Source organism: Mesoplodon densirostris, chromosome 8 (assembly GCF_025265405.1).
Source record: "Mesoplodon densirostris isolate mMesDen1 chromosome 8, mMesDen1 primary haplotype, whole genome shotgun sequence".
In the NCBI taxonomy this organism is placed as follows: domain Eukaryota; kingdom Metazoa; phylum Chordata; class Mammalia; order Artiodactyla; family Ziphiidae; genus Mesoplodon; species Mesoplodon densirostris.
The window spans coordinates 104124631-104231151 of NC_082668.1; the positions used below are offsets into that span (position 1 = coordinate 104124631).

At 38.7% G+C, this 106521-nt stretch overlaps 1 protein-coding gene across 1 annotated transcript; it reads left to right on the top strand.

Annotated features, from left to right (window-relative positions):
- The first annotated feature begins 9367 nt into the window (after positions 1-9367).
- Positions 9368-99704, top strand: MAP3K2 (mitogen-activated protein kinase kinase kinase 2). The gene is made up of 17 exons (XM_060106081.1): positions 9368-9453; positions 57967-58035; positions 62285-62403; positions 63080-63120; positions 64624-64723; positions 69832-69945; positions 70115-70202; positions 73525-73655; positions 74588-74667; positions 75950-76017; positions 76194-76286; positions 76989-77195; positions 78621-78769; positions 79150-79281; positions 83611-83740; positions 88649-88826; positions 92360-99704. The coding sequence occupies exons 2-17, from the start codon at positions 58029-58031 to the stop codon at positions 92583-92585; spliced, it is 1863 nt and encodes a 620-aa protein (XP_059962064.1). The 5' UTR covers positions 9368-9453; positions 57967-58028; the 3' UTR covers positions 92586-99704.
- The last annotated feature ends 6817 nt before the right edge of the window (positions 99705-106521 follow it).

Sequence of the window (106521 nt, forward strand, 5' to 3'; positions counted from 1 at the left end):
TTCCTCATCAAGCTTTCACCCACCAGTTTGAATATCCAACGTGAATTTCCTAACTCCACCATTCCTCTTACATTTGTTGGTTGACATTCTTCTGCAGCTCCTTCATGTGTCAGTATGCCCCATGGGTTATTTTATGATATGGGATATAATTCATTACTATCACGGTATTTTTCTTTTTTCTTTTTTTTCTTTTATTTTTTTATTTGCAGTACGCGGGCCTCTCACTGTTGTGGCCTCTCCTGTTGCGGAGCACAGGCTCTGGACGTGCAGGCTCAGCGGCCATGGCTCACGGGCCCAGCCGCTCCGCGGCATGTGGGATCTTCCCAGACCGGGGCATGAACCCGTGCCCCCTGCATCAGCAGGCGGACTCTCAACCACTGCGCCCCCAGGGAAGCCCTATCACTGTTTTAATGTTCACCGTGTCCCACATTTGGCCAGAAGCAGTCCCTTTAAGCTGACTCCTCAGTCCTTTTAACACACCCTCATGGTTTTCTGAGCGCTTCCTTACTCTCTGGTGTACGATGGTCCAGGCTCTCACACTTCTGCACCCGCTCTGGTCCCCTTAGTGGAGAATGGCAAACAGAAACCAAGACTAGGGCATTAGACATACTCAACGTCACTGGGATGTCTGACTTCTAGGCCCCCTCAAGCTACGGGATCTTAAGGCAGCAGGGTTAGGTGAAAGGTATGGACCAGAGACTGGACTTGCAAGTGAGGGCGCAGTGAAGTCAGGCATTGGCCTGTGAGAGAATCTGTAGTAAGAGCCAGGTTCACTGGGTGCGGGAATCCAAGCCAGACCAATCACAGTGCAGCTTGTCTGCTCAGCAATCTCTCTACAGCTTCATAATTTTATAAACCTCCAGGGATAACATCTTGCAGCTCTTCTTGCTTTGGCGTGAATTACTTCCAGGGCAGAGGACCTGAGAGGCTGGTTCTCAAGGACGGTGGTGGAGGGTCAGGGAGAGCGGGGGCAGGCCCAGCGGGGGAAGGGTTGTCTCAGGGGCTCCAGGTGGTAGGTTGTGTCTCCCATGGCGACAGAAAGCTGCCCAGATTTCTCCTGGCACAGACCCTGTGCTGTGCTTAAGGCTGACCGTCAACTGGCTCATGAGAGCCTGATTATCCGTGTGACTCCAGGAATGACAGCGGTGGTGACTCATCTTGTGGGGACACAATCTCAGAGTTGGTCTCCCTGAAAATGACCGTGCCTGCAGGTCGTGCTGGAAGCCCTCCACTCTGAAGGGCTCGCTGGCTCTTGGTCTAGTGGGGAGGGGGCAGTGCTGGGCTTTCTGTGGGCAGCAGGTGCAGACAAGTGCTGTATGTTTCCAGTGGCTTCCACATGCCTTACCCCGCAGTGTCCACCACAGTCCTGGGGCAGGATGCCTTCTTCTGTCTTCAGATGAGGATGCTGAGCAAGGTGGGCTGAGGAGAGCGGGCACTGGTGTCTGCTAACTCCAGGGTTCTGTGTGGCTCAGGCTGGCCAGAGCTACCGGGCCTGGCCATGGCAGGGCGGCCACCGTTTGAGGACACAGGGAGCCCTGCTCTCCGAGACTGGTCTGAGCGGTCTGGAGGGCCTGAAGGGTCAGTGGCATTGCTGTTTCTTGGGACACTGAACCCTGCTCCGCTCAGCCTCAGCTAGGCTGGCCTCTGATGAAGAACCAGTGGAAGAAAGGACCCCAACCCTTGTGATCTGACTTGTAGAAACCATCTGCCGAAGCAGCTACGTCACACTGGCTGGAGGGGTGTGATGAGCCTTAAGGATGAAGATGACTGACCCTTAACTCACCTCTGCTGGTGCCAGCCCCCTTGATGGTGCACCGCGGGGGCTTTGAGTCCTGCAGAGCAGCTCTGAGAGGGGGCTGGGAAGGCTTGGAGTGAAGGACCAATGGTTTCAGGAAGGACGAGACTGAACCTGGGGAGGAGAGCCCTGGTGCTGGCAGGAACCCCCAGGCGTTAGGGAATCAGGGAGGGACCTGGCATCAGGGAGCCACGTGAGACATCAGGCACGAGGGAGGGCCGGACAGGGGGACTCCAGCTCAGGGCTGCTTCATGAGGTGTCCCAGGGGCGTGGTGACACTAACCCCAACCTTCCTCTGCTACTTTTTCCTCATAGGCAAATGAGAATAATCATCCTGCTGAGCTACTCAGGATGTTTGTGAAAACTAAGTGATAATACTTGGTGAATTAAAGAGAGTGGGGAAGAGGCAGAAAGAGAAGGAGAAAGCGGAACAGGAAGAGAATAAATAGGAGGAGCAGCCAGTCCTCGTTTTGCTGACAGAAGTCAGAAGCAAGGGGCCCGTGGTGTGTGCGGCGGAGGTGGGGGGGGCCCAAGGAGGCCCCAAGCAAACAGCCACCTGCTAAAAAACCTGGTTATTATTGTTCACAGTTTGATGTCTTAAAAGCATATCTTTTACTATAAAGTCTTAGAATGCACTAATGCGGATAAACCATACGATTTAAATACCTTTTCCAAAATAGGAAGTTCTCGCCCAACGGCAATCCATAATATTCCGTTGGCACTGTAAGCAAAATTAGCTCATGCTGGGACAAGGGCTAAGGGGGTGCGAAAGGGACAGTCATTCCCTGTAGTATGAGGTTCACTTCTCAGACTTAGGTTAGCGTTGGGATCTCCTGTGGTCGCTCTCTCTTTGCCTCAGACACTAAGGGCAAAAAGAAATCTCTCTCTAATGTGTTCCACAGCAGCCAAGAAGCTGTCATTGGCTCCACATATATCCATTTTATGAACAGTTTTCATTAAAAAGATTAGAATAAAGGCCAAGTTTTCAGTATATATACCAGCGATTCAAATTTCTGTTTGCAAGTATAAGGAAAATAAAGTCAAACTACTTAACGCTGTGTTAAGTGAAAAAAGCAGGATATAAAATTACATGCACAACTACCTGAAAACTATCTAAAAATGTATCTAAAAATAAAAAACACCCCCTCAGCATCTGTGCGAAGAGAAAAGATTGGATGGAAATACAGCTACAGAAGGAATTAGAGGGTCTTTTCTCTTGTGTTTTCCACATTTTCTATTACTATGTGTAGCAGACAATATGTAACAAATATAATTTTAAAGAAATGTATGTATGAGCAGCAGATAAACAAAAGAACTGGAGATGATCAAGATCACAGAAAATTCAAGATAATCCTCTGTTAGAAATCCTTCATATGGCCTTTTACCAAACTCAGAAAACTTCTCGGGCAGTTCCAAGCAGCAGAAATCCCAGAAATGACTTTTCTTTGGTTGTGGAAGCACTGTGCACTTCGATCAGGAGGTTTACCTTACTAATGTTTTGCTTTTTGAAACAGCAAAGTGAGTTCCCACTGCGACTGCCCTGAAGAATAATAGACATGCCACAGATCATTTACACAGTACAAGGTACGCTTAGGGGTCCTGCTCTGGCTCCCCGAGTCCTGACTCTCTACGCGCTTCTCAGGCAGACACTGTCAGACGCTACGCAACAGCCATCCAACCCTCGGCTCCCCTGTAACCTAACCTGGCTTTCTGTCCAGATGTGTCCTGGCAGTGTGCCCAGCCCCAGTGTGGGCCTCACGTGGGCTGAACCCATCATAGCAAAGCCGAGTCCTTTGCAGGCACAGGCACGTGGCCCAGCACCTGCCAATGAGATGCTATTAGGAGTAGGTTCTGCTACTGGTGACAGGTATTTACTCCTCTTTCATGAGAAAGCACAGACTGGGAAGGGGGCTCTGCTTCCAGCTCCACCATTCCTGTGTGTGGCCCCTTGTCCTCACTCTCCAAGATGGCCAGGAGGTCTTCCAGAATGGAGGAGAGGATGAAGACGGAGGGGCAAAAGCAGTGGTCTGCTGAGGAAGGGTCTCTCAAGGCAAGTACTTGGACTAGATACTTCCACTGATTTCCCTTTAGCCAGCACTTACGTAGTCACACAGCCACATTTAGCTGCAAGGGAGACTGGGAAATGAACTCTTTATTATGGGGGGGGCCTATGTACTCAGCTAAAATCTGATGACTTGGGAAAGAAAAGGATGAATACGGGGCCACCATTAGCTGACCTTGCTGCAAAAACCAAAGAGGCAGTCTTCTGGGGGGAGGGGGGCTGATGTGAGATCATCCTTCATTAAAAGAGAGTCCCAAGGGCTTCCCTAGTGGCGTGGTGGTTGAGAGTCTGCCTGCCGATGCAGGGGACGTGGGTTCGTGCCCCAGTCCGGGAAGATCCCACATGCCGCGGAGCGGCTGGGCCCGTGAGCCATGGCCGCTGAGCCTGCGCGTCCGGAGCCTGTGCTCCGCCACGGGAGAGGCCACAGCAGTGAGAGGCCCGCGTACCGCGCAAAAAAAAAAAAAGAGTCCCAAGCATACCCAGCCTCAGATCTTTGTTTCTAATGTCATCCCCCAATAAAAGGAAACAGGGCTCCTTGGAGAAATGGCTGAATCTAGGACTAGGGCAGGAAATAGTCAAGATGAATCGGGCACATCTGTGAAGGCAAGAAAGTAAGGGAGTGCTCAAAAAAGTAAAACAAAAACAAAAACAAAACCAAACCCGCACAGTGACGGGGGTATGTCAGAGGGTCACAGGAGTCAATGGAAAGATCTCCTAATGCCCAAACCTGGAGCCACTTGAACAAAATCATGTGGCACTGGGTTATAAACCAGAGTAAGGCATAAATACCCGTGAGTTCATAGTAATGTAAATAAATGACTGTATAAGTAAGTAACTGAGGTAGAAGGGACACATCTCCCACACAGAAGAATTCTATGGAACTCGTGTCCATACTCTGCAGTCCAGGGGGTGGAGCATATCTCCCCACTCCTCAGGTGTGAGCACGGTGCTTCCTCTGCAGAGAGTACAGTATAGAAAGGGGGGCAAAAAGACTGTAGGAACCTGACGAACCAGACCTCTAACAGGCAATCAAGGTCAAGCTCAACAGTCATAAGTCACGTGGATAGGATGTATCCTTGACAGGCTGTGGTGAGAATGGCACGTTACCTCTGTGCTCTGCATCCCCCAAACCCATAACCCTGGTCTAATCACCAGAAAAACAGCAGACATAGCACAGCGAAGGGATATTCTACAAAAGACCTGACTAGTACTCTGCAGAACTGTCAGGGTCATCCAAAACAAGGGAAGTCATGGCCAAGAGCAGCCTAAGGAGCCATGATGACTAAGAGTAACGTGGTGTCCCGGATGGGATTCTGAAACAGAAAAGGGACATTAAGTAAAAAAACTAAGGAAGTCTGAATAAAGTATGGACTTTAGTTAATGATAATGTATTAATATTGGTTCCCTAATTGTGACAAATGTACCATTTTAATGTAAATATGAATAACAGAGGAAACTGGGTGTGGGGTATATGGGAACCCTCTGTACTATCATCTCAATTTTTCTGTAAATCTAAAACTATTCTAAAATTAAACGTTTATTAAAAAGAGAGAGAGAGACTTCCCTGGCGGTCCAGTGGTTAGGACTTGGCGCTTTCACTGCCATGGCCCCAGGTTCAATCCCTGGTCAGGGAACTAAGATCCCGCAAGCTGCACAGCGTGGCCAAAACAAAGCAAAAACAAAAAAATGAAGAGAGAGAGAGAGAAGAGAGAAAGACGTTTTCCCCTCTTTCTTGAGTGGGAGGTCATAATGTTGGAAGCTGAGGCAGCCATCTTCTGACTGCAGAGATTACAGTTCACAGCCCTAACCAACTTTGGAGCCATCTATTGGATTTCTGTTATACGAGAACATAAACTTCACTGTTTAAGCTGTTTTTGGTCCGGGTGTTTTGTTCCTTGCAGCTGAATGCATCTCAACCGACATTCTTCAAATCACTTTCACAGCCACTGCTGTGATTTACACATTCACCTCCTTACTTAAGACATTTAGCCCGCTCCAACACCCTTGCTCTTGCTCTCTTCCTTCTCTGCCTTATCCCCTGCCTGCATCTCTTCCAACACCCCAAGGCCAGCAACTCTTGCCGTTCCCTGGACAGGGCATGTTCTTTTACACTTCCAAGCTTGTGCATACTCGATTCCCTCTGCTTGGGAATGCCCACTCCTCCATCCTTATTTCTCCCAGCAAATAACTACCCTGAACCAAGTTTTAGCTCACCGTGTGTGGTGCGCAGGATTCTCCTGTGTCCCTGAAAATTCCTGCCCATTGGTGGACATGGCCTGCATAACCCTGGCTACTGTGAATACAATGAGCTGTACTCCTATGGTTATGTTGTAGGACAGTGGGTCTGGGTGGGCCTGATCTAATCATATGAACTCTTTAAAGGCAGACAGTTTCCTCTGGCTGGTAGCAAAAGAGGAAGTCAGATATTCAACATGTATAGGGGGATATGGTGTGCAAGAAATCCTTTGCTGCTGGCTTTGAGGATGGAGGGGGTCACACGGCAAGGAATGCGAGTGGGCTCTAGGAGCCCACAGCAAGCTCTGGCTGACTGCCTGCAAGGAAATGGGGACCTCGACCCTACAACCACCAGGAACCAAATTCTGCGAACAACAACGAGGTTGGAAGCAGATCTTTCCCAGGGACTTCAGATGAGCACTCAGCCCAGCTGACATCTTGCTTTCAGCCTGTGATGCTGACCAGAGGTAACCCAGCCAGGATGCTGTGCAAACTTCTGACCTACAGAACTGTGAGCTAATAAACAGGTGTTGTTTGAAGCCACTAAGTCTCTGGTCATTCGTCATGCAGCAACAGAAAACAAACACATCATGCCTCCTCTCGCAAGTTTTTCTTCACTCCTTGGGTACCCTTGTGCTATCTTCCTCTCCACTGCTGTGGCACCTCATAAACATCCTGCTATGGGGCACGTCACTTGGTATTATAATGATTCATTTACCAGTCTGCTCTCCTCAAAAGATTCTGAGTTCCTGGAAGAGGATGGGGACTACCACTTTATCATTGTAATCCCAGGCACAGAGCAGGGAAGCAAAAGCAAAAAATATTTGTGCAATGAAGGTTTCATCCAGGAAAAGAAAGCCTGAGATCACGAATTTGTAATCATATATACTAAAGTAACCCAGGATGCCAGAAATTTAACGTCTAAGCAAGAGTCTCACCAATGTAAAAAGAGACTGGAGAAAAAGAAAAAAGAGACTATTATTAATGTACACGGGGGGGGGGGTGCTTCTAAGGAACCAGTGGTGGATGAAGCCCCCGGGTAGGGAGGGAAGGAGTGAGCAGAGGTGTGAAGAAAAATCCGTCTCCATCTCTAGATTATTTAGTAAACAAGTATTTATTGAGCGCCTGCTATGTGGTCAGGCCAGGGATTGTTGAAAACAATACAGACGTTTAAGATTTAAATCCTGCCCAAGCATACCGAGATCCTTTTTTTCTGTGGTCTACCAGGCTTAGATGTTAGAACCAAAAGCAATCTTTTTTTTTTTTTGCGGTACGCGGGCCTCTCACTGTTGTGGCCTCTCCCGTTGCGGAGCACAGGCTCCGGATGCCCAGGCTCAGCAACCATGGCTCACGGGCCCAGCCGCTCCGCGGCATGTGGGATCTTCCCGGACCGGGGCACGAACCCGTGTCCCCTGCATCGGCAGGCAGGCTCTCAACCACTGCGCCACCAGGGAAGCCTCCAAAAGCAATCTTAAAGACTGATTTTATGCGTATGTAAGCTTAAAGTTCCTCCACTTCTTAAATTAGTGGGAGCAATCTGCTTTTCTATTTAGCTGTGTATTTTTGAAGTCCTTCAGCATTAGCCCTTCTTTGTGTTGGCTGCCTAATCCTCCGCAGAGCAGATGAACCACTGTCAGCTCAGTCTTATAGTCATTTAGGTTTCCAGGCTTTCACTGTTACAAAAACCTGCCAATGAACATCTCTGTTCCTGCTCCTTTGACAACACCGCTAATGGGTCTGTAATAAAAATTCCACGAAGGGGATCCAGATATTTTATTACATAACATCCTCCTCCTCAGTCCCTGCCCCATGGATGCCAGCTCCCCTGCCCTCTAGGGCCCTGAGTTGGGGCAGTTGCTTACCTCTGGGTGGGTGCCGCCCCCAACTCTCGGTCTGGAAAAGTCAGGAAGCGGGTGGACCCACAACTTGCCGAGAAACCAAGCAGATGCTGAGAGAGAGGAGAAATGGCACAGGAAGTTGTAAGGAGGTGTTTGAGGAAAGAAGAGATGGGGCGGGACAGATACTTTCCGGATCAGAGTAGTGTGTACGTTAGTCACATCACAGAGGCCTCCAACGCTAGCACGATGAATTTGTATTTTATCCCGCGGGACGAGAGGGAGTGAAAATGGATTCAGTGAAAGAGATTGGGTTTTAGACCCTGCCACGAGTTCTGGGGGTGGGGTGTCAACTCATCTCTCTGGGCCGAGATTTCCACATCTGTTAAACTGAAAAGGTAATACTTGCTGGGCCGACCTCGAATACATACATGTAATAACTAAACAGAAAACAACTATAAAACGTAGAAGGCTGATCTCCAGGGGGGTGGTTTACGGTCAGGTGACAAGCCGACAAGACTTTTTTAAGTCCTTTAGGAAAAAATTCTGAAGCCAGATCCAAAAACGAAGAGGCGGATGGCTTTTCGCCTGCAAACGACTTGCCATGGACTCGAAGTGGGTCGCAGCCTCTTCTTGCTCTGCTGCTCCCGCTCTGCCCGAAGCCACGCGGGAGACCCTTTTCGAGGTTTGCTTTGGAATCTCGGCGCCGAGGACGCCCGCAGATGCGAGGGGACCGAGATGCGTGCGCGCGTGTGTGTGCGCGCGGCTCACCGGCCGGGAACCGGTAGCTATGGACCGTTTAGCTACCTAAGTACAAGGCGGCGCGGCAGCTCGGGCCGGGAATCTCCGCACGGCGGAGCGGGCGTGGGCAGCGGGACGTGCGTGGACGCATCCGGCCACTGCGCAGGCGCGGACACGCTCCCCTCGGCCTGCGCGCGGCGCTCCGGGCGGGCGCGCGCCCACGACGGGTTCCGCTCCCGACAGGCGGAGGGCTGCGCGCGCACGAGCGAGCCGGCCGTGACGTGTGCCGCGCTACGCCCGACGTCACGGGTCCGTGTGTAGTGGCGGCCGGGCTGCCCTCAGCAGCGGCTCCTGACGAGGGCGGTGCGGCCGCTGGGTGCGGCGTTCGGGGGTCCTGCGGCCCGCGGCGGCGGCGGCAGCGACCACGACCGGGAGGCCCGGCGCTCCCAGCCGCGGAGTCGCTGCTCCCGCCCCTTCTCCGGCCTCGGCGGCGCCCGGCCGCGGCTTCCTCCTTTCCTACCCAGCTTCCCGCGGGCCTCCGGGCCGCGGCGGCGAGAAGCACCGAGGGGCTCCGAGAGGCTCCGGCCGGCCGCCACGGTCCACGCGCCCGGTCGCGCTCCATGTGAAGGAGGGACGGGCCTGGCCCCCCGACCCGCGCCCGACTCCTCGTGCGCCCCTCCGGCTCCCGGGGTCCCGCAGCCTCCCCCGACCGGGGGGCGCGGTGACAGGCCGCGCGGGGGCGGAGGGGTGGGCCTGCGGCTCCCTATGTCCCGGCGGAGCGGCCGGTACGTGTGCTCGGGCGCGCGCATGTGGGTGGGGGTGGGGGTGGGGGCGGGGGCGGGGGCGGGGGTGCGGGCCGGACGTGGGGAGGGGGCCTCGCCTGTGCGCTGCTCCTGGGGCGGAGGTTTCGCTAGGTGGTTGCCTCGCTCCGGGTGGGCGGGCTTCTGGCCCCCTGCATCCTGTACTGAAGTCCAGGTCTGAGCGAACTAGACTGCTGGGCGGTGGAGCTGTCAGACGCGTACTCTGCAGGGCTTTGGGAAGGAAGATTGTCCCTGGTCCTTGGCAGAAGCAGAAATGTTATATGCAGTGAGCGAGAAAGTGCTTGTCTTTGCACTGTTACCTCGTGGTTCACTAGTGGTTAGGGTCGAGGCCCCTTTCTGTTTACGGACCGTTTAGCTAGCACTTAGCACTTAATGCGCTCCCGGTATTTGTCGTGCGTTGTCTCACTTCACCTTCGAAGCCCAGTGAGGTGGGTACGTGTCTCCCCACTTTACAGTTGAAAAAATCGAGGCTCAGATTCAAGAACTTGCCCAAGGTCGTGCAGCTTTGTAATCTGGGAAAGTCTTGATTCGAATATGATGTCTTTTTTGTAGAACCGGTTTCTGGGTCTTGCGAAAATAAATTTGTGAGGAAAATGAGAATAGCTGGAAAGTTCCTTCTTCGGAGTAAATTCTAAATACATAGGTAGAGTTCATTTGCCCGTAATGTAGGCTGTTCGATGTGTTTTGCTGCAGCCTAGACAGATGATTTTCTTGGCTCTTTTTTTTTTTTAAATTACTTTTAAAAGGTGACTCCATGCACCTTTACCTTTTTTTTTTTGCAGTGGGACTGAATGAGCAGAAAATATTTCCTCTCATCAAAAAGAAGAAATAGATTTGGTAGAACTCCATGTTTCTTGAAAAGTTACAATTTTGTGTAATTCTTGATGCGTACAGGGAACTCGCAGTTGGGTTATTTCCTTGAGATTTCCTTATTGCAAAATTTGTTGCTGGATTATGTGGCAATGGCAACACGCTTAGTAATTTGTGCGTTAATTTGTGCAATATTTCTGAGTAGAGTGTCAAAATTTAATGTGCAGAATATTGTAAAAAGTTATCTTTTAATGGTGTGATTTTTTTCTTTCCTTTGTATGTAGCAACTAATGAGTGTTTATAAACTAATTGAAACTCTAATTTTAACATTGGCCTGTACTGTTTCTTTGGTTATGGTTAGGGAAAAACTAAAGTTCCTTTACATTTCTCTTTACAGAAGAAAGTGTTGATAAGTCCCTTTGAGTAATTCAAGCTTCATGCATAGTTGTAAATGTTTAAGAAATCTATTGATGCCCCAAATTGTAGTACTTTATAATTTCCTTTAGTGTATTCTCAGGTTTAAGAAAATTTGTAGTTGAATGTCTTTGTTAATGTCTGTAAGAGAAAAGGTCGAATTATATAGTTAAGAAGTGGATGGTTCACAGATTGATTTGTTGTTTGGTTAAAGTATAAATGTATGGTGAGTCTTGTTGAATATAGTATCATTGTAGAATGCTTATCCAGTCATGCTCTCCATGTGTCTCTTTTCTGTTTTTGCGGTACGCGGGCCTCTCACGCGCAGGCTCAGCGGCCATGGCTCACGGGCCCAGGCGCTCCGCGGCATGTGGGATCATCCCGGACCGGTGCACGAACCCGTGTCCCCTACATCGGCAGGCGGACTCTCAACCACTGTGCCACCAGGGAAGCCCCGTGTGTCTCTCTTGAAAGAATTAACTATTAAAGATTTATCTTAAATAATTGGATTACATTATAGATTCAATCTTTTAAGCAGTGTTTTAGTTGGAACTTTCATTCCTAGTTTACCTTATTGCTACCAAAGGGGTAAACTATATTTAATAGATGCTATGTTAAAATGAAATCATGTTTGGTTCTAGGCAGTGCCCACAGCTTTGGTTTCAGGTTGATTTTTTTTTTTTCCCTGTAGAATCGGAGCTCTCTAGTCTCCCTCCCACCACCACCCCCAAACCCAGCCCCAACTTTTTATTATAAAACAATTTCAAGTACACAGGAAGTTGGTAATATTGAACATCCATATGATAACTCTCTAGTTTCATTTGTTGACGTCTTGCCGTATTTGTTTTGTGTATAAATACGCGTATATTATTTTTGGCCATACCATTTGAAAACTAAGCTGTAAACATTATGACACTTTACCCCTAAATATGTCGGCTTGCATCTCCAAAGATAAGGACATTTTCTTACATAGCCAAAATACCATTATTGTTAACTTTCTTAGTTAATACTTTTTATTGATAGTTAATAGTTTCTTATTGATCATTTTTAAATGTAATCTAGTATCCATCCATGTTTAAATCTCCCCATTTGTGCTGCACGGTCTTTTATGGCTTTTTATACTCAACCCCACCAAACCAGGATCCCATCAAGGTTTATTCACTGCATTTGGTTAGGTCTCTTTGATCTCTTTGAATCTAGAACAGCCTCATCTCCCCCTTTTATTTATTTTTATTTTTTATTTATCTATCTGTCTTTTGGCTGTGCCACATGGTATGTGGGATCTTATTTCTCTGGCCAGGGATCGAACCCGTGCCCCCTGCAGTGGAAGTGCGGAGTCTTAACCACTGGAATGCCAGGGAAGTCCCATTACCTCTCCCTTTTAAAATGGTGGGGTTTTTTGTTTGTTTTGTTTTGTTTCAGAGATCAAGCCAGTTACCTTATAAAATGAGTCACATTCTGGATTTGTCTGATTTTTTTCCCTCGTGTCATTTAGCATGTTCCTCTATTCCCCCTACACTAACTGTAAGCTAGGTTTAAAGGATTGATTAGTTTCAAATTAAATATTTTGGGCAAGAATAACTACTGAGTGTTGCTGTGTGCTTTATATTGCTTCCCATCAGGGGATGTATATTGTCAAGTCCTGTTATTTGTGATGCTGAGTTTGATCACTTGGTTATGGGGGGTTAAGGTGAGGTAGATTTTCCCCATTGCAGTTGGCAAGTAGTCTGGCATGATAAATTAGCACTCTAGTGCTGGCCTGTTCTCCAGTCATCTTTCACCTAATAGTTTTATCTATTGCTGCATCTATTGCTGATCCTTGTCAAGGTAACTTTTGAATTTCAATGTTAACGATCCTTTGTTGGTCTTTAGATAGTAACAACATCACAGGAATTGTAAAAATCTATGCAGCTATATTAATCAGGTTCTGATTTCTAGGATTTTAAAGATTTTTAATCATGAATTCAAGGTATCTCCTCTTATGAATAAAAAGAAACCTGGCCCGAGAAAAATGAGAAAAATTCAATGCCTGTCTTTTCCTGTACTCTTTCATCTGTCTCAAGGAGTGTGAGTGTGTGTGTGAATGTGTGTGTGTTTCGTTTTTTTTTTTTGTTTTTGGCTGTGCCACATAGCTTGTGTGGCTGTGAGATCTTAGTTCCTCGATGAGGGATTGAACCCAGGCCCTTGGCAGTAAAAGCATGGAATCCTAACCACTGGACCACCAGGGAATTCCCTCAAGGAGTGTGTTTCTTTTCAGTTTTTCTTAGCCAATATTTGTTGCACAGGAATAGCCAGAAATACAATAAAGGGAGAATGGCCTTACTAAAAAACGTTTTGACAAAACTGTCCATTTTCTGGTGTAATACAAAGGAGCACTGGATTGAGAATCAGAAGATCTAAACTCTAGGCCTAATTCTACCATTCTGTGAAGTGCAAGGATTATAAGTTTTTAAATTTCACCCTGTATTCTTACGTCATAATGATTGTTAGTAAACATTGTGAATTTCTGATAATGAGACATGTTGGTTACATTTAGAGGCAAACCTCACTTTAATTTAGCCACATAGAAATAAATCAACTATGTGTAATATAAAATTGAATTTATTTCCCAACGAATTAACTGACATTTAGTAGGTGATTGTTTTAATGAAGGGTTCATAATAGAACCTACTTAAGTAACACATTTTCTCATTAAAAATATGATTTAATTCATGAAGCAAGTTTACATGAAGGTTTTCCACACATCTCTTTTATAAACAGGATGAGCTGTATATATGGAAATTAAAAAACTTTTCCCTTATTCTCTAAGCGTTGTGAGAGGTATACCTCTTTATACACACACATTTATAAGAAACATGTCTGTATAATTTCATCTTTTATCTAGGATATCCCTGGGATTTATTAGGAACATTGGCTGACTGTTTCTCATTCTGGTTAATCACATATTTGCTTTGTAACATCTCTTGTGTTGTTGCCTTTATTGTTACTTTTGTTGCTTACTTTTTTTTGTTATGCATACTTTGTCAGGAGGATAGGGGTAGAATCTTCTTTGGAGTTCCTCTGGTAACTAGCTCACCACCTTTCTTGTAAGTGTTCAGGAGTGTTACTCTTGAGATTCATGTCCCATAAATTTAAAAAGCACTGTGGTGTTTATAAACTTCAGAAGTTTTTTCTAGAGTTTTCCCCCCAGTTGTGCAGTTAGTCATTTAGTGTGGACTTTAATTATTAATGATGACCAATTAAAAGAATAGTTTAAGATATGATTTTATCAGTATTCTTGTGATAATTCCCAGATGGGGTCCCCTCAGGCACAATGCTCCCTGGGCACTCTGCACCTGCCTCGACCACCCACTGACCGCATTGCACTGTGCACATCTCTGTGCCTTCCACTGGGAAGCTGGCTCTTCAAGGACAGAGGCAGTGTTTTGTTGATTTTGGTGCCCCAACACCGAGCACAATGCCTGTTGCCAAATGTTTATTAAGTGAATAGGGAGTTGACAGAAGAGACCTCCTTTTGCACTGTTATAGGAGTCTTAAAAGGTCGTGCCTGCCTGAGTTGAACAAGGTGGGGAAGTTCAATAAAATACTTCCATATGCCCAGGAGAAAATTAAGTATTTGTGAACAGCTCTACCACAGAGGCAAGGCTGTGGAAAAGTTGTTGTTTTTTTTAAAAAAATATTTATTTGGTTGCACCAGGTCTTAGTTGTGGCAGGCGGGATCCTTAGTTGCGGCACACGGGCTTCTTAGTTGTGGTATGTAAACTCTTAGTTGCGGCATGCATGTGGGATCTAGTTCCTCGACCAGGGATTGAACCCAGGCCCCCTGCATTGGGAGCACAGGGTCTTGCACCACCGGGGAAGTCCCTCGAAAAGTTTTTGAAAATTATTAATAGGAGCTAGTGGGAGTATATGAGATAATATTTATTATTTTTGTAAGTCTTTGAGAACAGATCTGCAGTCTAAGGTGAAGCCAGTTTTCAATTGTTTCTGTGCTATTGTTAAATAATAGTTAAATACTTCCAACTCATATTGTATTTTAGATTTGTGACTTGAAGATGCTTCATTATCATTATCATTATTTGATAAGTTTGTGATTACTCTTAAGTTTGACTGACTTGGCTATATTTTAATCGTATTTGTGGAGTTTTAAATTAACCCAAAATATTTTGTTCTTTTGTTTTAATATGAAAGAAATGAGACCAATGTCCTCTACCTAAATTTAAGGAGAATTAATATCATGATTTATATGATGACTTCAATGTATTTTTAAATCAGTTTAGGCATTTTTAAGTAGCCTGTTAACTGCTTTGTAAAATTAGTAATATTTTATTGTATAGTATGAAATAATGTCAAACTATATTTACAAACTTTCTGATTTGCTTAGACATTAAAAGGAAATGAAAGAAGTAGAAGGTACTCAGCCTTAGTGTTGATGAAGATCTACTTTGAGAGATGGTGCAACACTAACCATCCGACTTGTGAGCAGTACCTGGCTGCATTCTATTGACTTCACCCCCAAACCACCATGTACCTGCATATATAAATCTTGCCCCATGATATGAGAAAGGATAGATGAGTTATGTGTTCTTAGATCATGTAACGTATATTAATCAGCGTCTCAAAGTTATGTCCCATAGTCATGGACTGTTGCATACTGCCTTAGGGTTAGAAGGTTTACTCAGGGATGTATCTTGCCTAGTGTTCCTGAAGTGAGTACCACAAACTACAAACTGTATTTCATGCAGTTTGTTGAACACTGATGGTAGGTAGGAAGCCTGAGGTGAGTCTTAAATCTGCCATTAATTAGAAATAGACTGTGATAAAGTGACTTCAACATTTCTTTTTTTAAAAAAACTTTTATTTTTAATTTTTGTTTATTTTTGGCTGCATTGGGTCTTTGTTGCTGTGTGCGGGCTTTCTCTAGTCTTGGCGACCAGGGGCTACTCTTTTTTTTTTTTTTTTTTTTGCGGTACGCGAGAGCCTCTCACTGTTGTGGCCTCTCCCGTTGCAGAGCACAGGCTCCGGACGCACAGGCCCAGCGGCCATGGCCCACGGGCCCAGTCCCTCCGAGGCATGTGGGACCCTCCCGGACCAGGGCGCGAACCCGTGCCCCCTGCATCGTCAGGCGGACTCCCAACCACTGCGCCACCAGGGAAGCCCAGGGGCTACTCTTCATTGCGGTGCGCAGGCTTCTCATTGCGGTGGCTTCTCGTTGCGGAGCATAGGCTCTAGGCACGTGGGCTTTAGTAATTGTGGTGCACAGGCTCAGTAGTTGTGGCTCACGGGCTCTAGAGCGCAGGCTTAGTAGTTGTGGCACATGGGCTTAGTTGCTCCGTGGCATGTGGTATCTTCCGGCCAGGGCTCGAACCCCTGTCCCCTGCATTGGCAGGTGGATTCTTAACCACTGCACCATCAGGGAAGCCCACTTCAACATTTCTGAATTTGAAAAAGTTGCCCTAGTTGATTTCTTAAGGACCTGTCTAGTCTCTGATTCTGTGAGATCCACAACATAATAGAAAATAGTAAAGAGTCAAAAGAGATTTAAGTTTTCTTGGTTAGGAGGTTGTTAAGATGACAACAGTCCAGGGAATGTTAGTTATAGGGCAGCATTTGGAAGATAAATAGCTCTCTTTAAATGTGATTAATTTGTCAGAATGAGATTTTTTACTTAAAGGTAGTTTATAGCCAAGTACCTGTGTTGAACTATGATAACCTATGGTAGGCTCTCAGTAAATGCTTGTTGAAAGAGTGAATGAATAACTTCAGGACTGATGCGATAGAAATCAGAATCACTCATAGATCAGTTTAGTGATAAAATCCAGGATAGTAAGCATTGAACCCTAGAAAATAACAGAGAAGAACTACGTTATTCTCATGAATGGGGAGCCAAGACTAGTGAAATACATTTTTGGAAATACTTTAGCCAAAAGGGAGGGAAGATCTTTCTGGAAAAGGAGAAAAATAGTATTGGAAAACTTGTACATGCAGTCTTTTATGCCCACTAGAAATTTTAAAATAATTTATGGATGTACTTGGATAAGCCCAAAACGATTACATAAAAGAATGAAGCTTTCTACTTCCCAATGGAAAAAACATTTGGGACAAATTATACATCAGCAAATTTTTTTTTCCTCAGAATCTTTCTGTATCCTTATTCTTTCTTTCTCCATCTTCACATCTCTAACCAAAGCACAGAAGTACCTTAAGAGTGCTTAGCTTATTTTGTCCTTAGTTAATAAATTGGTATTGGCTTTTGTTAATCTGATATCCACTCTAGTGTTTTCTCTCATGTAAATCTTGCTCTTTTGCAAATGGGAGGATCAAGTAAGGGAGATATGGCTTCTTTAGAATGCGGGACACTTCAGCCTGTTTTCAAAGATGGGCAGCTCAGGACCTATATAAAAGAAGGCTTGGGCTTCCCTGGTGGCGCAGTGGTTGAGAGTCCGCCTGCCGATGCAGGGGACACGGGTTCGTGCCCCGTTCTGGGAAGATCCCACATGCCCGGAACGGCTGGGCCCGTGAGCCATGGCTGCTGAGCCTGCGCGTCCGGAGCCTGTGCTCTGCAGCGGGAGAGGCCCCAACAGTGAGAGGCCCGCGTACCAAAAAAAAAAAAAAAAAAGAAGGCTTGATTGGAGATTATGACAGGACTGAGTGGCCTAGATTTGGTTATGCAGGAAGATCTCAAAAGGGAAAGTTGCAGAGATCTTGGTCAGTAGATGGGGGGAGTCTTGAGTAGTTGCATGAGTTAGGATTCAGTCACAGAAGAAGAACTGCTATGGTATTATGGAATTAAGGGATTTATGAAAGGAGGAAGACCTTACGGAGTTGTGGGAGAAACTTGGAAACCAGAGTCTGTATGGGGGAATCGGCAGATCAGAGAAGTCACTAATAAGCCTTCCTGAAGCAATGGTGCAGTGGGCAAGTCAGAGTTTGCAGGTGAATCTGAGAAGCTAGGTATGCCCAGATGCTGGAGTGGGACTGCACAGTAGAGCTGGTGGAAAGTATGGAAAGCTGTTGCCTCTGCCTAGCTCCCTCTTCTGTGGTCTTCTGTCAGGCTTTTGGTGGTGGGGCTGAGGTTGCTGTTTGGTCAGCAGGGTTGGCAATCAGGAAGAAGAGCCGCATGCAGTACAGGGGAGAGCAGAGACACGGTGAAATCTTCTGGCAACTCTGCATCTAACCATAATCTTCCGAGAGTAATTTCCATCTTTGGCCAGCTCTAACCTGGAACCATGTGGGAAGAGGATTCTGGGAAATGTAGTTTGACATGGTACAAACTATCACTGCAGGTGAGAGTGAGGGGTGGGAAACCACAGTAGGGGATGCGGTATTTGCGGGAGTCCACAGTGATATTTTATAGATCTAGGTTCATCCTCCTGTGAGAGAGCACGTTCTTTAAAATCTCCAGGCCTTTTTCTTCCTCTGTGAAATGGGGAGATAATACCTACTTTACAGGATTATCGTGAGGATTAAATGAAATGTTTGTAAAGCATTTAGCAGAGCGTCAGCACACTGTAAAATATTGTACATAGTAGCTTTCGTTATTAGTGGTAGTTGCAGTAGTAATGAGAAGGGATTGAGAAATAGGAAGGGTGTATTTCGAAAGGGAGGGGAGAAGTACAGCAGATGAGATAAGAATGAAGTAGAATGCATGGTTCCTGTATTGGAGAATGTTATAGTCAAGCTGCAGAGAACACATGTAAACATAAAGCATGGTTGGGAAGCTGTTAAGTAAGGTAATATCCTTGAAGAAAAGTGACTGCTGTGATGGGTGGAGAGACAGCAAGTGCCGTCATTCCAGGGCAGTTCAGGTTAAGCAGTAAATGTATGTGAAATTCCTAGTACACTGGCAGTCCACAGAGGTTAATTATTTTCCACTTCTTATGTATAGAAGGAAAGATGTCCAGATGCGGGGGGTAGGGGAGGCTTAAGCTGGGTCCTTGTTTAGACAAATAGAAAAAGGGAGGAAGCATTTCAGACAGCAGAAATAGGAGGAGACATGGACAAGGCATGTAGCACTTCATTAACACAATTTGGGACCTGTTGACTCCACTCTTTGCTTTTGGTAATCTGTTTGTAGTTTCTAAAGATTGTCCGTGTTTGCTCCTGCTTGGGCCAATTGCCCACCTCTGGACCATCAGTTATGGTGTGGGACCACACTGAGCTAATTTGGTGACACTTAGTAATCAAATGGGTGGTTGGAGGTGGTGGTGGTAGAAGGAACAAGCTTCCAGAAGAAGGCCACTATGGATGAGTCCCTCCTTTCGTTATAGTCATTTGGTACAATAATTCTACCTTGCTATTTTTCAGTTCCTCGAATTAAGCATTTTATTCTATTAATACAATTAATATATGTGTAAGTTAACCACGTTTACCAGTTTTTTCCAGCTTTTGTTCTCCTGGAATCACTTTCCTTTTTCATGAAGTATATCCTTTAGAAGTTCCTCAACTAAGAAGGGTCTGTTGGTGATAAATTACGATTTCTGTTTGTTGGAAATTTTTAGCTCTTGTTCTTGAATGACATTTTAGTTGTGAGTGAAAGTCTAGATTGGCAGTTATTTTTCCCTCAGCATTTTGAAGATATTATTCCAGCCTGTTTTCTCTTGTATAATCAGACCTAAAAGGCTGTACGGATGTTTTATTAATGATAATTTTTTCATTGTGTTGTTGGAGTATATAAGTGATTTTTTTTTTTTTTTTTTTTTTTTGCGGTATGCAGGCCTCTCACTGTTGTGGCCTCTCCCGTTGCGGAGCACAGGCTCCGGACGCGCAGGCTCAGCGGCCATGGCTCACGGGCCCAGCCGCTCCGCGGCATGTGGGATCTTCCCAGACTGAGGCACGAACCCATGTCCCCTGCATCGGCAGGCGGACTCTCAACCACTGCGCCACCAGGGAAGCCCTATAAGTGATTTTTTAATGGAAGTATTCACATTGTTTTTCTTTCTATTTTAATTTTTAAATTCACTGAATGTTTATTGAAAAATCTTAGGAATCAGTAAAATAAGCTTTTAGTAAGTTTGTTATCTAGTTTTAGCTGTTCATGTGCACAGTTATTACTAAAATGTTTGACTGCCTTCTCTGTGTTAGCACTGAAGATAAATAAATTGATCATTGTTCCTGTAGTCATAGACTCCATTCTGGTTGGGGAGAGACAGACATATTAGGGTGACCTCATAATTAGTCATCCAAACTGGGCTACTTTTGAGAGTGAAAGGATGCTATTTTAATAATGATCTTGGAGCAACAAAAATAAACTGGGGAAGACCTGCAAGATGGCAGAGGAGTAAGACATGGAGATCACGTTCCTCCCCACAAATACATCAGAAACACATCTACATGTGGAACAGTTCCTGTGGAACACCTACTGAACACTGGCAGAAGACCTCAGACTTCCCAAAAGGCAAGAAACTCCCTACATACCTGGGTAGGGCAAAAGAAAAAAGAAAAAACAGAGACCAAAGAATAGGGATGGGACCCGCACCTCTGGGAGGGAGCTGTGAAGGAGGAGAAGTTTTGACACACTAGGAAGCCCCTTCACTGGTGGAGATGGGTGGTGACGGGGGGAAGCTTCGGAGCCACGAAGAGAGCACAGCAATAGAGGTGCAGAGGGCAAAGTGGAGAGATTCCTGCATAGAGGATCGGTGCCAGCCAGCACTCACCAGCCCGAGAGGCTTGTCTGCTCACCCACTGGGGCGGGTGGGAGCTGGGAGCTGAGGCTTTGCCTTCTGAGTTCAGATCTCAGGGAGAGGACTGGGGTTGGCTGCGTGAACACAGCCTGAAGGGGGCTAGTGCACCACAGCTAGCTGGGAGGGGGTCCTGGAAAAAGTCTGGACCTGCCTAAGAGGCAAGAAGAGGCCATTGCTTTGTTGTGCGTGAGGAGAGGGGATTCAGAGCACCGCCTAAACGAGCTCCAGAGACGGTCGCGAGCCTCGGCTATCAGCGTGGACCCCAGAGGCGGGCATAAAATGCTAAGGCTGCTGCTGCAGCCGCTAAGAAGCCTGTGTGCAAGCGCAGGTCGCTATCCACACATCCCCTCCCAGGAGCCTGTGCAGCCCGCCACTGCCAGGGTCCCATGATCCAGGGACAACTTCCCCGGGAAAACACACAGTGTGCCTCAGACTGTTGCACCATCACGTCGGCCTCTGCCACACTTTAACCCTGTCCTGTCTGAGCAAAGAACAGATGCCCTCAGGCGACCTACATGCACAGGCGGGGCCAAATCCAAAGCTGAACCCCAGGAGCTGTGTGAACAAAGAAAAGAAAGGGAAATCTCTTCCAGGAGCCTCAGGAGCAGTGGATTAAATCTCCACAATAAACTTGATGAATTCTGCATCTCTGGAATACCTGAATAGGCAACAGATCATCCGAAAATTGAGTTGGTGGACTTTGTGTGATTTTATCTGTGTAGCTTTGCTTTTACCATTTGTCCTAGGGTTCTGTCTGTCCGTGTTGGTTTTGTTTTTCTTTTTAATACAGTTTTTTAGTGATTGTTAGCATTGGTGGATTTGTTTTATGGTTTGGTTTCTCTCTTCTTTCTTGTCTTTTTCTTTTAATTACTTTTACTTTGTTTATTTTTATAATTTTTTTGTTTTAATAACTTTCTTTTCTTTCTTCCTTCCTCATTTCTTTTTCTTTCATTCGTTCTTTTTCTTCCTTTTCTTTCTCTTTTTTCTTCTCTCCCTTCCTTCCTTCCTTTTTTCTTTCTCTCTCTTCCTTCTTTCTCTCTTTCTTTCCCTCTTTCTTTCCCTCCTTTCTTTCTTTCTCTTCTTCCTTCCTTCATTTCTTTTTTCCTTTCTCCCCTTCCTTCCTTCCTTCCTGTTCTTCCTTTTTTTCCTCTCTCTCTCCCTTCCTTCCTTCTTTTCTTTCTCTCTTTCTGTATTTCTCTCCTCTTTCTTTTTTTCTTTTCTCCACCTCCCTCCCTTTTCCTCTGAGCCATGTGGCTGACATAGTCTTGGTGCTCTGGCTGGGTGTCAGGCCTGTGCCTCTGAGGTGGGAGAGCCAAGTTCAGGACATTGGTCCACCAGAGACCTCCTGGCTCCACATAATATCAAACAGCAAAAGCTCTTTCAGAGATCTCCATCTCAACGCTAAGACCCAGGTCCACTCAATGACCAGCAACTACAGTGCTGGACACCCTACGCCAAACAACTAGCAAGACAGGAACACAACCCCACTCATTAGCAGAGAGGCTGCCTAAAATCATAATAAGGTCACAGACATCCCAAAACACACCACTGGACACGGTCCTGCCCACCATAAAGACAAGATCCAGCCTCACCCACCAGAACACACTACTGTCTCCTCCACCAGGAAGCCTACACAACCCACTGAACCAACCTTAGCCACTGGGGGCAGACACCAGAAACAATGGGAACTACAAACCTGCAGCCTGTGAAAAGGAGACCCCAAACAGTAAGTTAAGCAAAATGAGGAGACAGAGAAACACACAGCAGATGAAGGAGCAAGATAAAAACCCACCAGACCTAACAAATGAAGAGGAAATAGGCACTCTACCTGAAAAAGAATTCAGAGTAATGATAGTAAAGATGATCCAAAATCTTGGAAATAGAATGGAGAAAATACAAGAAACATTTAACAAGGACCTAGAAGACCTAAAGAGCAAACAAACAATGATGAATAACACAAGAAATGAAATTAAAAATTCTCTAGACGGAATCAATAGCAGAATAACTGAGGCAGAAGAATGGATAAGTGACCCGGAAGATAAAATAGTGGAAATAACTACTGCAGAGCAGAATAAAGAAAAAAGAAAGAATTGAGGACAGTCTCAGAGACTTCTGGGACAACATTAAATGCACCAACATTCAAATTATAGGGGGCCCAGTAGAAGAAGAGGAAAAGAAAGGGACTGAGAAAATATTTGAAGGGATTATAGTTGAAAACTTCCCTAATATGGGAAAGGAAACAGTCATTCAAGTCCAGGAAGTGCAGAGTCCCATACAGGATAAATCCAAGGAGAAATAAGCCAAGACACATATTAATCAACCTATCAAAAATTAAATACAAAGAAAAAATATTAAAAGCAGCAAGGGAGAAACAAAAAGTAACATACAAGGGAATCCCTGGGAGGTTAGCAGCTGATCTTTCAGCAGAAACTCTGCAAGCCAGAAGGGAGTGGCAGGACATATTTAAAGTGCTGAAAGGGGAAAAAAACCTACAACCAAGATTACTTTACCCAGTAAGGATCTCATTCAGATTTGATGGAGAAGTTAAAACCTTTACAGACAAGCAAAAGCTGCGAGAATGCAGTACCACCAAACCAGCTTTACAACAAATGCTAAAGTAACTTCTTGAGGCAGGAAGCACAAGAGAAGGAAAAAACCTATAATAACAAAGCCAAAACAATAAAGAAAATGGTAATACATATCAATAACTACTTTAAATGTAAATGGATTAAATACTCTGACCAAAAGAAACAGAGTGGCTGAATGGATACAAAAAAAAAAAGACCCATATATATGCTGTCTACAGGAGACCTGCTTCAGACCGAGGGACACATATAGACTGAAAGTGAGGGGATGGAAAAAGATATTCCATGCAAATGGAAATCAAAAGAAAGCTGGAGTAGCAATTCTCATATCAGATAAAATAGACTTTAAGATAAAGACTAGTACAAGAGACAAAGAAGGACACTACATAATGATCAAGGGATCAATCCAAGAAGAAGATATAACAGTTGTAAATATGCACACAGCATAGGAGCACCTCAATATATAAGGCAAATGGTAACAGCCATAAAAGGGGAAATCAACAGTAACAGAATCATAGTAGGAGACTTTAATACCCCACTTTCACCAATGGACAGATGATCCAAAATGAAAATAAATAAGGAAACACAAGCTTTAAATGATACATTAAACAAGATGGACTTAATTGATATTTATAGGACATTCCATCCAAAAACCACAGAACACACTTTCTTCTCAAGTGCTCATGGAAAATTCTCCAGGATAGATCATATCTTGGGACACAGATCAATCCTTGGTAAATTTAAGAAAATTGAAATTATATCAAGTATATTTTCCGACCACAACGTTATGAGACTAGATATTACAGGGAAATGTAAAAAATACAAACAAATGGAGGCTAAAAAATACATTACTAAATAACCAAGAGATCACTGAAGAAATCAAAGATGAAATAAAAGAATACCTAGAAACAAATGAGAAAACACGATGACCCAAAACCTATGGGATGGAGCAAAGGCAGTTCCAAGAGGGAAGTTTATAGCAATACAGTCCTACCTCAAGAAACAAGAAACATCTCAGACAACCTAAACTTACACCTAAAGGAATTAGGGAAAGAAGCACAAAAAACCACCAAAGTTAGCAGAAGGAAAGAAATCATAAAGGTCAGATCAGAAATAAATGAAAAAAATGAAGGAAACAATAGCAATGATGAGTAAAACTAAACGCTGGTTCTTTGAGAAGATAAACAAAATTGATAAACCATTAGCCAGACTCATCAAGAAAAAAAGGGAGAAGACTCAAATCAATAGAGTTAGAAATGAAAAAGGAGAAGGTACGACTGACACTGCAGAAATACAAAGGATCATGAGAGATTACTACAAGCAACTATATGCCAATAAAATGGACAACCTGGAAGAAATGGACAAATTCTTAGAAAACCACAACCTTCTGAGACTGAACCAGGAAGAAATAGAAAATATGAACAGACCAATCACAAGCACTGAAATTGAAACTGTGATTAATAATCTTCCAACAAACAAAAGCCCAGGACAAAATGGCTTCACAGGCGAATTCTATCAAACATTTAGAGAAGAGATAACACCTATCCTTCTCAAACTCTTATAAAATATCGCACAGAGAAGAACACTCCCAAACTCATTCTACAAGGCCACCATCACCCTGATACCAAAACCAGACAAAGATGTCACAAAGAAAGAAAACTACAAGCCATTATCACTGATGAACATAGTTGCAAAAAATCCTCAAGAAAATACTAGCAAACAGAATCCTACAGCGCATTAAAAGGATCATACACCATGATCAAGTGGGGTTTATCCCAGGAATGCAAGGATTCTCCAGTATATGTAAATCAATCAATGTGATACACCATATTAACAAATTGAAGGAGAAAAACCATATGATCATTTCAGTAGATGCAGAAAAAGCTTTTGACAAAATTCAACACCCATTTATGATAAAACCCTTCAGAGAGGAGGCATAGAGGGAACTTACCTCAACATCATAAAGGCCATTCATGACAAACCCACAGCCAACATTGTTCTCAGTGGTGAAAAACTGAAACCATTTTCTCTTAAGATCAGTAACAAGACAAGGTTGTCCACTCTGACCATTATTGTTCAACATAGTTTTAGAAGTTTTACCCACGGCGATCAGAGAAGAAAAAGAAATAAAAGGAATCCAAATTGGAAAAGAAGAAGTAAAGCTGTCACTGTTTGCAGATGACATGACACTATACATAGAGAATCCTAAAGATGCAACCAGAACACTACTAGAGCTAATTAATCAATTTGGTAGGTAAAGTAGCAGGATACAAAATTAATGCACAGAAATCTCTTGCATTCCTATACACTAATGATGAAAAATCAGACAGAGAAATTAAGGAAACACTCCCATTTACCATTGCAACAAAAAGAATAAAATACCTAGGAATAAACCTACCTAAGGAGACAAAAGACCTGTATGCAGAAAACTATAAGACACTGATGAAAGAAATGAAAGATGATACAAACAGATGGAGAGATACACCATGTTCTTGGATTGGAAGAATCAACATTGTGAAAATGACTATACCTCTCAAAACAATCTATACATTCAGTGCAATCCCTATCAAACTACCAATGGCATTTTTCACAGAACTAGAACAAAAAATTGCACAGTTTGTATGGAAACACAAAAGACCCTGAATAGCCAAAACAATCTTGAGAAAGAAAAACAGAGCTAGAGGAATCAGGCTCCCTGACTTCAGACTATACTACAAAGCTACAGTAATCAAGACAGTATGGTACTGGCACAAAAACAGAAATACAAATCAATGGAGCAGGATAGAAAGCCCAGAGATAAACCCACGCACATATGGTCATGTTATTTTTGATAAAGGAGGTAAGAATATACATTGGCGAACAGACAGTCTCTTCAATGAGTGGTGCTGGGAAAACTGGACAACTACATGTAAAAGAATGAAGTTAGAGCACTGCCTAAAACCATACATAAAAATAAGCTCAAAATGGATTAAAGAGCTAAATGTAAGGCCAGACACTATAAAACTCTTAGAGGAAGACATGGGCAGAACACTCTATGACATAAATCACAGTAAGATCCTTTTTGATCCACCTTGTAGAGAAATAGAAATAAAACCAAAAATAAACAAGTGGGACCTAATGAAACTTAAAAGCTTTTGCACAGCAAAGGAAAACAAGCAAGACAAAAAGACAGTCCTCAGAACGGGAGAAAATATTTGCAAATGAAGCAACTGACAAAGCATTAATCTCCAAAATTTACAATCAGGTCATGCAATCAATATCAAAAAAACAAACAACCCGGTCCAAAAATGGGTAGAAGACCTAAATAGACATTTCTCTAAAAAAGATATACAGATTGCCAACAAACACATGAAAGGGTGCTCAACATCACTAATCATTAGAGAAATGCAAATCAAAACTACTGTGAGGTATCACCTCACACCAGTCAGAATGGCCATTGGCAAGAAATCTACAAACAGTAAATGAGAGGGTTTGGAGAAAAGGGAACCCTCTTGCACTGTTGGTGGGAATGTAAATTGATACATCCAGTATGGAGAATAGTATGGAGGTTCCTTAAAAAATTAAAAATAGAACTACCATACAACCCAGCAATCCCACTACTGGGCAGGTACCCTGAGAAAACCATAATTCAAAAGGAGTCATGTACCACAATGTTCATTGCAGCTCTATTTACAATAGCCAGGACGTGGAGGCAACCTTCGTGTCCATCGACAGATGAATGGATATAGAAGATGTGGCACATATATACAATGGAATATTACTCAGCCATAAAAAGAAACGAAATTGAGTTATTTGTAGTGAGGTGAATGGACCTAGAGTCTGTCATACAGAGTGAAGTAAGAAAGAGAAAAACAAATACCGTATGCTAACACATACAGAATCTTAAAAAAAAAAAGTTACTGAAGAACTAGGGGAAGAACAGGAATAAAGACACAGAGAGAATGGACTTGAGGACATGGGGAGGGGGAAGGGTATGCTGAGATGAAGAGAGTGGCATGGACATATATACACTACCAAATCTAAAATAGATAGCTAGTGGGAAGCAGCCACATAGCACAGGGAGATCAGCTCCGTGCTTTGTGACCACCTAGAGTGGTGGGATAGGGAGGGTGGGAGGGAGACTCAAGAGGGAGGAGATTTGGGGATATATGTATCTGATTCACTTTGTTATAAAGCAGAAACACACTACTGTAAAGCAATTATACTCCAATAAAGATTTTAAAAAATAAACTGGGACTGTCCTTAGCAACCTGGGACTTAACGGTTTACTGTACATATGTGCAAATACAAAGTACCATGGGAATATCAGAGATAATATATTATAAAATATAAAAATTAAGTACAAAAGTATAGGTAGTAATATAATATTGAAATGCTGAGGCTGTATTTAATTAAATAATGATAGCCATAATACTTTTGATCTTACAGGAATGAAGGATACCTAAATGTCAGCTTAGCCTAATGAAAACATGGCAAAAGCCACAGTGGACAAAAATTTTAGAATTTTCAAATTGGATATGTAGGAGATCATGCCCAGAAATCGGGGAAATAGGGGGCAAAGTGCTCAGAGTGGCAATTAAGTTAATTGGAAAAGGTTTCATGAGTAGGTTGTTTTGAGATGAATGTTAGGAGTAAGAATTTCTAAAGAGGAGGGGCAAATGGGCGTTCAGGAGATGAACAGAAGCCAAGGCCCAGTAAGTAGGATCTATCAAGTCCTTTGGGGAAGGCAGGTAGATTGGATTGACTGAAACAGGTGTGTGCTGTGTTTTGTTGTGGTAGTAAAGAGATTCAAATTTGAGGTATAAGGTATTTGTTAATGGCCTACCTATTTACAAAGTGCTTTTAGGTGCTTCAGGAGATATAAAGATTTGTAAGTAATGTTTCTTGCCCTCCAGGAGCTTACTGTATCATGAGGACACAGCCCGGTACACATAACTTTTTTACTCAGCATGAAATGAAAGGGATTATTGGAATTGATTTGATGAAAATTGGCTAGCCTTGGGGTTTTATGTTGGAATTTGAGGTTCTGGCAATATATATTGAATTCAGAGTTCTGACTGAGAAGTACTATGTTTCATATTATTTGGCAGTTTTGTTTTATATAAGCAATAGAAAGTGTCCGATTGCTACCAGCAAAATGAGTGTGCTCAACATAATCCTATTTTGAATATAACCCTGGCTGTGATTTTATTATACCAGTATAAGGTATACATATTTGCTTATTTTTTAAGCTTTGGATAGATTTTAGAATTTTAAAAAGACATCAGTATTTTAGAATTTGGTGTTTTGTCATTTTTAAAATCCAGGAGATTAGCGAGGGGCGCATATTGGTACACAGTAGGTGGGGGCTAAGTGTTGCTGGACAAATGAGAGGCAATATAATGTAGCATGTAAGAGTGGATTCTGAATAAGGTTGTGTGGGTTCCAAAGCTGAACTTAATAAACTTATTATTATTTTTTTGAGTGTTCGCTATGCTTTGGTATGTTCTAAGTGCTTTACAGATATTTCATTTAAGCCTTATAATAATCACATGAAGTAGGTACAGTTACTGTCCCCATTTTATAGATGAGGAAATGGGCTTTGAGAGCCATCATTATCATTATTGTCAGGGAATTTTGTGACATTTTTGGTAAACTAATGTTGAGTTTTTTCCTCTCTAGTGCATGATAGAATTATCAGGGAATGCCAGTCAGGGTACGAATACATCTACATCAGCCTACAGTGATTTGAGAGATTTTTTTTTTTTTTTTTTGGCTGCGTTGGGTCTTCGTTGCTGCCTGCAGGCTTTCTCTGGTTGCCGCGAGTGGGACCTACTCTTTGTTGCGATGCGTGGGCTTCTCATTGAGGTGGCTTCTCTTGTTGCGGAGCACAGGTTCTAGGTGCATGGGCTTCAGTAGTTGTGGCACGCAGCCTCAGTAGTTGTGGCGCGCAGGCTCTAGAACGCAGGCTCAGTAGTTGTGGCGCCCGGGCGTAGCTGCTCCGCGGCATGTGGTATCTTCCCGGACCAGGGCTTGAACCCGTGTCCCCTGCATTGCAGGCAGATTCTTAACCACTGTACCACCAGGGAAGTCCTGAAAGTTTTTAAAAGGCCCAAATTTCTTAGAGTATTGACTGAAGAGCTACCCCATTCTCCTTTAAGATCCATTTAATAAAATGTACAAAAGAATTAAGGTTTGTAGACATTTAAAATAAATCCCCCAACATTCTTAGTATGATTTAAGAACTAAGAAAGAGAAAAAAAAAACCTTAATATATCAACTGAATTTTAGCAAACATTTACATAATTACTACTATATGCTAGGCCCATTCTAAGCACTTTACAAACATTAACTTGTTTAATTTCTGTGGCAATCTGGTGATGATTATACCTATATAAATCTTCCTGTTACAGATAAGAAAATTAAGGCAAAGAGAGATTGAGTCATTTGCCTAAGATTACACAGCTAGTGAGTGGCAGATGCAGATTTCAAACCCAGGCAGTTTGGCTCCACAGTCTGAGCTCCTAACCACTATGCTTGCTATTTTTATTTTTATAGGGAGCATGACCTGTTGAATGTTAAAATGCAGGTGAGTATGACAGTGTTACAGATCACAAATATATTGTTACTGTGTTATACTTAAAAAAGGAGAAAAATTAGAATTTGCTTTTTAGAATTTAACCTGCCTTTAGCTCTGAGTTGTTTGGTGGAAGAGAAGGCAACTGACATCTATTAAGTTAGAATCTCTATGTTAGGTATTTGTATTAGGTGCTATACGTATCATCTTATTCAATGCTTAAAGCAAACCTGGAATATGACCTCCGATATCTTCATTTTATAAACAAGACCATGAATACTCTGATTGTATTCAGAATGGCCAGAGTTATGGATGCAAGTCCCTGTGTGACTCTAAAACATTCTACTACAATACTCTGCTTCCCAAGGAAATGTGAAAACTCAAATTTGATTTGCCAGATAAACTACCTGTTCTTTTGAAATGTCAGTTCAAGAAATAATAAAACATTTTATTAACTAAAAAGTCTTCTAGAACTTGATAACAGAAAGGAAGCAAAAACATCCTAAATATGATGATTGTCATGACAACAGGGGCCACTAAATGGACATTAGATTTTTCTCTGCCTTTCTGAGGATGTGCAGGCCTGTTTACAAATGATTGCCTGCACATGAGGGTGATCATGCAACCAGTTTGAAATTACATTAGAGCTAGCGCTATTAAATTATTAAGAATTAACCAGATTTATTGCATCTAGGTAAGTATTTTCTTTACTCATTCTAGGAGGCTACATATTGTTGTTATTATATCAGTACCTAAGATGTTTTGGGAACACTTTTAAAGTTCTCTTTAAATTTCATCTTTATATGCTTTTGAGTAGATAATATGGTACAAAGTTCAGAGACGATGAAAAGATACACAGTGCAACTCTCACCCCCAGCTACCCAGTTCTTCCTAACTGGAAGTGACCAATATTACTGGGGAAGTACTCCTTTGAAACTGTCTTCCAAATTTTTGAATACCTGAAATTGGGATGTGTCTGACAAATGATGGCAGACTTTATTTTTTTAGAGTCAGAATTCATTTGTAGTCTGGCAAATAAAGGGTTCACCAGTCTGCGTAATTTTTTAAAAATCAAAAGCAAGGGGTGTCTGTAAGGTAGTGAGACTTGTGTAACTTATAAATTGGCTTTAAAGCCAGTGGTCAGAGTTGCAGTGCTAGTTATAGAAAAAAATTTGCAGCTGGATTGAGATAATTGACAGACTGCACATTTAAAGTATGTGATTTGGTAAAATTGGACATACACACCTGTAAAACCATCACCCCATCAAGATAGTGGACATATCCACCACCCCCAGAAGCTTCTTCATGCCCTTTTGTAGTCCCATCACTGTCTTGCCTCTTTCCACTGTCCTTAGGCAACCAGTGATCTGCTTTGTGTCACCATAAATTAACTATGCACCTGGTGATGGACATTTGAGTTTCCAGTTTGGGGCTATTACACATAACGCTGCTATGAGCATTTGCGTACAAGTATTTGTGTAGACATATGCTTTCATTTTTCTTGAGTAAGTATGTAGGAGTGAAATGGATGGGTTGTAAGATTTTGCCAAACTGTTTCATAAGGTGGTTGTACTGTTTGACATTCTTACCAGCAATGTGGATGTTTTTGTTGCACAACATCCTTGCCAACAAGGATATATGGCCATTCTTTTGGAATCTCATTGTATTTCCCTCCCCACTTCCAACTGTGAAAAGGAAGGAATTTTACTTTTTTTTTTTGAGCAGTTTTAGGTTTACAGGAAAATTGATCATAAAGTACAGAATTCCCATTTACCTCCTCACCCCTCCCAGTTTTCCCTATTATTAACATTTTGCATTAGTGTGATATTGATACATTTGATGAGCCTGTATTGATGTATTCTTTTTTTTTTTTTTTTTGAGGTATGCGGGCCTCTCACTGTTGTGGCCTCTCCCGTTGCGGAGCACAGGCTCCGGACGCGCAGGCTCAGCGGCCATGGCTCACGGGCCCAGCCGCTCCGTGGCATGTGGGATCTTCCCAGACCAGGGCACGAACCCACGTCCCCTGCATCGGCAGGCGGACTCTCAACCACTGCCCCACCAGGGAAGCCCTGATGTATTCTTTTTTAAAAAATATTTATTTATTTATTTGTTTGTTTATATTTGGCTGTGCCGGGTCTTAGTTGCAACATGTGCGGGATCTTTCGTTGCGGTATGTGGGATCTTTAGTTGTGGCATGAGGGTTCTAGTTCCCTGACCAGGGATCGAACCCGGGCCCCCTGCATTGTGGAGTCTTAACCACTGGACCACCTGGGAAGTCCCGATACATTCTTATTCATTGAAGTCCATAGTTTACATTGGAGTTCACTCTTTGTGTTATATATTGAATGAGTCCTGACAAATTTATAATGACATATGTCTACTATTATTAAAATACCCTGTAGAATCTTCTGTGGCCTAAAAATCTTCTGTGGTGTGATGTGTGTGAATTGGAGAGTGCAAATTTAAGGCAATAGCCAAGTGGACCTTACTTTTTACTTTGTACCTGGCCCTCTTGGGTTTCCTCTGTCTACATATGCCCATAGTTTCCTAGTCAGCCAGGGATTTGTAGAGTTCATCCAGCACTTCTGTGGCTCTCTCATTTTCAAGATCTTCACATTAAATTTTTGACTGGTCTGACTTTGCCCCCAGCTGAGACCCTTTCCTCCTTCTCCTAGCAGAGCTACTGGTTTTCCCTGTTCATTTTTACCCTGTTTTTTCCTTTTATTTCCTTTTTATTTCCTTTTATTGACTTCTCGTCTTTCACACCAAGTCATTTCAAGCCCTTTAGCAGGAGGTGCTGAATTTCAGGGCCAGCTCTGCCCTGTTGAAAGTTCTTATGTAGACCAAACTGGGTTAGTGTTGGGAATCTGCTGACTCCCACTGCTTTACCTGAAGTTCTGGTAGTTTTCCCTGAATAAATACTTCTCAATTTGTTGTTTACCTTTTGGCAATTTCCAGATCCCTGAAATAGTTATTTTTGGCAATTTGTCCAGTTTTATTCTTATTTTTGGGGAAGAGGATTTGCTGACCTTTTTATTCCGCATTAACTGGAAGTCCAAGCTCTTTTTATTTTGTCTTCAAAATATACCATGGGGCCTCCCTGGTGGCGCAAGTGGTTGAGAGTCCGCCTGCCGATGCAGGGGATGCGGGTTCGTGCCCCGGTCTGGGAGGATCCCATGTGCCGCGGGGCGGCTGGGCCCGTGAGCCATGGCCGCTGAGCCTGCGCGTCCGGAGCCTGCGCGTCCGGAGCCTGTGCTCCGCAACGGGGGAGGCCACAACAGTGAGAGGCCCGCATACCGCAAAAAAAAAAAAAAAAAAAAAAAAAAAAAAATACCATGAATCCTTTTTTTTTCCTCCATCTTGCCTGCTGCCATATTATTCTAAACACTTTAATATACCATCATCTCCTTCTGGACCTTAAGTAACCTTATAACGGTATTTGCTGCTTCTTTTTCTCTTACAGTTCATTCTTTAAATAATTTTTTGAGTTTGGGGATGCTTTAGATTTACAGGAAACTTTTGGATAGTTCAGAGGGTTCTTGTATTCTGCACCCAGTTTCCATATTGTTAACATCTTATGTTATTATGATACATTTGTCACAAGTAAGGAGTCAATATTGATACATCATTATTAATCTCATATTTTATTCAGATTTCGTTGTCCTTTCTCCATGCCAGGATCCCATCTAGGATGCCAGATTACATTTGGTTTTTATAATGCCTTAATTCCTCTGGATTGTAGTAGCTTCTCAAACATTCCTTGTTTTTAATGACCTTGACAGATTTGAAGAATATTGATCAGATATTTCATAGACTGTCTCTCAAATTTCATTTTGACTGGTATTTTCTCATATTACTTAGTTTATGAGTCCTTGGAGGAAGACCACAAAGGTAAAGTGCCATTTTCATCATATTTGATAACATCATATTAAACATTGAATATAAACTTGATTTATCACTGTAATGTTGACCTTGGCCACCTGGCTGAGGTAGTGCTTGTTATATATCTGCACTGTAAAGTCATTCCTCCCCTCTTTTACAAATGAAAACATACTGTAAGCATTCTTGTTTGTTTGCTATTTTGCTCAACATATGTTTTTAACTTCAAGCATTGTTTGCTCAATATGAATAAATATCCATGTTTTGTTACATGTATCTGTAGTAATGCAAATGAACCAACTGAATAACATTCAGTGCCTGAATTTATAGTGTATCCATTCTATGAGTGATACACATTTTTTTGGGGGGGGGGTACGCAGGCCTCTCACTGTTGTGGCCTCTCCCGTTGCGGAGCACAGGCTCCGGATGCGCAGGCTCAACGGCCATGGCTTACGGTCCCAGCCGCTCCGCGGCATGTGGGATCTTCCCGGACCAGGGCACGAACCCGTGTCCCCTGCATCGGCAGGCGGACTCTCAACCACTGCGCCACCAGGGAAGCCCGTGATACACATTTTGGCTGTTACATTCATTCAGCAGCCAATGTGATATTTATTTATTTATTTTAAACATTTATTTATTTATTTATTTATTTATTTATATTTATTTATTTATTTGGCTGCACGGGGTCTTTAGTTGTGGCACGCAGGATATTTTGTTGCTACATGCGAGATCTTTGTTGCAGCCTGCTGGATCTTTAGTTGTGGCATGTGGGATCTAGTTCCCTGACCAGAGATCGAACCTGGGCCCCCTGCATTGGGAGCGTGGAGTCTTAACCACTGGACCACCAGGGAGGTCCCCCAATGTCATACTTAAAAACAAAACAAAAACAAATGCAAAAAAACCCCAAATCAAATCATATCTTATCTTTGCTTAAAACCACTTACTGGCTTTCTACTCTATTGTATATGATAGTCAAATTCCTTTATGAACTTTCTTGGTAGTGGCTGTAGCTTACATTTTCATTTTATTTCTTGCCACTTCCCCTTTGCTTTGTAAAGTACTGACCACACAGTCCTTCCTACAGTTCCTGGAGCATGCTAAGCTTTTTGGGCATTTGTGTGTGCTATTCTTTAGCCTTGAGAGTTTTCCCATTGACTCTTCTTCAGACTGATACCTTCTCAGTTTTTAGAGAGCTCACCTATTTACTCATTCACTGAGTTTGTTTTCTTCATTGGCACTTTGTATTCACTTGTATGTCTTCCTCATTAAAGTGTAAGCCCCAAGAGTACAGGGATTTTGTTTACTACCGTATATGTGGCACATAGTGAGTGGACGCTTAATAATTTTTTTTTAAGACATGAGTGAATGGTAGTCCTCAAAGCATACGAAATGGAGGTATTTACAATGTTAGTAGATCATTTAAAATACAAAATAAACCCTGCATTTTAAAAGTAAATGGTTGCAGGACATCCCTGGTGATGCAGTGGTTAAGAATATGCCTGCCAATGCAGGGGACACAGATTAGAGCCTTGGTCCAGGAAGATCCCACATGCCGCGGAGCAACTAAGCCCATGCGCCACAACTACTGAGCCCGTGTGCCACAACTACTGAAGCCCGCGCGCCTGGAGCCCATGCTCCGTAACAAGAGAAGCCACCACAATGAGAAGCCCACGCACTGCAATGAAGAGTAGCCCTCGCTTGCCACAACTAGAGAAAGCCCGCACACAGCAACAAAGATCCAGTGTAGCCGAAAAAAAAAAAAAAAAAAAAGTTGCATTTGAAGGAAAGCACAGTGCAGGATCATTAAGTTTAGATTTGAGTCTTGTTGGGATTTTGCAAGAAGTAAGTGTTTTGGGCTGTTTCTTTGGTATTTTTAAAATTGTAGTAAAATAAAAATAACTTAAAATTTACTGTCTTCACTATTTTTTTAAGTGTACAGTGCAGTGGCATTAAATATATTAGCATTGTTGTACAACCATCACCACCGTCTTTTTCTAGAACTCTTTTCATCTTGCAAAACTGAAACTCTAGACCCATTAAACAAAAACTCCTCCTTTTCTTCTGACCCCAGCCCCTGACAACCACCTTTCTACTTTATGTCTGTATGAATTTGATTACTCTAGGTACCTCAAATAAGTAGAATCATACAGTATTTGTATTTTTGTTGGCTGGCTTATTTCACTTAGTAAAATGTCCTTAAAGTTTATCCATGTTGTAGCATATGTCAAAATCTACTTCCTTTTTAAGGCTGAATAATACTTCATTGTATACATATACACCATGTTTTGTTTATCCATTCATCTGTCAGTGAGCGCTTAGGTTGCTTTAACATTTTAGCTATTGTAAATAATGCTCCTATGAAAATGGAAGTACAAAAACCTGTTTGAGTCCCTGCTTTCAATTCTTTTGGGTATATACCCAGAAGTGGAATTGCCGGATCATATGGTAACTTAGTTTTTAATTTTTTGAGGAACCACCATACTGTTTTCCATAGTGACTGCACCATTTTACATTCCTACCAACAGTACACAAGAGTTGCAATTTCTCTACATCTTTGCCAACATTTATTATTTTCTTTTTTCTTGATAGTAACTATTGTAAGGGGTGTGAGATGGTGTTTCATTGTGGTTTTGATTTGCATTAGTTTCCCTAATGATTAGTGATATTGAGCATCTTTTCATATTCTTATTGGCCATTTGTATATCTTCTTTGAAGAAATGGCTATTCAAGTCCTTTGCCCACTTTTTAATCATGTTGTTTTTTTGTTGTTGAATTGTAAGAGTTCTTTATATATTTGGACGTTAACCTCTTATCAGATAAATGGTTTGCAAACATTTTCTCGCATTCCATGTATTACCTTTTCACCCTGCTGGTTGTGTCCTTTGAGGCACAGAAGTTTAACATTTTTTAAACAGTTATATTGAGGTATAATTGATAAAAAATATATAACTGCACATATTTAATGTATACAATTTTATGAGTTTGGACATATATGAACACCCATGATAACATCACCACTATCAGAGTAATAGACATATCCAACACCTCCCCCAAATTCCTTGTGTCCCCCTCCCCCCTTGTTTTTGGTGGTGGTAAGAGCACTTAACATATTTACCTTTTTAACAAAATTTTAAGTGCACGATACCATATTAATAACTTCAGGTGTTGTACAGCAAATCTCTAGAACTTAATCAGCATAACTGAAACTTTATGAACATTGAATAACAATGCCCCATTTCCACCACCTGCTGACCCCCCAACCCCACAACTATTTTATTCTCTGCTTCTATGAATTTGACTATTTTAGATACCTCATATAAGTGGAATCATGCGTTATTTTTCTTTCTATGACTGGATTGTTTCACTTAACATAGTGTCCTCCAGGTTCATCCATGAGATGTTTTAAATTTTGATGAACTTCAGTTTATCTATTTTTTCTTTTGTTGACTGTGCTTTTTGACATCCAAGACATTGTTGCAAAAATGAAGATTTCCCTCTAGATTTTCTTTTAAGAGTTTTATAGTTTTAGCTCTTACATTTAGGTTTATGATCCATTTTAAGGTGATTTTTGTATTTGGTGTAAAGTAAGGCTACTTTCTTTTTTTTTTTGCATGTGAATGTCTAGTTTTCCCATCACCAAATGTTTTAAAAACTGTTCTTTCCCTGTTACATAGTCTTGGCACCCTTGTAAAAAGTTATTTGACCAAATATACAAGGCTTTAACTCTGGACTCTATTCTATTGGTCTTTATGCCAGCACCACATGTTGTTTTGATTACTGTAACTTTGAAGTGCGTTTTGAAATCAGGAAGTGTGAGTCCTCCTATTTTGTTCTTTTTCAGGATTGTTTTGCCTATTTGGCATCCTTTGAGATTCCTTATGAACTTTTGGATGGGTTTTTCTATTTCCACAAAAACAAAAAATCGTTGGGATTTTGATAAGGATTGCACTGAATATGTAGATCCCTTTGGATAGTATTGACATCTTAGTATTAAGTTTTCTCATCCGTGAATATGGAATGTGTTTCCATTTATTTATGTCTTTTTAATTTATTTCATCAGCATTCGGTAGTTTTCATTGTATAAGTCTTTCACTGCTTTGGTTAAGTTAATTTCTAAGTATTTTATTCTTTTTGATGTTATTGTAAATGGAATTTTCTTAATTTCATTTTCAGATTGTTCATAGTGTATAGAAATGTAACTGATTTTTGTGTGTTGATCTTGTATCCTGCAGTGTTGTTGAATTTGTTCATTAGCTCCAGCACTCTGTGTGTGTGTGTGTGTGTGTGTGTGTGTGTGTGTGTGTGTGTACAGTCTTTAGGTATTTCTACATATAAGATCATGTCACCTTCAAACAGAGATCATTTTACTTATTTCATTCCAATTTGGAAGCCTGTTTCTTTTCATGCCTAATTGCTCTTACTACAACTTCCAGTGTGCTATGTTGAATAAAAGTGGCAAAGTGGGCATCTGTGTCTTGTTCCTAATCTGAACCAGGAAAAGCTAAGGGGAAATGCTTTCAGTCTTTCACAATTGAGTATGATGTTGGGTATAGGTTTTTCTTATATGATCTTTATTATGTTTAGGAAGTTTCCTTCTGTTGCTAGTTTGTTGAGTGTTTTTATCATGAAAGAGTATTGAATTTTGTTAAATGCTTTTTCTGCATCAGTTGAGATGATTGTGTGTTTTTTCCCCTTCCTTCCACTGATATGATATATTACATTGACTTTTCATGTGTTGAACCATCCTGTCTTTTAATAATCCATCCCACTTGGTTGTGATGAATACTCCTTTTAATATGTTGCTTAGTTTGGTTTCCTAGTACTTTGTTGAGGATTTTTGCATCAGTATTCATAAGAGATAATTGGTCTATAGTTTTCCTGTAATGGCTTTGTCTGGTTTTGGTATCAGGGTAATATTGGCCTCATCCAGTGAGTTAGGAAGTGTTCCTTCCATCTGGTTCTGGGCTTTTCTGTTTTTTATAAATTTATTTATTTATTTTATTTTTGGCTGCATTGGGTCTTCATTGCTGTGCGTGGGCTTTCTCTAGTTGCGGCGAGTGGGGGCTACTCTTCATTGCAGTGCATGGGCTTCTCATTGCGGTGGCTTCTCTTGTTGCGGAGCACAGGCTCTCAGCATGCAGGCTTCAGTAGTTGCAGCACATGGGCTCAGTAGTTGTGGCTCGCAGGCTCTAGAACACAGGCTCAGTAGTTGTGGTGCATGGGCTTAGTTGCTCCGCGGCATATGGGATCTTCCCGGACCAGGGCTCAAACCTGTGTCCCCTGCATTGACAGGCAGATTCTTAACCACTGTGCCACCAGGGAAGTCCCTGGGCTTCTCTTGTTTGGAGGGGTTTTTTTTGGGGGGGGTTGTTATTGTTGTTGTTTTTGGCAGTGCCACATGGCATGTGGGATCTTAGTTCCCCAACCAGGGATCAAACCCTTGCACCCCCTGCAGTGCAAGCATGCAGTCCTGACCACTGGACTGCCAGGGAATTCCCTGATCCTTTTTATTTCTGTAATGTTCCCTCTTTCATTTTTGATTCTAGTTATTCGAATCTTTTCTTTTTTCTTAGTCTAGCTAAAGATTTGTCCATTTTGTTGATCTTTTCGGAGTATCAACTCTTGGTTTTATTGATTTTTCTCTGTTGTTTATCTCTTCTCTATTTTGCTTCTCTCTGCTCTGATCTTTATTATTTCTTTCCTTTTGCTAGCTTTAGGTTTAGTTGTTCTTTTTCTAGTTCCTCAGGATGTAGAGTTAGGTCGTTGATTTGAAATCTTTTCTATTTTTAAAAAAATTTATTTATTTATTTATTTAATTTTTGGCTGTGTTGGGTCTTTGTTGCTCAGCGAGTGTGGGCTACTCTTTGTTGCGGTCTGCAGGCTTCTCACTGTGGTGGCTTCTCTTGTTGTGGAGCACGGGCTCTAGGCGCATGGGCTTCATTAGTTGCAGCATGCAGGCTCAGTAGTTGTGGCTCGTGGGCTCTAGGGCACAGGCTCAGTAGTTTTGGTGCACAGGCTTAGTTGCTCCGTGGCATGTGGGATCTTCCCAGACCAGGGATGGAACCCGTGTCCCCTGCATTAGCAGGTGGATTCTTAACCACTGCACCACCAGGGAAGTCCCTTGAAATCTTTTTTTTAATGTATGCGTTTACAGCTATAAATTTCTCCCTTAGCATTGCTTTTACTGCATCCCAAAAGTGTTGGTATGTTGTGTTTTTATTTTCACTTGTTTCTGGATATTTTCTAATTTCCCTTATGATTTCTCCTTTGACTTCTTTGGCTGATTAAGAGTTTGCTGTTTAATTTCTACATATTTGTGACTTCTCCAGTTTTCCTTCTGCTGTTGATTTCTAGTTTCATTCATTGTGCTTGGAAAAAATATTTTGAGTTCAATCTTACTAAATTTTTATGACTTTTTTGTGGCCTAACATATGATCTATCCTAGAGAATATTCCATGTGGAGTTCAGAAGAATATATATTCTGTTTTGGGGTGGAGTGTTCTGTATATGTCTGTTAGGTTTAATTGCTCTTAGTGTTGTCTAAGTCTTCTGTTTGCTTATTGATCTGTGTGGTCGTTCTATCCATTATTGAAAGTGGGGTATTGAGTGAACTGTTGTTATTGTTTAAGAATGTCTATTTTTTTCTTCAGTTCTATCAGTTTGCTTTATATATTTTGGAGCTCTGATGTTTATCATTGTTATATCTTTTTCATGAATTGACCCTTTTGTTAGTGTTTAATGTTCTTTTTTGTCTCTTGTAACAATTTTTGACTTACAGTCTATTCTGTTTGATATTAGTATAGCCACTCTGGTTTTCTTCTGTTTCTATTTGCATGGAATATCTTTTTCTGTCCTTTCACATTAAAGCTATTGTGTCGTTAGATCTAAAGTGAGTCTCTTGTGGACAGCATACAGGAGCATCATGCTTTTTAAATTCGTTCTGCCAATCTGTGCCTGTTGATTGGAATGCTTAATTACTTTACAGATAAAGTAATTACTGATAGAGAAGGCATTTTATTTGTTTTTTGTATTTTTGTATTTTTTTGTCCCTCATTTCCTCCATCTCTGCCTATCTTTGTGTTTAGTTGATTTTTCTGTAGTGACGCAGTTTGATTTTTCTCACCTTTTTAAAAAATCTATATTCTGTTTTGTTGTGTGTGTGTGTGTGTGTGTATACACACACACACATGAGGTTGCATATAACATCCTAAAGTTATAACAGTTTGTTTTGAATTGAAATCAACTTAATTTCAATCACATATGAAAACTCTATTTCTATATAGCTCTGTTCATCCCTGTTTATTGTTAGTGTCACAAATTACATTTTTATGCATTGTGTTCCTATTAACGTAGATTTAAAATTATTTTTGTGCATTTGTCTTTTATATCCTGTAGAAAATAAAAAGTGAAGTTACAGACCAATATTGCAGTAATGCCGGTTTTTATATTTGCCCATGTATTTACCTTTACAGGCGGTCTTTATCTTCATATATCTTAGAGTTACTGTCTAGTGTTTTTTCATTTGAACATGAAGAAATTCCATAGCATTTCTTGTAGGGCAGTACTAATAGTAATGAACTTCCTTAGCTCTTGGTAGATACAGAATTCTTCGTTGGCATTTTTTTTCTTTTAGCACTTTTAATGTATTATCCCACGGCCTTGTGGCCTCCACAGTTTCTACTGATAATCTTTTTGAGGATCTACATAATGAGTGACTTTTCTCTAGCTGCTTTCAAGATTCTCTCTGTCTTTCAACAGTTTGATTATATTGTGTCTTGGTGTAGACCTGCCTGGGTTTGTCCTACTTGGAATTTATTGAACTCCTTGGATTTGTAAATTCGTGTCTTCTGTCACATTTGGCAAGTTTTTGGCCATTACTTCTTCAGGTAATCTCTCTGCCCCTTCCACTCTCTTCTTCTCAGACTCCTATAATGTTTATATTGATATATTGGTCTGCTTGATGGTGTCCCATAAGTTCCTTAGGCTCTGTTCACTTTTCTTTATTATATTTTTCTATTCCTCAGCCTTGATAATTTCAAATATTCTATATTTAAGTTTGCTGATTTGTCTTTATACTCAAGTCTCCTGTTGAACCCCTTTATTTTATTCTTCAGCTCTGGAATTTCTGTTTGGTTCCCTTTTGTAATTTCTTTTTGTTGATAGTGTAATTTTGTTTATATATTGTTTTCCTTGTTTCTTTTTTTCTTTGTGTTTTCTTTTAGCTTTTTAAACATATTTAGGACAGTTGTTTTAAAGTCTTTATCCAGTAAGTTCCTCACCTATGCTTCTCTAGGGCTGGTTTTCCCACTTTATTTTTCTTCCTTTGAATGGGCCATGTTCTCCTGTTTTTTGTTTTTTGTATGCTTTGTCATTTTTTGTTGAAAATTAATCATTTGAAAAAATGATCACTTCTCCCTGCCTTTGCAGACTTGTTCTGTGTTTATCAGGCCAGTCTTTCACTAATAAGCCGAGTGTGCTTTGGGGCTTAGGATCAGCCTGGTGTGAAGGCTTTTTGTCTTCTCAGGCCTTTTCTGGGCATACCTTTTGCTAAATCTCCATGTGACTTCTTCAGTTTCCCCATATCCACAACTGCCCTTTTTTTTTAAAAATGCTGATCCCAGTCTCTCTACCATTAACCTCCATTGGAGGTTAATGGGGTCCCACTGTCCTGCATCTTGTACCCCAAACTCTGACCTTTCTGCTATATCTGACACTCCTTTTTTTAAAAAAAATTATTTATTTTGGCCACACCACATGTGCGGTCTTAGTTACCTGACCGGAGATTGAACCTGCGCCCCCTGCAGTGGAAGTGCAGACTCTTAACCACTGGACTGCCAAGGAAGTCCCCACAACTGCTTTTAAAGGTCTTAAATTTCCAAAGAATCTTCCCCTTGAATCTTCTCCTCAGGGCCCTAGATGATCTGCTGTATGTATCATAATCTCTTGTTCCAGGCATTTGCAGGTCTGTAGGCCCCCTGCAGTTTACCCACATAGTACTGGCATCTTCTCCATCTGAGCTCTCAGTTAGGTACAACAGAGAGCAGTCAGTCCTTCAAGCAGCTCCCAGCAGCTTAGAACACTGCAAAGAAATTTGCTTTGTTCCCTCTAGTTTGGGGGAGGGATTTGGGAACCAGGCTGTTTGCTCCAGACCAAGACTGTGTAGGGAGTGGGTGGAGCAAGGTCAATAAAAATGCCACAAAATTTGTTTCTATTTTGAATGTAGCTTTTACTTGATTAGGTATTTACTTGGTTGTTGTCGTCATTTAACTGTTTTCCAGAACTCCTAGTTTAACTGTTTTCCAGAGCTCCTATTTCACCAGCTTTCGGCTGACTTTAAATGTTCTGTGGGGGAATAAGGGCTTGGAGCTTCATAGTCCATCATGTTGCTGATGTCACTCCTGAGTATCTTATTTCTTTATATTGCCTACTAATAGTCTACTGTATAGATATATCACATTTTTCTTATCAACTCCTCAGGTGATGGACATTTGGGTTGGTTCCACTTTTTACTCCTATAAACAATGCTGCAGTGAATCCATTCAGTTTTGACGGAAAGACACTATGCATCAAAAATGTCCTATCCGTTTTATGAATCTTAAGTAACAACATATTAAATAGAAGTGTAAATATTTTAAATATACTTTAAAGATTTAAAGTATGTAAGTATATATGTATAGGCAGAATGGCATTTGTATTGTTAGAATGGCATCACTTTATAGCTCATACATCTCTGTTTAGTTAGTATTTTATTTTTGTCTGGAAATATCAATCAACATTTACATAGATATAAAAAGTTAATTTTTGCCTCTTTGTTAATTACCTGTTCTGCATAAGAAGTTTCCTCAAAACTCAGGGGTTTAAAACAGCAAGCATTTGTTATCTCACAGTTTATGTGGAGCAGGAATCAGAGCACAGCTTATCTGGGTACTTTTGGCTCTGGATTCCTTACAAGGCTGCAGTGAGTTTTTTGGCCATGCTGTAGTCATTTTAAGGTTCACCTGGGGTGTGACCTGCTTCCTCATTCAGTTGGCTATTGGCAGGCTTAAGTCCCTGTTGGATGTTGGGTGAGATATTGTTTCTTTGCCATGTGAGCCTTTCCATAGGGCAGCTTACAGAATGTTGTCTGGCTTTCTTCAGAGGGTGCTAGTGAGAGAGAGAGAGAGCAAGATAGAAGTCAGTCTTCTTGTAACCTAATTTCAGAGATGACATCTCATCATTTTTTTTCCTGTTCTTTTTGTTGAAAAGAGAGTCACTAGGTCCAGTTGTGCTTAACAGGAGGACATTACACAAGAACATGAAAATAAGTTTTCAGTATGCCATCTTGTTGAAGTGAATGCTTATAATTGAGGTTTTGGACAGTGAGGAACACTGTGATATAAAGGCTTTTCCCTAGTCTAAGCCTAAATGATTTTAGATAAAGACCTTAGATAGGTTGTGAGTGACATGAAATGTGTGGTCAGTGTAAATTATTTTATTTGGAAAGCTTCAGAAGATTATAGAGTGTTAATGATATTTCAATATAAATTATAGTTTTCATTTTTAACATATATTTTTGTGGGTTTAGTGTTCTAGAAGGTTGTTTGAATTATTGAGTTTCAGAAATAGGTTACTTTGTTTTAAGTGTATTTTGATTAGATCCTGGAGTGAGAATGATTCCAGGACAAAGGATATATTTTGGAAAATAAAGCCACATACAATCAGAATTTTAAAAAACTTTTTTACATGATACATAGAATATAGGTCATCTTTGCTTAGACTGAATCTTTATAGGCTGAAATGTCATGAGATGCTCTCAATCTACCGTCAGCTTCTCGTACACCACTTTCATAGATCTCATTTAGATTGTAATTTATTCATATCAGGACAGAGTCTTCTAATCATTAGTTTCCTATAAACGTGAAAGTCATTAAAGTCTTGTTAGAACAGTTTAACAAATTTAGATTGAGTACCAGTTTTGACTGTCATTTGTTGCTGAGGATAAAGAGTTACATAACATTTTGTTTGATCTCAGTGAATTCATGATCTGCTTGCGGATGGGGGTGTGCTTAATTATAATGAAATGCACTTTAAATAATTAGTTGTAGTACAGTATGGCAAAATACTGTCACACAGTTGGGTTTTTCTTACCTATATTTTAGTGACATATCTCTGTTAACATGCATGACACTGCAGCAGTGTCTTTTCCTCTTTTCTTTATGGGTCCATGGGCTTTTTGAGTGTGGAGTGCAGAACTGTCTTACTAATGTCTTGCTCATTTTCTTATAGTGTGAGTATTTGTGTAGACCTTTTTTCCCCTGTTCTTTTATAATTATTTTTTCCCCTGTTCTTTTAGATTTAGTTTTTTATCTTTGCAAGCTAACTTCTCTCTTCTCTTATCCCCCACCTCCCACTTTTTTGCTTTCTGTCTTTCATTCTAAAATACTCAGTGCATTCTATGAGCCAGGCACTGTCCTGGGCATAGGAGATGCAGTAACCAACCATATCAATAAAGTCTCTGTTCTTACGGCTCTTGTGTGCCATTGGGGGTGGAGGTACAATAAATAAGTAAAATAACTAAATTAAAAGTATTTTTGTATCATGATAAGTTCTATCAAGAAGCAAAAATAGGATGATGCAAAAACAATAATTGAGTGAGTGGGAGAAATATTTTATATTGGATGGTCAGTAGACATGAGCAGCCATTTAAGGACTTGGGGAAAGACTCTTAGATGTAGAAAAAACAAGTGCAGAGGCCCTAAGTTGGGTGTTATGAACTGAACAAAGTCAAATTGGTTATGCACAATTATTATGTTCTTTTAGGTAAATAAAGGTAGCTACCAATCAATGAAGTTACGTGAAGATCAGCTGCTTCCTTGTAATCTGTTGGCTTATAATGAAAGTAAACCTTAGACTAAATTCTGCCAAATATAATAGACTTTTATTTCGCCAACATTTATTAGCAAGCAAGTTCAAAAATAGTAAGTGCCATTTGCTTTGTAAACATGTTAACGTCCCAACTTTCTATCCTTAAGGTACTTCAGCCATACCTTGCATGAAAGATACACTTGATATATAGATGCAACAAAATTGTAGAGGCAGGAGTTGGTTAATCTTATTGGCGGCATCAAATAACCAGAATCCTCAAAATGAATGACTGACCTTGACACTATCTTTAAGAATATAGGCTTTTACAGAAATAAACCAACACACCTACGGTCAGTTAATCTTTGACAAAGGAGGCAAGGATATACAGTGGGAAAAAGACAGTCTTTTCAGCAAGTGATGTTGGGAAAACTGGACAGCCGTATGTAAATCAATGAAGTTAGAACACACCCTCACACCACACACAAAAATAAACTCAAGATGGCTTAAAGACTTAAATATAAGACATAACACCATGAAACTCCTATAAGAGAACACAGGCAAAACATTGTCTGACATAAATCATACCAATGTTTAGGTCAGTCTCCCAAGGCAATAGAAATAAAAGCAAAAAGAAACAAATGTGACCTAATCAAACTTATAAGCTTTTGCACAGCAAAGGAAACCATAAACAGAATGAAAAGACAACCTATGGACTGGGAGAAAATATTTGCAAATGATGTGACCGACCAGTGCTTAATTTCCAAAATATACAAACAGCTCATACAGCTCAATAACAGAAAAAGAAACAACCTAATCAGAAAGTGGGCAGAAGACCTAAATAGACATTTCTCCAAAGAAGGTGAACAGATGGCCAACAGGCACACAAAAAGATGCTCAAATTGCAAATTATTAGAGAACTGCAAATCAAAACTACAATGGGTACCACCTCACACCAGTCAGAATGGCCATCGTTAAAAAGTCTACAAATAAATGCTAGAGAGGGTGTGGAGAAAAGGGAACCCTCCTACACTGTTGGTGGGAATGTAAATTAGTGCAGCCACTATGGAAAACAGTATGGAGTTCCTTAAAAAACTAAAAATAGAATTGCCATATGATCCAGCAATCCCACTCCTGGACATATATTGGGGCAAAAAGATGCATGCACCCCAGTGTTCATAGCAGTACTATTTACAATAGCCAAGACATGGAAACAACCTAAATGTCCATTGACAGATGAATGGATAAAGAAGATTTGGTATATATACACACTGGAATACTACTCAGCCATAAAAAAGAGTGAAATAATGCCATTTGCAGCAACATGGATGGACCTAGAGATTATCATATGAAGTAAGTTAGGCAGAGAAAGACAAATATCATGTGATATTACTATATGTGGAATCTAAAATATGACACAAATGAACGTACTTACAAAACAGAAACAGGCTCACAGACATAGAAAACAAACTTGTGGTTACTAAAGGGGAAAGGGGGTGGGGAGGGATAAATTAGGAGTTTGGGATTAGCAGATTCAAGCTAATCTATATAAAATAGATTTTAAAAAAGATTCTGTGTAGCACAGGGAACCATAATACACTATATTCAGTATCCTGTAATAAACCAAAAGAATATGAAAAAGAATATGTATATATATGTGTAACTGAATCCTTTTGCTGTACACCACAAACTAGCATTGTAAATCAACTATAATTCAATAAAAACAGTCTAAACATTTTAAAAAGAGAGTAAAGAATATGGGCTCTTATACGTTGTTCATGCAAGAGTAGAGGGGTGTTTCTTTGGTATTTTAGCCAGCCTACTTATTTGAACCCCACCAGTTTCATGAATGAAAACTCATTTCTAATATCTTTCATGCCAGTTAATAACCACCAAAACACACATGCCCATTTTTATCATTTATTATGCATATAACAAAGGCTCTGATGTTGGGAATAAAAGGAAGAAGGATAGCAGAGACAGTAGTGACTGGAATGTAGCCTTTCTGAATAAATAGTAACTGAGCGTATTCCAGTTTTGTCCGTTGACCTAATAATGGTCTCTGTAGCATTGTTTCCCTCTAGTACAGGATCCAGTCTAGGGTCAGGATGGATTAAGTTGCCATGTCTCTTTACTCTCCTTGAATCTGCAACATTTCCATAGCCCTTCTTTGACTTCTATCTCACTGGCATTTCTGAGGAATGCAATCTCCCTTTTTGTTTAAATACAATGTTTCTTATTTGTCTCAAGTTTCTTTATGAATTGTATTTAGGTTATACATTCTCAGAAAACTGCTTAGTTTATGTTGTGTCCTTCTCAGAGTATCACATCTAGAGATGCAGGATGTTCATCCGTCCTTTATATGTGATGTTAATTTTGATCACCTCATCAAGGACTTGCCCAAATTCTCCACTATATACTTACTGACTCCATTAAATTTGTTAGAGTGAAGATATCATAGACAGAGTGTAAGGAGAAGACACAGACCATAATGAACATATCCAACAAAGTTCTTGTATCTGTAATTTTAAAATGTGCAAAATACTTAAGCAGTCATTTTACAAAAGAGGATATTAAAGTGGCCAGTAAACCAATGAAAATGGTACTCAACATCATTAATCATCATATAAATGTAAATTAAAACTATAGTGAGATATTACACAACCACCAGAATGACTAATAGTGTTTCTGAGGATGTGGAAGAACTGGAACTCTCTTACATTGCTGGTGAGAGTATATATATTTAACACAATCACTTTGAAGAAATGTTTGGCCATAACTGCTAAAGCTAACTATGTGCATGTCTTAGAGATCTAGCAGTTCCCTCCTTGGGTATATATCCAACAGAAATATGTGTTTATGTTTACCAAAAGGCATGTTCAAAGAGGTTCATAGAAGTTTTATTTGTAGTAGCCAGTAACTGGAAACAGCCTTCATGTCCATCAGTAGTAGAATGGGTAAATTAGTTGAGGTATAGGCTTATAATGGAATATTATTACACAGCAATGAAAGTGAACAAAATACTCATACAGGTAATGTGGAAGAATTTCAGAGACATAAAATATCAAGTGAAAATAAATACAGGGAATTCCCTGGTGGTCCATTTAGGTTAGGACTCCATGCTTTCACTGCCAAGGTTGTGGGTTCAGTTGCTGGTCAGGGAACTAAGATCCTGCAAGCTGCACAGTGTGGCCAAAAAAAAGAAAGAAAAAAATACAAAGTTTGTCTTGTATGATTCAACTAACATGAAATTTTAAAAGGCAAAACTAATCTATGGCAATAAATGTCAAGATGATGGTTACCCTTGTGGGGAAAGGGTGACTGGGAATGGGTACAAAGGAGCCTTTATGGGTCCCGGAAATGTCTATATTTTTATCTGTTTGGTGGTTATGTGGGTAAATGCATATGTAAAATATATATTTAAAATTTGTTCACTTTAGGTAAGTTCTGCATTCAAAAACTAAGGGTGGTGGGTAGAAAATGATGTTTATACCTCTGTTCCCTTCTTAGAGTTTTATAGATTTACCTTTTCCATTTAGTCTTTGATCCATTTTGAGTTAATTTTTACATATCATTTGAGGTAAGGGTCCAACTTATGCTTTGGCATGTGGATATCCAGTTGTCCAGCACCTGTTATTGAAGACTGTTCTTTCCCCCATTGTCTTGGCACCCTTGTCAAAAATTATTTGACTATAGATGTTTGGGTTTATTTCTGGACTTTCAGTTCTATTCCACCAGTCTCTCTCCTTATGTCAGTACCCCCACTGTTTTGATTGCTATAATTTTTTAGTAATTTTTAAAATCAGGAAGTGTGAGTCCTCCAACTTTATTTTTCTTTTTCAATATTGTTTTGGCTCTTCAGGGTCTCTTGTAGCTCCCTATGAATTTAAAGATCAGCTTTTCCACTTCTGCAAAGAAAGGCCATTGGAATTTTGATAGAGGATTTTGGTAGAGATTGCATTGAATCTGTATATCACTTTTTTTTTAGAGTATAATTGCTTTACAGTGGTGTGTTAGTTTCTGCTTTATAATGAATCTGTAGATCACTTTGAGAGTTTTGTCACCTTAAAAATATTTTGTTCCAATCCATGAACATGGGATGTCTTTCCGTATATTTAGATCTGTTTCAGTTTCTTTCAATAATGTTTTATAGTTTCCAGTGTACAAGACTTTTTGTTATTCTTTTGATGCTGTTATAAATGGAATTTATTTCTAAATTTTATTTCTGTATTGTTCAGTGCTAGTGTATAGAAATACAACTGATTTTTCAGTGTTGATCTTGTATCCTGCAACTGTGCTGAACTCATTCATTAGCTCTAATACTGTTTTTGTGAACTTCTTAGATCTTCTGTATACAAGATTGTCAACTGCAAATAGGGATAGTTTTGCTTCTTATCCAGTCTGGATTCCTTTGATTTCATTTTCTTGCCTCATATTCTGACTAGGACCTCCAGTACAATATTAAGTATGAGTGACAAGACTGGACATCCTTGCTTGTCCCTGATCTTAGGGGGCACATATGCAGTTTTTCATCATTAAGTATGATGCTAGCTGTGGGTTTTTCATGGATCCCCTTTATCAGCTGGAGGAAATTTCCTTTTTTTCCTAGTCTTTTGAGTAGGCGGTTGGATTTTGGCACTTGCATTTTCTTTGTCTGTTGAGATGATCATGTATCTTTCTGTCTTTTATTCTACCAGTGTGGTTTATTACATTGATTTTTGTATGCTGAACCTACCTTGCTTTTGTGGGATATATCCTACATGTTCATGGTGTAGAGTCCCTTTTTTTTTTTTTTTTTTTCTTTTTGCGGTATGCGGGCCTCTCACTGTTGTGGCCTCTCCCGTTGCAGAGCACAGGCTCCGGACGTGCAGGCTCAGTGGCCATGGCTTACGGGCCTAGCTGCTCCGCGGCATGTGGGGTCTTCCCGGGCCAGGGCATGAACCCGTGTCCCCTGTATCGGCAGGCGGACTCTCAACCACTGCGCCACCAGGGAAGCCCTAGAGTCCCCCTTTCTAATGTTATGGATTAGGTTTGCTAGTATTTTGTTGAGGATTTTTCTATATTCACAAGGTTATCAATCTGTAGTTTTCTCTTGTAACGTGTTTGTCTGGTTTGGTTATCAGAGTAATACTAGGTTCAGTATTATTTTTTAAAAATAATTGGTGGTAATTCTTTCTTAAATGTTTGAAGCCATCTATCTGGGTTAGGACTTCTTATTTGTGAAAAGTTTTTAAATTTCTAATTCAATCTCTTTATTTCATCCAGGTGATCTAATCCATTGATATACAGTTCTTCATAGTATTGCCTTATCCTTTTTATTTCTGTAAGATTGGTAGTAATTCTCCTTTAATTCCTGAGTTTAGATATTTGTATCTTCCCTCTTTTTTTCCTTGGTTAATCTAGCTAAAATTTTGTCAATTTTATTGATCTTTTCAAAGAACCATTGTTTCACTGATTCAAAAAATTTCTATTGTGTTTTTGTTTTTTTTGGTTTGTTTCCACTTTTAATCCTTATTGTTTCTTTCCTTCTACTTGCTTTGGGTTTAACATGCTCGTCCTTTTTTGGTGTTTTAAGGTAGAAGTTTAGTTTATTGATTTGAGATCTTTCTCTTTTTTTTTTTTAATATAAACACTAACAGTTACAAATTTCTCTCTCTCTCTCTCTCTCTCTCTCTCTTTTTTGGAGGGGGCCATGCTGCATGGCTTGCGAGATCTTAGTTCCTCCACCAGGGATTGAACCCGGGCCATGGCAGTGAAAGTGCTGAGTCCTAACCACTGGACTGCCAGGGAGTTCCCAACAGTTATAAATTTACCTTTAAGTTGTACTTTAGGTGTATCCAGTAATTTTCAGTATGTTTTGCTTTTATTTTCATTCTTCTCAAAGCATTTTCTAATTTTCCATGTGACTTCTTTTTTGTTCCATTGGTTCTTTAGGAATGTGTTGTTTAATTCTCACATACTTGTAAATTCCCCAAATTTCCTTCTATTATCAGTTTCTCATATCATTGCATTGTTGTCAGGGAACATACGTCATATTTCTTAAATCTATTTATACTTGCTGAGATAAGTTTTATTGCCTAACAAGTGGTCTGTCCTGGAAAATGCTGCACATGTATTTGAGAAAAATGTGTATTTTTCTGTTTTGGAGTTGAGTGTTCTATAGATATAGTGCTCTCTATCTATATAGCATTATTTTATCTGTATAGCATATTATAGCATTATTTAAGTCTTTGTTTTTTCATTGATTTTCTTTTTACTTCTTTTATCCAGTATTGAAAATGAGGCATTGAAATCTCCAACTGTTATATTTGAATTGTTTATTTCAAGTCTATCTTTTTTTTTTTCCCATGCATTTTGAGAGTCTGTTGTTAGGTGCATACATGTTCATAATTACTATATCTTGTTGATAAGTTGGCAATTTTTTCACTATAAATGTCCTTCTTTGCCACTAATAATGATTTTGTAATATATTCTTTTTTATATTTAATAATTATTTATTATTTACGGTTATAGGAAACAAATTTTAAACAAATTTGCATACATGTTTTGTTGCTGTGATATATGAGAGACTGATCAATAAAAGACTGTCAAGCATAAAAATATTAATGTATAAAATCAGGATAAAATTCTGTGGGGGGGGCTTCCCTGGTGGAGCAGTGGTTAAGAGTCCGCCTGCCGATGCAGGGGATATGGGTTTGTGCCCCGGTCTGGGAAGATCCCACATGCAAAAAAAAAAAAAAAAAAAAAAAAAAATTCTGTGGGGGAAGTGAAATGGAAATATAATTTCAAGGAGTAAAAGGAATGATGTAAAATGTCTGATTCTTAAAGAGCTTGTCTTGTACTTTTAAAATGGGTGATGGTGGCTCTCACATCATAATGATGCTTTTTCCCCCCCAACATTTTTATTGGAATATAATTGCTCTACAATGGTGGATTAGCTTCTGCTGTATAACAAAGTAAATCAGCCATACATATACATATACCCCATATCCCCTTCCTCTTGTGTCTCCCTCCCACCGTCCCTATCCCACCTCTCTAGGTGGTCACAAAGCACCAAGCTGATCTCGCTGTTCTATGCAGCTGCTTCCCACCAGCCATCCATTCTACATTTCGTGGTGTATCTATGTCCATACTACTCTCTCACCTTGTCCCAGCTCACCCCTCCCCGTCCCTGTGTCCTCAAGTCCACTCTCCACATCTGCGTCTTTATTCCTGTTCTGCCCGTTGGTTCTTCAGAACCTTTTTTTTTTTTTAAGATTCCATATATATGTGTTAGCATACAGTATTTGTTTTTCTCTTTCTGACTTACTCGGTATGACAGACTCTAGGTCCATCCGCCTCACTACAAATAACTCAATTTCGTTTCTTTTTATGGCTGAGTAATATTCCATTGTATATATGTGCCATATCTTCTTTATCCATTCATCTGTCGATGGACACTTAGGTTGCTTCCATGTCCTGGCTATTGTAAATAGTGCAGTGAATACTGTGGTACATGACTCTTTTTGAATTATGGTTTTCTCAGGGTATATGCCCAGTAGTGGGGTGACTGGGTCATATGGTAGTTCTATTTTTAGTTTTTTAAGAAACCTCCATACTGTTCTCCATAGTGGCTGTATCAATTTACATTCCCACCAACAGTGCAAGAGGGTTCCCTTTTCTCCACACCCTCTCCAGCATTTATTGTTTGTAGACTTTTTTTTAAAATTTATTTTTGGCTGTGTTGGGTCTTCATTTCTGTGCAAGGCCTTTCCCTAGTTGTGGCAAGCGGGGGCCACTCTTCATCACGATCTGTGGGCCTCTCACCATCGCAGCCTCTCTTGTTGCGGAGCACAGGCTCCGGATGCGCAGGCTCAGTAGTTGTGGCTCATGGGCCCAATTGCTCCGCGGCATGTGGGATCTTCCCAGACCAGGGCTCGAACCCGTGTCCCCTGCATTGGCAGGCAGATTCTCAACCACTGTGCCATCAGGGAAGCACCATTTGTAGACTTTTTGATGATGGCCATTCTGACTGGTGTGAGGTGAAACCTCATTGTAGTTTTGATTTGCATTTCTCTAATGATTAGTGATGTTGAGCATCCTTTCATGTGTTTGTTGGCAATCTGTATATCTTCTTTGGAGAAATGTCTATTTAGGTCATCTGCCCATTTTTGGATTGTTGTTTGGTTTTTTTTGATATTGAGGTGCATGAGCTGCTTGTATATTTTGGAGATTAATCCTTTGTCAGTTGCTTCATTTGCAAATATTTTCTCCCATTCTGAGGGTTGTCTTTTCGTCTTGTTTATGGTTTCCTTTGCTGTGCAAAAGCTTTCAAGTTTCATTAGGTCCCATTTGTTTATTTTGTTTTTATTTCCCTTTCTCTAGGAGGTGGGTCAAAAAGAATCTCGCTGTGATTTATGTCATAGAGTGTTCTTCCTATGTTTTCCTCTAAGAGTTTGATAGTGTCTGGCCTTACATTTAGGTCTTTAATCCATTTTGAGTTTATTTTTGTGTATGGTGTTAGGGAGTGTTCTAATTTCATTCTTTTACATGTAGCTGTCCAATTTTCCCAGCACCATTTATTGAAGAGGCTGTCTTTTCTCCATTGTATATTCTTGCCTCCTTTATCAAAGATAAGGTGAACATATGTGTGTGAGTTTATCTCTGGGCTTTCTGTCCTGTTCCATTGATCTATCTTTCTGTTTTTGTGCCAGTACCATACTGTCTTGATTACTGTAGCTTTGTAGTATAGTCTGAAGTCAGGGAGCCTGATTCCTCCAGCTCAGTTTTTCTTTCTCAGGATTGCTTTTGCTATTCGGGGTCTTTTGTGTTTCCATACAAATTGTGAAATTTTTTGTTCTAGTTATGTGAAAAATGCCATTGGTAGTTTGATAGGGATTGCACTGAATGTGTAGATTGTTTTGAGAGGTATAGTCATTTTCACAATGTTGATTCTTCCAATCCAAGAGCATGGTGTATCTCTCCACCTGTTCGTATCATCTTTAATTTTTTTCATCATTGTCTTACAGTTTTCTGCATACAGGTCTTTTGTCTCCATAGGTGGGTTTATTCCTAGGTACTCTATTCTTTTTCTTGCAGTGGTAAGTGGGAGTGTTTCCTTAATTTCTCTTTCAGCTTTTTCGTCATTAGTGTATAGGAATGCCAGAGATTTCTGTGCATTAAGTTTGTATCCTGCTACTTTACAAGATTCATCGATTAGCTCTAGTAGTTTTCTGGTAGCATCTTTAGGATTCTCTATGTATAGTATCATGTCATCTGCAAACAGTGACAGCTTTACTTCTTCTTTTCTGATTTGGGTTCCTTTTATTTCTCTTTCTCTCTGATTGCTGTGGCTAAAATTTCCAAGACTATGTTGAATAATAGTGGTGAGAGTGGGCAACCTTGTCTTGTTCCTGATCTTAGTGGAAATGGTTTCAGTTTTTCACCATTGAGAACGATATTGACTGTGGGTTTGTCATATATGGCCTTTATTATGTTGAGGTAAGTTTTCTCTTTGCCTATTTTCTGGAGGGTTTTTATCATAAATGGGTGTTGAATTTTGTCAAAAGCTTTTTCTGTATCTATTTTGATGATCATATGGTTTTTCTCCTTCAATTTGTTAATATGGTGTATCACATGAATTGATTTGCATATATTGAAGAATCCTTGCATTCCTGGGATAAACCCTACTCAATCAGGGTGTATGATCCTTTTAATGTGCTGTTCGATTCTGTTTGCTAGTATTCTGTTGAGGATTTTTGCATCTATGTTCATCAGTGATATTGGCCTGTAGTTTTCTTTCTTTGTGACATCTTTGTCTGGTTTTGGTATCAGGGTGATGGTGGCCTTGTCGAATGAGTTTGGGAGTGCTTCTCCCTCTGCTATATTTTGGAAGAGTTTGAGAAGGATGGGTGTTAGCTCTTCTCTAAATGTTTGATAGAATTCGCCTGTGAAGCCATCTGGTCCTGGGCTTTTGTTTGTTGGAAGATTTTTAATCACAGTTTCATATTCAGTTCTTGTGTATAATATATTCATTTTGTGTGCTATTAGTATAGCTAGGTCTCCTTTGGCTACTGTTTGCATGGTATATCTTTTTACAGTCTTTTACTTTCAACCAGTTTTGTGCCTGAATCTATAATGTGTCTGATGTAGACAGCATATAGTTAGATCTTGTTTTTTAACCTAGTCTGCTAATCTCTGCCTTTTAACTGGTTTGTTCCTTTCTCTTATATTTTATATAATTACACATAAGGTAAGATTACATCTGCCATTTTATGTTTGTGTTCTATGTGTTTTGTATCTTTTTTGTTGTTGTTGTTCTTCATTCCTCCCTTGCTGCCTTCTTTGTGTTAAATAGATATTTTGTTGTGTGCTATTTAATTCTCTCATTTCTTTTGCCATTTAAAAAAATGAATTCTTCAGCCGTTGACCTGGGGATTAAAATTAACATCTCAACTTAAAACAATGTAGTTTGAGTTAATGCCACTTAATTAGAGTGGCATACAAAACTTTCCTTTTAACTCCATCCCTCCTCTTTCCTTTGTACTACACAAAGGGAAATTTGTGTATATTGTTGTACAAATTATATCTATATATTGTACACCCAACAACACGCTTATAATTACTGCTTTATGCAGTTTCTTTAAACTTGTCTGTTAATTTCCTTCTGCTGTTTGTATAGAAAAGAGTTAACAGAGCCTCACTGCTTATCCTTGGAATGAACTGCTTATCATTGGCTGGCATCTGAGAACTTGGATTTCAGGAGAGTTCCCACCTGCCTAACTGATAAGAATGGGTTATTGTGCCTAAGCTGCTTATACAAACAATATAGTTTATGCTGAACACTTGCTTTTCATCTGGGAATCTGGAATTTTTTAATGTGTCTAGTTAGTCTGACATTTAGGCTTTCTCAGGGTCAGTTTCTGTTGATTGCTTTTTCTCTGTGTATGAACTAATATCTTTGTATGTCTCATTTTTTTCTTGAAAACTGGACATTTAAAATATTATAATGGGCCACCTCTGGAAATCAGATTCTTCTCCCTCCCCAGTGGTTTTTTGTTTGGTTGGTTGTTTGTTTTTTGGCTGTGCCACACAGCATGCCGAATCTTAGTTCCCTGACCAGGGATTAAACCTATGCCCCCTGCATTGGGAACATGGAGTCTTAACCACTGGACCACCAGGGAAGTTCGCTCCTCAGTGTTTTTTGTTTATTGTTCTTATTTGTTTGTTTAGTGACATTTCAGAACTCACTTTTTAAAGTCTGTATTCTTTGTCATATGTGGTCACTGAAGACTGCTCTTAGTTTAGCTGTCATCTAATGATTAGACACAGATTTCCTTAGATACTTGGAACAGATAAGTCTTGAAGTCTTTTTTGAGTGGTTTTCTGTGTGTGTTGGGGGTGGCCTTCAACATTCTCCCAGGCATTTACAACTCCACCTTATCCTTTACTTACTGCTACACAGAGCCTCAGAGTTAGCCAGAGGTGAAAGCCGAGGGCCTTCTTAGGCCTTTCTTGAGTAAGCAACAGCCTTGGGCATTTGTGTACCTTCTAGAGTCCCAGGAGTCTGTTGGAGCTTTTCAGAGTTCCCTGTTGACATCTCATTTCTCAGCTTTTCTAAAAAAGTTTTTTCTTAACCTATTGTTTGCTCAACCATTTTCCCTTTCCTCAGACAGTTGACATATGTTGTCCCTGATTGATTTCAGCAAACACTCCCAAGTTCTTTGCAATGGAAAAGCTTTGAGTCAGGTTAAATAAAGGCAGCCTTTCAAATGGGGTCTATCAGCCAACCATTAGATAGGCCACATAATGACAGTTTTTTTGGAATCAGACTTTGAAGGCCTTCCAGTTCCATTCTGCGCTTTCCAGTTGCTGCCAGTCTGCTCATTTTCATGGTGACTGTGGGCTGTTGGTTTAGATTGCTACTTTGGAGCTAGGAGTAAGGGGCAGGAAGATAGGAATAGGGAAGGTCAGAATGCCACAAGGTTCTCTCTTTTTACTATGACTCCTAAATGCTGCCCAGATTGCTGCAAACTTTGGGTTAATTCCTTTTTGTTGATTGTGATAGTATTTTCTTTCATGGAGATTTGTAGACCTTTACTATTTTGTTGATGTCTCTAAATATGACATTTGCCACTCAGTCTTTATATCTGCCATTGCCCTGTGGGAACTTCAGTTTTTTTTGGTTTTTTTGATATTTATTTAATTATTTTTGGCTGTGTCAGGTCTTAGTTGTGGTGCGCGAGCTTCTCTGTAGTTGTGATGCATGGGCTCCAGAGCACGTGTGCTCAGTAGTTGTGGCATGCCAGCTTAGTTGCCCCACTGCATGTGGGATCCTAGTTCCCCTACCAGGGATCAAACCCGCGTCCCCTGCATTGGAAGGCAGATTCTTATCCACTGGATCAACAGGGAAGTCCCAGAACTTGAGTTTATTAGATTATCTCTTAAGTTTTTTGACTCTCAAAAATTGTTTTGTTTTGTTTTGCTTTAGCTTAGATAGATAGGAACCTGAAAAATACTGAGGTAAATTTAATTTAAAATAATAATAATTTTCAGTTCCTTCTCAATAATTGAATATCTGGAAAAAAGAAAGCACTTCTCCCCAGCAAAATGTGTAAAGTAATAATATTGTACATTCACATTAGTGTTATTTATACTGACTTTTCTCTTTTTGTGGCTACCTCTTCTCTTCCTTCGTCTTATTAACGTGTTCATCTTTTTACCTTCTTAGGCAATAGAGAATGCTGATGAGAGAACCATTTCCCTAATTTTCACATAGTCAAGCTGATTGCCATGATGGGTGAGTTCCAACTAAAAGCATTTCTCATCTATAATTAAAGGATAAAATGGGAGGGAAAACTTTTTCTCTGTGTGTATGATAAGCTTTTTATGAAGAAATTTTATGATTAAGTAGATCTATGTAATATTTTACATTTATTTACTTAATAGATTTTCAATTAAAGCACTTTTGTGTTGCCTTTTACAGTTTTGGGATAACCAGTTTATGCAGGACGTAGTCTGGACACATTCAAAATAAACTGTTAGGATGGATTGTGATTTTCTTAGAACCTGGTGGCCAGAGAGAATACTTGGTAAAGAAACCTGATTTTAAAGATTGAATAAATGCTGAAGAATGAATTGTTATAATTACTCAACAGTGTAATAATATAGATAGGCTAAAGAAAATAGCTGCATAAAAATAATAAATCATAAAACTTTATAAAAGAATAGAGCAGTAAATCATTGGTGCTTGAAGAGGATATGTTTTACAACTCTTGTGAATTTCCTGTGGTGTCATAATGTTAATGGAAAGAGAGGCTAAAGTATGGGAATGGATTGTGGGTGTTCAGTTTATATATCATTTTGTTTTCTTCTTTACTCTCTTTTCTTTCTTTTCTTTTCTTCTCTTTTCTCCTTGGGATTGAGCGTTCCAATGTGAGGCAGGGATTGGACAGTGAAACACTAGAAAGAAATGGAGCAACTGGCCTGTCCTATCTTAAATGGGGAAAAATGGACTGGGTAGTTGGAAGCTAAGGTTTTAAACTTAGACCAGTATCTTATAATGGTATCTTAATGCTGACATGTATTTGCCAATGTTTGTCTTTGTCACACTTTTCCTACCACTTGCTTAACAAATGTATCAATATTAGTCACTCGGATTTCCCTGGTTGGTGCAGTGGTTAAGAATCTGTCTGCTGGGGCTTCCCTGGTAGCGCAGTGGTTAAGAATCCACCTGCCAATGCAGGGGACACGGGTTCAAGCCCTGGGCTGGGAAGATCCCACATGCTGCAGAGCAACTAAGCCCGTGCGCCACAACTACTGAGCCTGCACTCTAGAGCCCACAAGCCACAACTACTGAAGCCCATGCGTTCTAGGCCCGGTGCTCTGCAACAAGAGAAGCCACTGCAATGAGAAGTCTGTGCCCCACAACGGAGAGTAGCTCCCGCTTGCTGCAACTAGAGAAAGCCTGTGTGCAGCAATGAAGACCCAATGCAGCCAAAAATAAATAAATAAATAAATAAAAATATATTAGTCACTCATATATGTATATACATGGCATTTAGGCCAAGGAACTTTAATTTGTCCGTGTTCTTTAGTGGAAGGGCTAGCACACTTTCAGTGTGTCTACTCGTGGTAAGTGTGTAAAACAATCCTCCACTTTCCTACTTTCTAAATTTCTCTTCTACTGTCGCTTTTATTTATTTATTTATTTACTTACTTACTTACTTATTTATTGATTGATTTAAATTTTAAAATTTTTGGCTGCGTTGGGTCTTCATTGCTGCATGCAGGCTTTCTCTAGTTGCGGCAAGTGGGGGCTACTCTTCGTTGTGGTGCGCAGGCTTCTCATTGCGGTGGCTTCTCATTGCGGTGGCTTCTCTTGTTGTGGAGCATGGGCTCTAGGCGCGTGGGCTCAGTAGTTGTGACTCGCCGGCTGTAGAGCGCAGGCTCAGTAGTTGTGGCACACGGGCTTAGTTGCTCCGCGGCATGTGGGATCTTCCTGGACCAGGGCTCGAACCCGTGTCCCTTGCATTGGCAGGCAGATTCTTAACCACTGTGCCACCAGGGAAGCCCTACTTTCTCCTTTTTTAACCATGAGTGCAGTGCCATCATGTGGTCCAAATTCTCCACTTTTGTCACCTTCGCCTCCAGTTCCAAATTGGATATCCTTTTACTGAATTCATACCAACTTTTCATTTTTGTTGCTCTCACTTGCAGTCTGAACTTTATATTAAATTGATTTATACCATACTTCTCAAATGATACTTATAGTATGCAAAGAACATTCATTGCTTAAAAACATGTACAAAGCTAATCACAAGAAACTGAATATTTAAAAGTGTGTCACAGATAATTGAATGTTTGATTGAAGATTTTCTCCTGTAGTTTTAAAGTAAAATAAGAATATAAGATATCAAATTAAACATTTCTGATAAATTTTTTATTTGAAATTATTTCCCAAGTATTTTCCGGTTTTCTGCTCAACTCACTGTCCTTTTAACGTGTGTCAGAAATACACTGCTTCTCCTGTGTGACTGTTGGTCAGGCTCTGGGATCCTTCAAGCATCCTCTCTGCCATTTGGATCAACTCATGATCCTATGACGTTTATAACCTGTCTAATTTTCCTAGTACCTGTAACCACCATAGAGATTCTTAATAGAGTAAAACAGTCTAGGAATAGTTAGAACAGTGCTTGTAGTGTATGTCCACCACTTTGCTTGATCCTTTGGGGATTTGTTAGCTTACATCTTATCAAAAGTAAGTTATCTACTGGGTACTAATTTACCATCTGATTCTCCTTCATTCCAGAAAAAGAAGGAATTCAATTAAGTAACCCTTCAGTTGTTTGTCATCTCCCTAAGAAGTTACTTTTATTCAGATGGCTCTCTTTACTTTTTTACATGTACTATAGAAAACAGTATTCATTTTTTTAAACAAGGAAGTTAGTATATGTAAATGTGATAAGAGATTTAAGCCAAAGCCTTCCCAGGCATTTATTTATTTTGGTGTTATAATATTAAACATGTAATATTAAACATTAAATATTGTGAAAATGCCTAAATTCAAGTGTTTAATGAAGAAAATAAAACATAGATATGTTTAAGAGTTTTCCTTTCCCCAGTATAGAATTAAGGGTCTTACTTTTCTTAAGAAGGTTACATCAGATAATTTTATTCCAGTTCAGATCATTTTCAACTTATTCTTTTCCTAAGGGACGATTTATTTTTATCAATAAATGATATAATCTGGCTTGGGCCCATATACAGTACACATGTTTTGATTACATTATACCCATCTGGCTCAGTTACTGTTTGGCTAAGCTAATATTATGTAGAAATTTTATTTTACAAAGAATACTTTGTGAAGGATTAACATTTTCTCCAGACCTGGAATTTATTAACAAAACCTTTGGAGCCATTATTTTAATTTTAATATGCAAGGTTTTTCACTGTAGAACAGAATATATTGAGTGTTACAAAAAATTAACATGTTAGAGAAGTCAGCTGTTTGTGTGTTTGAAAGACTGATGAAGCCATTGACTTGCCTCATTCTTTTTAATGATCTCCCTTTACAGGATAAAGCATGTTTTAATTACTACCGCTCTGGAACATAAATTATTCTTCACCAAAATGGTTACATTTTAAAATGTAAGCTGTAAAGTCCCTCAGTTCCTTTATTTACCAGTTGTTGATTATCATTAGTAAAGTTGATTTACTAGTGAAAATCAATTAAATTGTCTCTGAAGTTTTCCAGAGATCATATAATTGACATTACTAGGAGGCTCATGCTTATAGTCTTAAAAAGAAATCTTTGATGTGTTTGGAAGAGATTAAAAGTTCATGGTTCATGATCCTTTCATTCAGTTTTATGGATTCATTACTTTTTTCTTTTAAGTTGTTAGTGCTGAGACCATTAAATAGTTTGTTAAATGTAGTCTTGTTGAACGTTATGGTGAAGAAGTTAAAAAAAAAACACTTCCAAGTATTAGTAGGTCTTCATCCACTGATAAAGCATTTCTTTGTTTCTAACTTGAAGTATTGATGAAAGAGAAAAACTCTAAAAGGCGTTCCATACTTTGAACATAAATGTTAAATAATGATGGTATTTATAGAAAGTTGTTTATTTTTTCCCCACTTGTTTTAATTAAGATTTTAGATGTCTTGTTGATGTTTTGTTTAGGAGTCATAGAAAAGAATTTGTCATAACAGGGCTGTTTTGACCCATATGCTAGGATGTTACATCATTAGAAGCATCAGAATGACTTTACTTGCCTTATAAATGTCTCGTGTGAACACCTATGCAAGTAAGATGCAAGTGCTTGAGTCTAGTGCAGTTTTAATGTTACTTGTTTTCAGTTTTTAAATGACTAAATTTTTATTTCACCAAAATAGCAGGAATGTAGGCATTGAAAATGTTCTAGATGCACTTTTGCATTAAATTAATGTATTTTTGCATTAAATTTTACTATAAATTTTTGTATTGGTGTCTATGATAAATACATATTGAAATTACAATTCTGTGTATATGTTATTTTAAAAATACCTAGATGATCAGCAAGCTTTGAACTCAATCATGCAAGATTTGGCTGTTCTTCATAAGGCCAGTCGACCAGCATTATCTTTACAGGAAACCAGAAAAGCAAAATCCTTATCACCAAAAAAGCAGGTATTTGTCTCAATAATATTTTAATAAATATATATCGTTATTCTATGAATTACTTTCTTTGAATATCCTAATCTTATAGAGGGCTTGTTTAAAGTGATTAGCTTTTACACTTTCGAATCAAGTGTTTTGTTATTTGTCATACATTTTTCCATAGGGTGTCTGTTTTGTTTTGTTTTTTTAAATGGTAGTTTCATTTAATGTGGTAACTTCTGTCTAGAGTTGATACTTCAACCAGTTCTTAAGGCACGTAACACAAGCAAATGGTTTTTATTTAAAATAGTCTATTATTCTGTATATTTACAGATGAAGACCATTTTGATTCTTTTTTTAATTAATTTTTATTGGAGTATAATATAAAATTTGTTTGGGATGTCTAACATAAAAAGTGGAAATACAGTATTCTATATTTCCCTCTAACAGAATTAACAAATGTCGCAGACCCATGATGCCATCACTGATAGATCTTGGTGCTCTTTCCTGTTGAGCCCAGATTCAGCAACCTAATTCTCAGCTCAGCTCTTTGGTAGACACTATCAATTGATTGGAGTTGACACTGAAAATGAAACCTCCTTCCCCCTCTGCTCTATTTTAAATGAGTGACTAAGAAAAAAAAAAGTGATTTAGAAATTCTGGAAATTTTATCTGATCTCTGAAATGATTTATTATTTCATTACAGAATGATGTCCGAGTCAAATTTGAACACAGAGGAGAAAAAAGGTAAGGAAGGAAACATTATATGTCGGTTTATTGATATAATCAAATGCATGTCCTAGTAAAGACCGTTAGAGGTTGCTTTTAGATTTTAATGAAGGTTCTTGGCTTACAAATTGAGAATGGAATAGTCCTTGGTAACTGTAATGTGTACTTGGACTTAAGATAGAACCTGTCAAAATTCAGGCTAAACATCAGAAATGATTAATGTTTTTACTTTGCAGTACTAGGAAATAAATAAGGTCATTGCATAATGCAGTTTTAAATATTACCATTTTTAAAAATTTTTACTCAGTGGAAATTAAATGTATTTCTCCTTATTATAATTGTATCATCCCTTCAGATACTATATAGAATTTAGGTGCGTGGACTTAAATTCACAATTTTGATTATTCTCAAGAGACTTTAATCATATGACCTGTATTTAATTAACAACATTGAGAAAAGTGAGTTGGAATGGTGACTACAAATTACTTAGTGGAGGTGGAAGCCTAGCCTTCAACTGGGTATCTGTATCTCAGTGGAATGGTGGAAGTCGTAGTAGTGGTGGTTGACAACAGAATTGCTAAACAAGACCTAATAGGAGTTAGAGAAGATGGGATTTTACTTCTATTATTAGTGTCTCATTAAATTAATTTATTGAAAGATCTATCCATTTTAAGAAATTTTAAAAGGCTCATAAATCATACAACCTGAAGATGTAAAAATGTTTTACACGGAGATGGTTAAAAAAAAGAGGGGGGGACATACCAGATATACCATACATGTATTGTCCAATCTACTTTTTTCCTATTTACAATTCTTTATGGATATTTTCTCAATTTTTTTTATTCATTGAGCACTATTTATTGAGTACTTACTATATGCTAGGCTATGAAGGGAATAAAGTAAGTGAAATAGACATGATCCCTCCTGTTAAAAAACCTACGGTCTAGTAGAGTAGTCTCCAAGCTTAGGTGCATGGTCCCCAGGGGCAACACAAGTCAATCCTTTGTGAAATACAAAGAAAATTCTAGAATTTAAAAATTTTAACTCTTTAAAGATATTTATCTGGGGGAGATATGCTTACACGATATATATATGTGCTCAGAAATGTTGAGTTGATAAGGGTATAGGAATCAAAATTTGGATCCCTGGAGAACAGCTTTATTCTTTTTAACAGTTTTGATGCATTTCATTGTATGGATGTCACATAGTTAGGTTTAATCACTTTCCTCAATGAACATTTTACATTGCTGTTTTATGTTCATGTAACACTTGCAGCACAAATTATAAAGTGCAAAACATTTAGAGAATTTCCTTTTTATAATTTTTATTAAGATAGAACAAACTTCAGAGTTCTTAAACTTTGTGTTGAAATATTGGTGCATTTGATCAAAAATGTGCCATTGTAGTGTTTAAGTGAATGTTTACATTTTAACTTAATTTTATATTTCTCTATCCAAGTTGCAAGTAAGTTGTTTAACTATGCCTAAGAAAATAAAATATATAAAAATTCTGTCTATATAGAATCCTTCAGTTTCCCAGACCAGTTAAACTGGAAGATCTGAGGTCTAAAGCTAAAATTGCCTTTGGACAGTCTATGGACCTACATTATACCAATAATGAGGTAAACATGTACAGTTTAACTTTCAATAGTTCTTATTTTGGAAAACAGTGTGTTTATTTAAGAGATTGTTTTAGGATGGTTGTGCTTTTATTTGGGGCTTGATAAGGATATGGTATTTTAGAGAGGAATAAGATAAGTAAATTTTAACTTATTAAAATGAGTTTTTTCATTGTGGAAGATACTGAAAGGTGCTACTGTGCAAATAATTGAGAATCTATTAAAAGAGGAAATATATGCATTACTTAGAGGTTTGCTACTTATTTGTGTTTTATTTTTACTCTTTGTTCTTTATTGATGAACTCTCTTTTCTTTTCATACTGTATACTTGTCTACAGCAACAGAGCTTTAGTAGTTGGACAGTTTAGTTAAAGCTTAAAGGATTACTTTCATGTTTGTAAGGACGTGATTAGATCATCATGTTTATATTGGGGGTCAGTACGTGTAATCTTAAGGGCTCACTGTGACATGCAGGATCTCTGTGTTCTGGGGAATCCATTTGCAACCTTCTGTAAAATTTGGATTGCAAATCTCTGAGATTTCTTTCAAGTCCTATGATCTCAGATCAAGATCTTGAGATTTAAAAAATTTTAGGGACAATTTAGTTAATTGGTTAATTTGGTTTTTTCCCTGTCGAAAAATACTGTTGAACTTGCCAGGCATGATGGCTATGATTTATGAATTACAGCTCCTCATGGAGTTTATAGACTTGTGGTCGAAGCAGACAGTTAATAATTGAATTGTTTAAATAGATGAAGTTCTTTGAAGGAAATGCGTTAAGTGTTATGATAAAGACAAGGGCAGTAGGTGTCCTATTTAGGTAGTACTAAGGAAGAGCTGAGTGAGGTGGTAATATTTAATTGTTGAGATCTGAAATATGAAAAGCCAACCCTGCAGAGAGTTTGAGGGGAACAACATTCCTGACAGAGCAGCTTGAGAACAGAGCACACGCAGATCCTAAGATGGAAAAGACTTGTGTGTCAGGAATAGAAAAAGTGTCAGTGGGAATAGAGTGACAGTGGAAAGCTCGGTAAAAATTAATTTGAGAAAATGTGAACGTACTTTGCAAATGTTAGAGCACTGTGCTAATAAACATATTTGAAACACTAGATTTTCAAATGAATTATTATTTTAAAGCAAAAGAACATGCTAATGTAGCTTGTCTCAAGAAACCACTTATAACTGAAAGTGGAAAATATTTTGATAAAGTAAAAATCCATATCCAAATAATATTTCTGAACAAAGTGGTGAGTGTTATACTGTGGTAATACCTTAAAGTTTTATTTTTCAAATACTTTTTTGGGTTTTCAGTTAGCCATGAACACCTCTTGTTGCCTGGCCCTCTCGTGATACTTATTTCTGTTTGTGCTGGCCTGGTTTCCATCTGCCAGCCCCTGAGACTCTGAGGGCTTTTCAGAGGTATGGCTATAGGGTGTAAGCTGAAGTACATATGGCGGTGGGGAATTGGGATTGGCGATATGAGGCTCAAGGATGTGGTGGGAGGTGGGGATGGGTGGGCCCCGCTTACCCACGGTGGTAACTAGCTGGATCGGATACCCTTTATGGGGCTCCTTCTCTTCCCTGTCTTCCCCATTCCCCAATCCGTGTTTCCTAGTATCTTTTATAAACATACTTGAGTCTTTATCTCATGTTATGATTCTAAGGAACCCAGTTATATCTTTGTTTTGGTTTTGTTTGGTCTAAAATTGTATCATGGAAAACTTTCAAATACCAAGATACATTGACTACAATATTGTCTTGATCTGTGAGCTTAGTAGTTCTGTCAAGAAAAATGAAGTTAGTTTGACATGATTTGTTCATATTGTACCTGTCTGAGCTCCTAAAATTGCTGTTTGTTTTCTGAGTTCTCCCAATTTGTTTATAGGCATACCTTGGAGATACTGCAGGTTCAGTTCCAGACCACTACAATAAAGTGACTATTGCAATACAACTAGTCACATGAATTGTTTGGTTTCCCAGTGCATATAAAAGTTATGCTTACATTATAATATAGTCTCTTAAATGTGCAGTAGCATTATGTCTAAAAAAAATCTTACTTAAAAATACTTTTATTGCTAAAAAATTCTAACCATCATCTTAGCCTTCAGCAAACTGTAATCTGTTTGTAATAGTAACATCAAAGGTCACTGGTCATAGATCACCATAACAATTATAATAATAGTGAAAAAGTTTGAAATATTTGGAAGAATTACCAAAATGTGACACAGAGACATAAGGGGAGTAAATGCTGTTGGAGAAATGGTGCCAGTAGACTTGCAGCAGGGGTGCCACAGACCTTCAATTTGTAAAAAACACAGTATCTGTGAAGTGCAGTAAAGTGAAGCACGCTAAAACAAGGAGTGCCTGCATATAATTTTTTCTAGGGTTTTCGTGAGGATTGACATCAAGCTAATTGATCTGTAGTTTTAGGAACCCTCTCCCGTTGTCTAAAAATTGGAAAATGTCTCCATTTCCGTTTCTTTTTCTCATGCTTTCTAAAGGATTTCTGAGAGTGGTTTTGCCAGTATGCTGGGTAGCCTCTTGGCAGAAATGTGGTGGAGGAGGCATTGGGGGAACATTACATTGTTTAAAATTGTCTTGCAACTCTGAGTTTCTGTGAGAATCTGTGATTCTGTGAGTTAACCATGTCCTGATTCACATCATGACAAGCCCAGGGCATGTCCTTGGACACTGGGGGCACCAGGGAAAGACTTAACAAGGGGTATTAGTTTCGTGGACTTGTAGACAAGCTAAAAACTCATTTAGACTGCTTGCTTTTCCAGTTCTATAAATATTTTTTCTCGTGTAATATAAAATCCTCTGTTCTCAAAGACTTTAAACTTCTGGTTTGCCAGAATTGAAACAAGCAAATTTAAGCTGGGATTGGTTGGATCTGTGAGTTAGGCTACTCTTTATCTAATAAAGTGTCGGGTGTGTGTGTATTGTCACAGGAGATAAATGGGGGTGTGCAGGCAAAAGTAAGTGGGTTTTCTAAGACCTTTCCCATTTTAGATAGGTAGAGGAGGACAAGCCTTTCTATGGGCAGTTTTCATGTTTCACTATGTAAAGTTAGGAAGATAATTAACTTATTTCAAATTTAGGTTCTATTTTAACGGGGTTTTGGACTTAATTTTTAGTTTCCTTTCCAGAAATGATTTTTATTAACATACAACTGGATTTATCAGTAATAAGCCAGAGACAAATAGATTTTATGAATGAGGCCAAAATGAATTCACCAAGCAGGGAAATATTGGGTGACTTATTTAGTATAATTTAGGTAGGGTGGAACTTGTTCGTGACTCTTAGTCCTTGTTTTAAAATTTGTAATAAGTGATCTCAGTACATATAAGGGATTACATCAGTGATACAGACAGTAGTCCAGGGTGCCACTCCAGGTACTCCAGAATGTCCAGATTTCACTTTTGTAAGCTAAAGAAGAGCGGAATCATTTATGTTCATACTTTGTTACTGTGATTTAAATTAGTGTCTTTTGCTTCCAAAGCAGCAGTATCTTGGAGAAGTAAACAATCCAATTATAAATAATGTGTAGTTAAAGTAAACATTCAGGTTTCCCCCTAACTGAAAAGTTGGCAGAACAATCCTCTTCATTGCTTTAAAATGTTTTCTAGTGCTTAAAATATAATTTAAAAACTATTAAAGATGGGGACAAGGTGTACCAATATGGTTCATGATTGATAGGAAAATGAAAGGAATTTAATTAAGTAGATCAGACTTGTTCTATGATACCAGTTAATATTCTTTTTTTATTAGAAAAAAATTCTCACAGAGGAAAAAAGGCCTGATAGTAGCTAAATTGTGACAGTATAAAACTAGCTATATAAAGCAGAAACTAATAAAAAAAATGTTAAAAAAAACTAGCTATATGAACAGAAATTGGGAATATAATTTCAAGTACAGAGTAAGTAAATGTAAGCAGATTGTATGATGTAATTCACATTAGTTCTGCTTTGTATTTGTGTCTGGCAGCCTTTCTTAAAACAAGGAATAGTTTTCATAAAGAAATCTATGGAGAATGAGTGCACACCATGTCAGCTAGTGGGTTTGGGTGCAGATGAAGCTTTTACCCTATGATATTTATTAAACAATATTTACCAAGTATTTGGTTTTTGATGTGCTCTGTGTTCATTGCTGGCTTAGGGGGAGTCCTTAGCCGCAAGGTATTTGTACTGTAGAGGACCCTTAACTAACTAGGCCTTTATGTTTGATTGGCTTATATACTGTGTTAGTTAGTGCCGGCTCACAAGTATGGAATATGTTCACTTGTTTTTATCCTGTCCTTTCAATGAAACGGAATGTACTTTGAAGATTATTGACAAAGTCATCTTAAACTACTAAGTTTACATTTTTTAAAAAAGAAGTATTTTGTTTAGTAGTATGAATCATGCTTTTTCCTCACAGGCTGTTCAGGTGCTTTTGTCCCTTAAAACATCTGATCCATGAGAGAGGACTAATGAAAGCAGATTTCAACATTCAGGGGTTACTGTAGGATGGCTCACCCATTTAGCTTACTTGTTTTAGACTGTAGTGGTCAAGTCAGAGATTAAGAGCGCCAGGTAGGCTGTAGATTGCAGGTACATTACTGGTGGCACCCCTCCATGGCATCCGTCACTGATGCTCATTGTATTTTGTATGTTGGTAAGCATACAGGGTGAGGACGAGAATCTGTGGTTGCTATTAAAAAAGTAAAACTTTCATCAATGCTGATAAAAGATAGTACTTTTATTTTACATAGTTTTTGTATATGTTCCTTAATGCTGTTTTGAGGTGAAGATACTATAGCTTAAGTTTAATAATATTATGGAAATATCCTAGAAAATTGATCTTTAATCTTTAAATGTGTTTTCTAGAAGAGTTTAATGTTCAGTAAAGAAAAAAAATTTATTAATCCATATTCATTTTATGATTTTAGCGATGGTAGGATGGGAAGAGCAAAACAATCTAGATACATGTATTCATTCAGAATTTCATTATACTGACAAATCAAAGAGCAAGGTATTTTGAGATTTATAATTCCATAGTAATGGAGATGCTCCTGGGAGGACTTGACCTGGTGAGATGGCTACACAATTCCTATGTTCCCTTTTGTTTAGTTGGTGATTCCATTAACCACCCAAGATGACTTGGACAAAGCTGTGGAACTGCTGGATCGTAGTATTCATATGAAGAGCCTCAAAATATTACTTGTAATAAATGGAAGTACACAGGTATGAATTGGGATTTTTTTTTTTCAGTGAGGATTATAGGATTAATGCTTGTAAAAGTCAATATATGAAACATAGTTACATAGAATGCCTGGGTTATATTTGGTAGGGGAAAGGATTCTGATTAAAGCCCTAAAGGGGAAGAATAGCATGAATCTTTTTTTCTTCATAGGCTACTAACTTAGAGCCATTGCCATCACTAGAAGATTTGGATAACACAGTATTTGGAGCAGAGAGGAAAAAAAGACTTTCTATAGTAGGTAAGAAAGCTAGCGTCAAAATCATGAAACGGGTGATTTCTTGGTTTCATATCCATCCTTTAAGGTAGGGCAACACCTAAACATAATCCTGATAAATAGCAGCCTATCTCTGTACTCTTTGTAATTTAGTTCAGTTAACTATGTTCTGGTATCTGATGTCCCTTGAAAAGTTAATGTCAAGTATTACACGATTAGCAGTCTCCAGTTTAAATATTTCCTTTCTTTATATACCCAGGGTATTTTGATGTTTAACAAGTTAAAAGGAAACCTCAAGAGCGTTTTAATTGTACAAATAAGCTGAAGGGAAAAAAATTAAAAGAAGTAATTCTAACATATTAAAATTAATGGATGGACTAAGTTCATAAACCTTTCTCTAAGTTTTAGTTATTGCCAAGAATGCTACCAAAAGAAAGATTGCTAAGAATTTCCAGATTATGTTTTATAATTACTTTATTAGTCATTAAAAATACACTTATATTTAAATTTATGGTAAAAAGAAAAACGGATCCTGTGTGCCTTTTTTTTTTTTTTTTTTTTAAAGGAGGCCTATTAGAGAGGCATAGGCTGGGCAGAGGTGCTCTGAACTCCCCAGTTCTGTGTATCTTCTTCAATTTGTATAAAACATTGATAATCTACATTTTTATATGATAAAAACATTTCATTGCTCAAAAAACACTGTTATAAATCTTTTTAACAGGGCAGTGAATATGAGTATTAAAGATAGCATGAAAACATATGTGAGGGATGGATTTAAAGGGGGAAGTAGGAGACATAAAACAGATGAATAAGGAGGAAGCAGGAAGGGAATCTAAGACTGGTGATAGAAGAGGATTGTTAGTCATGAAAGAAAAGATTAAATTAGCATGTGAACCAACCAAAAAATCTGTTATTCATCTTCTGTTTTGGTACCCAAAAGCTTTTTTATGACTACTTCCTTCTAAGTGTCTGTCTTTTGTCTTACTTTGGGTTTCAGAAGTGTTGGAAGTATGACCAGCAGAGATAATATACAAGTAAAATAAAAATTGCTTGTCTTCATTTGGATGCATTTTGATATAATTTAAATTTTTGATGAAAGAACATTAGGGGTACCTGAATTCAAATTCCAGCTCTATAATTAACCTGAGACCAATAACATTGTCCTCATCTTTAAATCATGGGATTGTTGTAGCAGTCAATTGAGAGAACACTTTTTTTCTTTTTAATAAATTTATTTATTTATTTATTTTTGGCTGTGTTGGGTCTTTGTTGCTGCGCATGGGCTTTCTCTAGTTGTGCCGAGTGGGGGCTACTCTTCCTTATGGTGCCTGGGCTTCTCATCGTGGTGGCTTCTCTTGTTGCAGAGCAAGGGCTCTAGGTGCATGGGCTTCAGTAGTTGTGGTGCAAGGGCTCAGTAGTTGTGGCTCATGGGCTCTAGAGCACAGGCCCAGTAGTTGTGGTGCATGGGCGCAGTTGCTCCGCGGCATGTGGGATCTTCCCAGACCCAGGCTCGAACCTGTGTCCCCTGCATTGGCAAGAGGATTCTTAACCACTGCACCACCAGGGAAGTCCCTGAGAGAATACTTTTAAACTACATTTTGCTTTTCAAACTAGAAAGCATGACTATTATTAATCATACACTTCTTTCTTTATCCTTTTTCTTATCATTATAGTACCTATCATTTTAAAGTAAAAAATTGCTAATTCATCTTAGTTGCATTAGACAGAACAAGCTAAATACATTAAATTGACATTTTAAATTCATTTTGATGTAAAACTGTACTGAATGTCTCACTGTTATTCTACTAATAAATATTCTTGTTTGACTTCAGTGCCAACATAAGAAGAAACTGGAAATTGTAAAGTATAAAATTTACTAGTCTTTTCTTGGCACCTCTTTAAACTTGAAATGGATTTGATAGATACGACCATTATCTTTTTTCCTTATGTATTGATCATTATCTCCTTCAATTATTTTTACAAAAGATAGAGGAAGAACTTCCTTTGGGATGGGAGTATATGCTGGTGTGGAGGTTTTGACCAAGAGTGCATTGGCATACCTATTAATAACAAAGTTTCAAAAAAATGGGTTATTAAGTAAGAAGATGAAGAAATTTTCTAAGCTTTTTTTCTTCCCTATCTGCTTCGAATAATGAGTATATTTATCTTCGTTTATAAATAGGGGCATATGGAAGAAATAAAAATATTAGGGACATTGTGATCATAGTTCTTACAAAGCCCAAATCAACCACTGGCTCAGTAGTTCCTAATAATTTTGGAGTCCCGTGTAGAAAAATTATCTTTTTCACGCATATCTCTGATAATCACTTTGTTTTCTTTCTCCCTATCTCTTCACTAACAAATGCCGACACATATTTACAGTGACCCCTTTACATGAGGCAAAAGCCTTTTTTGCTTTAAATCTGACCAGAACTCAAATGCTCACATGATTTCATCATATCTTTTTTATAGTTTAATTTCAAAAAATAAGGAGGAAAGCTGAGAAACTGTATTAATAAACATAGCATAATTAGATGAACTGTATTAGATTCTCTAATTTTCTAAACTATGAAGAAATTTAAATTCCAGGAATATGGCTTGCCACCAAAAGCCTAATTTTAAGTACCCAAGAATAAAGTCCAGGATTCCAAATTGGAAACATTCTAATGTTGACTAAATGACTAAGAAGTAACCTCACTTTAGGTTTCTAAAGATTAAAGAGCAGCAATGAAAAGAACATCATGTAGACAGATGTGCACAGCATATGTTCATTATGAATAATTTTGCCATCACAACACCCTTGCAAAGGAGAGATTTAGTCCCATGTTTACAGATGAGGAAACAGGTTCATGGCGATTGGATAACTTTCGCAAAGACACAGAGCTGGTAAATAACTGTAACTGAGATTTAAATTGAGGTTAGACTGTAAAGCCCATATTCTTTCCGCTACATCATGATGCCTTCCATAAATTACATTAAGGGGTAACATATACCAGGGTACAAGTGACCTTTGGAAGTGCAGAAGCAGTGGCATTTATCTAAAAGTCTTTATTATCAATATAATACTCATAATGCAGTTGTCAGCAGTCAGAAGAACATACCACCTAATAAATGTAAGTGAATATTACAATAAGGTTAATAATTACAGTAGGTGAGAGTTTAGAAAGGAATAAAAACATTTGAAGTTTTACAGACATGAGTGCTCCGACAAGCTTTAATAAAAACTAGATTTCAGTTGCTAAAAGCATTTGTATTATAGTCCAGAAATTTTGAGTGTATATTTAATTAAAACAAGAATTGGTTCCCTGCTGGAATTTATAAAATCATATAATTTTTCTCCTTTGAGGTCCCACTAGTAGAGATAGAAGCTCCCCTCCCCCTGGATACATTCCAGATGAATTACACCAGGTTGCCCGGAATGGGTCATTTACCAGTATCAACAGTGAAGGAGAGTTCATTCCAGAGAGCATGGACCAAGTAAGCAACATTTGGATGTGGTTTTTAATTTCATTTAAAGGGATGTTGTCAGGGAATAGTGTGGTTTGGCAGGTATATGGCGGAGGGGGTATTTGTTTTACCTCTTCTCCAATCCCATATCTTCCTTTATAAGCAAACAAAATAGTAGAAATATAGGAAAAACCCCACTAATTTACGTGTGTCTGTGTGCATTCATGTATAAAGAAAGGTGGAATAAGGCTGATTTTCTTACGTTGCTCATCCATAAGTGAATGAATGCATTTGTTTATAATCCTGGGATTAACATTCAGCTTTTTATACATTAACATTTGAAAGACACAATAAAACTATAAATATTTAACTTTGTGAAGCTGAGGTTTGTCTACTTTCTAAAACATTTTAAAATGTTTTTTAAAGTTTTGTGGTATTGAAGTATTTTCATGGATTTGCTATTGTTCTCTTAACATTACATTGGCTGCTTATATTATTACAGGAGTTTACATTTTCTAATAATGTAGCAGTCATGGTGTCATTTGTTTCAATTTGGGTGGTGCCTTTGTTCAGTTTTCAGTAAACAAAATTATGTGAAGTGTTTTAGCTTTTAATTATTTAGATAATAATCCAGAGAGAAAGAAATAGAAAATTCCTATTTTTGTTAGGAAATTTTGAAGTTGTAGCCTACCTACAAGGACAACTATTTTTAAAACATTTAAAAAAGAATAACTCTGGGGATGACTGCTGTTGGATATGGATTTTCTTTTTTGGGTACTGAAAGTGTTCTGAGATTATGGTGAGGGTTATACATTCTCAGTATTAACCACTAAACTGAACTGTATGCTTTAAATGGGTGAATTTTATGATACATGAATTATATCTCAATAAAGCTGTTTTTAAAAAACAGTAACTTCTGGTTATATCATGCAGACTCAAGGTGGACCCATTTATTTTTCTAGATGCTGGACCCATTATCTTTAAGCAGCCCTGAAAATTCTGGCTCAGGAAGTTGTCCATCACTTGATAGCCCTCTGGATGGGTAATGTTGATTGTAGTTTTTGTTTTTTAATATATGTGGGTAAATATGCATATATATAACATGTCGAAGTATCAACTCTTTTGTGCTACATTCAGAGGAATGTAGTTGATACTCATCTATACTTAGGGCAAATTGATTTTTTCAGTTTGGACAAATTTCTTAACTTCATGGGCTCAGTATCTTTTTTAGTTAAAATGATATCTAATTATAATATTTTGAGTTTCCTGCTTGCTAAATTGTGTTTGAAACTAAGGGCAAACTTAGAATTTATGTACGTTTACTTTTAAACCTGTGTTGGTGAAACTGCTGTCAAATTTTTCATAATAGGATTTGTTTTGGAGATTCTTGAGTTGTTGCACCTTTCAGGATTATGTTCATTCTGGCACCAAATTATAAATAACATATATTCTTGGTAATTATGTCCCAGTATTTTGCTCAATTAAAGTTTAAGTACTTTTGTGAGACAACTGTTCAGGAATATAAGCTGGGGCAAGTTGCACCTGTGAATTTTTGGTTACAAGTGCTCCCTCTCTCTTGGTCTCAATAGGACAGTGTTCACCTGTAGCATGCAAAGTCAATATCTCTATTAAGATCATGACCTATTTAATCTCTGGAATTGGTCTATGAAAGCAAATTTGGAAAATATAACTAATATTGTATGGAACTTTATGTTTAATTTTTTGTTACCCATGTACATGAAACCTTTGTCTGTGCCCATGTCTATCTCAAGATAGATATTTAAAACATTTAAGAAATTCAGGGAAATTGTGTTGTGAAAGCTATCTATTGAGTACTTAATATTTGAAAGACACTGTCCTGAGGTATAAAATTGATGAGTTAGACATTATTATCTCCTTGTTACAAATGCAGAAATAGTCTCAGAAAGGTGATTTGCCAAGGTTGCAATAGCTAGTTTAAGTGGCAGAGCTAGGATTGAAACACAGGTGTTTCCATGCATCTGTAATTCCAAAATGTATCATTCTTACCACTGTACTCTGTGGGTTAATTTTAAAAGCCAGGCTTTTTGTGGTGCATGTACCAAATAAGTGTTTGAAAAGAAGTTCCCCCTTTCTCAGTTAATGTTTCAGAGAGAGCGTATATATGTATATATATATGTATGTGTGTGTGTATATATGTATGTATATATAAAATATATGTTATTTTATATATGTATGTATGTATATATGCACATACATACAGATAGATATTGGTATTGCATAGAGATTTTTTTAAATGTCTTAAATATTTTGTCTTAAAATAACAAGACTTTTTCTACTTTTAGAGAGAGCTATCCAAAATCACGAATGCCTAGGGCCCAGAGCTACCCAGATAATCATCAGGAATTTTCAGGTTAGACTGTTCACATTCTAAATGTTTAAATGTTATGTCATTGAGTAATCTTTTGACTGGGAGGGTGAGGGGACTTTTTTAAAAAATCAAATAAAAATGAGTAAATGTGTTTTTCATCATTGGAAATATTTGACTTTTGTATAACTTGTATACAACTTTCTTGTGTGTCTTAATAGACTATGATAACCCTATCTTTGAGAAATTTGGAAAAGGAGGAACATATCCAAGAAGGTATCATGTTTCATATCATCATCAAGACTATAATGATGGTAAGTTTATTAGATCAAAGAACAGTTTGTTAAAAATCTCAGAAAAATAAACTTGTTCCTATATCACTTAGTTTTCTGCTTAAAACTTTTTAAAAAGATATTGGATCATAATTAAAACGACAATAACAGCTTTATGCCAACTTACCTCATAATACTTATCTTTCCCCTGGAAAAAAGAAAGGAGTGGTTAAAAATGGTATTAATTAGAAAATTATTCCTTGATGTTGAAATGCATACTTGAATTGTCCTTTTAAGGAAAAAAAATTGCTGCCTATAAACTTTCCAATTTTTATTTTGTATTTTAAATCATTATTGGAAATGAGAGTAAAATATATTTTTTCTCCTTTTTATACAAAACTGAGGGAGTTCTATGCTTTTATGAATGCGTGTGTGTTAACATGAGGTTATTTGAATTTATATTCAGATTCTGTTTCTTTTTTCCCCACTTTTCATTTCTGCTTTCACTTTTCTCTTCTTTGTATTTTTATTTTTTACTTCATGATTCAGTGTTAACAAAGATGTTTCTTTGCACTCTTAAAAAATACTATTCTTAAGTTTAAAACATATAATCAAATAATTGCTGTTTTAGTTTCTTGGCCTAGTGACAGAACAAATTTCTGTTCCTTATGTTACAAATTTTAAATACTTTTAATTATAATATATTAATAAAAGTTGCAAGGTAATTCTGTTTTCACTTTGTAGGTCGTAAAACTTTTCCAAGAGCTAGAAGGACCCAGGGGACCAGCTTCCGGTCTCCTGTGAGTTTCAGTCCTACAGACCACTCCTTAAGCACTAGTAGTGGAAGCAGTATCTTTACCCCAGAGTATGATGAGAGTCGAATAAGAAGAAGGGGAAGTGACATAGACAATCCTACTTTGACTGTAATGGACATCAGCCCACCCAGCCGCTGTGAGTAATAGAAATTAGCATAGTGAAATGTGTAGCAGAGCCTTTGCAGAATTTTATAGTATTAAAAAAGAATAAATACCAAGCCAGTCTTCATGGTGAGACCAAAATCTCAAAAGAGGTAAAAATGGTATTTCTAAAGGTGGTTGTAATGTCAGGTATAAGCATGGTATTACTGCTGTTACTTTAAATGATTCTGTCCTTTGCTTTTATGAGGAAAATTGTTACCAATTCGTCATTCATTCATTCATTCCGCATATCCTTATTGAGTGCTTAGCTCTGAGATTTCCAGTATGGCCTCTAAGATGTAATCTAATGGGGAGAATGATGTGCATAGGAATTCACCATTTAAGGAGGTGACATGCGCAAGAGGCCGTGATGTATTCTGAAAATGGGGAATAGTTCATTATTGGCTGAAGTGGAGGGTATCTTACTTGAAGCAGTGGAAGTAGAATTAGAATGGTAACTAAGGCTGGATTGTGAAGTATTTGAACTTCATCATGTAAGCAATGTATGAAAGATTCATGCTCAAAGATGTTTATTGCAGCAATATTTTTATACTCTGAATTCCTCTCTTTTGTGCTAGTGTTATCATATTTTACTTTCACATCTGCTACTCACTACATTGCTGCTATTTTTGCCTTAGACAACTATATTTTAAAGTGATTAAAAATAGGAGAAGAATGTCTTTTCAATATACCTCCAGTTTATTTCTGTAGATCTTTATGTAGATCCAAGATTCTGTCGGGTATCAAATTCCTTTTGCCCGAAGAATTGTTTTTAACCTTTTCTTGTAGTACGAGTCTACTGGTAATAAATTCTTTCAGCTTTTGTTTGTTTGAAAAACTCATATTTCTCCTTTATTTTTGAAAGATATATTTTTCTGGGTATAGAGTCCTGGGCAGTTTTTTTCTTTCAGCACTTTAAAGTTATTTCTCCATTGTCTTCTGGCTTGCATACTTTCTGAGAAGTCTGCTGTATTTCTTATCTTTGTTCCTCTGTATATAATGTGCTTTTTCCCCCCCGCTGACTGCTTTCAAGATTTCCTGTTGTTAGAATGAGAGCGATGGTCTTTCCAGCTTTCTACGTTGTAGGCAGTTGAAAAACTAACTACAGATATTACTGCAGTAAAGATTAGAAGTAGTGCATCTTACATAATCAGTGGCATCTTAAATTGAGTGAAAGATGCTATTACGTTTATAATCAGGTGAAAAACATCTCATTGGAAAAAATTAGTCATAGGGATCTGAACCTTGTTTGGGTTTAGAATTCTTACAGTTTTCAAAGATGATGATCATTATGAATTTGGATGAACATGATTTTCCCTTAATATCCAAGCATATTCAATTAAGGATATCACTAATGCAGTAGTCCTTAACCATTGTGTGCCATTGGGCTATTCCATTTTAAGAAAATGTTCTTTTTTAGCACCCCGTGCTCCAACCAACTGGAGATTGGGCAAACTGCTTGGCCAGGGAGCCTTTGGCAGGGTCTACCTCTGTTATGATGTTGATACAGGAAGAGAATTGGCTGTTAAGCAAGTTCAGTTTGACCCAGATAGCCCTGAGACCAGCAAGGTAAGAATCACTGCATAAGCTACTTTGTCACATTATAAGAAGCATTTTTACTAAAATAAATATAACACATAATAGAATTTTTTGTTTTTCCTCAATACAAATTATTTGAAAAAAAAATAGATAACTAGATATGTTTGTTTGCTTTGTACTATGGATTTTTCTCTTTTAGTACTCAGTTATATTCCTAATGTGATTTAGTGTTGCTTTAGCATACCATCAAGGACTGTTACAATAGTTACTGTTGATAGAGACTTTAAAATGTTTGTTCCTTGGGAAGTGAAAATTACAGAGTGAAATCACCTTGATGGTCCATGAAGTTAGAATTTTTTTGCTTTTACTAGCAATGCTGTAAAGACTTAACAGTGAGTTCTGTCTTTCAGGAAGTAAATGCACTTGAGTGTGAAATTCAGTTGTTGAAAAACTTGCTGCATGAGCGAATTGTTCAGTATTATGGCTGTTTGAGGGATCCCCAAGAAAAAACACTTTCCATATTTATGGAATATATGCCAGGGGTAAGTTAGTACATCCTTTGAAAATAGAGATATTCTATTTAAAGTCTTAGTTGAGAATAAAGAAAAACAACAAAACTTTGATTATAAAATGTTAAGGACATTTTGGAAGAGTTTTAAATGAGAACTGGGTAATATAATTTTATTTTCTGTCTTCTTCATCGATCTTTGTATTTTTTAGCTCATTTTTTAAAGATACTAAAGTATACTAAAATAGGTTACAGACATCAGAGCAGTCTATACTCAGATTTCCCTAAATGCCCTAAAAATAACCTGTAATAACTGGTTTATCCAAACCAGGACTTAGTCCAGGACCACACATTACATTTTTCTGCTATGTCTCTTATTCCTCTTTTAATCTAGAACAGTTTTAGGTGACAGATTTGACAAAGAGACCAAGCTGTTGGTGCTTTGTGACCACCTCGAGGGGTGGGATAGAGAGGGTGGGAGGAAGATGCAAGAGGGAGGAGATATGGGGATATACATATAGGTATAGCTGATTCACTTTGTTATAAAGCAGAAACTAACACACCATTGTAAAGCAGTTATACTCCAATAAAGACGTTAAGAAAAAAAAAAGAAAGAGACCAAACTAGTTGTTCTGTTGACAGTCTCATCTCATAGATTGCTCCCCTTGCATCCTCGTGGTGGTGTTTAGTTTGTTCGTTTATCCCTGTATTTCCTGTAAACTCCAAGTTAGATCTAAAATCTAAATTATATTCAAATTCAGCATTTATTTGCATGCATCCTAAATGATGCTGTGCATCCCATTAGGAGACATACAATTTCTGGTTGTTCTACTGGTAGTGATGCTAAGATTGACTGCTTGACTAGGATGATTGACGTCCTGATTCTTCCATTGTAAAGTTTTGTTTTTTCCTGAAGACCAGAAAGTAATCTGGGCTTACAGCAGTGGCACATAGGAATATCCAGTTCCTTTACAACCATCCACCTAATGTTTTTAACACAGATTGATAGTCATTGCCTGAGTCAGTAATTTCATTGGGAGGTGAAAAATGTGATTTGCAAAAAACTCTGTCATTCCTTCTTCATTATTTTAGTATTTGTAGAGTACATTCTAATACTAATGATTTTCAAGATGGTGGTATATTTACTCACTTAAAAATATGTTCATTCTTATAATAGGCAGTATATGTTAGAAAAAGGCTTGATTTATGGGTCTTTGAGGAAATAGCTTATTAGAATTGCATGTAGAATGTACAGGTTGCAGTTTAATCTTATGGATCAATAAAACTGTGGATCAGTATCTCATAGTACAGTTGTCCCTCGGTATCCCCAGGGAACTGGTTCCAGGACCTCCCACGGCTATCAAAATCCAAAGATGCTCAAGTCCTTTATATAATGGTGTAGTATTTTTTGCATATAAGCTACGCATATCCTCCCATATACTTTGTCATCTCTTAATTACTGATAATAACTAATACACTGTAAATGCTATGTAAATAGTTACAACTACAATGTAAATGCTATGTAAATAGTTGCCAGTGCAGCAAATTCAAATTTTGCTTTTTGGAACTTTCTGGAATTTTTTTTCCCAAATATTTTCAATCAGCAGTTGGTTGAATCCCCAGATGTGAGGCCTGCGAATACAGGCCGATTGTAATGGTCTTAAACCATCCTCGGTCTTACAACAGCAACAGTAAATTTTACTTTGATTTTTATCTTCATGAATAATTGTTTATAGGGACACCACTGTTATTCATCATTGCTGCTTTTTTATTTTCAAAGATTATGCTGGCAGTGTAAATTGTTTTTTAAAATTTAGTCTACAGCAGTAATCCAAAAGAAGGAGAAAGCTGTGAACCTTTATTTTAGTACTATCTGTGATGGAAAAAGTGGAAATATCAATTCCCCCAGTGGAAGTAAATTATGATGGCATTGTCCAAGGGAGTATATATTAAAAATTAAAACTGTGAAGCCCATGTAGCAAAGTTGGAGGAAGTACTTAGAGAGAGGAAAAGAATATAAAATGCTTTTTAATATTGGTAATGATTTTTTAAAAGTATCTGTATTTGGACAAGAACAGAGGAAACTTAGAAAAATGAAAATGTATTATGTTGGGATTGTGATTGACTTTTCTCTTATTCAGATTCCCATTACTGTTTGTGCAACAAATATTTAAATTAAAAATAAGGAAATAACTATGAATAAATGTGAATAGAGACCCAGATTGTTGAAAATAAAATTAATTAAAATGGCTCATTGGTTAGAACCAGTTTACATCGCAAATGGAGATATGGGTAATCTTTATATATTTAGCAATCTTAAGACTAAACTAGAACTATTCAGGAAGAGGCGTTAGATCATGTTTCTCATTAGGTTTTGTAAAGGAGCTGTCTTTTCAAAGTCTAGGTTATCACTCCTTGAATTTGAAAAGCATGTTACTAAATTAATGATAGTTCACTGACAATCTAAATGAATTATGTGTACGGCAAGCCCATGGCATATATGGGATGGACATAGATGTTCCTAGACTTTCCTGAATCTCCAAGTCTGTAAATGATGCTATATAATTTCTTTAATTAAATTTGGTATAATGGACCCCATTATGCCCTGGATTCAAGCTTTGCCAAAATTGTCATTCCATTCTTCAGTTTTTCCCAACATAACATTCCATTCCTTAGTCTATCTAGAACTACTTTCACACCAGAACCATAACTTTCTTTTATTTCCAATACCTGGCCTAGCAGTTGACTTCTCTCTGTTACTCTTACACACACACACACACACACACACTTTTTATCTGACACAGTGCTTTCCAGCCCATTCCAGTTGTTCCCACTGAAGAAGGTAATATTTTCATGTTACACAGCAATAAACAGACTACACTGATGGAGCTGTTAGCACCATGGGCCACTGGCCCAGCTGCCTGAGGTCCCAGAGGATCTGTAAGTCTGACACTCATTTGCAGCCTACAAGTATCTGGGGGCTTATAGTTTGGAAAGCTCAGTTCTAGCTGTGTTATTTTGTGCATTACTGCAAGTAGAGACATAATAAGTTGACTGAAGAACAAGCCGCATTGAGTTATAGGTATGACTGGTTGTCTGGGTTCACTCACTGCCTAAGGCTTTCCACACGTGTTTGCAAGTTGGGGTCAGCAGAATTGCATCTTGCTGTCTCTTCAGGGGTTGCTTATGAATAGTGGAAACAGCAAATGGCTAAACCTGTAAAATCCAAGGATCTATTTTTATATGACAAAGTACACAGTTTACCACATTCAAGGAAAGACAGGAACATTTGGATATGTTATCTCTAAAAGATTTTGTCCCTCAGGAAGCATTTTATTTCCATCTTTTAAAGTCGTGATTATGTATCAGATTTGCACATTGGAGTCAGCAGGGAAGCTTTTTCAAAATTCAGGTGCCTATGTCTCACCAGCTTGATTCCCTATTCTCAGAGATGGCACCTCATCCTGCCTAAAACATGTAAGAAAATTAGAAGTTCTTTTTAATTTTCTCACGTTTTGAACTAAAATGGTGAGTATATAAAAGAAAAACTTTAAAATCTCACGTGTGTTCTGATCTTCTAATCATACCCATTCTTTCTCCTGAGAAGTAAATTTGCAGGTATCAATAAAACTGTGTTTTAAAAACAGAGTAAGAACAAAAACAAAATTAAAGTAGGACGTATACAGAAGAGCAAGTAGGAAAGTCGAAAATGTATTCAGGGTAAAAACAATGCAAGATAAAAGCACTGGAGAATTTTAAAGAATACAGTTGCAAGGAACAGGAGATAGAACCGGCATAGTCATAGAAACAAGGGTATCAGTCAAAGAAAAGTTTTAAAGGCTTCCTTCCACAATTCTAGTCAGGGAATATAGTAGAGCTTTATGTTAAATTAATGGCATATAATGTCCTTCCTGAGAATTCCTGTGCTGTCCAATTAAAGCCTCCCAGTCATGAACTAGGATGCTCCAAATTAAAATGTCTAGTTTTAAGATATATAAGTCATGGGAATGTAATATACAGCATAAGGAATATAGTCAATAATACTGTAATAACTTTATACAGAGATAGATGGTTACCAGACTCATCGTGGTGATCATTTTGTAATGCATTTAAATGTCAAATCACTATGTTATACACCTGAAACTAACATGACATTGTATGTCAACTAAACTTCAATTAAAAATAAATAAAATATTGTAAAGCAGTTATACTCCAATAAAGATGTTAAAAATAAAATAAAGATCACTTTATTCAGTTGATAAGAATAATAAATACCCATGTACACATCTTTAAAAATAAAGATTTACTAGTAGTTTTCATTTCAAACCATACTAAAGTTTTCTTTCATCTTCTTTTATCCTAGGGTTCAATTAAGGACCAACTAAAAGCATATGGAGCTCTTACTGAGAATGTGACTAGGAAATACACCCGTCAGATTCTGGAGGGAGTCCATTATTTGCACAGTAACATGATTGTTCATAGAGATATAAAAGGTAAGTAATGAGGTATTTTTTAAGTACACAGTTCTTTTCTTTTAACGAAACATGTGCTGTGGTTAAGAAATTCAACATTTAATACATGTACCTTTAAAATACCATGGGAAAACAGTTCCAGCTAGTTGTGTTGTTCAGGTCGCCACAAGAGGGAAGCTCCCCTGTTGGGGCTCACAGGATCAGTAAAGTTCAAATGAACATGAAAATGAGACATGTTTTCACATATAGCGCACAGGCATTCGAACGTAGCGGTTAAGAATAGGGGCTCTGAATTTGACCTGATTCAGATTCAGGCTTTATCCATCACCACATGTGTGACCTTAGACGAGACAATCTCTCTATGCCTCAGTTCCTCATTTTTAAGGAGGGTGATAATAGTGAACAGCTCACAGGATTCTTACAAGGATTAAATGAGTTAATGCATATAACATGCTTAAAACCATTCTTGGTACCTAGAAAGCACTCAAAAGTTAGTTATGGTGATGATGTACTTTATGCTGAGATCATATTTAAAGCTGAGAGAGTGGACCTCATTACCTAAGGGAGAGAATGAGAAGAGAGACCAAGACTGAGCTTTGATAAACTGCAACTCAGTTAAGCTCATTTTTTAAAACTCAAAAACTCAACTCTTTTCATGGATCAGTTACATAAGGTAACTGCATGAAGTGAGACAGAATAGTGGTGGAGGTATGTAAGTTTGAGAGTCATAAAACTGTACTGCAAAGCACACTGAGAGGCTTCATTCTGTAAAAACCAGGTTGTGACCCGAATATAAAGATCACTTTATTCAATCATTTGACGAGAATAATGAACAAATACACAACACACATTTATAAATAATTAATTGAAAATTTTTTTTCATTGGTCTTTCTAGGTTCTCTTACGAGCTACCAGGAATTTACTTCCTTTCTGTGGTATATCACACCCTGAATATGGCCATATTCAGGCTAAAGAGAACATTCCTAACCAGTGTCTGGTCACAGAGTAGGATCTGCTGCAGAATGTCTGAGCCAGATCACATGTAAAGAATGGACCTTACTAGTGAGTCTTAGAGGATGACAGCATGGCTCATGATCTGAAAGAAATAGGAGCCTGTCTTTCACCTCAGGGTCTACCCAGCTTAGGCAGACCTCAGCTATCAAGTTCAAAACCCTAAAGCTTAAAGAGCCACATAAGACGGTGACCATTTTGTAATGTACGGAAATACTGAATCACAATATTGTATATCCTGCAACTAACATAGTGTTGTAGGTCAAGTATACTTCAATTAAAAAAAAACACATAGGAAAATGATTTGATTGTGAATTATTCTATTAGGAATAATCTCTATTCAAGCCAGTTTCTCTTTACCCCTGATAATAAGATAAGGTAAAGGAACCAAGGGGAGCTACCCCACAAGCGGATCCTCCTCTAACCTTGCCAGTAAAATGAGGAGGTTGGAAACAAGCTGATTTAAAAACATTACAGGGGAAATATATCGATAAGAAAAATGTAAGGTATGAAATTGGATAAAGCAGTATGATCTCAAGTTTGTTCTTCTAGGTCATACTTTAATTTTACAATCTCTACATGATTATTTCCAAGTGGCAGAATGAGTGATAGTTGTTTTTCTCCTGCATACTTTTTACTTTTTATGTATTTCCTAAATTTTTTTTTTTTTTCTTTTTTTTTTTTTTTTTTGCGGTATGCGGGCCTCTCACTGTTGTGGCCTCTCCCGTTGTGGAGCACAGGCTCCGGACACGCAGGCTCAGCGGCCATGGCTCACGGGCCCGCTCCGCGGCATGTGGGATCTTCCCGGACCGGGGCACGAACCCGTGTCCCCTGCATTGGCAGGCGGACTCTCAACCACTGCGCCACCGGGGAAGCCCTTTCCTAAATTTTGATAATGAGCAGTTTTTAAATGGCGAGGGCAAAGGAAAGCTAGTTGATTACTTTTAAGTTTAGACTTATGAGTTCATAATGAAACCTAGGGTAAAAATTAATTGATCATTGTTGCTAGGGAACCAACTCATTATTTCATAATAGGGTTTCTTTATTGGACCTTTTATGATCTGTACTGAGGACTAAATGGTGGATGAAAGGAAACTTACCTTTACAAAAATATTTTGGCTAACAAATGAAGCAGGAATGATACAATAGTACCATTTTACAATGACTGACAGATTAGTAGACATAAGCACTAAACATTAATAGCTGTTAACATCACTTCACACAGACAATCTATCGTTACATACTTCCTATTCATAGACTATATCATTATCTACAAAGTAGTTTTGCAAAAAAAAAATTTTTTTTGACCCTGAATCTGATCAAGCCTCTAGATTCAGGTACCAAATTGGAGAATTATAGAACATATATATAGAACAGATGAACATGTTAAATGACTCCTTGGGATGGACTCAGCAAAATCTAGACAATAAGAAAGCTATAGGCAGACAGCTTAGACTCTTCATAAACTACAAAGGAAAAAAAAAAGGTTGGAGGGAACTTTAGGAAAGACTTAAAAGATGTATTAGTGATTCTCAATGTAAGGACCTTATTTGAATTCTGATTTTTTAAAGAAAAACAAAAAAACACTGAGTGTACATTTAATAATATTAAAGGAGTTACTGTCCATTCTCTTAGGTGTGATAAGAGTCTTTATCTTTTAAAGATATGGACTAACCTTTTTTTTTTTTTTTTTGATACGCGGGCCTCTCACTGTTGTGGCCTCTCCCGTTGCGGAGCACAGGCTCTGGACGCACAGGCTCAGCGGCCATGGCTCACGGGCCCAGCCGCTCCGCGGCATGTGGGATCTTCCTAGACCGGGGCACGAACCTGTGTCCCCTGCATCGGCAGGCAGACTCTCAACCACTGCGCCACCAGGGAAGCCCTGGACTGAACTATTGATTGATCGCGTTGTCGTCTTTCATTTGATTCAGATAGTGTGAGGGGTTCATATGCGGTTCGGTCTGCTTTTCTGTATATTTGAAAACTCTCCTTCATAGCTTACTTTTAACATATCCAAAGTAAGTTTTTAAAAACTTAGATAACTGTATTGGGAACCTGGCTATACATTTTCTCCTCAGCCCTTTGTATGGATGGCCGTTGGTTCAGCATTGGTGATTACTCCCTGGAGATAGCTCTCTCTGTGACCTGCCTGGGACTGTTCCTTCCCAGCTGGTAACCAGTAAAAACTGGCTTGTTTCTTGTCCTTCCCCAGGTTAAATATTTTAGACACGGTGGCTTTTTTTTTTGACAGAGTCCTTCTTTAAGAATTGGACAGCGGGAGTTGTTAAAAAGGCAGTGCTGTCTTAGAGAATCACTGGTACCATGGCATACTTAGGCTTATGGCATGCAGAGAATGGATCCTTAACCCTCCCTGGAGAGAGGCTTTGAAAAGCCTTATTTGACTAGACTGGGAAATTAGCTGGGAGAACAGAAAGACAGGTACAGAAGTTCATGGTGGGGATGGACAGTCTGTTCTTTCCAGTCTATAATACAGATTTTCTCCACTATTCACTCTCCTTCTTAGAGGCCATTAAAAAAAAACAAACAAATAGGGAATCTTTTTTTTAATATAAAATATGATTAAGGTTAGGAAGACTTAAAAATGATTGAGGTAAATTTAGAAACTAAAATTAGATAAGCTAGTAAAGTAAGTTGCTCATTTAAAAACAGGTAGTTTATAGAAAAAGCTAAAAATAAGATTAGAAATAATTTACGTAAGAAGAAACTAGACTTACAATCCCAGAAAAAAGATTGAGTTTAAAGAATGATAAAGGGGGGAAAATAGAGAATAAAAATAAATGAACCTAGCTCCTAGATCTTGGTTTCTGATACCATTCTTCAGTAAAAGGAGAAATGGCTGATTCTAGAAGTGGTACCAGGGATACACAAGGTGAGCCTGGAGCATCTTCTAGTACCAGAACGTAAGACGATACTAAGAAACAAACAAATAATCCAGAAATCAAATCAAGCAAGAACGCAATGATTGAGGTATGGCAGAGGGACACAGGAGCCAATAGAGAGAGCTCCCAATGGCCAAAGCTGGAACAACTTGAGCAAAAAGTCATTGGATTATAACCCAAAGTATAAAATTAATATCCATGTGTTCAGACTGATAGAAATGGATGGTTGAATAAATACATGGGAGAGAAGAGACAAATCTCCCATGCAGAATAATCCCCAATATATGTAACTACTAAGCCTGGAGCATAACTTCTCACTCCTTTACACATAGTGAACTTCTTCCAGAGAGCTAAGTATGGAAAAGGGGAAAGAGTAACTTTACAGGGGAGGACTCTGCCAACACCACCTCAGCCAGGCTATCAAGGTCAGTTTATAATAAATAAAATTAAAAGTGTATTATAGAAGTAAATGACATTTTAAAACAGAAACCTCAAAGCATGCTTAGATTAGATTTAAAATATACTGTACGGAAATTGAGAATGAAGAATGAAAGAATTTTGATTATGAAGGTCCCTTAAGAGGTTCCTGAGGAGTTGCTAGGTCCTCAGGGAAATAATCTATAGACATGGGCTTCTTACTTTATGACAGAGAAACTGGGGCCAAGAGCCTGCTACTGCTTTCTTCATCCTTCTCTGAACTTCACATTCTTAGTCCTTTCCCTCTTTCTCTTCTTTTTCATCCTCGCTTCCCACTTGCACCAGTCCTTTTCAGTGGGAGAACCTTCTTAGGTCTTGAATCACACAGGTGACTCTCAATATTCAGTGTTCATGTAACAAGTTTTTAATGCACACTGACTGTATGACTGGCATTGTGCCAGGTACTGCTCGGCAGGTGAAGAGCAGCCTGACGTTGGAGACAGATTGAAGAGTCTGCTAAGTAGTTTTCTGCCCTTGTTCTCTTACTCTGTATTCCAGATTGCCAATAAAAATAATGAAATGAGGCTATTTCTTATTTTAGGTGCAAATATTCTGCGAGATTCAACAGGCAACGTCAAACTGGGAGATTTTGGGGCCAGCAAACGGCTTCAAACCATCTGTCTTTCGGGGACAGGAATGAAGTCTGTCACAGGCACACCATACTGGATGAGCCCTGAAGTGATTAGTGGAGAAGGCTATGGCAGAAAAGCAGATATCTGGTAGGTTTTGATGGGGGATTTGACCGAAAGCACATGCCTTCTTAACATATTTCCACCCAGGATGGAATTTACTGAGGTAAATTTATTTTTTGTACTTTTGAAATGGGATGTCAGGATTACAAGGATTAATATCATTTTAACTGTGTGTGTTTGAGGCTTATTAATAAGTGACTAAATAAATAGAGTTTTGAACCTGTCTTCCATTCTTTAGGAAGGATCTCTTTTTTTTAACAGAGGACAACTTATTTTTATTTTTATTTATTTTAATTAATTAATGTATTTATTTTTGGCTGCGTTGGATCTTCGTTGCTGTGCGTGGGCTTTCTCTAGCTGTGGCGAGCCGGGGCTACTCTTCATTGCGGTGCACAGGCTTCTCACTGCGGTGGCTTCTCTTGTTGTGGCTTCTCTTGTTGCGGAACACGGGCTCTAGGCATGTGGGCTTCAGTAGTTGTGGCACACAGGCTCAGTAGTTGTGGCTCACGGGCTTAGTTGCTCCACGGCCTGTGGGATCTTCCCGGACCAGGGATCGAACCCATGTCCCCTGCATTGGCAGGCGGATTCTTTTTTTTTTTTTTTTTATGGCGGTACGCGGGCCTCTCACTGCTGTGGCCTCTCCCATTGCGGAGCACAGGCTCCGGATGCGCAGGCTCAGCGGCCATGGCTCACGGGCCCAGCTGCTCTGCGGCATGTGGGATCTTCCCGGACTGGGGCACGAACCCGTGTCCCCTGCATCGGCAGGCGGACTCTCAACCACTGCACCACCAGGGATGCCCCGGCAGGTGGATTCTTAACTACTGCGCCACCAGGGAAGTCCCAGGAAGGATTTCATCTTGAGCAAATTTCAGCATTAGAAAGCTATCTTCATTTTATTTCCCTAAAGAACTTTAAAAGTAATTAATCTTTATTATTAGTCTTATAATTCAGTTAACCTTTAATTGCTTAATAATTTTAAGTTAGAACATAAAATGGCCATTTCCTACTTCCCACTGAGAAGTATTTTTAAAAATTTATTTAATTTTGGCTGCGTTGGGTCTTCGCTGCTGCGTACAGGCTCTCTCTAGTTGCGGCAAGTGGGGGCCACTCTTCGCTGCGGTGCGCAGGCTTCTCATTGTGGTGGCCTCTCCCGCTGCGGAGCATGGGCTCTAGGTGCACAGGCCACAACAGTTGCGGCATTCCGGCTCAGTAGTTGTGGCTCATGGGCTCCAGAGCACAGGCTCAGCAGCTCTGGCGCACGGGCCCAGTTGCTCCGAGGCACGTGGGATCTTCCCAGACCAGGGCTTGAACCCATGTCCCCTGCCTGTCAGGCAGATTCCCAACCACTGCACCACCAGGGAAGCCCCGAGAAATTTTTTTGATAGATATGCATTTTAGGCACCTAAAGACAAAGAATTTCTAGCGTTTGTATTCTTTGTAAGATAAAGACAGAAAACAATTATATTCAATGTCAGTTTAGAGAATTATATAAAGCAAAAGTTATAAAATGAATAATATTCTTTGCCTAACAAATTTGAGAGCTTAAATTTTAGTTTATTTTCATTGATTTTTATGTTTAAACTACAGGTTTGTGTTTGTTTTTTCTTTTAGCTCAAACACAGGCTGCTTACTTTATTATTTTTTTAAATTTATTTTTGGCTGTGTTGGGTTTTCATTGCTGCGCACAGGCTCTCTCTAGTTGCGGTGAGTGGGGGCTACTCTTCGTTGTGGTACACTGGCTTCTGATTGCGGTGGCTTCTCTTGTTGCGGAGCATGGGCTCTCCGCGCATGGGCTTCAGTAGTTGTGGTGTGCGGGCTCAGAAGTTGTGGCACACGGGCTTAGTTGCTCCGCGGCACGTGGGATCTTCCCAGACCGGGCTTGAACCCGTGTTCCCTGCATGGGCAGGCAGATTCTTAACCACTGCACCACCAGGGAAACTCTGCTTACTTTATTTAACAATGAAATAGTAATGACAGTAATTTAGTTGTAACAGCCATCAACAGAGCAATATAAAAACAAAGCCCAAATTGATTATCTCCTTTAAACAGGAAAAACCACCGTTAGTCTAGTGGTTCTCAAACCTATCCACACATTTGAGGAATGGAGGGAAGGAGGAGGATTGGTGCTTAAAAACTAGCTATACCCAAAGCCCATATCAGAACAGTTATATGAGAATCTCTCAAGAGTGGGGCCCAGGCAAAGATTTTTGAAGTATTGTCAGGATTGAGAACTACAAGCCTAAAGTAATAAGCAATAAAAACCATGCCTTCAAAGCAATTCAAAAGAAGAAGTTAGAAAAAAGAAATATGATAAATTTCATTCCCCTTATCCTGGGAAAAGGAGGGAAGCACCAATTCATTTCCTCATTATTTTTTATTCATTTTTGATTGCCCAGAGTTTAGTTTAACAAACATCAAATATTGGAAGTTATGCAAACATTTTACCCAAATTGAAATTCTCACTACTTTACATTTAGAAAGCTCTTTCAAAACAGTACCAGCTTTCAGAAGGAAAAGCACATTTTAAGTTTGCATTAGGTGTTTAAACTGTTTGTTAAACTAAGAAGAGTCAATAAAATGCACTAGAAAGTATTTCACTAAAAACAGTTATTATAAAACAATATTCATTTCATGTACCACAAATTAACTTTTTGGTGCAACAAGAGGAATATTTGAGTGTTTCCCATCTGTTTCTACAACTGTCAGAATTCATTGAAGTCTAGAATCCAAACATAAATTTTTCTTCAAGACTGCATACATAAAATGCTTCCCCTCTAACTGCCCTGTGCCCTTGGCAAATCCCTGTTGGGAGGTCCAGTAGTGTCTGCAGGCATATTTATCTTTAAAACAGACTTTGCTCATTTTTCAGGTTTGGGAATGATACCACATCAAGTATGGATATATTTTTCCTTAAGAATACATAAATTCACTTAAAGTCTCCTCAAATTCAGAAAACCCCGTTTCTTCAGCCCTTTCTGTCAGGTCTCCGTGTCAGTCGATCTTAATCGTCTCATTCCTGCCCCGAAGCCTTCTTCTCTCGGGTTGTCTTCATTCGCGCCCTCAGTGTCCGCCAAGACGATAGGAGCGGAGGGATTCTCCTCCAGTACCGGGAGGGGGCGCGGGGCCCGGGCAGGTGTCCCTGCTGTCGGGTGCTGGCCGCACTGCAGGCCGGGCCCGCCGAAGCCACGCGCACCCCTGCGTCTTTCTGGCGCTTTGCGGCGGCCCGGGGACCCCGCGGGGCTGCCCGGGTTGCGGCGGCGGCGGCGGCGGCGGCAGCGCCTGGGCAACTCGGAAGTGAGTAGAGGGAGCCGCTGCCGAGGCGTGTGGAACCGCCCGCCCGGCCCCGGCCCCGGCCCCGACCCCGACCCCGACCCCAGAGGCTCCGTGCGGGAGGCCGAGCGCCGACCTCAATTTTTACAGCCTTTTAATGAAACTTTACATTTGAAACCAAGTCGTATTTAAATGTATATGGACTTCACGCCTGTTTCTCATTTTGTAGTTAGTTAGCTGACTTCATGATGATGTTGTTTGTGTAAGGTCTTTCTTTTATTTCTTCTTAGGAGCGTGGGCTGTACTGTGGTGGAAATGCTAACGGAAAAGCCTCCTTGGGCAGAATTTGAAGCAATGGCTGCCATCTTTAAAATCGCCACTCAGCCAACGAACCCTAAGCTGCCACCCCATGTCTCAGATCATACTCGAGATTTCCTCAAACGGATCTTTGTAGAGGCCAAACTGAGACCTTCCGCTGATGAACTTTTAAGGCACATGTTTGTGCACTATCACTAGCAGCCAGTAACCTCTCCTGTGCCTCTACCCAGCTCCCATCTATTCATTCACCTTCTCTCTGACTGCACTTTTCTTTTTTATAAAAAAGAGAGATGGGGGAGAAAAAAAAGACAAGAGGGAAAGTGTTTCTCTTGATTCTTGGTTAAATTTGATTAATAATAATAGTATCCTAAAGTTTTTATATTTAATCTTTTTTTCCCTTACAAGAACTTGAAACTTTTTTGTTTTTAAATTTTTATAATGTACTGATGTGGTTCAGAGACATAAAGCACTTTAGTACATAGTCACTCTTTTTAGTACAAAAAGATCATTTGGAATACCTAAAGACTGTAGAGTCTTTCCCTGTGTCACTGACAGATTGGCAGTGATGGGGAGACATGGAAAACAAGGAGAAGAAAATGATGTATAATTTGTAGTTTTTAGTGATAGTATTTAAAATAGATTCTTGTTTGTGGGGTTGAGCCCTAAACTTGAGTTTAGGATAGGTACTCAGCTTAAAGAATATAGGTTCCTTCTTGTATCTGTATTCTTTAGATCCTAACCTCTGTCTACCAAGCTTTTTGCTCAGTAGGACTCTTGATAGAAAATATGAATCTCTAGGAGGTATGTTTGTTTGTTAATCCTAACCAGTATAATAACAAATACACTATAATAGATCCATGTTACTGGAATCTGTAAACCTTGAGGGATAGCTTTCTGCTTAAAAAAAGAAAAGATACTGTTTTATTTTAAAACAGATATGGGAAGTCAATAAGCAAATCCAAATTAAAAGACAAAAGGAGATTGCTCTAATTAAATGTGTACGCAGTAGAAGAGACCACATTTGCCGGTCAACAGAAATAATGAAAAGAAGAACTAAGTGTTGTTTAGTGTATTTTTAAACTGTGTTCTTTACCCGAGGGGGAATGTCCCAAAAATCAAGGGGAAGGAGAAATAATCCAAATCATGTATACTATATCTTCCTGTTTCTAGCTCCTGATTCCCCATAGATAACATTGTTTAGGAACTAGGAGTTTAACCTGCAGTGTCCATGTGTTAAAAGCTAGTGTCATGATATGAAACCCTTGTTCTTGTTCTTTGGATCACAGACTACTAAAGCACCTCAAAAAACAGTTAGCATGTAAAAACAGTGGTTTTCACAGCTGGGGTGAGGATAGTTTTGCTTGGCATTTGGCAATGACTGGAAACAGTTTTGGTTGTCACAACCAGGAGGGTGCTAGAGGCATCTAGTGGTTAGAGGCCAGGGATGCTGCTGAACAAACTAAAGTATACAAGAACAGCACGTCCAGCCCCCCAACAAGGGATTATCCTGCCCCAAATGTTAAAAGTGCCGAAGTTGAGAAACCCTGATGTACATACCAGCCCCAGTTATAAACGAAAATGGCCATTTACAAAGCAGGTTCCTTGCAAAAAGTAAGCTTCAGAGAGTGATGTAAATGCATAATGAAGGTTGTACAAGAGAAGATACCACTACTTCAAGTCGAGGGTGAAAGGTCTCAACAAACAGCCAGCAACAATCCTTTCCCTTCCAGCCGCAGATTGCACCCAAAGCAGTAACTTCCATTTTGGACACAAAATGAACTTAAACACGGAGCCTGTTGAACTCAGTCATCTCTGTGTCTTCTTTCCTCAAAAGTCAATTCATAATTGTGGGAAAAGAAAGGCATGTTAAAACAAAGTATTAGCTACTTTATAGGAAGGTTAAAAACTGCCAGGTATTTCTAGTATAAGAGCGACGACATGAAGCGCAGTGAGACAGCTGGGAAACTCCCACTATCTCTAATGGACTTGTGCTACTGAAAAACATGAATGATATCGCTAATTTGGCCACTTGCAATTTTTTTCAACGTATTAAAGCAAATGCTAAGTACGCTATTTTTAAAGGTCTAGAAAATAGTATTCTTCTTGGAGGCCCTAACTGTGATTCCTTTCATGGGATTCATAAGGGACTCAGGTATTTTGTTTTCGGCTAAATGGTATGCTCCTTTAGGAACTCTTTTAAAATACTTTGTTTCGGAAGTTAAGTAGATCTTGCTTTACTGTATCAGGGTCCTATCTGGCATTCCCTGTAGGAATATTTGAAATTCCATTAGCTAGTCTGAGAAGAAGTCAAAGCACAAATATAGTTGTTAAAGCTTCTCGCATACCCTTATAATGAAAGGAAGCAGCTTGCAAGGAAGAACTTGAATTACTGGTCTCCTCCCCCTGGGAAATCAACTGCCAAATCTTGTGCTATAAACATAGTCCCCAAGGATGTGGATCTATTATAATTTCTTTATCTTTTATGAGTGAAGGCATCTCTTCTACTTGAGCAAGATCATGGTATCTGGACCAGTGGGCTTTTCCTTTGTTTCTTTGTATTGTGTGGTTGTGATTTCCTTTTGGCTCATTTTTGGTCTGTCAGGGTAATCAGCAGTGCAAAATATGAGACAGATGCTCTTTAAAGAGAAATCTTGGGAGACTGTGAAACCCAAAGCAAAATTGTTTGCTTTTTTTTCAGTCTCTTTTTCTTTTTGAAATGCTATAGAAAATAAAATCACCTGAAAAGAAACTACTACTTTAACACTGCTGCACAAGACCTTTGTTTTATAAGAAAAATATTACTAGCTATGGAAAAGTATTGTTCTTTATGTAAAGACTTAAGAATAGACATAGTTTACAGAGTTATATAAAAATGTGATGTGAATTTATTTCAGACAAGTTGTAAAGGTACCAAAAACCACAGTAAAAGTTAATATATATAAAAACTACTAGAACAAAAAAGGTTAAAGTGGGGTGAGGTATGAAAGACCAAAATTAAATTTAAAAAAGAAAATTTTCAAAGTAACCACCTCTATCAGGGGCAGTTAAAATAACACTCCAATTTTTTCTTTCTAATAATGGTATGGATCAGCAAATGAAATTTGAACTTTTTAAGATGACTCTAAATGTATTTTGTTTTTTAAATGCACAACTGATTCTTCTATACTGTAATGTTTCTTTGCTGAGGCTGGAAAATGACCAGACTGCTAACTTTGTGCCTTTAAAATGCATTCTGCTTTGATAGTGGCAGACTTTTTGGTGCTGGAGAAGATTCACTAGCAGTCTTATATGTGCTTTTCAGGAAATATCTTTCTACTTAGGCCTTGAGAGATTCAAAATGGCATGATTTAGGCTTGGACCAAATATAAGATCTTTTACATTGCAAACAAAGTGTATTGAATAAAAGGGTTGAAAAATATCATAATGACTAATGGAAGTTTTGATGATAATTCTTTAAAATGTATTTAAAAATATACAGACTTTGAAATTTTCAGTATGACTATCTTTAATTTTCCTCATTTACAAAACATGTTTCTAACCTGAAAAATGGTTAAAGACTACTGCCTTAGAAAGTTTTCAAAGGCACAGTCAACCTTACATACATAATTTATATAAGAGATTGAAATGTTAATGCACAGGCTGAACTATAAAAGAAAAATTGAAACTTATTTCATAGTAAATTGAATTGGCTTTCACTTGAAGGAGTCTTTATCTTATTCCCAGTAGAAGCTACATTAAAAAGAGGAAACTATTTCTTTAGAGTAGCTTTCTTTGCTACTTCAGCTCTTATATATGTCAGGTCTGGTGTGTCGTATTTCTGAGATGGAGTTGTTATAAGATACATGAAATCATTGAGAAAATCAAATCTGAATAGTTTATAGGACAACTAAGCTTGGGTGCAAAAGCCAAGATGTTCGCCAGATGCAAACTCCTTGGCCCACAGCAGAATTCTTTGTCACTGATTTCATTTGGGACCAATAGCGTGATATAAAATCACCTGGTGTCAACCAAGTATAGGAATCTATTGATTTTTTTAAAAAATATGGTGAATCCTTTTCATTTGCTTATTCAGTATTGTGGCTTATTATGTCGGGTACTAAATTAACTTAAGGAGGTCATAGTCTAGGAGGAAAAATGGGCAAACAGTTACTTTTTTTTTTTTTTTTTTTGCGGTACGCGGGCTTCTCACTGCTGTGGCCTCTCCCATTGCGAACACAGGCTCCGGACGTGCAGGCTCAGCGGCCGTGGCTCATGGGCCCAGCCGCTCCGCGGCATGCGCGATCCTCCCGGACCGGGGCACGAGCCCGTGTCCCCTGACTCGGCAGGTGGACTCCCAACCACTGCGCCACCAGGGAAGCCCCCAGTTACTTATTTTTATGGCATATCCTGAATCTGAAAGTTCAGCAATGATGTTTTAAAATGTTATTTCTTATGAAGTGAGGGAAAGCAATTTTGGGTAACCATTGGCTATTATAAACTAAAATGTCATTACAACAACAATTAAAAGTATCCCCAAATTGGAGGGATCCGCGTAGATCAAGCAGCCTCTCTCTCAAGACTCCCTCTTACAAGACCCAGCCTCTGCTCAAACAGTTCCAGCGATGGGGGCATTTATTCCATTACATAGTATCTTTTCCTGCTTTTTCCTTTAAAGAAAAAAATATTTTCTTTTGGTCTAAATTGTTAAAATACCCAAAACATTTGATAGAAATTGAATTCTGTCAACAGTGTTATTTATACTAAGATCAGGAAAATTTCTTGAGATCTTATTGTTTTATATGAAGTTTGGCCTTAGTTACAAATGCACTGTTCATATTTATTTGAATTTTAACATTGGTTAAAATGTCAATGGAAAGTAATTTAATTGTTAATTTTTCGTAGTGCCTTTTTCTCTGTATGCCTTAATTTTGTTTTATATCAATAATAATTCAAGTTACCCACCGAAATGAAGGTTTTTCCAAAATCAGTAGGCTTCAAGAGTTGATTTGGCCTTAGACTGTGTATTGGCCCTTAAACGTTTCTTAATGCCTGCTTCTTCCTCCTACCCTTTTCTACCTCTTTTTTTTTAATACATTAGAAGAGAAACATTAGCATTGTTCTGTGATAGACACATTGCAGTTTTACTAGACACAAGTTCCTAAGATAAGGATAGAAAGAGGTATTCTAATTCTAAAGAGACATAGTGAATTGTTTTCCAGGTTGATTACTTGATTTTCAATCACACTGGCACTGTCCAACTTCTTTGTATGTTGTGGTTCAGTTATGATTTTCAAAGCAGAACTGGAAAGGTGGTTTTTGTCCTAAAGAGTTCATTTAAGTGGTTTACAGATGTTAAGGTAATGAGACTTAGGCCAATGAGCAAGAAATCCAGGGATAGCAAATTCTAATCCTTACTTTCTAACTAACATTTTGACTAAAACTCCACCTTACTTTTCTGTGAAGTGTGTGTGTGTGTATGTGTGAGTGTGTGTGTGTGTGTGTGTGTTTGGAGTTGGTGCAGGGGTGGGAAGGAAGGAAAGGTGTGAATGTCCAGTTAGATTAGTCTCTGTTCTTGCAAGGACAGCTCAAATGTGTGTGACCTACTGATGATGGAATGCCAGCACATTTCCCACAAGTAGCTAGTACAAACGGTTGTTTAATAAAGGTATTTATTGTAAATTGCCAAGCTCTTGGTTGCTAAAAGTAGATTAAAATTGAATTTGTATGTGTGTATAATAGCTTATATATAATTTTAAAGTAGAAAGTAATTGGTTTTGCATAGTTCTTCATGAGCTCTTTGGAATAGAAATTCTGCCAGACATTATCAAAACAAGCTTCCTTAGCTTACCACGTGTTCAAAAGGAAATTTTACCTCTTTTTTGGTTGGCTAGGGAAGGCGTGCTGTGAAGCCACTGTTCCTACTTCATAGTCGTCTTTAGCTTTGCTTTAACTTCTGCCACAGTCTGGACAGGATGCCATAATAGGTGTGAAAGTATCAGGGCCAACCATCTCTCTGTACTCACCTTTCAAAGCTGTAGATGGTAGTGAGCTCTCAGGGGAGTCTAGAGAACCTTCTCTAGGTTATAGTGAGAGCAGACATGGTTTCGTTTCAGAAGGTCGAGGGAGGAGTCGCAGCTATCATAAAGAAAAGAATAAATTTTACCTGTTGCCTGTATACAGTCTCTTATGTAATTTTTCATATTTTTCATAATTGTGCATTTTAATTGACAGTAATGATATTTTTGTTAATAACAGCAAAGGCATTAAATCAGTGAGTACTATTATTCCCTATGCCTGATGACTTCTTGTTTGTATTTACAATCTGTATTATCAGAATCAGTTTAAACCAAAGCTTTTATATTCTCTGCACATACAGCCAAAATGATTAGCACTGTTACTTCTGCCCACCTGTAAGCTAATAGTATGAAAATAATAAAACAGGTACTAGTAGAATTTGTATCTCAATCTATCCTTCAAGTTAAAGACAGGTGCTCAGTGTTTGCATTTAGACATGCAGGAATTTACTTCAACTATTATGGAACTATATAGACATTATGAGCTTGAGTTTATACACGTGCCAATCTTATTAATGTCACTTGACCATAAACGCATATACATATACATTGACATATGATGCCTCAGGTTGGTGGCATACTTTCTTCCTAATGTCTTAACATTTATGAACTTGTGTTTGACTTGAGGGGCATTTCAGGAAAGCTGTGAAGAAAAGTAGGTTATGGACTTTTTGTGCCATAGACACTTTGGAACGTAAGGACGAGTCTGCTCTCCAACATACATGCAGAATTTGTCCCCACGTAGGATTTCTGAGTCCCTTAATGCCAGTTGAGAACAGTAAAGTTTGTGACTATACTGAAAAGCACTTTTGTGTTCACTTATTTATGTAACTAACAATTGGTGACTTTAGCATTAGCATTACTTGGAGGGGAAAGATAAGTAACAAAATTACATCCTAACTCTATTAGATATAGGCTCCAAAATGGATTTGTCATGTTCTCATTTTTTCCAAAGACTTTTTTCCACCTGGAATAAGAAGAGAGAACTAGTGGAAACATTTGAGCTGGAAAGGTTTATGGGCAAAAAAAAAAAAAAGTAGGCCAAACCCTTGCAATATACCCTGTTCAAGTGAAAGTACAGTGTCTAAGGATAAGAATACTTCTTTAAAAACAAACAATTGTTTTTAATACAATCTTAATTAGTAAGTAAAAGGTTTACATTTTTTCTATTGCTCTTGGTTTTAAAATTTGCTACCCTGCATTCTGAAACATTATAAAAGAGTTAATACCAAAAATACTTTTAATGTCTGACATCTCTTACATTTCACATGGTTCTTTTTATTCAAATATCATTGTAAATAAAAGTAAACTTGGATAAATCTGAGAATAAACTTTTAATTGTTGCAAACTATGATTATCAATTTGTAAATTTACCCTTTGACCTAATGTACATTTTTAAATGTAGCCATTAAATTCTCTATATTTAATCCATTCGTTTCTCTCTGTAAACGTTTTTAATCTCAGTTGAATGCTGGGCAGTTTATAATTATGTACAAAGATGTTCTTTTCCTATCAAGGTTGACTTTTTTGCACATTTTTGGAAATGTTTAATTTGTACACTGATTTACTACTCTGACCAATAATTGTTGATGGGTGTATGAGCATCATGAATGCGTGCATTGAACTACTGTCTGTGTGTCTACGTTTAAACTTCTTTCAAGATGTAGCCGTCAGTAACTGCACTGCTATTACTGACTTAAATGGACTTTCTTGCTTTTACAAAGTATACATATCTATGGTTCTATCTTTGTTGAAGAACTCAGGAGTTCAACATCACTTTCTGATTTTATGTGTATTCTAAAATCCATGACTAAGTGGAAAGTATGCTTGTAACTCTGTGTATCAGAGGATGTGTGTGTGGAGATGTCTTTTTCTGTCTGTAGGTACATGTATATATCCCAGTAATTTCTTATTTTCATTTCTACATTTTTATGAACTTGTTTTATAAGGGTACTGTTTAGTTAGAATAATTAAATATATATAAAGCTTTCTGAGAGATTATTTACTATATGAATATATTTTCAGCTGGCTGATCAAAAATATTTTTTTAATTTTGTTTTTAACCATTCAAAATGTATTTGTATTTCCACAATTGGATGCAGATTTACTTAGATATATATCAATTAAAATACTCTTGCAAAGAACAACATTGAATTCTCTCTGAGAATTCTATGAAATGCAAATTAAGAGAAAAAAATAGGTTTTAAGCAGTAGCAAAAACACTGTCCACTAAAACAGTCTTTGAATTCTCAGAACTATGAAAAAATGTGAGAAACTGAATTATTTTGAAGAGATGTCAAAGGTTTTTATATCTCCAGTTGCTGTTGGCCTGGCCTACTGTTGTTTTTGAATATTTCCTTTATTCTACCCCAAAGATGTCAACTTTCAGTTTTTTTCTTACTGGGCAAGGTCAGACCTCATTCATAAAACAATATATTGATAAATTCTGATTCTCTGTAATTGACTATAAATTGGTTTAGAAATGTCCAAACATACATTGTGTCTTTATACCGTACTGTGTATTTTAAGTAACTGGCAGAAAAAGAATTGGGAATTAAAGTTCCAATCTGACAATGTTGTTGTGCTTAAGGAAAACCTTGTTTTTAATATGCGGTACCGTGTAAAATTACTTATGTTAGGAATAAAGTCCACTGTTGAAGTTGAATGTCACTAAGCTTATTATGTTACAAGGAGCCGATATGATTAGAAAAACCTACCAGAAGCCAGATACAGTGTGGTGTGTGCCACATTTCATGCACATTTTGACTTTGTGTTCATTCAAAATTGTGCTTGTAAAAATGTATAAAATTTCTGAGTTTTACAGATTTTATGTACTTGTTTTTTCTTGCTGGTAAATAGCCTTTTTTTTAAAATCTAATGTGAAAGAAACCATGTTTATATTTTGTTAGTGATCAATGACTTTGTTTATACGGAAATTTGTATATTGTTGGCACCCATCTTTGTTTAGATTTATTGTGCATGAAGGCCTGCAATAATTAGCACAATGAAAATTGCTTTTTCTTACATGTTAGTTCATTTTTTGAAAGATTGTGGTGCAAAGGCTTACTCTAAGTAACCTTCTGGACTATGGAATGAATATAAATGAATGGCACTTTGAGTGTTAATAAAGCTGATATTTATTTCCACTGTGACTGCTTTGTCCAGATCTGTTCTTGGACACATTGCGCTCACGGTTGTCTTTCCTTTGCCTGAGCTGATCACTTTCTAGGAGACCAGTAACAGACCAACCTAGAAACACTGCAACTAAGTCTTCCCAGGATACAAGTTTATAATGTTCTACCCAACATACTCTGGCATATTTCTCTGGACACTTTGATTACCCAAATCAGAGATCAGCGGTGATTAAAAACATAAAGTCTGTTATAGTCAGAGGGTAAGGAATGGATGCTCCCACAGTATTGGAGGTCACTTAAGTTAATGCCGCATATAGAGCAGGGGTCCCCAACCCCTGGGCCACAGACCGGTACCCGTCCACGGCCTGTTAGAAACTGGGCCGCACAGCAGGAGGTGAGCAGCGGGTGAGCGAGTGAAGCTTCATCGCCCCATCACTCCCCGTCGCTCCCCATCGCTTGCATTACCGCCTGAACCATTCCCCCCACCCCACTCCCCCGTCGGTGGAAAAATTGTCTTCCATGAAACCCGTCCCTGGTGCCAAAAAGGTTGAGGAGCGCTGCAGAGGGCAACTTAGCAATGCAAGTCAACGGTCTCAATCTTGTATATCCTCTGACAACAGTTTTGTATGTAGGAATATGATTGCAGATGTGCTAAAATATATCCATAAAAGCCCAAAATTGAGGTTCTACATGTCCAACAAAGTACTGCAACTGGGTGGCTTGTAACAGAAATTTATTGCCTCAGCTTTAGAAGCTGTAAGACCAAAATTAAGGTGCCAGCAGGGCCGTCCGTGCTCCCTCTGAAACCTGTAGGGGAGTCCTTCCTTGCCTCTTCCTAGCTTCTGGTAGCCCCAGACATTCCTTGCATGGGGCTGTAACTCCCGTCTCTACCTCCTGTGTTCGTGTGGTGGTCTCCCTCTGTGTGTTTCCCTTTTTTAAATAAGGACACCAGTCATATCGGATCAGGGCCCACCCTACTGACCTCATTGTAACTTGATTACCTCTGTAAAGACTATATTTCCAAGCGAGAGAGTGGCATGGACATATATACACTACCAAACGTAAAATAGATAGCTAGTGGGAAGCAGCCGCATAGCACAGGGAGATCAGCTCGGTGCTTTGTGACCACGTGGAGGGGTGGGATAGGGAGGGTGGGAGGGAGGGAGACGCAAGAGGGAAGAGATATGGGAACATATGTATATGTATAACTGATTCACTTTGTTATAAAGCAGAAACTATAACACCATTGTAAAGCAATTATATTCCAATAAAGATGTAAAAAAAACCCTATATTTCCCAATAAGGCCACATTCTGAGCTACTGGAGATTAGGACTTCAAAATGCCTTTTTGTGGGGAACACAAACCCATTACAGTCTGCCCTGTGGCCTCTGAAAATTCATATTTTTCCCAGGTACCGAATACTTCCACCCCAGTCCAACTTCCCCCAAAGTCTTGTTTTTTTGCGGTACGCGGGCCTCTCACTGTTGTGGCCTCTCCTGTTGTGGAGTATAGGCTCCGGACGCGCAGGCTCAGCGGCCATGGCTCACGGGCCTAGACGCTCCGCAGCATGGGGGATTTTCCCGGACCGGGGCACGAACCCATGTCCCCTACATTGGCAGGCGGACTCTCAAGCACTGCGCCACTAGGGAAGCCCTCCCCCAAAGTCTTAATCGTTCCAGTGTCAACTCTTAAGTCCAGTATTTCATCTAAACCACATCAACTCAGATGTCATCATCTAAATTCTCCAAATCAATTATGGATAAGAGGTATGATTCATGCTGGAGCAAAATTCCTTTCCATCTGTGAACCTGTGAAACCAGACTGGTTATCTGCTTCCAAAGCACAGTGGTGGAACAGGCAGAGAGAGGATAGACACTTTCATTCCAGAAGGGAGATGTCAGCAGGAAAAAAGGGACACAAGTCCCAATCAGGTCTGAGACCTAGCAGGGCACGTTTCATTAGATTTTAAGACTTGAGAAGAATCCTCACTGGCTCCATGCCCTGTCTTAAGGAACCTACTGGGGTAGTTGCACTGCCCCCTCAGAACCAAGAAGGTGGTCCAGAGTCAGTGGACCTGCACCCTGGCCTGTCTCTTCTGGGCCTGTGCTGGCAACAGCAGCCCTGCTGGCATCTGAACTGCCCTCAATTAAGGATAACGCATTTGCAGCCGAAAAGCTCTTATCTGTCCTTTTCCTGCCTGTAGAATACCTGATGTCTACCAGCCTTTCTTCATTTTGTCCCATCTCTGTCCCCTTCCAAGTGGTCAGGGTTTCTGCTGATAGTTGATTGGATCCACAAGTCACAAGCCTAATCTCTTTAGCAAATGGTTGTCCAGCCACACCCTTGGTGTTTTCTTCAGAGCATCCTTTCTAGTTATTTGCCAAATGGATAGGCCGAGAACTTTCCAAATCTTCAAATTTTGGCTCCTTTTTGCTTAACAATTCCTTCTTCAATTTATCATTTTCGTCTCACATTTAAACTTAGCAGCAAGGAGAAACCAGGCCACACCTTCAACCTTTGCTTACAAATCTTCTCAGCCTATCCAAATCTTATCCAAGTTCATCACTTACAAGTTCTCCTTTCCACCCAACAGAAGCAGTTCAGCCAAATTCTCTGCCACTTTATAACAAGAATCATCTTTCCTCTAGTTTCCAATAAAATAATGCTCATTTCCGTCTGAGCACTCAGCACAATCACCTTTAATGTCCATGTTTCTACCACCCATCTCTTCAAGGCACTATAGGCTTCCTCTATCGTGCACTGCAAAATTCTAGCCTCTACCCATTACCTGATTTCAAAGACACGTCCACATTTTGGGGTATTTATTACAGCACTTCCCTTTACCAAAATCTGTACTAGCCTAGGTTCTCAGAGAGGCAAAACTTCCGGGTCACAGTCTGGAGGCACAATTCCTTTTTCCTTCAGAAACTTTTCTTTGTTCTTAAGGCCTTCAACTGGTTGGATGGGACCTGCCCACATTATTGAGGGAATTCTGCTTTAGTTAAGTCTACTAATTGCAAATGTTCACTACATCTAAAAAAAAAAGACCTTAATAGCAACATCTAGACTGTGTTTGACCAAACAACTGGATACCATAGCCTAGACAATTGACACATAAAATGAACCATAGCAGGGATTGAGCAAATAAATTGTAATGTATCTGTACAATGGAACTCTTCATCACATATTATCAACTGAAAGAAAGCAAGTTACATAAGATGTATAGTTTGATCCCACTTTTTGTTTAAAAATAGCTAGAAAAAATATTGAGAGAATATATATGTCACTCAAGTGATGGTTATTACTTTTACTTATCTGTAATTTGAAAACTTTTATGATAAATGTGGGTGTTTTTGTTTTGTACAAAATACTTTCCACCCTCCCAGCTTTATTGAGATATAATTGACATAAAACATTGCATGTAAGTTTCAGATGTACAAAGTGTTGATTTGATACACTTACATATTGCAATATGATAAGCACTGTAGCATTATCCATCACATAATTACCATTTCCTTTTTTTGTGATGAGAAGATTAAGATCTAGTCTCAGCAACTTTCAAGTATTCATTTATTACAGGTTGTTGTTTTTTTAATGTGGACCATTTTTAAAGTCTTTATTGAATTTGTTACAATATTGCTTCTGTTTTATGTTTTTGGTTTTTTGGCCCTGAGGCATGTGGGATCTTAGCTCCCTGACCAGGGATCCAACCCACCTCACCCCCTGCATTGGAAAGCAAAGTCTTAACCACTGGACCACCAGGGAAGTCCCCATCTTTCAAGTATTTAATACAGTGTTATTAAGTATAATCACCATCCTGTACACTAGATCCCCAGAACTTATTCATCTTCTAACTGGAAGTTTTACTCTTTGATCAACATCTCCCCATTTCTTCCCACCCCCAACCCCTGGTAACCACCACTCTACTCTCTGTTTCTATGAGTTCAGAGTTTTTTAGATTCTGCATATGAGTAATATCATACAGTATTTGTCACAAGTGGCAGGATTTCCTTCTTTCTCATTGCCGCATAATATTCCATTGTATATTTAAACCAAATATTCTTTATCCATTCATCCATTGACAGACACTGAGGTTGTTTCCATACCTTGGCTATAGTGAATAATGCTGCGGTAAACATGGGAGTACAGACATCTCCTTGAGACCCTGTTTTTATCTCCTTTGGATCTATACCCAGAAGTGGGATTGCTGGATCATATGGTTGTTCTACTTTTAATTTTTTGAGGAACCTCCATACTGTTCTCCATAGTGACTATATCAATTTACATTCCCACCAACAGTGTAGGAGGGTTCCCTTTTCTCCACACCCTCTCCAGCATTTGTTATTTGTAGACTTCTAAAAAATATTTTATTGGAGTATAGTTGATTTATGACGTTGTGTTTGTTCCTGCTGTACAACAAAGTGAATCAGTTATACATATACCCACTTTTTTAGATTCTTTTCCCATATAGGTCATTACAGAGTACTGAGTAGAGTTCCCTGTGCTAGACAGTAGGTCCTTGTTAGTTATCTGTTTTATATACAGTAGTGTGTATGTGTCAATCCCAATCTCCCATTTATCCCTCCCCCCCCCACCCCTTTCCCCTCAGGTAACTGTAAGTTTGTTTTTTTACATTTGCAACTCTATATCTTTTTTGTAAATAAGTTCATTTGTACCCTTTTTAAGATTCCAAATATAAGCAATATCATATGACATTTGTTTTTCTCTGTCTGACATTTCACTCAGTATGACAATCTCTGGGTCCATCCATGTTGTTGCAAATGGCATTATTTCATTCGTTTTATGGCTGAGTAATATTCCATTGTATATATGTACCACATCTTCTTTATCCATTCCTCTCTTGATGGACATTTAGGTTGCTTTCATGTCTTGGTTATTGTAAATAGTGCTGCAATGAACGTTGGGGTGCATGTATCTTTTTGAAT

Excerpts from the sequence above, each read along its gene's own strand:
- MAP3K2 (XM_060106081.1), top strand. Across the intron at positions 64,724-69,831 it reads TACATTATACCAATAATGAG|TTGGTGATTCCATTAACCAC; the intron begins GTAAACATGTAC and ends CCTTTTGTTTAG. Across the intron at positions 74,668-75,949 it reads CTTGATAGCCCTCTGGATGG|AGAGAGCTATCCAAAATCAC; the intron begins GTAATGTTGATT and ends TTCTACTTTTAG.